This window comes from Marmota marmota, unplaced genomic scaffold, assembly GCF_001458135.2.
Source record: "Marmota marmota marmota unplaced genomic scaffold, marMar, whole genome shotgun sequence".
NCBI lineage: Eukaryota > Metazoa > Chordata > Mammalia > Rodentia > Sciuridae > Marmota > Marmota marmota.
The window spans coordinates 8730785-8872591 of record NW_025999991.1 but is presented as its reverse complement, the minus strand read 5'-3'; the positions used below and the strand labels follow the sequence as shown (position 1 = coordinate 8872591).

Here is a 141807-nt window from a genome sequence, read left to right as displayed (position 1 = left end):
CTCCTCCTCCCCTCCTCCCCTCCTCCTCCTCCTCCTCCTCCTCCTCCTCCTTCATCATCTAGCCTGTGTCACTATGGACTCGTGGAGTCCTTCCTTCCTCACCTGGCTTGTCTGTCACTATCACTGTTCCCTTTGGTGATCATGTTTGAGGAGGGGCGTCTGCTCTGTCTTTGGTCTGTCACTGTCGTTCTCTGAGCAGTCCCTTCCTTCTGGAACCCTGGAGTTCTGGGGGTGAGGGGTGCCTTCCCTGCCTCAGCCCTGGACTCCATGCCTTCTGCTGGGAACCCTGGTTCCTCTAAATGGAGACGGGGATTAGAAGCCAAGATCCAAGCCTGTGGGGGTGCTCGCTGTGTGTGGTGCTTCTAGTCCCTCCAGGGCTGAGAGTTGCTTGTCCTTGCTCACTCCGTCAGTGACAGCTAGGCTCTGAACCCCGGATTAATGCTGGTGTAGCCAACTCCAGCCCAATCACCCAGGTGAGGATTCTGGCTCCCACTAGCGCTCAGACTCCTTACCATGAGTTCAAGACCAGAGTGAACACAAAGTAGTCCCACAATTGTGAAGCTGTACTATCAAAAGCAGAGCATCTAGCACAGAGAGTTTGATAATTTCTATACTTCTTTTTGTGAGGTAGAATTTACACAGAGTATAAAACACAGATTAAGTGTTCGATTGCATAACTATTCCCAAATGCATGCCACCATGACCTGTACCCCAGAGTCCTGCGCTCCTTGCTGGTCACCGAGTCCCCCCTGAATGAGTGTAGCCTCTTTCCTAATTTTTTCACCACAAACTAAGATTGCTCCTTCTACAGCTTCATATCATGGAGCCACACCGGTGCAGCTTTCGAGCCAAACTCTTTTGCTTAAAACAAGGCATGTGAGCCTTGTTATGTGTAGCAGTAGTTCATTTCTTTTAATTGCTGAATAGTATTCCATCCTGCTAGCATGCAGCTTTGTTCACCCATCTCTTGATAGACATTTGGGCTGTTTCCAGTTTTTGGCTAATATGATTGAAACTACCAAGGACAATGTGAGTGTGTGTGCATATATACATATGTATGCACATATATGTGTATCTGTCTATATATAAGAGTGTGTGTGTGTGTGTGTGTGTGTGTGTGTGTGAGTCTTTCACTCCTCTGGGCATGTGCCCACAAACAGAAGTGCTGGATTGTGTGATGAGGGTCTCTTTACTCTTGAGGGGTTTTGCAGAGACACTAGCCCTGTTGTACCCTCCATCAGCAATGGGTGAGACTTCCTGTTGGTCTGTGTTCTCACCAACATTTCCTGTGGTCAGTCTTTCTCCTGTCATTCATCATAGTGGGTGTTTGGGGTCATCTCATTCCAGTTTTAATTTGCATTTCCACAGTGACTAAGGGTGTTGGACAGCTTGTCCTGTCTTTATTACTCATGAGTGTATCTTCTTTTGTGATTCATAGATTCACACCTTCTGCCCACCCTTCACTTTTCAATTATTGATTGCAGGGGTCATTGGTATGTTCTAGGTTGTTGGCATGTTCTAGATCACAGGAGTTATTGGTATGTTCTAGGTCGCTGGTGTGTTCTAGATCACAGGGGTCATTGGTATGTTCTAGGTTGTTGGCATGTTCTAGATCAAAGGGGTTATTGGTATGTTCTAGTTTGTTGGCGTGTTCTAGATCACAGGGGTCATTGGTATGTTCTAGTTTGTTGGCGTGTTCTAGATCACAGGGGTCATTGGTATGTTCTAGGCTGTTGGCGTGTTCTAGATCACAGGGGTCATTGGTATGTTCTAGGCTGTTGGCGTGTTCTAGATCACAGGGGTTATTGGTCTGTTCTGGGTTGTTGGTATGTTCTAGATCACAGGGGTTATTGGTATGTTATTGGTCTGTTCTTCCAGTCTGACTGGTCTGCTCATTTCTCAGTGGTGGTGTGAGCGGATGCGTCTGTCTTGCTGAAGCTCTTTGGTCTCCTTTGTCTTGTGGACTCAGGTTTCTACAGTCCAGCAGAGGGACTCTTCTCCTTTCTCCAGATCTGAGGGTATTTTCCTCTAGACCATCGATTATTAGCTTTTATGATTAGATATGTGTTGCTTCTCAGATTAGTTTTTGTGCATAGAGTCAGGTAGGGCTCGAGGGTCCTTCCTTATCCACAGTTTCACCTGCTGAAGATTTAGTTATCCAACTGTGGGCTGAAAATATCAAGCCCAAGAGTCCAAAAACAATCCATAAGTTTTGAATAGCTATCATGACAGGCACATTATTCTGTACTTGGCCTATTTCATTACTAGTTGTTGATTTCTTGTGCCTGTTTTATCCTAGGCAGTGTGAACTGGCCCTAACGAAGGTAGGACTCCGTACTCCCAGAGGTTTGTGCACCTGCTGAAGGTCTTGGAACAGCCCCTGCATATAAGAAGGATGACTGTATTCACATTTTTCAGAGCCATTTATTTAAAAAGACTTCCTTTCCCCAACATTGAGTTGCTCTGATGTCTTTTTTCCAAGACCACTTGATCATGTAAGTGTGGGTCTATATCTGGAATCTTTAGGTTAAGTAATCTTTTGCTTTATTTATGCCAATACCATACTCTCTTAATTACCATAGCTTCATAATAATATTTGAGGTCAGGTACTCTGAGACTTCAACTTTCCTTTTTTAAGGCTGGGATTGAGACTGAGAATGGATGAACCTATGTAAGAATTTTAGAAACTGATACCTTCACAATTCAAATTCATGAACATTTCATATTTCTATTTTTTACATTATTCTGGATTTAACTTGTTCATATTATGTTAGTAATTTTTATGTCTATGTTCAATGAAAGATATTGGTCTGTAATTTTTTTTCCTATTATAATGTCTGTGTCAAGTTTGTTACACTGATCTTAGCCACAGAAATGCACCAGGAAATGATCCTTCCCATTCCATTTCTGAAAGTCCTTATGTAGAACTGGAATGATTTCTTTCTCAAATGTTTGATAGAGTTCACTAATAAAATAATCTGACTTCAGAATTTCTGTAGAAGTTTTTGATAATGAATTAAATTTCTTTAATACATGCAGGGCTGTTTTATTTCTCCTTCTGTGTGTTGGGTGAGTTGTGTTCCAAGAATTTTGTTCATTTTATCTAACTTATCAAATTTAATGGCATAACGCATTTTTGAGACTCTATTTTTAAAATACCATTTTTAAGAGTAGTTTTAGGTCACAGCAACGTTGCACAAGAATTAGACATCCTGCCCCGTGCCCAGCTCCCTCCTGTTGTGGGAGAGGACTCCAGTGACCATCACTAACACCCAAAGTCTGGAGTTCCATTAGGTCTCACCCTTTGTGGGGAACGTTCCATGGGATTTGGAAATAAAGTTTTGATATTTCCTAATTATGCTTTCCATTTTGCAGGAGTTGGAGTGAGATCATTGCTTTTACTCCTGCTGTTAGTCATTTGTGTTTTGCTTGATTTTCTTGATCAATTTTATTAACCTTTTCAAAGAACCAAAGAACCAACCTTGGCTTTATTAAATTTCTCAATTTTGTGTGTCACGGATTCTCCTTTTACCCTTTATATTTCCCTCCTACCTATTTAATTATGAATTTGCTCTTCCTTTCACAGCTTCTTCAAGTGGAAGGTGCGGCCATTTGCTTCAAACCTTTCTTTTTTTTTAATGTTTATTTGGTTATAGATGAACACACAGTATCTTTATTTTTATGTGGTGCTGAGGATTGAACCCAGTGCCTCACTCATATGAGGCAAGCATTTTACCACTGAGTTACAGCCTCAGCCCCTCTAAAACTTTCTTTTTGAACGAAAACCTTTCAATCTGTAAATTTTCCACTATGCAATGAGTTTTGATATGTTATATTTTTGTTATCGTTTAGTTCAAAGTATTTTCTATTTTCCCTTATGTTCACACTTAGTCCTGCTGTTGTTGAGAAGTGTGCTGGAGTGCACTTCCCACCGTAGCAGTTAGAATTCTCTAGAGGTCCTGAACTGACAGGGTGTGGGGGCACACGTGTGTGCAAAGAGGATTCTGATAAGGAATTGGCTCGCAGCAGTGTGAGGGGTGGCAAGGAACAAGTTGATGTGGGTGGCAGCACCCTGGAGCTGGGGGAGCTGAGTTGACTCCAGAGCAGGCTGCAGGGGCTGTGGGGTCCCCGCACAGAGTCTCAGCCCCTGGGCAGCCCGACTCAGGGGAGCCCGTCCCTCTGGGGAGAAGTCGGCTTTGTCCAGATTACACCAATTCAGATATAAATGTCAAGACTACCTTCACAGAACCATCCAGAACGTACTTGACGGAACACCTGAGTACCAGAACCCAGAAAAGTTGACAAGCTGCCTTTCCAAACCTCAGGCTGTCAAGGCACTGGCTGATCTTTAACTTGGTGACACTGGCCTGAGAACTCATACTGTTCCTGTGGTCCCTTGGGTGCATTCAGACCTGTCCCACGGCCCAGTGCATACTCCAGGTGAGGGGCTTCCAGGTGCAGTGGACAGGGCTCCCCGAGGCTGCTGTCAGGTTGTCGGGTTGCCCCCCGAGTTCCCGCGGGTGGGCTGGTGTCCGCATGGTCCCCGGGAATGTGCCTGCTCCTCAGTGAGTCTCTGCTTTGGGGATTTCAGCATTCCTTTGTCAAGTGTGTCCGGGGTCAGCGTGGCTCTGTGGTCCTGAGGACATGTCCTGTACCTTGATGAACCGTGTTCCTCCTTGTCTCTGCTCATACGTTTTGCCTTGAGGTCTGGTGTTTTTTTGTTTTTTATATTGAGATAGCCATTGTGGTCATTTTGATATATATATATTCCATCTCTTTACTTTCAACCTGTATGCTTATGATTTTGAACTCTATTTGTATTCACAGGCATCTCTAGAAGCCAGCACATAGTTGGTCTTGTCATTTTTTTAACCAGTCTCACAGACTCTGTCTTTTGCTTGGAGTGATAATTACTTGGATTCAACATAATTATCAACATAGTCTAGCTGAGGCTCAGTCTTTTTATCTTTGGTTTTCTTTTTATTTTTTTTTCTCTTTTCCTGTCTTAAACTAATCTACGGAGCAATAGTAACAAAAACAGCATGGTATTGGTACCCAAAACAGACGAGCAGACCAACGGTACAGAATAGAGGACACGGAGACAAACCCACAAAATTACAATTATCTTATATTAGACAAAGGTCCTTTCCTGTTTTGGGTTATTTAAATATTCTTTGAAGACAAAGGCAGATGTGTTGGTGAGGAGGCAGAGAAAAGGGAGCCCTGTCCTCACTGGCAGCGAGTGGCAGGGCCATTGGGGAAAACTGGAAATACACAGAACAGGGTGTGGTGGGCACCAGTAGCCTCACCAGCGGGCAAACGTCCAGATACAGGAAATGTCAAGAGATGGGCACACGCGGCTCAGGGCAGCCTGTGCCCAGGAGTCAGCACGGAGTGAGCCCAAGGTCCATCAGTGGACGCGAGGGTAAGGAGAGCCTGGGCCGTGTGCACAGTGGAGTACTGTTCACCCACAGAAAGGACAAAACCTGTCACTCGGAACCGCGTGGATAAGCCTGGAGGACAGAAGGTTAGTGATGCAAGCAAGGCACAGAAAACAAGCCCACAGACCTCAAGCCTCTGGGAATCTAGTGGGGCCTCACCCACGGATGTCACAGCCACTCATCGCAGGGTGGTGGTGCCAGAGGCCGGGTGGTGGGGAGGAGACGGAGATGCCCGTCCGTCCACAGCGTGAGGTGGGCAGGAGGAAGAGACCTGGTGTGGGGGAGCGCTGTGACGACGTGCTCTGTCGTGAATGGGCAGAGGGGATGTCGCATGTTCCTGCCACGGACATGACAGCTACGTGACACAACACCCTTGTCCACTGGCTCATTTAACCAGCCCACGGTGTACACGGGCTTCAAAATGTCCCACTGTTCATGATGAGCACCGTAACTTTCAACTGAAAAATAAATACTGAGAAAGATCGGGGATCCAGTGAAGAATCGGTAGCACCCCAAAGATGGCCATGTGACTCTACGTCTATGGCACTGCACTTTGTGTCATTTGTCACTGGCCACTCTCGAGATTTACTACATCTTTACAGAACTCTGCTTAGGGCTGGTGCTAGGCTACTGCACATGAGTAAGAAACGCACAGTCCAGCTATTGTCCCCCTGTGGCCCTGGGCTAGTGTCCCCCTGTGGCCCTGGGCTACTGTCACATGTGTGGCCATGGAGTATGTCATTGTGCAGTGCTACAGTGTTTTCTTTGAATAGTCACATGCCTTGGGTGCACTACATAAAATCTCAACTTCTAGTCACCCACACGATGGCCCTTTCCGGGACTCTTCTTTCCTTCTGAGCGATTTATCTGGCGTTATTCACCACGACCCTGAGAAACGTGTTGAGCACGTCTTTTAGGCAGGTGTATCAAGCAAGAAGTAAGTGCTTCTGTGCCTGCTCACTGTGAAGAGGGTTTTTGCCTGATGAAGACTTCTTCCCGGCAGGCGCTTCAGCGGTCGCCCTGTTGTGTCCTCTCGGGAACACACCTCCTTTCTCCAGTTCCTGTTCAGCTCTTCTGTCCCTTCAGTCGGGGACCTGGAGCTTCCTCAAGCATCTGAGTGCCCTACCCTGACCTCTGGAGGCCGGGCCTTCCCCACCTGAGTCCGGGCCTCGTGCCCTGCGGTGCCGTCCGCCGCCGTCTGCCCGCGGGGGCTGCTCAGCAGCAGAAGAGCCCGCCCAGCTCGCGCCAGGCCCCTCCAGGCCACAGCCTGTCACCTCTGTCTCCGTTGGATCTGTTTCTGTATCTTATGTTTCCTGGTTTGCATTTCTTAATCGTAGGAGGTCAGCTCGGTGTAAACTACTCCTTTGTTACCAGGAACAGAATTTATGGTCTCGTTTAACTCACAAGTTTGAGTCTTGGTGTTACTGAGCACATTTTCAGAAACGTTGTGCAATCGGGGCCTTTGGGTGGAAACTTATTTATACACGTTGCCCATCAGCGTGGCTCTTCTCACTGGTTTGAAGGAGCTCTTTGTATGTTATAGACATGGATATTGGTTTATTTTCACTATTATCAGTATTTTTTACTCTATTGCATCTTCATTTATGATGTATTTCCTTAGTAGAATTATAGAAAGGGAGAAGATATTAACATAGCCAGTTTGGGAACACAAACAAACAAATGTAAAATTAAACTTAATAGCAACTTAGCTTCAAGTTGCTTGGTTTTTCTGTCCTTGAACAAGCATTGACTTTGAGCAATTTTAGAAGATAAGAGAAACGCCCACACACGCTTTTTCTCTGTAAAAGCCGAGGTAACTCTGTGGCAGGAGAATTCTCATATCAGTGACAATGTGAAATTCCCGATTCAAAGGCAGCAGTGCGTGCTGTTATCAGCCGCGTTCTACCTGGATGGTGGCTGATCGGGCGTGTCTGCCTATCAGGACAACAGTGGGGCCCCCGGGTCCAGGGCTGGCCAAGGAAACTACAGTGGTGGCCCTTGTCAGCCTCAGTTTCTCCCCCATAAGATGGGAGCAGAGCTGATTAACTGATTGATAGGGTCATAATGACCATCAGCAGTGCTGTTCGCTACCTGTGAACGTAACACACGATTCGAGACGGATCAGCCCCTCAGCATCTGGATCCCAGACAGAGCAGAGGCTTCGTGCCCATGTGCAGCTCTTCACACCCGGCCTCTAGCTGAGGGCTGTGGACACTGACCCTGGTCTGCCCGAAGCCCTCCACTGCACATTGGCACTGCAGCGACCTTCTAAGTCCCCCCGGAGCTGAGGACATGGTTTCAGGGGATCCCCAAGAAGCAGGTGGTCTCTGCCCGTGGAGTGTGAGGACAGCCCGAGGTGACCTGTCAGCTGGCTACTTGTTAGGGCCATCGCGAGGCTTTCCCACCAGGATGGAGATCAGCCAGACACAGAGTCTTAGTTACAGGAGATCGGAAAGGGGGCCCTGGGAATATTGACTGTGGGTGAGGCGGGGACTGTCCAGGGATCATCTGGGAAGATGCCACCGCTTGTGCACCTGGACGGTTAGTGTCCTCGAACCCTAGAATCTTGAAAAGAGGGAAAGGTGCATGAAACAAGCCCAGACCTCCTTCCATGGGACTGGATTTCCACTGAGAGGCCCAAGGGAGCAGCAACCCTCGAGGACATGCTGGCTCCAGGCAGCCCTCTGCGTCCTCACGGCCTCTTCTCTGCTTTTCTCGTGCTGTCCAGGTGGCCAGGCCTTCCTCCTCAGCTGCCCGGCGTCCACTGCTGGATGCACACTGTGGATGCACCGTGGGGACGGTTCTCGCCTGAGCACCTGTTCACAAGGCCCACCCTGGGAAGAGACAGAATCACAGCTTCTGAATAATCCTAAGAACGGTGCTGGTGGCGTTCTGGTCGCGCCCGTGATGAGGAATGAGGAAGGGTGGGAAAGTCAGTGTGCAGAACAGCTTGTCCCCTCGTGTCTGCTGTTCGCCCTGAAGGGGTTTCTTGAATGTCATCAGCCCGAGGATGGGCAGGAGGCAGCCCGATACTCCTTTGTCCACTTACTTGACCAAAGATGAAGATGAGTCTGAAGGTCCTTCCCTCTTTCAGGATTCTAGAGTCCAGGGGTTTTGCAGATGTCATCAACTGCCTTTAAGCGGGGAAGCGTGCCCTGGCGGGCCTGGTTTAATCAGGAGAAGCCCTGTCCAGAGGGCTCTGGTGCCACTCAAGCAGACCCCAAATCACAGTAAGTGCTCTCTGCTATCCTCTCTGAACGCACCCTTCCTGGCAGCCTGCTGCAGACCTTGAATCCGCTCATCCAGCCCCACAATCACTTGGGGGCGATCCTTGTCGCGGGTTTCTCAGTGTCTCCAGCTCTGTCTCCTCGACTGGCTCCCGTCTGGCTGACCTGCTGCTGCAGCTCACAGCCCAGCGGCTCCTCCGCCCAGCAGCCAGGTGGGTTCTGAGTGTGGGAACGGTTCAGGCAGGAGCAGAAGCAGACAGACTGCCAGCCACGCTGGCCCTCCAGGACGGGATCAGACTCCCAGCCGCAGGCCAGAGGTCACGGCCGCGGTCAGGGCCACGCCTATGGAGCTCTTCCCGTGGAGCACTGGCCGGCCTTCCTCCCACCGAGCACAGCCCTGGAGGAAGCCTGAGAAAGGAGACGGTGGCTCAGTGACCTTGACCCCAGGGAGGACCTAGCAGCTGCCTCTGTCTGGCCCGTGAGTTCCAGCGTGGAGCGGAGGCAGCTGTGAGCCAGAAACACCACTGTGTTCAGATTCAAGAGCCCAGTAGACCTGCTCCCTGTTGGCAGAGGGGGGAAGGAGGCAGAGCCCAGGCCAGAAACTCAAGGACGGCAGCCACTGTCCTCAGCCAACCACGACACAAACTGTCCCCCAAACCAGGGAAGGCTGGGGGGCTCCCCTTCTGTGTCCAGTGGGGGTGGTGTCAGGGGAGCTGCCCGGGGGTGTGGCCAGGCCGGTCCTCCTGCCACGTACTGAACCACATTGGCATGCGGCAGCCTCGGCCCCAGGGTGACGGTGATGGGGACAGCGCCCTCGGGGAGGTCACTGGGGGAACGAGGAAGGTGCCACCTGTGCCCGCCCTGCCCTGCCCTCAGGTGCCTGCACTGCTCAGGGGAGCCGCACCTCCTGAGTGAGCCACGTCCTGGGCTTTGTTAGGACACTGCTGCTTTCCAGGCCTCCTCCCCCCTCCACTGGCTTGGTGCAGAGTCGGCCTCCTAAGAGATAAGAAGTTCCCGCTGCCCAGGGGTGACAAGGCCACTCTTCACGTGACAGTGGAGGCTGTCAGGGCCCTCACCGGCACCCTCCCTGTTGGAGGAGTGTCTGCGCAGGCAGAGAGGTGGCAGAGCACCCCTGGGGACAGCCACCCACTAATAATGGAGTGCTTCTGAGGCCCACCTGGCACTAGTGCAGTGGGGAGGGAGAGAGGGGCCCCACTGGAGCATGTCAGAAGGAGCTGCCGTCACAGGCTTAGGGATGATCCAGAGCCGGGAACACAACGCCCCCGTGTCCAGGTGGCAACCAAAAACCACCTGTCCTGTCAAGATCAGGCAGCCCTCAAGCTGCATGGACAGAGGCTGCCAACAGAGGCCAGAGGCTGCAGCAGAGGCCAGAGGCAGACAGTGGAGGCCAGAGGCAGACAATGGAGGCCAGAGGCAGTGAAAGAAGGCCAGAGGCAGCCAGCGGAGTCCAGGACCTGAGGCAGAGCTTCTAGAAGATCTCCGGTGATTGGAATAAGTGTCCACCAAACCTGGATGCCCACATGGATGTGCTCAAAATGAGGGGAAGGTAGAAAATCTGAGGAAACAAACAACCTAGCAAAGAGACAGGAGGGCCAGCGGACAGCAGGAGACCAGGAAGCAGGAGGAGGGTCAGAAGAACACCCAGAGGGCCTAGATGGCAGATGGCACACCCTTAGTGACCAGGCAAACGCAGACCCCCATGGGACATCTGCATATTTATCAAAGTGGCCAAAATTTTAAGAAGTGCCAGAATCAACTTCTGGTGAAGATGCGGAGAGACCATCGCTCGGGCATGGTTGGTCAGAGTGTGAATGCTCAGCTACGGGGCAGGTGTGATAGTTCAGCCACACACACTCTCCACACAGTCCAGCCGTCACACTCAGCTCCACAGGGACATTGTCACAGGGACCCTGTGAGTAGAGGGTCACAGCAGCTTTATCCATAGTGATCCTGAACCAGAAAGAACGCGTTGCCTGTCAGGAGGTGAGTGATTGACACTCGGGGTGGAGCTGGGCGTGGGCCCCACTGAGCACCAAGACTGAGCTCACTGACCCCCAGCGGCCTCCAGAGCAGGGACATGATGGGAGCCACGCGGCCAGGCCTGCTACCCCTGCCTGACTCCCTGGTGTGTTTTCTTGGAGTGGCTCAGAAACACAGAGCAGATCCGTGGCTGCCCTGGTGAGCCGGCACGGGTGAGGCTCTACAGGATAGAGGAGGGACCTTGGGAATGTGTTGCCCTGCTGCTGACCCTCCGCTACTGCCCAGGAAGCCTTGGGTAAGGGGGACGGGACCCCAGCGTCATTGCTCACCACCACATCCAGCCTACGGCTATGGCAGGAGAAGACAGTGGAGAGCAGTGGCCACTCAGGTGCTGAGTGTCCACCCGCTGCGCTGCGGCAGGACTGCCCACACTCCCTGCTTCCTTCTGCTGTCACGCAGCTCCCTGGGCCTGGGAGGGGCTGCGGTGGAAGGAACTTCCCCTCCTGCTCGGGCAACCCCTGGCCGCTGGTGGACCTCGACGCCCGCTTCCCCGCAGGTCCTCTGTCAGCCTGTGCGGCCCACGAAGCCCGCGGCTCCGTGCTGGGAGGAAGCCTCCGTGTCTCCGCAGAACCTGGCTGGGCCGTGAGTGGTGTCATGGGGGCAGACGCTGGCTGCCATGGGCCGTTCCACAGAGTTTCCAGTCACTCCAGCTTCACCTCTGGGCGGCCACAGGGCAGAGCGGGCAGGGGAAATTCCAACGTCCACAGATGGGAGGACCTGGTGTGGCCTCAGTGGTGTGAGAAGCCCCTGGGACAAACTCGGGAGCCGGCCTCGTGGAGGCTGAGCTGCTGGAGGCCCTGGTTGGCCGGCTGGGTGGGGGTCAGGCCCATCACAGACTTTGCTCGTTACTGGTCCAGTGGGCAGGTTCCAGGGCATGAAGGCCACCTGGGGGACCCCAGGACGTCTGAAGCAGGAGAGCTCAGGGCCTTTCCACTGGAGGTGGCCTCTCTGCCTGTCGAGGCCCTTGCTCCCTGGAACTCCGCGGCTGTTCCCTCTGGCCAGTGGGGAGTCCTTTTTCCTGTTGACGGCATTTGTTAGATTCCAGCCGAGGCCCCTGACCTGCGGCTATCAAGGCTCCTGTACCTACATCCAGACTCGTATGGAGGACTTGAGTTTTGGATGACCATCATCCCAACATACCCAACAAGAAGACGAAGACGAAACCTGCGTTCACACCTTCCCCACGGGGACCCTGCCTCGCTGGGCAATGCTCTCATTTCCAAATGAGGTGTTTCTGTCTCCGAGAAGCCTTCTGTCTCCATGAACATTAGCATTCCTTTTGCTTTTTATCCTCCGTGGGGCTGGGTCCATCGTTCTCGAATTTAACATAGACTGAGATGTTTGTACCAAAAAATATCGCAGGGATTATAAAGTACTCGCTCTGAATGGTTTTGTCCATGGCTATATGCAGTTTCTTTTTTGTGTAAAAGTTTTTATTCTGTGAAATCATTTTTTTTTAATTTTTGGATTTTAGTGTCCAATTTAATCCTCTTCCCCCTAGTTTTTGTCCACATATTTTGCTCTTTCTTGGGGAAAACTTATTGAAGTTGAAGTGCCATTTCTCTCACCCTCCTGCAGAATTCGTCATGTGAGCGATGCTAATGAGATTTGACTGAGCAAGGGTGCACAGGTGTATTATCCGGCTCAGATTGGCAAGGCTCTCTAGACACACACGGGCACACACGCACACACGCACACATACACCGAGAGCGGTGCCTGATCAAAGGCTTCCATTTGGTTGAACTTGGCAATGATTTTGAAATGTTGACAACTGTCAAATTAAGATCACCCAAGCCATTTCACAGGCTCAAATTTGGATGCAGGTCTCAGAACAGAAGGAGATAGCTACTGGCTACAGCCCAAGTGACTTCACCATCTATCATTCAGTTAGCTGTGCTTCAGCCCGGAGCTGGGGGAGGTCAGCAGCCAGGGCTGGAGCCGGCTCCCCCTTGTCTTCCCTGGAAGGAAGAGCAGAGATTATCCCTTATTTTAAACGTTCGATTAAGGAGCATGGTCAGGTGTGCTAAGCTTCTCTTCATTCCCTCCCTCCCCACTTCTCTCTTTTCTCTGCTCCCCCAGGGAGAAGCATCCATCTTGCAGAGCCGCGGGTCGGGGGGGGGGGAACTTCCTTCCGCTCCTGCAGAGCCTCGTTCTGCATTTGGACACGCTGATGTTGTTGTTGCTCTGTTTCAAGGTTATCCCCGGTTCTCGCTGCCAGTCCTGGTTCGAAGTTCATGTGTTTATCGTCCTCCCCTTCATTTCAAGCTTTTTAAGAGCAAGGATACCAGTGCCTCACTTTTAGCACCCAGAGCAGCATCCTGAGTACGTCAGGCCTGCGTGAGTGGTGCCAAGGCACTGAGGAGGCACAGCCGATGTTGACGTCTGAGAAATAAACATCATTGTTTGGAGTTGTCATCACTATTGGAACTGACAGCAGAAGAGAGAAGTTAAGTTCTTTTCAGAAAACTTTGTAATGTTTGATTACTTTTCTATCAGCAAATTACTCTGCTAACATTGTCACTGAGTCCTTGTAGTTAAAAGATGTGCTGTCCAGTCTCCAAAACGTACCACAGTGGCATGGTATCCAGGGACTGGCAGCGTGGTGCATGGGGCGCCTCTGGTGCATAATATCTGCATTTAGAGGGCTGCCCTGGAAAGAGTGCAATCGGCACTTCTCAGCCTCATCAGCTTATGGGTAGATTTACATCTAGGAGCAGAAAGAAATTAGACTTCGGCTACCTCTGGGTCTGTTGCAAATGTAACAAAGCAGCTAAGGTCAAAGCAAGAGCTGGTCTGAGGGTACCATCAACGCGCTGCGAGGCCGGCCTCTGGGGTCCTGAAACGCAGCCTGTGGCAGACGGCCTGTGGCAGGACAGGAGGCTGCGGGCAGACTGTGTGCACGAAGCAACAACGTACTGCAGAATGTTAGGATTTCTTCTGTAGATGTGGACTACACCTCACTCAGGGGCTAAGACAGGGAGATGCCCACAGGATCCACTGAAAGCTTCCTGCCTCTAGACAGCCGACCAGCAACGCCCGGCTGGCTATCCGGGGGTGGGTGACACGGCTCTTCTCGCCCGAGCAGACACAGAGAATAGCTCGGCTCACAGTGGGCTTCTGAGTTTGCGATTCTGGATGCAGGGTGTTGCCTGAGTGTTCTCCAACATGAAGAGGACCGACTTCTCCCAAACCCTCCCTCTTTGTTTCTCACTGTGTTCTGACACTTGAATAGGAAAGAATTCTCTTGAGGTACCAGCAGTTGATTTTTTTTTAATCCTCCATTTTGGAATCACACCTGAGACCAATCAGGAAGGTGTTGGGATAGAAATGCGGCTCAGTGTGGCCCAAATCTGGGAGAGGTTTCGGTTCCCAGAGGTGGAGTGGATGCCATATCAGACTCACCCAGAGGCTGCTGCCCAGGGATGTGCAGGTTTGCAAGGGGCCATGTCAGGAGGTTCCATTTGCACAGACCAAGGTGTTTCCGTTCCCACACCCCCAGTTTTACAGTGCACAACTTGATCCTCCACACATGCGGAGCCGGGGTGCATGGACTCCTCCTTAGAGATCTGTAGAGCTTCTCCTGTGATGTACCAGCTCCTGCTCCTCTCCATGCAGAACGGATTCACCAAAGAGTGGGGCAGCATCACCCTCAGGATGCAGACAGAGAGGGAGAGAGGACTTGATTTAGGGAGGGTGCTGGTCTGGAGTTTTTAATGTATCTCTCATTGTGTACTTTGGAGGAAAACACATTCTCTCTTTTCCAGCATACTCAGTTGAAAAAATGATTCTGGTGAGATCTTCATTTATGACCTTGAAAGATTATCTAAAAGGCACATTGAGTATCAGCCAGGAAAACCATAGAGGGGTCAACTTGGCACCACAGGACCGGCTTCACCTACCCCTCTGTGAGTAGGGAGCCCCGCGAGTGACGGCGGGCCAGCAGATTGGGTGAAGATGGCGGCCCGCACCCCCACACAGCAGGTGTGTTGGCATTCAGTACCCAGTGGTGCTATGCTGGACGGACGGGCTCTTAAGGAAGCCCGCCCTTCACTTCGGTTAAGTGATTTTACACTGCACTGTGCATCGAGGGTTTGGAAAGTATCCAGACCCAGAAAAAAAAAGACCCTTCAAACTAATTTGGATAAAATGTAAGTTCAAGGGAAAAACAAAGAGAGGGAGACGCGGAAGACCTAGAGGTCCCTTTCATGTGCCAATTCCCTGTGGCCCCGCATCAGTCTGTGCCTGGGAAAGATCAGGCTTCCACGTGGCTCAGAGGACGCATTCTAAATCACTGGGCTGGCTCCCTGAATGTTTCCGGTAGTTCCTCATTATGGGCTCAAGGTTCACAAATATTGCCGACAGCTACACTGGAAAAGGATCTTTTTGTATGAATTTAACCAAAGGGTACAACTGTGATTTAACAGGAAACCAATCATTCCCCCAATCCAAGGGCTTTTGGTGTGTGAAGGAGCTGTGCCTGTGAGGCTCAGCCAAGGAGAGAGAGAGAAAGTTCTAGTGGGTGCATTAGCAGATCCTGGAAGCAGTTATCAAAGTCCCAGATGTCTCTTTGCTGATGTATGAGTAATGACAGGGCTTGGTGCTTGAGGAAGCTTGTGCAAGCTCTGCGAAGGCGCGAGGTACGGCTGTCACCAGCTCCAGCCACCAGGTGTCACTAGCGCTGCTTGGTGCCTGATGTGCCTCGGCCTCATTGCTGCTCAGCCCAGCAGTCTGGCTGCCTCTCATTTTCCCTTATGAATTTCTGCAGCATCTTTATTGAAGGTGACGATGCAGGGTGAATAGTGGCCCTTTTCTGGTCTAAGCTCCTCAAGGCTACCGAGAAGGCTCCAATACGAGGAGCAGGGAGCACGTGAACTGGGGGCGGCCGGAGAGAAGCCTGCGCCGGACACCAGGGGAGCTGGGTGGTGGGTGATGGACGGGTGAGCCCCGAGGGAGCAAAGTTGGCTTTTGAAAGTGTGGCCTCATCCGGGGACAGTGCAGAAGCCCAGGGGAAGGGAATAGCAACTTCGGCAGGGGGCGGAGTTGGACCCAGGAGTGGGAAGAGTCGTCCGATAGTGTGTGAGTAGGGTGGGATGGAGGTCCACTTACAGAGTGGACATGTGGGAGACTGTGACCAAGACCAGCACACACGACAAAAGAATGGGCGGGTAGGAGAGGCAGGCTTCAGGGATAAGAGAGGAGAGGGCTTCAGGAAGAACCATGTGGCCAACTGTGTCCACGCATGTGTGGGCCAGTGCACCGGCTGGCCTAGGAACAACAGGTATTCAAGTCTCTCCTGCATTTAGAGTTGCCATACCTGGGCCTCATGGTGCTAGGGAGGCAACCGAGTTCCAGCTGTAGGTGAGTGTGCGGGCATCCATTGCAACATGTGGTGCCCTTGGAAAATGGGTTGAGATGAAACATTATTGGAAGTACTAAGGGCAGATACTGAATTTTGATCACTTTTAAAATTATTTAAATACATAATGAAAACATATATATATATATATATTTGATGAAGAACTGGGAAAAGTGGAATTTGACGGCTCTAACCATAAGGAAACGACCGGCGTGTAAGGAGACTGGAAGGCGGTTACCAGCATTTGGTCACCACACACTGTGTGCTTGTATTTAACTATCGTATTGTACCCTTAAGTACATACGGGTATTATGTGTCAATTAAACAAACAATAACAGAAGTATAAAGAGAATGTGGAATTTGGAAACAGACAAGTCCTGGCCTTGACCGCTGGCTGGGAGACCCTGGGCAATTTGTCGTCTCCTCTGTAGCACATCCACGGAAAACACCAGCCACCTTCACTCAGCAAAGTGGCAGGTCAAGTCTAACTAAAATGAAGAACACTTGTTGCCCTGTGTGGGGAACGTCTTTGAGGGACGTGGGGGACACACTGAAGTCCCCATGGTGTCGAGAAGGTAATGGAGACTCAGGCAGATTTATCCACTTTCTCCCTTCTCCTAGGGGTAGGTGCTGCCCCCTGAGTCAGGTGGCTTCTGAGTTTATTTCTTCAGGGCCCTGGGTTTCCTTGATCAGGCCTACCTGATGCTTTTGGACATGGCTGTGTAGACAACGATGCTTACCGAAAGCCCAGAGGCCTGGGTCTCTGTTGGATCTGGAATTTCTGCTCGTCCGACTCCCTCCCAACGTGAAGCCCTCTGCGGTGCATGTCCCCTTCAGGATGCCTCCTTCTCCCAATTCCACATTCAGGGTGGCACTTCCCCTCTGTATCCGTGGACTCTCGGTTGCAATTGTGTGGACCACATTTCTGTGAGAGGGTTTAGCATGCAGAATGCTAGTCGGACACTAATGGTTCATGGCCCCCTCTGTCTGGAAGGCCCTCTTGTTCTGCTCTGTGGAACAGAACTTGTATACTTACTGGACTTCTATGCCCTAGACTTGCAGGGCTCCCAGTGGTTAACCCACTGTGATAGGGGTTTAGTGAGAACGCTTGGTGAGGAACCCATGCCCAATTCTGGCCTTGCCCTGTGTGCTGGGCCATATCCAGGAAGCTGGGAAGTTTCAGGAGACCCTTGGGTGCTAGTGAAGGAGGGTGACGAGCAAGGGCCCTGTGGAAACCCTTCACGAGGGAGCCGTGTTCACAGGGCCCAAGCTTGTCTAACAACATTGGAAGGATTCAGACTTCAGTGAATTCTGGACGCTCCAAAATCACCCTAGGGCCAAGACGACTTTTGCAGTTAAAGTCACTTGCACCATCTCATGAGCATAGACGTACCAGGGAACCTCTGGCCCTCTGTGCTGTGAGTGCAGCACTACCCAAGCTGGCCTAAACCCTTCCTGGGCAACCCTTTCTCTAGTGCCCTAATTCAGGGTCCTTTCTTAAATTTTCTAGTTTGAACATACACAGCACAACAAGAATATCTTCTCTAAGTACATGTTTCATTTGTTTTTTTATAGATAAAATCATCACCACAACATAGAAACCAAACCAAAAGTGAACAAACAGAACAATACGGACTCTGGCCCTGCACATCCCAGGAGGCGCTCCCTCCCTCCTGCCCCCTTTCTCTCCCCCTTTCCTGCCTCTTTCATCAGACCCAGATGAAACCGCATTGACCTGGACATTTCACAGCCTCCTTCCTCTCTGAGCGGCAGGAAGGATCAGTTCCTTGCTGAGGCTGGGCTTGGGGTGTGGTGGGCGGGCTGCACAGGCAGGTGAGGCCACCAGGAGGGGTCCTCATGCTCATAAGGGTGAGCCCCACTGCTCGGTCCCTCCATCCTGCCCGGGACCCGGTGCTGAGGGCCAAGTGGGCACTCTCCACCAGTGGCCCCGCCCAGCTTGTTCTGTGGGATTTCATGGGATGTTGTTCCACATGCAGCCCCAGGTAGCACAGAAAATATTTTTTCCCTTGAAAATGCCTTTTCTCCTCTCTGTTGCCCTGATCCAGGGTCCTCATCCTCTCAGTGCCCAGCGGCAGTGCTTCCGAGGAGGAACAAAGTCTCGTGGACAAGTGTTCTTCAGGCAACGTTCCCAACACTCTGTTTGGTGAATAGTTTTTTCTTTTGGTTAAGAGAACGCATAACATGCCCATGGGACAGATGCACTGCCACCTTCCTCGCTGGCTGCAGTAAGTGTCAGAGTCCAGCCACAGCACTGGCCTGCCTGGATCACCACAGGCCTGCCTTTGCACGTGCGGGAAACTGGAGAGGATCGGGATGCAAGCTGAGAGGGCAGCCTCCATGGGTGCCACCTCTCCTGCCATCTGATGCCACTCTCGTTATTTCTCTTTAAGTAACACTTTAAAAGTAGTCTCTGTAAAGAGCTCTTTTCTGCCCAGTGACCCTCTTAACAAACCATCAAACAAGTCCCCAATCTCCAAATTCTGTCTGCAAAAGAAACCATCCAACAAGCAAAAGCACAAAGTGGAAGGGAATTTAATCCTCAAAGGTTTCTGTAACCCTTTTCCAAACGCGTGGAGTAACCAGCCCACGCACAGCCGGAGAGTCCCGACCACCGAGAGCGCAGACCCTTCAGATGAGGAACTGCGAACAGCTCAGTAACTGGGTAAGACGGTTCCCAGGCACGGTGGCTGCTGGTGTCCTGAATGCAGGGACAGCTGCATGCCCACGAGGACCTCCTCTGCAACCCACACTGCCGCTGCTCCGAGGTCCTACTGACAGCAGGTTTTCAAGAGGGTTTTTTGCCCCCATTCTTGGCACAAGAATGGATTTGGGTGAAATGGCTATTTCTTATACACGTAGTGTGTGAGGGGCTGATGGTGGTTTTCACTTGGATTCTTTTGGAGTATGTTGGCCGAATCTGTGAGGAGAAGTTTCTGGAAGATGAGCCTGGTTTGACCCAATCCAGTGTTTACTGTGAACCCCTGTTGGTTCTGGGCCTGCAGGATGCAGCTTTGGACTTTGCTTTCTAAGCCCTGGGACAGGACACCTGTCTGCTCAGTGCTGGGGCTCAGTGCAGAGGGTGGGGCTCCCTGCCCTCCTGGGAGGAGCCCTGGGCTCCTGCCTGGCTGGCTGGACAGGCAGAGTGGCTGGGGTTGGGGAGGCCCACCTCCTGGGCCTGGGCTGGGGCGAAGGAGGTCCGAGGACCACAGTTGGTGCGCCCCACCAGCTCTGCCCGCACGTCCTCTGCTCGGTGTTCTTGCTCCCCTGCCACCTGACGTTGCCACATGGGGTGCAGCAGCTCGGGTGCCTGGTGTGCGAACCTGGCCTGGCTCTGCCTTCCTTGGCTGCCCCATTATCAGGAGGAGTGGTCATTGGGTGGCTTGACTCTCCTTAGCCTGATCTGGTTGCTCAGAACCAGAAAGGCGTTGTGCTGGGACTGGTGGAGCTGCAGCCAACAGCCGGTGCCAAGAGGCCCTGGCGCAGGGTGGTCCACGCAGGCCCTGGAGGAATGTCATGTGCATCTCCAGAGACCAGGGCGTGCACACCCTTGCTGCATGTCAAGAGGGGCATTCAGACCCAGTAGCTATACCGTGAAATAGGAGACGCAGCTGCTGCCAGGCAGAAACTCAAATGCTTCAAAGTTGTTATCGCTACCGCCATGTTTTGGGTCTTGATTTGTGCAAGATCCGATCTAGTCATGTCTGTGTCAAAGGCCTGGTTCCTCTATTTTGCATGGAATTTTTCATTAAAAAAAAAAAAAACTCCAAGGAGCAAAGTTGCTGAGTGAGCACAGGACGGATGGGCCTCTCTGCACTGGGCTCCCTGCAGACCGGCTCGCGGCCTAAGAAAAATGAGTGGATGGGCTCAGCTCTGTCCCTAATGAGCAGCAGTAGATCACGTCACAAAAACGAGACACGCATAATCTGGCACCATGGACACTGGCCTCTCTCCACAGGCTCAGGGCTTTTATGTCTGAGCTGAAGTGAGGCTTGGAACTGCCTTTGACCTTAAAGTGGGGGGGGTCGGTGCAGGGGCTGGGGGCTGGGCTTGGTCTGTGGTGGGGCCGCCTGCCCGCCTGGGAGGAGCCCTGGGCCCCTGCCTGGCTGGCTGGACAGGCAGAGCCTCGGGGGGCGTTCCTTCCCCAAAGGGCGCTCTCCCATGGGAGCTGGTAGGGGGCATCGGACACTGGGCAAACAACCATAACTCAGGGCTGTCCCTGTCAATCAGGCACGGATGGCAAGGAAGTTGTTAGCGCCGTGAAGCTAATTGGGGTAGAGATACACTCGTTTCTGCCCCGTCTTTCAAACACCAGTTGTGCCGAGGCCCAGCTGTTAGATCCAGGGAAACATGAAAGGAGAGAAGGCAGAGGAGAGAGCCTCAGGTTCAAAATCACAATAGGACTGTCTTCTCTTTCCCTCTCACAAAAGCCCCTATTCTCCCACCCTCTCTAGACAATGACGCCCAGCAGGCGGGTCGGCCAGGATGAGCGCCACTGCATTTAAAGTTCCTCTGCAGAGGGGGAAAGACAGATGGAGAAAAAGGATCCTTCTGGTAACGTGTGTGGGGGGCGGCGTGTTAAAGTAGGTTAGAGGCTCAGGTGAAGGGGTCGCACAGGAAGGAGCCGAGGCGTTGCGTGGCACTGTGTGACGCTGCGTTGCTCTGCGGGCTGGGCCCTGGTGCCCGTGCGAGGGGCAGGCAGACCTGTGCCTCTGGAATCCTCGTGTGAGGAGGGGGACAAGTGGGTGATTAAACAGCTTGGAACCTTCTGGGAGAAGAGTCAGGGTCTCCCCGTGGGCCTGGCCGAGGTGGGCAGCGGTCCAGCCGAGCTCCTGTCCCCTTCACTCGGCTCTTTCATTGTCCGTCTGTGGACTCTCCCCTGGATGCGTGGAGTGCTGTGGCTAGGACTGGAGCAGCAGGGGCAGTGGGGGACCCCGGCACAGCTGGCGGCCAGGGGCGCAGGGAAGCCAGAGACGGGCACTCAGCTTGCTGCCAGCCTCCCGGGCTCTGTCTGTCCTCCAACCCTGGGCCACGTGTGCTTCCCGGCTGCGTTGGGGGAGCTCCCCAGACAGGGCCCCAGCTTCCTGCTGGCCCTCAGGTGCCCACCCATCCTGACACCCTCACCGGCCGGTGGAACATTTCTGTGTCCTCTGGGTCCCTGAGAATTCAGTCAACCTCTGGGTGGACCAAATCCTTTGTCTTGGTCAGGACAAGTTGTTGAAGAGTCTTTCCCCCTTTTACTCCCAGAAGGCAATAAATAAACTTAAAATATGGGTGCTGTGACTCAGTCCTTTATTTTTCATACTGACTGTAATGAACTCCAGGCCATTAAGGCTGTACAGATAATTAGGGGCCATGCATCGAGTCCCTTATTGCTCCCTGTCTGCAAGCAGTAAGACATGCTGCGTCCCCTCTCCCACTCTCCGGATAAGGGGATGCCAGCAGGAAGCTCGTCCCAGCCACTGGGGACCCCAACACTGCTGTGCTGCCTGGGCTCAGCTTTGCTAGATGGCCTCTGTGCCTGGGGGGGGGTGCAGTGAGGGTGCCCCATTTCCTGCTGCTCTGTGATCCCTGAGCAGCGGCTCCTTCCTCTCTCCCTGCCACGTCCCAGCCTGCCCTGACTGGCCGCTCAGTATGCCGGAGGCAGAACTGCTGTGCGGTGCACGGGTGTCTCTGACGTCTCTGAGCTAAGTGGGATCCCATCCTCTCAGAGCCCCTGCCTCCTCTGGATCCAGGGATCAGAGGCCAAATGCTACCATGCCTTTGGAGAGCCAGCTGTTGGATGGCCGATGGGCGGGAGGCCCTTCTTTGTTGTCATTGTCGGGTCCGACTCTGCTCTCTGCAAAGGCTCGCCCCTGGCAGGCCTGGAACAGCTTCCAACCACCTCCGAAGTGCCGGCGAGAGGAAACGGAGATTCCATGCCAAGGGCTCGGTGTTTCCCCTCCTCCTTACCCCACCCTGGCCCTCAGCTGGCCAAAGCAGCCTCCGCACAGGAACCCTAGCACAGGCCCGGTGGGAGGCCAGGCCAGCTGCCCGGTGTGCGCACACACAGCTGTCCAGCAGGCTCCAGACGCCGCTCTGTCCCTGACCAGTTTCCCTCTTCCCTGCCCGCTGCGGCTGGATAGGGCCCGTGTGGGTGCTTCCTGGCAGGAGTGCAGGCCGTATGCCAGGGAGCTCCGGGCGGCTCACCAGCCCCATGAGGAGCCACGTGGGCACGAGGCTCCTCCACGGGAACCTTCCTGACCAGCCGTTTTCCTTTCCTGGGGAAGACTGGGGGTGCTGCACAATTCTGTTCTCTGCCCAAATCCCCAATCTGCCCTTTGTGCTGAAGCACGGCCTCTCATGAAAATGGAACAAAAAGTTGAATCCGACTGGAGCTGTCAGAAGGGAAGCCGCCTATTTGATTTCTGGATTTGTTCTTATGCGTGACATTAAAATGAAGGGCATGTTTGGGATGGATGTCTTTGGTCAGACATGACGATAGAGATCAGCAACGGGGGTGCCGAGCAGGGATGGCATAAACTTTTTATTATATGCACTGTTGCCCCTGTAATTAGCACAGTGTTAGCGACGTGATGGATTGAGGGCGCAGCACATCCATCACGTGCAGAAGGTGGGCGTGTGCTGCACAGCAGCCCGGGCAGGACGCCTCCAGAGATGGGCACTGCTGCCAGGACCCCTTCTTCTCCCCTGGGCTGGGACTCCTACTGGGTGGCCGGGGGTACACCTGAAATCCTCACTGTGCCAAACACACAGTGCTGGGGGTGACGAGTGCCTATGTCCCTGTACGTGGGCTATTCCAGGCTTCAGATGAGAAAAAGGAAATGAAGGGGACCTAAAAAACCACCAAGTGCCATTTAATTTCCAATACTGAGTGTCCAGGGGTCTTTTATTCTGATGTGATGGAAGAGCCGGGTTCTGTTTTCTGGATGGGAAGTAGGTGGGGAGGATCCCCCTCAGGGTGGGGGGTGTGTGTCTGGTGTGCAGTGAGAGCCGCAGTCTCTGCCGCGGCAGGGGCTCCTCGGGCAGCGGCTCCTCAGGCAGCGGCATCGGGACTGCACAGTGCTGGCCCCTTGGTGACCTCAGCCTGCTTGCCTGCCAGACTTTCAAAAGAGGGCATTTCTGCTTCCAGAGCGCGTCTGTCCAGGATTCCCTTGGCAAGAAGCAGGATCGTCAGCATGTGAGGTCTGCATGGCAGGGTGTGTGAGTGTGAGTGTGCATGCGTGCAATTATATATCTTATCAAAATACAGAAAATGCTTCGTTTGGAAATGGAGCTTCCTATTCAAACCAGGGCAGGAGGCACAGGGCCCCGGAGGTGGGCTGAACCCCGCGTGTGTCCCCCTGAACATGGATCGCACTGCAGCAAGGCAGGCAGCCCTCGCTCGCCAGCGGGAGGCTGGAGGGTTCCCAGCAGATCCGCCTTGGCTGTTTCTGCCAGCAGCTGCCACCTAGTACCTCTGCTGGCAGAGCTGCAGGCCGTGGATGGCCCCAGGGGTGCCAGTGAGGGTGGGGCTCCCTGAGATGCAGGGTCACTCACTTTCAGTTGCTCTGCAGTGGCTGCCTTTGTGACAAGGCTCTTCTCGTGGGAGCCATGGGAGACCTCAGGGTAGAACATGAGCTCCCTGGGATGAGTCCCGGTGACCTCCCCAGAGGACGGGAGGACGCTCTGAGGCTCATTTGCCAGGGTTCTGTGCCGAGGCGTCTTCTCTTTGCCCCACAGCACCAGGAGGTGGTGCTTTGCAGGGTGAGCAGGTACCTGCAAATGGAAATAAATGATGTTTTCCCCAAAGACTCGCACTTGGGATTCCTCATGAATTTGCAGTTCTGAACTCTCCAATTTTCTGACTTGCTATAGAAGTAAAAAATCAACTCATGGAGTTTGCTCCCCGTCTGCTTCCGTGTGTCACACTGCTTGAACTTCAGGACAATTATGGATCAAAAGAACAGTATAAAATATGTCTTTGCTACATTAGGGGAAAAAGGGAAGTTTTGTGTGGCACTGAATTTCACCCTTCCTATTTTTTATTCTGTAACTTGAAGGACTCTCAGTCTCTTTAAGTAGATACATTCTGTTCTACGAGCATTTCCTCCCAGCGTCAAAAACTTAGCCACCATTTTCTCTAGCCTGAAAGTCAGGCCATGTGCCCAGGGACATAAAGCGTCAGTCTCCTCCGGTGACACCAGCCTGCATTTTCCACGCATAGCTGGATTGCCAGATCGTGCACTGGCTCTGAAGGTGGGGAATCCAGATTTGCAGAGTTGGGGCAATATTCGGGAAGACGAATCCTGAATAGCCTGACCATCACCTCTCGCACCCTGGTCTGGGCTGCGAGGCTGCTCCCCTGAGCCTCTTCCCACCCAGCAGAGCAGAGGGTCACTTTATAGCTGGAGGCTCCCAGGGTCTTATTTCATTTTGCTGAAGGTACAAATAACTCAGCTTTTCTTTTCTTCTCCTTTTTTTCTGAAAAATATCCTAATGTCCTTTTTTTCTTTTTAATGTGAGGAGAAGGCAGGGAGGGGAAGAACACAAAGTAAGTGTGTAGCTAGTTAAATAAAAATCTCATCTGGTTCCCAAAACCCGACGGAGAGAAACCATGCTGGGCGGGCAGCCTCCTGGCAGCTGGTGGGTCCCTGCTCTCTGAGACGTCTCTTCACGGGCAGCACAGGCCATCCTCAGCTGTCTCTGCACCCTTGTTTTTCACCTTGAAATCAAATGACCATTTCCTTATCCTTGTTTCAAAATTTCATCCTTTTTATAAATGCAGAGAAGTGGAATTCTCAAGGCGGAGCAAGAAGCTGCAGTGGAAATACCCCATTTTACACTGTGGCTGATTGGACAAGAACAGGGTGATTTGCCTACAGCTCCAATTTCCCCGGCATTTGTAGCACATGCATTTGGGGGATGTACATGGCAGCTAGATTGACAAGACAGACCCTGATGGCTCCAAAGCGTCAATAAAACACATCCCAGGAAGGATTTGCACAACAGACAGTAATGGCTTCTTTGGAACTGTTATGGTCTATTGGGTCAATAATAATCCACTTTTTAAAGAGTGCCAAAATATGAATTTATACAGCAGACTGTAATGGCTCCTGATCTATCAGGTAAATTGCATGAATTCTTAGAATTTATATGTGTGCCACAGAACATGGACACCACCAGGAGGTACTGCTGGGCAAAGCAAGCTTTGTGTCCCCACCAACCACAGACTCCTTCCCAGCTGCTGATAAAAATGATATACTGCAGCTGGGGAAATGGAAATGTTTGTTAACATTCAGAAGTTTAATGCCACAATTTACATTTCACCTTTAATTGACTATATTTTGATAAATACCCTGGATTACTTGCATCAACATAAACTCTGTTTTCCCTAAAATGAAGCTGTTTTCATTCGAACTATATTTAAAATACCTTGATTACACAGTTTTGCAGTAGGCTGATGCACAATATTCAATTCACACACGATGTTTATGCGTCAACCTCGATCCCGTGTGCCCGTAATTTCTCCTTCTTCTGTGATTTGGCAGTGACTCCTGGATGTGCACTGTCTGCCTGCAGTTAGCATTTGTCTCAGTCTTCCAGCAGGTGGAGGCAGACTGTAAGAAGCTTCTAAAGAAACAACCAAAAATATTTTCTTCCTCAGCAAATGCTGACATTTAGGGGAAAACAAAATATCCACAAAGATGGAAATTAAATGAATAGTTTGCAGCAGGAGTGTCAGTGTGACACAGTTTCACCTAATAAAGATTCCGGAGCGGGGACATTTCGTAGACCCTCCTTGCTGTAGACATTACTCTCCCTTGGCTTGCTTTCTGCTACAGCTGGAAATCTCTCCAGAAGAAAAGCCTAGTGAATTATTTAATAAATAAAATCCATTACGACAACCACGTTCAATGATACCTTCTCAAATCCCTTCAGATAAGTACGGCAGCGAGTGCTCTATCAGGAGCTGATGATACACGCGCACACGCACAGACACGCACAGACACACATAGACATGCACAGACAAGCACAGACACACACGGAGGGAAAAGACCCCAGGTGCCCCCCTACGTTGCTGGATGCACCTTGCACATGCTGCTTTCTATGCACTTGGCCAGAATCAGTGATGCCTCTGGCTCTTTTGTGTCGGTTTATGTGTTCCTGCCAATGTGTTAAACACACAGACACACACACACACACACAGAAAAAAAAAACTAAGAATTTTATGTTTAAGTACAGACTAACTAGAAAATTCTCTGCCTGAAAATGTGGAAACGTGGTTCGTGGGGAAGTAGAGTGATTTCTCCACTCTCCACCACTCTTCCTTGGAAGAAGGACAGGCATCGCCCTGATGGACACTGTTAGGACCAAAGGATAGGTGTGCTCCTGACTGTGCCGGATCGCAGGCCCTGGGCGCCTGGACCCAGAGAGGGGAGCAGTGCAGCAGAGCAAGGCCCCCGCTGCTTGGCAAGAGGACCGGCAGGATGACAGTGGGTGAGGGTGCTGCCCCTCTTGCTTGCCTGGTGTCGGTTCCCTGCACCTATCTGCCATCTGCACTATTGACAGGCCTGTCGGGTATCTCTATCGGTCTATCTTGAATTGTCATCCAACAGGAGATTAAAGGCTGCCTGCGCCTTCTTGTGATTTTCAGTCTTCACACCACAAAGTTTTCAATCAAATTTCGGCAGAGTGCATTTAGCTTATAGAACCTGAGCACTTATCTCCCAGAGGCAGGGGATTTAGGCCCTGTTTACTGCATAGTTCCAAGATATCTCCTTGCCAACTGTCTGCGTTCAGGCTGTGAGATGGGTCCCAAATCTGCCCCCTTCTGCTCCTCCCCAGAGGCACCTGAACCTGAGGAAGGGACAAGAGCCCGTTTTCAAAGGAGCTGCTCCAGTTGGTGCAGTGACCTTGTGCTGCGGGTCCTCAGGATGAAGGAAGCGTGACAGTGGCGCATTGTTCTAAGTCGCTTTCTCACTAGCCGTCCTCAGAAGGCACGGCTTTCAGTCAGACACCTGCCAGATCAGGAGGGGACATCAGCTCTGGCCACGTCATGTCTCACCGTGGGGAACCTGTGAGCAAACAGGGGTTGGGGAGAGAACCCAGGAGTAAGCCTCTCCTCCGCTGGGGGAATTCAGCACAAGCAGGCGACCCAAGCCGGCATGCCTGTGCCACCGTGCCTGTCCCATGCCACCGCTCCTGTCCCATGCTTGCCATTCCCAGTAAACAGACTAATGAGGTTTTGCACAGATGGAAACCAGAGGGAAGGACACGTGCGCTCTCTCTGGGATGCCTGACAGGAAGTCATGTTAGATAAGCTGTGTGAAATGTATAAATACCGCTCCTGTCCTACAATAAACGGCTCCCACTCCTGCTGTATCAACGTACACAAGTTGTTCGTCACCCCCCGGTTATTTTGCTGCAGCCGGACTGCGGCAAAGTCAGGAGGAAATGCGCCAGATGGGATTGGTGAGCACTTCCTGCTCAGCAGGGGCGCAGGACAGCCGTTAATACTGCTCCCACTTCAGCCCCTTTATCAGATCTTCCCTAAGTACTGGATGATGGAAGCCAGCCCTGTGAGGTGGGCAGGGTGAGAGGCCAGCGGCGTAGCCCTGGGGCAGAGCTGGCTCCAGAGTGTCCCTCAGGTGGGCCGGGCTTGGCCGCATCTTGGCGTCCAGGCTTCAGGCCCCACTGGGCCCACCAGCCACTCGGTGCCTGTGCCATGTCTCAGGAGCACTGGAGTGCTATGCCACCAAGAAGCCCAGTGTCACCCCTGGCCCGCCCACTGGAGTTAGCAAGCCTACTCCAGCTCTCAGACATGCGAAGATGGAAGCCAAGCAGAGACGGAGACCCACCTGGGCCACGCTTGGTGAGCTGGAGGTGGGAGGAGGATTTACCAGCTCTCTGTGTCCCTTGGTGACTATGTTACCGTGATTTTACTTGGGGAGAGGGTGTTTCCTGTGTGTGTGTGTGTGTGTGTGTGTGTGTGTGTGAGAGAGAGAGAGAGAGAGAGAGAGAGAGAGAGATTGGGGATTGAACTCAGGGGCAGTCTACCATAGCCACATCCCGGTCCTTTTTATTTTGACACAGGGTCTCACTAAGTTGACCAGGCTGACCTTGGCCTTGATCCTCCTGCATCAGCCTCCACAGCTGGGATAGAGGCATACAACACTGTGCTCGGCAGTCCTCTCTTTTCTTAGAAATTGGCTCTGCCCCTTTCACTAGTTTGGACCCCTCCGAGTACATGGTAAGGGGCTTTGGAGACATGGTTGCTTTATCAGACCCACTTTGGGGGAAAAACCAGTGACTGGGACCCAAATGCTCCCAGCGTGGGGTCCTTAGGATCCGCTGAGCTGTGCTTTGGAGGTCTGCTTTCCCTCCACACACCTCAGCACAGTGAGCCCCCAGCGGCTGAGGACCAGGGGGCACTTGGCAGCCCGGGGGCTTTTTCTGAGATAGCACCATGCCATGTTGCCAGGGCAGGTTGGTGAGCTGCAAAGCCAGTGTCCTGCCGTGTCGTGTGTCTGAGACCTGTGCAGAGGGTCCCTCCTGCGCCTCAACCACCAGCCCTGGCCCCTGAAAACTGCCTCCCTGGAGCTCAGAAGAAGAGTAAAGATACTCAGTGGCTCAAACACTCCATTTTTAACATCCCCAATTTAAAAAAGGGTCTGACACCTGGAGAAAAGAATTATGGCCAACTTTAGGAAGAATCAGCCATTTACTACCACCAAAGTATCATTCCTTCTGTCCAGTGTGGGCTTCTCAGAGTCACCAGAGGTGAGAGGAGGTGACGGCTCCACAAGGTCAGTGGGCCATGAGGGGGATCTGCAAAAGGAAGTAGAATCTCCTTTCTGGTCCCCTTGGGTGCCAGTGTGCCCGTGAGGGGAAGGACGTGTCACATTGGTAGGAAAGGGGGATGGTGAATGGTCAGGGGTCCCACTGGTTCCTGAAACTGGACACAGAAGTCAGCTTTGTTGAGCTTCTTTCTTCTATCTTAAATATAGACCCATTTAGTCATGTTGTTACCTGGGTAGAAAATACCTAAGGCCATCACTAGGAAGTGAAAGGGGGGATTTCGTTTTGGCAGATGTCCGCCAAATGTGTCCATCTAACAGGTTTTCTGTGTGCCAATCACTGGAGAATCGATAATTATACTATTCCTGCCTTTGAGGATTTTACAGGGTAAATTTTGGGAGTGGATTAGGGGAGAAATTGACACTAACATAGAAATCACTGAATTGTGGTGTGGATTCTGGTAGTTTGATGGGTTCAGAGAACATGAAGGCATAAAAGGTTGTTAATCATTAGTTTTGTTAATGACCTTTAGAAGAGTTAATAGAGAAAGCAGCATTTGGCTCGGGTCTCGTAGGGCGAGAGCTCCTGATGTGGACGAGGGCAGGTGGAAGTGCTCTGCTCTTGGGCATTTTAGACAGAGCAGCGTCACTTTCAGATTGGTAAGTGCACATTCTCACACTGCAAACCAAACATTTCTGCTATTTTACACAGATGAGAACAATTTCTGTTTGTTTCACGTTTTCTTTCTTTATCAGCAAACCCTAGAAGTCTTGGGCACAACACACCTAGAGGGCGCTGTAGTTTGAGACTTGAGGCAGAAAGCCCTTTTTATGCTGTGCTGTCCTGTGGCCACTTATTAGACAAATGACCAAGTGTGGGCCCTTCTAAGCCTTCAGCTACCTGGGCAAGGCCTACACATAGATGATCTAGGCTAGTTACTCTTTGGATCACAAAATGAAACTGATGATTAAAAAATAAGATAAAACCTGCAAGGTTTAGGAAGTTGTCTCAGGGGCAGTGAGAAACAGGGGCACACACATCACTAAGAACACGTCTGCCCCGTGTGCTCTGTGGGGCAGTGGTCTGCTAGTGCAGGGCTGAAGTCCTGGCCTCCTTCCTTCCTTCTCTCCCACTAATGAGACCTGGTGCCACAGACTTCCTGGGTAACATCTTTGAGGTTCAGATTCTGCCTGTAAATTTCAGTCTATAATAAAGTATTCATACTGGGATTTATTGGACCTTAAGTGGCAAGAGGTACATGAAAGCATTTAAGAAACACAGAATATTATCATTTACATTAATCACAACAACCTTAACTACTATTTGAAATGTAACAGTAACCAGACAGAGTATTTTTTATAATTTTAAAATGCTGAAACATGAGAAGATGGGGATATTTCCTATAAAATCCTAAATTTGATTTACTTTAAGAGTTATCCTTTTAGCCAAGATGGCTACTATTTTGCACAAGGCATACCATAAATAGTGGGATTGTAAAATCAAATGTGGCTATTTTGAGTTGCAGGGTGAATTTATCTTTCCAAGCCAGCCCTGGCAGGAGAGACCCGGGCATGAAAAGTAGCCTACACTTTCCGGCGTGTTTGCATAACCAGGCTGATTCCCCCCTCAGTTGATTGGGGTGCAATGATTTCATGAACACGTCAGAGCAGGTGTATGGAAAAGACATTACGGTGTCAAAACGAGACGAAACCATGTTAATTTGTGTGTGGAAAGCCCGAGCGTCTGCCAAGATGAAATAGAACCCGTATTCAGCCGCAGTGTGCTTGGCACGGTGGAGCGCGGAGACCTAGACTGAAGGCCCCGGAACGCGGGGACTGACAACCCGCAGGGAACAAGATTTATTTTCCTCTTCCTGTCTTGGGGCTAAACATAAAGGGAGGTAACACGTCGGAGGGATTGGAGCATTATGCCAAAGACGCCCGTCCTCCAGCCGAAGTGTCCCGCGCAGAGAGTGCAACGCGGGGACAGCCCGAGCAGGAGAGGGGAGGCCACCGGCCGCATCTGGAGCCAGCGTGGGCCAGGGCTACAGGCTTGAGGCTCAGGCCTCGGGGTAAATTGATGCCTTTTTCTGGTGTGAAATGTCCTTGAGTGTTAAAATGTGTTCAACACCTAACTGCGGACTGGGAGCAGGCTTGCAGAACAAAGGTGAGCATTAATTCCCGTCGGGGTGTTAATTTGGCCTCGATAAAACACTCCAGTAAAACTAACATTTGAACAGGACCCAGAGTCCAAGAAGGAGGCAGGGATATGAAAAGAAAATAATAACTCTGAGTGCTTTGAAATCTGTTTTAGAACTCCTGCCCGCCCCCCCACCGCAGGCTCTCCCGGGTCCTTGCTCCCAGCCCACTCCCTAGCACGTCTGGTCTGGGGTGGGCCCGCGGGCTTGAAGGCTTCACTCTCCTTCAAGAAATAAGACCCTCCTAGGACCTTCCAGATATTTCTGTTTCCATCTAAGGAGAGTTACCATACGCTGTCATGGAAGGAGATCACTGCCTTAGGGGCCTTTCTTCCTGTGACTTCACTAGGACGGACTTGCAGTGACCTTGGGAGGTGACTTCTTTGGATCTTGTTTTTCCTATGTAGATTTGGGTCAGCCTGGAGTGTTGATCTAGTGGCCTGCAAGGACACTGCCCACAGCGTTCCTCCATGTGTGGACTTCTCTGAGGTGGGGTGTCAGATGTGCCATTAGTGAACATGTGGTAGTGACTTGGCCTAGATTGCTGGTGCAAAACAGAGAAGTGTTGGTGGAGCCCGCTCCGTCTCCCCTCCAGGGCTCGCTCTGATTTTGGTGCTGTGTGTAAGAGTGCTTCTCAGCACTGGGCTCTGGCTCCAGAGACGTGGCGCCTAGGTGAGCTCACGGGCCGGACGGAGGGGCAGGTGTGGGGTTCCGCACAGTGGCCACAGGGTTTACCTCTCAGTCCTGCACTGGGGGTATCTGATTCCTTGCTTACTTTTTGGGTGTATGTTTTCCAGGGTATTTCTCATCCACGTTTGGACATGTATTCTTTCTAGCCTCTGGTAATATCTCATCTTCTTCCTCACTTTGTTTTAAATGTGCTCCTAGGAGTTTTGGGCCCAACAAGTTCCTCCTTGTTGGTCTCTTTTCTCTTCCCGTGCTCTGCAGGTGGAGGAAGGTGGTGTGGCCTTTCAATAGTTCTAGTGCAGCATTAGCTCCTGTTGGACTTAATAAGCAACAACGCAATGAAAGGAACTCAGGAACCCCAAAGCCATCAAGAGAACCTGCATGGGGCTTTCCCGTGGAGGAGGGGCTCCGCTGCACACCCAAAATGTTCAAGGAAATGACTAAAATGTCCAAACCCCTAACAATGGGGCTCATTTTGAGAGGTAGACTTTTGGAGACAGAAACATTTTCCTAACTCCCTTTATTGGTAGCAAGGTCTAAAACGCACCTGTAGACGTGAGTAGACATGGGTGCACTTGGGAAGACAGCCCTGTGATGTAGCTCCCACCCAGTGCAAGGCAAGGCTGCCCTGTTCTGCTCTTTCTTCCTCGTTTCTTTCTTTTTTAAATGTGAAAGCTAACGCTTTAGGTTTTGTTCAAACATATAAAAGCACATATCAAATATTTCCTTTCTTTTCATAATGCCATAAGAGGGGGTGTTTTATCTTTTTTTCCTGCAATTTAACATAAGTAGAAATTGTCAGTCTAAAATTGACAGGTATTTGTTACAGTCAACAATGAATTGTTCAAATTTTGGATCATCCACCAGCATAGGCAGAGCCTGTCAGGTGTCACAACAGTGGGAAAACTTATTAAGCTGCAATGAGAAATACAATAATTAGGAGCCTGGTGGTAAAGAGTGAGAGGTACCTGGTGTCTATTGAGGAAGGCAGCCCCACACCACCCAGTCCTGCCCTGCCTGCAGGAATGCCCTAGGCTTGGCCACGGGGACCCCAATGCTGTCCCATGCCAAGTGCTCTCTGTCCACTTCCCTCTGGTGCAGTGTGCGGGTTGCTAAGGGGCCTTAAGGTCAGGTGTGCAGATGTGGCTCTTGGGCTGAGGACGATGGCACCTGCACTAATGTCCTTTACCTGGGGACAGAGGAATAAAGAGTCGGTGAGACCTGCACCACAGGCAGGTTCCATGGGAGCCCCAGGTTGAATTCTTAAGAGCATGTGTGTCAGGCCGTGGCTTCAACAGGGCCACCCCAACACGGACAGCCTGACCCTCTACACCCTGCCTCTGGCCATCCGTGTGAGCAACTGGACCAGCACGTGGAGCTTCCTGAAGGACAGTTGCCCTTCTAATTACAGATCAAATCAACCCAAAGAAATTTTAACTCAACGAATAAGAAAGTTCCTTTCAACAAAATTCTGTGTGCATTTATTTTCTGCTATGTCGTCTAGCAATTGTCAATGACTATTTGATTCATGGAAATTCATTACTTTTCTGCAAAAAGCAGCATGGGACATCTAGAAAGACTAACCAGAGGTTGGGTTTTCTTTTCTTCTGAAAGATACTGGGATAAGAAGGATTATGAAGATCTTGGTTTACTGTTCAATTAAATTGCATGTAATATAAATACATTTTATACAGAGTTTGTACCCCAAAACCATAGAAGAATATATCGATAAAGCTGATGACTTGTAAATTTAAAATTTCCATACGGCAAAGGCCCAAAAATAAAAACAAAGGCAAGCTCCATCATTCAAAAAAGAACATTGCACCATGACATATATATATAACATATATGATAGTCAAAAGTTGAACATCTTGGTGCATGAAAATATTTGCCATAATGAAGAGCTCAGAGAAGTGTGGACAGTCCATGGATAAACGTCCATGGACACATGGAGGTGGCTGAGTCATGAAGAGCCCCTCAACTTCCTTAAAATTAAACAAATGCGACTGGAGATGAGGTTTGATTGCCACTCATTTCAAACGTTTGTTGAACAAGAACTGGGTACCTTGTCCCGTGTCTGATTCGGTACACGGACCTCAGTAAGAACTTGGTCCAAAGCTGAGATCCTGGAGAGCTATGGTCAGTACGAAAGAGCCTCTAGTGTGGGCTAAAAAAAATTAAATGATACAAGTTGAATAACAGCAATAATTCTTCTCCTTGGTTGCTCTGGCCACACGTGGAGGGGCTCAGCAGCCACACGTGGCTGTGGGCTGCCACGCTGGGCACAGGAGTCACGAGCTTTCTGAAGCCCCAGGCTGTTCTCCAGGTCAGCGCTTCTCCAGACCTAGGAAAGCAAAGTCCCGCGACAGGCCTGCAGGAGTGGAGCAGGAGGGGCCCAGGGCTCCCTTCTCAGGGTGGCCAAGGCGGTGGGTGGTCCAAACAGCCCCAGCAGAGGAGGAGCCAGCCCAGGGGAGCGGGAGGTGTGGCCCTGGACGTGATCTTGAGCCTCCTGCAGTGGGGGCACTGTGACTTAGATCTTCAGTGTCCCCAGAGGCCTGTGCTGAAGGCTGGTCCCCAGCCTGCAGTGCTATTGGGAGGTGATGGAACCTCTAGGAGGTTTCTAGTGGGAGGAGTGTCCTTCAAGGGGACATTGGGAGCCCAGTCCATTCCTCTCTCTGCTTCCGGCCTTCATGAGGTCAGCAGCTTTGCTCACCTGCAGTCCCCACCATGAGGTTCTGCCTCACTACAGGCTCCAAATCAACAGACATTGACCGTGGAATGGAACCTCTGAAGCTGTGCACGAAATCAACCTTTCCTGTTTCTAAATTGATTATCTCGGCCATTTTGTCACAGCAATGGAAAGCTGGCTCACAAAATGCTTATCACTGTGAGGAGCTCAGTGTACCTACAAGACTCTTGTTCACTGCAGCACTGCTTATGGTGGTAAACTAGAACCAGCCGAAATTCAGAACAAATCTAGGGGCGGCCCTGGCATCCATGTGGAGGAGGCCAGTGAAAGAAGGTCTGATTTGCCCACATGATTGAACAAGAAGCAGCCTTTAAATTAAAAGATTCCCAGGAAGGACTATCAAGAATCCAAAGGCAGGTGTAAAACAATCTGTATAGTGTGCTTGCATTTGTGTGAAGAAAACTTACGCAAACAAAAGTGCATTTTTATAGGCGGAAAACAGTTTCTGGAAGGAAGCGAAGGCTGTGTTTGTTGGGTCCGTGTCGGGGAGCGGGTCGGGCAGGGCCTGCAGGAACGGAAGCTTCAGCTTCACTCTGTACTTTCACGTGCTCTTTGGTTTTTGACCACATGGGTGCCATTAAGAGCTAGAGTGACTTTAAAGACACTTTTGAAATAATTGTTGGCTCACAGGTCACAGGGAGGCCCTCCGCGCAGTCCCCTGAGTGGTCACCTCGTGTCGTCAAAGGCAGGAAACTGGAGTGGGCATGCCGTGGGGTGTGGCCGTGGGGTGTGGATTATCCTGCACATTCCTGTCGGCACCACCACGGCTGAAACGCCCAGCCTCCCCCTCACCTCCTGGACTTCTCAGAACCACCTTTGTAGGATCCTTTCTATCCCTCCCCGCCCATCCCGAATCTGGCCACCAGGAGTCAGCTTCCGTCTCTGGAATCTCTTCATTTTGGCGAGTTACAAAGTGGCGTGTTTCGGCACGTGGGCTTCGGCGATAGGCTTCTTTTCTCAGCACGTTGCCCTTGAGAGCCACCAGGTTGTGTGTATCAGTGGTTGGTGCTTCTTCCTAGAGGAGGACTATTCCCTGGGAGGGCTGCCCCAAATTCGTTTGTCCTCTGAGGGATGTTTCCGTGGTCTCCAGTTCTTGGTTAGTGAAAATAAAGTCGCTGTGAATAACCATGTATGGGTTTCTGTGTGGACATAAGTTTTTGTGTCTCTGGAATAATCGCTCAGGAGTGTAAAGCTGCAGCAGATGGTAAGTGTAGGTGTAGTTTTTCAAGAAACTGCCAACGTGTGTTCCACTTTACAGTAGGTGAGCAAGCCGATTCTCCCCGTTGTCTTCAGTGTTCGGTATTTTCACTGATTATTGCTTTGCCTGTTGTACAAGTAATGTCTCATCATAGTCCTGGTGGCCTGTGTCAGTGGCTGGTGATGGGAACCTCTTTTAGGTACTTAATTGACACCCAGATACCTTATTTGGTGACATGTGTCAATGTCTTTTGTCTATCGTCCACTGGAATTGTTCCTTAGTCCTGGGTGGAGTTTGGAGAGTTCTTTATACAGATGGTCCTGATGTACCATGGTTGACGTAAAGTTGATCACTGACTTTACTGTGATGAGAAGGTGCTGTTCATCCAGTGGAAACTGGACTTGAAGTCTTGGATCTTGGTCTTGTCCTGAGCCAGCTGTGTGCCTTGAGCTGCCGCTCCCAGCCTCCCGGGCCATCCTAGGACATCGGCCAGTACTGAGCCCGGCACTGTGCTGTGCTCCACCCAGCACCTGAGAGGTTTAAGGCTTTATTGTAAAGCGGGTTGGGTTACATGGTGCCCAGCTGCAGGGCCCTGGAAGTGTTCTGGTCATGTTAGAGGTGGGCTGGGGCAGGCTCCAAGGTCCTGCAGGGCAGGTGCATCAAATTCATGTCTTTGGCTCAAGATGGACAGGAGACGGGTCCCAGCCCTGCCTTGAAAGCCGAGGAATTCAAGATGCCTCCCCTGTGGGCTGGACCTATTGTCCAGTGTGTTCTCCTTGTCTACAGTTTGTCTTTTCATCTTTTGCAGATAAATTGTATTCAAGTCCAGTTGATGGAAATTTGTCTTTTGTGGTGTGGACATCATGTCTGGGACCTCTTATAAAACTCTAGAAGATTTTCTCCTAAGAAAAGTTCTGTCGTTTCTCAGGTACATTTTAACACATGGCACTTGAGTTAGTTCCCGGTAGGGAGTGAGATTGAGGCTGCAGCTCATTTTTGGCCAATGGATAGAAGAGACTGTTCCTCATCCCTTGAATTTCTTTCCCCTCTCTGTTGGCTGGGCTTGTGAGGGGCAGTGCTGGTCTTGCTGTGTTTTCCTGTGTCTGACCCTGTCTGCCCCATGCAGCTTCCATTAGTGTAGTTAGAGCCTAGGTCTAGGTACCTTTTAAAATAATTCCTTCTCCTTATCTTCACGGCTTTTCCAGACCTTCCAGGTGTGCACCGCTCCATGGAAGTGGTAGAATCATCTTTGTATATTTGCAGGAGTTTTGCTGGGATCCTGATGGTGCATTAGCTGTGTGGATCAGTCTGGAGGCATTGGCCCCTTGGTCCAGTCCTGGTTCCACAAGCACCGTGTCTCTCCCTTGCTGAGAAGCCCATCAGATTCTCACCAGCATTCTTAGTGCTCAGTGTATAAGTTCTGCATCTTTTGTTCTATTTACATGCAAGTATTTCATTTTGAAATGAACTCCTGGGCTTTATTCTGAACCATTATTGGTGCATTGTGTCCTTGTTTCCACATGTTCTTTGCTCCCACCTCGGACAGCAGCTCATCACTGGACGCTGCTCATCTCCCATGGACCTTCCTGAGCGCCTCAATTTTAGTTCTTTTCTATTGACATCATGGATTCCTATGGCAATCTGCAAGTCGGGTGGTTTTATTTTTCCTTTTCTGACCTGCCTGTACTTTGTTTTCTTGTCTTGCTGTGCTGCTACAGCTTTGGGCACCGGGTGGAAGAAAGCAGGGGTGAGACCCAGCTTTGTCCCTCTGTCCCTAGTGTAAAGCACCCGGATTCTGACATGAGGTATGATGGCTTGTGGGTTTTGTAAGTGTTCTTTACCATGTTGAGAAAATCCCTTCCCACATTTCTAGTTTTCTGTGAATTTTGATCACAAGTGTGTTTGTTGAAATTTGTGAAATGTCTTTCTGTATCAATTAATAAGCTCACAGAATCTTGGCTCACTAGCCTGCTAATAGGTGGGTCATCATCTGCATGCTTCTGTAACAAATAGCACCAACTAGGTAACCAGAGAAATCTGTGACAGTTCTGACGGGGAAGTCCAAGATCAGGTGCCAGCAGATGGCATCTGGTGGGGGCCATAATTGCTCTGCTGTGCACCTGACGTTAGTGCTGTACGATGAACGATTTCTCTTTTTTATTTCAATTGTGCTAGAAGTTTGTCATTTTCCTTGATCTTTTCAAAGAACTGCTTCATTGTTCCGTTGACTCTCTCCATTGTTCTCTGTGCTAATGCTCATCACTTTCTGCTCCTCTTTGTTTTCTATCCTCTGCTTGATGCCGGTTACCTTGCTGTCGGGGTTTAGCTTCTTGACACGGCCCTGAGATGGATTTGAGAATTCCCCGTTTCTTAAATGAGCATCTGGTGTTAGACATTTTTTCTCTTCTCACTGCTTTAGCTGCAACATACCTGTTTTGATATGTTACATTTTCTTTTGGTTTAGTGTATTTTTAAAGTTCTTTTGAAAGATCTCTTTGACCCATGGATCATTCAGAATTATTTTTTTATTTGTTTCTAAGTGTTTGGAGACTCTGTTGTTACTTTTGTGTTGACTGATTTCCAATCTGACGTTACCTTCCCGTCTGAGTGCCTCAGAGTGCACGCCGGGGAATTCGGGGATTCCATTCTCCGGCGTGACCCCGAGGCAGCCTTGCCTGTGTCCTTTGCTGTGTTTGAGAGGCGAGTCTTCCCATCCCTCCACCTCAGCCAGCCCCGTTGATTCCTGGGGTCTGAGCTTGTTGTTGACAGGGTGTCCTTGGGCACACAGTCTGTCCACTCTGGAAGTGTGTCTGTGTCTTACACAACTGTACTGGGATGGCTGAGATGTAAAAAGCCACATGTCACATATGACCTGGAGGTAAGTGCCTGCGAAACCAGCACCACCCGAGGCCATCGCCCACCCTCCACCTCCTGAACTCCCTGCACCACTGAGACCATCTCCCACCCTCCACCTCCTGAACTCCCTGCCCCACTGAGACCATCGCCCACCCTCCACCTCCTGAACTCCCTGCACCACTGAGACCATCGCCCACCCTCCACCTCCTGAACTCCCTGCACCGCTCTGTAGCAGCACCATTTTTAGTGTAGGGTCCCTCTAGGATCGACGCTGTCTGTGAAGTCCAAGTGCAGGACGCAGCACCAGTGGCCACAGGCTCTGCACTGCACATGGAGCCCCTGCTCCTGCTTAGTGGACCCGTTGCCTTTGGCCGTCATCCTGTGTCCCCTCCCAGCCGTGGGAACGGGTCCTACTCCCTCCCCCTGTAAGTTAGACTGTCTGAGGGCCCATGGGTTAGTGAGGTCACAGGATTGCCTTTAGATGTCTGGCTTCTGTCACTGTGTGGAAGGTGCTCTGTGTTGTCACAGGAGGCCGGAAGTCTCCGTAGTGACTGGGGAATGCGATTGTCGTGGCGTCCGGGCAGTCAGTGCTTCACCTCTGTGTGGTCTCTCTCCTCCAGGTTGGTTTCTCTGTCGTCTCTCTCCTCCTTCTCCAAGGCAACTCCGGCATTTCTCAGAACTCAGTTTTGCTGTGTCTGTGGAGGTTTTGAGCCCATCTCTCTGTCCAGCTCTCTTAGGGGTCAGCGTAGGAATCACAGGACATTCCTTCAGAGCCCACTGGTGTCCTCCCACTGGTCTGAGTGAAGTGGAAGCACAGTGTACCTTCTGTCAGCCCCTCCGTCCTCTCCTGTTTACAGCAGAGTCGCCGGAGCGCGCCCTCTTGGCGCTGGAGAACACACCTCGACAGTGAACGCGACTCAGGCCTCAGGAGAGGGGGGCGTGAGTCCTGCTGCGCCTGGTGTGCTCCTCCCACGCTCTTCTTGCTTCCTGAGTTCCGGGACCATGCATTCAGGGTCTCTGTTTTGAGCACTGCCTCCGGCCATGTGTTTCGGGTGGGTCTGCTGGCCACAATGTCTTCTCGCTGGCCACAATGTCTTCTCGCACTGCTTCACGTGAAGATCTTTGGTTTTTCCTGTGTGGCTGGGAGGGGATTCGCAGCTCAGGTTCTGCTCTTTCAGAACATGACAAAGGTGGCCGTTCCTTCTGGATTTTGCCATTTCTCTCATTGCTTTCCTCTTCAGGTAACTGCCTCTCACTCTCGCTGCTTCAAGATTTTTGCTTTGAGTTTTCGGAGCTTGCCTGTGGCCTGGCTCGTCCTGCATTGCTCTGCTTATTGAATCTGGAGGTCTGCGCCTCTCCCTGGACGGGGTGTCTGGCCCTTGTGTTTGACCACTCCTGTGCTCAGCCCTCAGTGCTCCCTTCCGGGCCCTCAGGTCAGCAGTGCTGTGCTCAGTCACCAGCAGGCCGTTTGCCGTTCCCCAGGGAGCCTGCTCTGTTCTCGGGACAGTCTCCTTGTTCATCCTGTAGTTCAAGGATTCCCCTCTCTTTCCCCGTCTGCAATGGAGCCCAGGTTATTCTCTTCAGTTCTAACATTGCCATTCAGTCTCTTAGCAGCGTCTATTGTTTTGCTGAGATGCTCTTGGTTTTTCCAGGGTGCTCGTAACTGGCACCTCCAGCATGCGTTCCCCACTTGAACCCTGAGAGGAGGAGGAGGCCTCTGTGGTGCTGCTGAGGGAGTGGGAGCAGGACCCTGGCCTCTGCTGAGTCCTCCTGGCCTGGCCAGTGGCCTGGGCACTCCCCCACGTGGTCCTCCCTGGCTGTGGGAGGACCAGTGGGGGAGTGGGGACCTTGTTCTACTTTTGACACTGGAAGCCTGCACTGGGCCAGCCTCCTGATGGGAGGGAGTGTGTGCTCTTGTCCTCGGTGGGGCATCCAGGACCACGTGCACTCTGTGGGACCTGGACTCATCCTTGTCTGTGGGCAGTTGGTCTGCAGGCTTCAGCAGGCTTCTTTGGTGTCCAGTGTTGTCACCCACGTAGCTCTTCAGCAGGGCGCAAACCTCCTGGTTTCTGGATTCTCCTGGGAGCTGCGAGACACTTTCAGACCTGGGATGCATCCTCGAATCCTTGAGGAAACAGCAGCCGGGTGGACCAGAGGGTCCCTACATTGACGGCGTCTCGGGTGGGCTTTTTATGGCCCCCCATCCCTAGCTCTGTGTCACATCTTTGTTCAGACGCCTCCTGACCACGTAACTGCTCTCTTGCACTTTCATTCAGGCTGAAGTCTGCGTACTCTCTCCACCAAAGGTGTGCGCACTGGTGAAGGTGCGTGAGCAGTGGGCGAGGAACTGCCTGTGTGCTTTGCAGACAGAAGCCCCCTCCCGTGCCCGACACCTGCCAGGCGTGAGTTGGGCCAGAGAGTCTCTTCCTCACCATCCTGAATGCGAGTTCAAGCCACACACACCAGGGCAAACTCACCTAGGAGCTACTGTCCTTCATGAGGCTAATCCAGAGCAGGATGAGAGCTGTTATCATCCACATCCCAATCTCAGAAAAAAGACGCAGCCACAGACCTACACAGCACCATAACAGGGCAGAAAGAACTTCACGCAAACCCTGGTCCTCAGGGAAGTTCTTCCCCAATGACACAAGACACAGGCACGCGTGAGCTGTCATTCTGTGTTCTAGAATCAGTGTCCTCTTCCAGAATGGCATTGCAAGCTCTTCACTGGTTTGTCTCTATCCAGCCCAAAGCATGAAGGAGCTCAGAAATGAGAGGACTTAGTGAGCTCTCCTTCAAACGAGGGAGAGTCCTCAGGGTAAGCCACTGGGGACATCATTTTCATAGACAGAAGGGGACCGAAGGCAGAGCTTGTCTGTCAGGAGAACGTGTGTCTGGGCTTCAGCCGGTGAGCCTTCAGGGCATGGGACGATCCCCACCATGGCCCACCTGTCTGTGAAGGAGCTGAATGGAGACACAGAGGGGAAGGGGTCATTGGGAAGACGGGAAGGAAATGACCACCTGCAGAAATGGGCTGCTCACACAAAGGCCAGCACAGCAGGATGGAGCAGTGAAGGAGCCAGCCAGCAAATGGGGAAAGAGCAACTCCCAAAAGCTGCCTCTCTGCAGCAAGGCACAGGAAGAGCCGTCCAGGAGCCCTGTGCCTGCTCCTGGGCTTCGCTACGTGGACTGCTTGTGTGAAAGTGACCAGTGGTCACAGGGCACGGAGTGCGGCGGGAAGCTGCCGGTTATGGGAGCCGGGGAGTCCAGGCAAGTCGTCGGGAGAAAGGGGCCTTTTCTTCTCCCTCTCCGCTCTTTTTTCTTTTTAAAACTCAAGAACATTTTATTTAAAATGAAATTCCCCATAAAGCTGTGCTTTGCCTTTATTTAAAGATGTGGCATCTCTGAGAATAAAGGAAGGAGGAGAGGAAATTAAAAAAGCGACAGCTTGGCTCTCACCAGGTGACCCTTGATGGACCACATGGGACCCAGAACTCCACGAGCCTGCGAGGAGGTCAGCGACTTATGGGCCCTTGTTTGGGCTTTTGATCTGCATCTCCGTGAAGTGAGGCCAGGGAAACCACCCTGCCCTGCGATGATAGCAGGGTTCCTCTAAGTTACTTTAGGAGGAGAGAGGCTACTGAGACCAGGAGAAATAACCCCAGCCTTGGGTATGTGTGTATATTTTATGTTAAAGATCAGTGCCACAACGTCCCAGTGATCATTAAGCAACCTGTCTGGTGTCCTCCGAAAGCTGGAGGCTTTGCTCCCAAGGAGGATGAAACGGTTATTCATAAGCAGGGTCTGAGCACGTGGGCCTTCCCGCCCAGGAAACCCGAGGAGCCTGGAACCAGGACCACCTAGGTCCATTCCCGAGAGCTGCTGCTGGAGAATCCATGAAGGCTTGCGATGGATGTCTTCCCTCCCCTCTACCCGAGGCTGAAGGGCGGCAGAGCTCAGCCTCACTGGCTCATCTTGCAAAGCGACAGGCACTGGCTGGAGTCTGGGGTCAAAGCCAAGAGGGCTTCCTGGAACTATGAGGCAGGCAGAGGTTCTCAGCAGGGCACGTGTTTGGGGATTTCCATAGACAGTTTGGGTTATCATGGAGGGGAGAGGGGATGCCAATGACTTATATCTAATAGGTAGCAGGCCGGATGCTTCTAAATGCCCACGATGCTCAGGGACAACCAGGAAGCGGCCAGCTCCTTGTGGACAGTGCTATGGCCCAGGAACCCTGATTTGCAAATCTTTGATCTTGTGGAGGGGACTTACTCTTCCAGGCCTGTGGAGAACACTGTGTTTTCCAGATGACCTCTGCTGTACCTTTTGAGAGATCCGGGCTAGCTGGGAGTCTGGAGACGGCTCCCAGGAGTTGTTTAGCATCGACTTACTTCTTTGTGTTCCATAGCCAAAGTCTCTTCCCCGAGAAAGCTCCATCTCAGGGTGATCACATTTGCCCAGACAGGCTGGGGAATGTCTGTTGCCACGGAGAAAAAGAGAGCTGACTTTCTCTCCCAAGTTAAATGCATTCTTACCACAACTGACCACCTGTTGTGACATGACATCATTGTTTGGGGCAAGAGAAGTTCCAGGAACTGCCATCTCCCTAACACTCTGGCCTCTTCTCTCGTCTCTTATTTTTTAGGTGCATTCCAAGTAGAGATGGGTTGTGATTTTCAAATGATAAGTGTCTACTTGGTCAGAGGAGAAAACCTCTGCTCATAGCATGAAGGATCTAAAGGTGACTCTCAAACATGAAGTTCTGCTAAATCTCTGGGCTTATTTGCCACTGTGGGTAGACTAAGAAGCCATGGGATTTCTCTAGTATACTCACTTGCTGTGAGTGTTACCTTGTGTGTGTTTTTAAATTTATTTTACTTATTTATTCTTATGCAGTGCTAAGGATTGCCTCACCCATGTTAGGCAAGCGCTCTGCCACTGAGCCCAGCCCCAGCATGACCTGTGTTTTTACTGAAGTGTTTGCTTTCTGGAGTCCTGAGGCCTAGCTCTGTGTCTGTCCAACTCTGGGTCTGCCCTCATTGGCCCGTATTCCATAGAGGTATTCCTGCAGCTTGGGTCTGGATCAGGAACTAGGTTCAGGTCTGGACGTAGTCAGCCTCTTACTTACATTCCGCATCAGACTTCTGGTCCACATGCTATGGGACATGGCACCCACGCGCTGTCTTCCCGCGACCTGGAGGAGGGGAAGGCGCAGTGACAACACTGGATGCCAGGTGCAGGAGGTCACTCTGGGCACTAGGACCTGGCCACCGCCATGGGGAGAAAGGCCAAGAGCGAAGTTTTACAACCTCTTCTTAAGAAACTGTCCTTTTCACAGGAAGGAGAACAAATCCTACATTTGCATCACTTGAGTGATTCTAAAGGCACTCCAAGCTGTTTTATAAAAAAATATTATTAATGAACCAATCAAAACTGAGCCGGATCTGGCAACATCTTAATACAAATTTGCGTTCCTTTGCAGATTCTCTGTGAACTTTCTACAATTGCTGTATCACTCAGGTTGTTTTTTTTTCTTTCTTTTTTTGTGGTAAAATACATGCAACATGAAATGTTCATTTAGCCCCTTTAAAGCGGGCAGCTCGGTGGCAGCTCCTCGGTGGCTCTGGACACCTGTCACATGCTGGAGAGCTGTGTGTCCGTGGTGCCACGTGGGCAGTGCACACAGGGAACCTCCCTGGGCAGTAAGGTCTGGGCTGTCTGGAAATGCCTCCCACCTGGGCCTCCCTGGAACCTGGGGTGGAGGCTGCTGCAGAGGGAGGCTATGGCAGGGGTCAGGCCTCGATGAGTTTCTGAGCTCCTGGAGGAGCAAAGACTCCCTAAGAATATCTTCAATAAGCTAAAACTTAGAATTCTGTAATAGAAAAGAAAATCACTACTTTTGTATGCATTTTTGCAGTGTAAGAATCTTTCAATATCTGCCAATTTTGGGCTTTGTAAAACAAATAAAAGTGGCTTTACTTTGTCTTAAAGGATGTGGCCAAAAAATCAGCATTTTTTGATATTCTAAGAAAATGTTGTTTAGTGCTATTAATGATGTCTTTTGTATTACGTAGCTACCGGATAAGTTAAACATGGAACTCCACATTAACAAAACGGGGTTTTCTTTCTTGAGAATCGTACTTTGTTTGGGAAGTAGCAGGTTTCTCTCTTCGGCTTGATTGCCTGGAAGCTCAGAGCCAAGTGTGAACATGATCGTGGATCGTATCTCATCCCTGACTGTTCACAGAATTATCAGTGTTCCCCGACTTTTGTAACCACTGTTTTCATAGATTTCCACGTGTCCGGACGTTTTTCAACAGAAGGTCCCTGGAGATGTTCTTGGAAGTGGCCACATATGCATGACGGTGACACATCAGTAATGTTTCAGACATCTTGTTGTGTGCGCTCTTCCTGTGCTTTTTGTCACTCAGAAAACAAAATCGGCCCAGTTTGGTGTGAGTATCACTTGGAAGCTCAGAAGTTCCAGGCACTGAGCTGCGGGCTCCTCAGGTGGAACCAGGCCCAGTTCCGGGGCAGCCCCTCTGCCTGCCTTGCTGGAGGAGCCTGGGGCTCCCGAAGGCGCTTCCCGCCCTGCTGAAGGCTGCGGCTGAGCTGGCGTGTGCCGGTCTGAGGTCCAGCTCCTCACCACTTCCTTGGGGGGCTTTGCCTTATGTGTTCCTGGTGTTTCTCTATCTTGACCTCTCTCTTTTTCCTTGTCGTATGAATAACCCGCGGGTGGATGGACTGATGCCTGGACTAGACAGAGCAGGGTGTGGCGTCAACAGCGGCACAGGGTTCCATAAGCAGTGGGGGCGTGAGCTACTTCAGTTTTAGGGTCAAAGAAATTAACACTTCCTGGGGAGTCCATTATATGCCGAGAATTAAAAGACAGAAATAGCAATCACTACAACTGTCCTGAAAACTTTCCTCACGGAGGAAATGCACATGTCCCTGGGCAGTCCCCCGGCCAGGTGGTTTCACCTGTAGCCTGCCCAAGGTCATCACAGCTGACTCAGGCCTTTACCAGCTGCTGGTTCCCAGAGGCCCTTGGAAGAGTCACCAGAGCTCTGTGGCTTCAATTTTAGTATAAAGATGAGGGTGGCCTCATGAGTCAGGACTGCAGGGGGCAGGAGCACAGGGTCCACAGAGGTGAGGCCTCTGGGCGGGCAGGGACGCTCCTAGGCCGTGTGAGAGGCCCAGGACGTGCCTGTCTGCCCAGGGTTCAGAGCACCTGAGCTGGGCAGGTCCACACGCCCCAGCCTCCCAGTGGAGCAGGTGGAGGGAGGGAGGGGCCGGCCTGGTGCTGGCTCCGGAGCGGCAGGCCCAGCCGCTGTAAGGGTCCCAAGGGAGACGGGAAGCCCAGATGCTGTCTTTATGGGTTTCTGCTGTTGTTGTTTGTGTTTCAATAAATATTTTAATCATTTGATTTTTTTACGCAGTGTATCCTGAGGCTTTTAAAATCATTTCACAAAGAAAGTGTGAGGCCCAGAATATGAAGCAGACGCGGTAGGAAGTGCGTCTGCCCCAGTGGGAAGCCATGGGCGCCACCGCTCGCCCCCTTCAGGCTGCTGCCGTGAGTGGCCTGCCATGGCCTCACCCTGGGGCCTCTCCCAGGCTGGGGAAGGAGCACCCAAGGCATGGAAGGCCCGGCTCCTCACTGCTGCCTCTGCATCTCTCTGCTGGTTGGGAGACTTCCTCTTTGCAGATGGAGAAGAGCAGAACAAAAGCTGTGGCGTTTCCTGCCCCACCTGGGCACTTCCTGCTGGAAATTGCCGGCACAGACAGTCAGAACCAGTAGCCCCAGTGGCCACCGCAGGCCCGGCTAAGCAACTAGGTTGGAACCCTCTTGCTGTGACCCCTTCCGACACTGGCTGGTTCCTCCTTGTGATTCTGTCCCTTCCTGGAGGCCAGGCATTTGGCAAATGGCGGCTGGAGTTCTTGAGCGTGGCAGTGTGGAGCTCCCTGGTGGCTGGGTGTGCAAGGGACTCTATGGGCCTCTCGCTCCTGACATTCCTCATCGGTGGTCTCCTATGGCCTGTGCTGATGGGCACGTGTTAGCCATGTGCTGAAGGGCCGGCGGTCCTGCCGGATGGATGCCTCTGTGGTGTCTGAGGACTGGGGTCCTGTGTGCTGAATCCATGTGTGCCAGCACTCTGGGGTGGCCTGAATGTGACAGAGATCATGCCGAATCACTCACAAGGCCCGGTGGAGACCAGGTCACCACAGTGGCCTGCAGTCAGTTTTGCTGATTGTCTCTTGAACCCTCACTGACCGTACAGAGTCCTGTGCCCCACTCACTGAATCTCCAGGGCAGGTACCTCTAGGTCTGTGTGTTTCACAAATACCCCAGAATCCTCATCGTCAGGAACCTGGGACAAGCCCCACAGACCTGCTTCCTCCATCTGTGGGCAGAGCAGAGGGAGCGTGGGGCACCAAAGACCTGCTGACTTGGGCAGGCACAGAAGTGTTTGGCTTGCTTGCTAAGAGGAGTCGGGCAGCAGGAAGACCACCTGACCTTTTGGGCATGTTCTGAGACTCTGGGCCGATAGGCTCAGAGCAAGGCAAGGCTTCTGGAAGGAGGAGGTGGGCACTGAGGTTGGAGTGTTCTCTTGCAGTGGGTCAGCATAGTGGAATCAGAGCTGGAGACAGGTACCTTCCTCTGTAGCTGTTCTTGTACTGAAGTTTCCGGCCTGCGTGGGGCTGTCGGGGGCTCTGTACACATGGAAGACTTTTTGGGAATTGCAAGAAGAGGTGAGGAACCTGCCTACTAGTGAAGTGACCAAGTCCACCTACGATCTGGCCAGCGCCTCCCTCCAGCTTGGCTACTCTATTTGTTAGATGTCCACCTCCCTCCCCAGGAAAGTGAGAATCATTCAGAAGTGAACTCAAAGCACTTTCCAAGGCAGAGCTGCTGGAGCTGCCTGCAAGCCATGCAGGTCTTCATGTGAGTGGCACAGGAAAGCATAGACGACTTTCCAGAAGAGCAAAGCACTCTGATTTACTACGGAGCACACATGGTCAGTTTGTAGTGGTCACTTGCATGGTCACTTGCCTGTGGCTGAGCCAAGATTGACATCATTAAATAGCCACGGCTCTGCTGACCGCTCAAATTGGACAAGTTGAGAAAATTCCCTCCAGATGCCTTGAGACCCTCACCCACGTTCTGACCAGAGGCATGATTTGGAGTGGGTGCAGCTGGGAGCATCTGAGACAGGAAGTGCTTTGGTTTGTGTGGTGGGTGAGTGGTCATCCCACCTCACTGGAAAGGTGAACTTCAATGCCACAGAAAGCCAGCATTTCCTATGTTGGAAGTAGTTTGCTCGTGGGGCTTTGGGCAGAAGGGAGGCCAGGCTTCCTTGGCCTGTGTGTGTGGCCTGGCAGGGCTCCGTCCATTGCCCAGGTGGGGCTGCCTAGGAACTGTGTGAACTGAGCAGGTATCATCACCTACTCTACAGGTGATAAATGGAGGCCGGACCCTCACATACTAGATGGACCACACAGGACCGTCAACACAGGCGCCACGTTGAGCAAGAGCTCCCACCAGACACGCTGCCTTCAGGCCAGTTCTTCTAGCTATCTGGTCAGACACTTTTCTGGCCAACAAATTAAATTTAACTTTGTCCCCAAGAGGGACTGTGTGAGGAACAGTTCATGGTGGCCCAGCCCGGCTCCGTTGTTTTAAATCTCACATTGGAAAGGATATGCTTCTTATGTGTTCGTGTCATAGGGATATGTGAAGACCTTTGGTGATGAGCATCAGTGAGTGACTAGCATTTACATCTTATAATTTTTAAAATTTTGAACACCCTAGGGGCTGGGGTTGTGGCTCAGCAGTACAGTGCTCGCCTAGCATGTGTGAGGCCCTGGGTTCCATCCTGGCACCACATAAAAATAAATAAAAACTACAACTAAAAAATGAATTTTTAAAACAATTTCTTTTGAACACCCTAGTGGCCACGGTCACACTGATGTCGATGTGTCCTGGTCAAAGCCATGCATCCGCAGTGCACGCAGCCATGTATTGAGCAGGTGGCACCAGTTGCAGGTATTGTTGCATCTGATTCATGTGACTGGTCAGGAGGTGCTCGGCTAGCCGGGATGAAGCTCCGGCCTAGCATCCTGGTGTAGCCATCCCATCGGTCCTCACCTGCAGAGCTGCTGGGCCTCCAGAGTGAATCAATTCTTCGTCTTTTTTCCTAGATACCTCTGCTTTTCATAAAAGGGCAGCTATGCCTCTGATATATTGCAAAGACAAAAGCCACCCAAAGCCTGACGTGTCTTACAGGACATTTGCCAATGCGAGGTGCCGACTGTGCTTGCCACGAGTCGCCACGAGGCTCTGGTCTGCTGTAGCTGAGTGTTTCTTGGTCCTTCATGTGGCCCTGGACGGTGGGCTGCGAGGGGCTTCCACAGCATGGCGTCTTCTGCTGGGGGTGATTCTCCCACAGTCCAGGCTGAGTGCTGCGTCCTGTTTCAGGGCGCTGGCGTCCTTGCTCGCAGGGCGCCGAGGGAAGCAGGCTGAGCAGGGTGGACAAGTGTCACTCGCAGCCAGAGTTAATTTAGACGAAGTCTCCCCCCGAAGTGGAGCTGGGGCCCATATACAAGTCAAATCTGCTATTTTTCTTTGGGCAATGATTTATTTCCCTCTTAAATTGGCTGGACCAGTTAGTTTTTTATTTTTATTAAGTCACACTATTCTTAAATGAAACTATTGATTTAAAGTCAGCTTAGTGAGGATTTAATTTGTTTTCCGGGGATTAGAGCAGGTAGCATGGGGTAACTTTACAATGAAGTGGAGCAGGAGAACTCCTTCACGGGCCTCACCATTTTTACATTACGGATTTTCAAGTAAACGGTGGAAATACATTCATAAATCAGTCCCGATTCCTCTGTCCACTCACGGGGGAGTCAAAGCAGCATTTCCCCTGACCTTGTCCGCTTGTCCTTTGAGTGAGCATCCCTGCGTCTGGTGGTGGATACACAGGTGTGTGAGCTCTCCAACGCCACGGCTTTCCTCCCCAGGGTCGTGCACCACTCTGCACACTGGGCTCCTTGGTGTCACCACGGTGCTTTTGTCCTTGTCACATTGCCCCCTTGCATGTAAGGCGGCGAGGAGAGTGGCGGGAAGGCCGCTGATCTCGTGTCCAGGGTCCTCCTGGTTGCTCCGCCCTGATGCTTCTCTCCCTGCCGCTCACCCGCGGCCTCCGCCAGCTCGTCCTCGTCCCTGGGTCCTGCCTCCCACAGCAGCTCTGCAGCATGTCGGCTGCTCCCAAGGAGGGTGAGGGGGAGCGGGAGGGGACGGGTTCTCCTGACCGTCTTAAGGACCAGGCGCACCAGAGGGGGCTTCCCTGGCTGCACTGAGGACTCGTCCTGTCAGAGCCAGTCTCTTATCTCTGAACTCGGCCGTCACTATCCATTTCCAAAGGAGTCTTTTCTTTCTACTGAAATCAAATAGACTCCGAGACATTTTCAGATTAATGGTCCTTGGTCTAGAGATTTCGAAACCGTTTTGGTCAATCATTCTGGACATCTGCAGCGTCCTCATCGGCGCTCACTGGACAGCAGGGCTGCATCCTGGCAGCCATCGGATGGCGGATCCAGGGCTCTTCCTGAGTCCTGGACTCCTCCACCCAGAAGCAGTGCGGGCTGTGGCCCCTTCCACAAAGTGTCCTGGTCCCCGGGCCCCTGGCTTCAGCCTCTCCGTGGAACAGGACGTGGGGTGGGCTTTCTGAGTGGGGCCTTGAGCGTGGGCGTCGCTTGTGTCCTCTGCCGAGTGTGAGCTGGGTTCGGACTTTGTAGAGCACTGTGTCTGGGCAGACGGAGGGGAGGAACAGAGAGGGTGTCAGCCCCAGCAGCCGACGCGGGGCCATGCTGTCCTGCAGGCCGCAGGTGGCACATACGCCCACACAGAGCTGGGAGGGGGAGAAGCTGTGCCGTGAGGTGTGAGGACAGTGTTCCAGGGAGGGCAGAGGGCCGGCACACGGGGCATCCTGCAGGAGCAGCGTGATCTGGGCGAGGGCGCGTACACAGGCTGAAGTGTGGAGCAGCTGATGGTCTGCCCGGGAGAGTGGTCAGAGGACAGCATCTCCCCTGGGTGTCCTGAAGACTCGGGAGCTGGAAGGAAGGGCTACAGCACGGCCAGGTCGGAATGCAGCAGAGCAGAGCAGGAGCCCTGCCTGCCAGAGGGCGGCCCAGGGACGAGCGCGCAGAGCAGGCCGTGAGCCACGGGTGGACCAGGGGCCCACGAGAGGGTCTGATGTGAGATAGGATCTTCCCTTCCAGGTTCAAACAGCACTTCACGCTTCAAGGAGGGTCCTGTTCAAAAAAAAAAAAATCAAAAAGAGAAGGAAAAGGAGCCCTTAGGTCGTAGGTCATGAGCGGCGTAAGCCCCCAAGCTGACTTCTGTGGTCCTCGCTGGAGTTTGGGTCTGGACTGTCCCCAGGGCCAGGGTTGAAGTCTTGGTCCCCAGCCTGGGTTGTTACTAGGAGGTGGTGGAGCCCTGGGGGTGAGGGGGAGGAAGTCGTGTCACGGGTGCCCTTGGTGGGGTGTGGAGCCTGGCCCCTTCCTGCCTTTTGACTTCCTCGCTGCAGCGAGGTGAGCAACCCCTCTGCCTGAGCTCCCACCATGCTGCACTGGGCTGCCACGAGTCCAGGCAACAGTCAAGGACCTTGGACTTGAACCTCTGAAGCTGTGAGCCACCTTTCCCCTTAGTGTGCTGATCATCAGGTATTTTGTTACAGCAATGGAGAGTTGACTAACAGTCATTCATAGGGTTTTTGAAGATTCTTTATAATCAATTCATTTTTAAAAAAATATTGAAGGACCTTAGGAACTGAGAAAGCAGAAAATCTAGATGGTATTCAGTCCTTTTACTTATATTTGGCAAAACCTCAAACACTGGACATAATATATGGTGAGGATTAGCTACCTCACCTGATTCGTCTTAGGTCCTAAGCCACTGGCTGTCCAACTGGAGTCCAAATGGGATCACCTCCCAATGTGGCCAGCACCTGGGTTTCACATGTGCACTAGAAGAAAGGGAGGTTGTGTTAGGACTTCCTATTTTTTGGTTTAAGGAGGGTGTTGTAATTGGTAAATGATTCTAATTACCAATTAGCACTAAAAACTGTCCATAAGTTAACATGAAAATGGATAAAGTAGACGCCATAAAAATTAAACACTTCTGCCCTTAGGAAAATGAAAAGACAATCACACACTGGAAAGAAACGCCTTCGAAACACTTATCTGATGAAAGCCTGGTACTTAGACCTGAGAGAGAATCTCACAGCTCGATAACGAGAGGCCCATTGTAATAAAACACACAGGCAAAAGGTCCGTTAAGCTCCTTGGCCAAACAAGGTGTGGAGATGGCAAATTCACACGTGAAAGAATGTCAGCATCACCAGTCAGTAGGGAAGTGCAAATTAAAATCACAAGGAGACACTAGCACAACCCTACAAAAATGGCCAAGGAAAGAACACTACCCAGTGTTGGTGAGGATGTGCAGAGAGGGCCCTCTCCCCTGTGGCTGGGATTGCAAATGCACTGCCCCATGGGGAACATCGGAACAGTGCCTCCAACATGAAACTCACTCTTACCCACTAGCCCCGAGGCCAGCATCTAAGGGAAATGAACAGATGTGTCCACACACAAACACGCACAGGCTGAGTTTGAGGGGACGAAGGCTCCCCAGGAGCTGCCCTGTGAGCAACAAGCATGAAGCAGGGCGTACGTGAACACGCAGGTCGCTTTACTCAGAATTGCTGAAACCCAGAACAACCCACTCACCTGTCACCTCCTGAGCTAACCGTGGCCTGCCCACCCCGTGGACCACTGCTTGGAGCAACCAGAATGATCCATGCTGCGCAAGAACAGGCGCTGACGCTCAGATGGGTCACTCTAAGTGACAAAGACAGACTCCAGAGCTGCCGTGCGACCCTACTGATGTGAAGCTGTGGGCCTAGAGCTGAGCAGTGGTCACAGAGAGGTGTGGATTCCGGCTGCGGTTCCACGCGTGAGCACTCGTCAAGCAGACAGTTGTGAATGAGACCATCACTCATCTGACTTCAAACCTGGAGCTCAGGGGAACAGCAGAACCTCGTAATGTGCTTCAGGAACTCTGTTAGGGGCACTGTTTCCATGTGGGCAAGAAGCAGGAGGATTTTGTGGGATTTCCCAGTTTGGCCCACACGCGTCTCTCGCGTCGGTAGTGCTTCCCGTCTCCATGAACAAGTCACCACGCTGAGTGACTTCCATTAGATGGCTCTCCCTCCTGCAAACCTCCAGGGACCTTCTCATCATCTCTTTGCAAGTTAAAAGGGTGAAGTAGATGCAATGGCTATGGCTAGACAGGAGTCTTAAGTAACAGGGACTTTCACAGACCTCAAGCCTGGGTAGCCAGAAGCATGATGGTTTGTAAGTTTATTGCCCTTTTCCTTCTCATCACCAAGTTTTTGAACTTCAACACACCTTTATTCTGTTATGAGTTCTGGAATGTCCTTTTATCTACATAAACTACCTCTGAAACTGTAAGAGGAGAAATGAGCCAGTGTGCACCATTTGCAGTTTACCGAGTGTCCTATGTTCATTGTCATTCGATTTCCTCCAACTCCCCCGGGACAGCCCTAGCACCTTCTGATTTTATGCACAGGAAGCAGAATCACACACAAGACCTTTCCCAGTCCTTTAATGGTGAACCCAGGGGCTTGTCCTCTGCTCCCTGCGTCCAGGTCTCCATTGAGCACCGACCGCCGCCCGCAGCCCGAGGGGGGCCGACTCGGAGTCGTCTTTTCTGCAGGAACAGAAAATCTGTTCTACTTGAATTGGGAGGTTAACTGAGGGGTAAGTGGAGGTAGATGGAGAGGCTGGTGGCTACGGGAGGAAAGCAAAGCCAGAGCTGTGTATCTCTGGCCTTTGGGGTCAGAGAGCCTGGCAGTGGGCATCACTGCCAACATGGGCGTCCTCCAAACATACCGCCAGGGGAAGAGGCAGGGCGCTTCCAGGCTCTTGACCTCTGGAGCGGCCTCTGGCATGGCTTCTGGGCACACAAATTACTCCCCGGCAGCACGTGCACAGGGTGCTGCGGAGCCTCGCGGGCCAGAGCCCTTCTGCCTGGGTGCTGCCAGCGCAGGCTTATCCTGACACGTGACACCTGTGGGCCATGTCCCGAGGGCCCTGTGACTGCCTCCAGAGCACAAAGGATCCAGCCCAGAAAAGAAAGCACTGGGCTTCTGACGCGATGGGTGATCAGGGATGATTCCCCAGCTCAGTCTGGGCCCCTGGATCCTGAACAGCATCCAGTCTTGCTTTCTGGCTGGGCTGCACACCCCACCTCCCGTCTCTGTGACTTTCTCTTGTCTGTCTGTCTCTCTTCTCTGTCTCTGTTCTGTTCTTTTCTGAAGATTAACAACTGGAGATGTTTTCTGTATACCGAAGCATGAAGTTCCGCCGGCCTTCCCCTGCAGACGTATCATGTGTAACTGTAGGGTTTGATTTTGCTTTACATTAATCAAACAACAATAAAAGCCATAAAAACCCACTAAGAGGCGTTTCAACTTAAGACCCAGTGCTAAACACCCAGGGATTCTGCCTATTGTCTCCTCCAGTGCCCTGTAAAAGGAATTAGATAGCAAGAGAAAGAGAGAAAAATCGAGCCACCTTTTTTTTCATAGAAAGGGAGAAAGCATATCATAAATTAAGGGTAGTGGGAGTGAAATAAAGGCCAGAGGTAAGCGGCGTTTAATTGTGCGAGCGGCTCTTCCCCTTGCGGTCCTGCCAGCTGCTGCTGGTCCTGCTCCCTTCCTGTTTCCAGATGAAAGCAATGATGGTCGACACGTGCAGACACACAAAAGAACCTATTTGGACTGGCGTGTCAGCTCATCTTTATCAAATGTTGCACAGGTATATTCTGTTGCCATGCTTCATTACCCCAGAATGGCATGCCTGAAATGTTTGTCTCCTCCACAAACCCCATAGCTTTCCCAGCCCGGCATTGTTTGACAGGGCAATAGACGGGTGTTTCTTTTGCAGGCACGGGTTTGTAAAGGCTGTGCAATTAAGGAGAGAGAGAACGCGGGAGTGAGAGAGGGAGGGAGGAAGGAAAGACAGTGAGAGGAAGCAGGAAGGGAGGGGAGGGAGAGCAACTTACTCAAAAATGAAATGTGTTGTGTGCGCATTTCCAATGCCTTCAATAAATAAAGGAAACATAGAGGGCCGCATAATGAATCTGGATTGGGTCGTGCAAAACACCGTCGCCCCCCTTTGATTGGGAAGTCTTGCCAGACATCTGGGGGTTGATTTAAAATAGTAAGCTTTACAGTGGCTTCTGTGATGTGGAAGGGGCGTCAGCCAGGGGCAGGAAAGTGCTGTACTTGTGCGTGGGACAGCAGCTCCAGAGTGACACAGGTTCCTTGCACACAGACGACTAACACTAACCCGTCAAATCCACCTCTCACCTTCCAGTAGCCCACCGCAAAATCCATGTTTCACTACTGACAATGCAGATCCAGTTCTTGGGAATTAGACTTGGGTAAGGTACACACACACACACACACACACACATATTTTTGCTTAGGGCAACTGTGATAATGACTTTGTAGACCAGAGGAGGAGGTTGAAGAGCTGGTGGGGCCAATACCTGTTCAATTCTTGCCCTTTCTCTGGACACTCCTCCTCCTGGGTCTCCCAGGCTCAGCCCTAGTCGCCCCAGTGACTATGGTGGCAGCCCAGCAGGCAACCCGGTGGCAGAGGGAGCTCCCGACCCCCCCCCCCCCGAGTCTGTGTGGCCACAGTGCTCCTGGCAGAACGGGGCTAACCAAGACCTTCCTATGCCATTTGGCAAAGGGACAACAGTGGTGGATGGACAGTCCACCGTGGGGTAAGCAGGCACAACACATGGCCGTGATCCTGCCAGCAGGCCTTTGTGCTGACTTCTGCGGGAATGACAGGTGGCCTCCTGATGGCAGGTAGGAGCCCTCGGATCCGAGGTGGAGAAGACAGCTGGAACCAGGACGCCTGACCCAAGACCACGGAGGCCAGCGGGGTGTTGGCATCAGACACTTGGGGTGTAGAGCGGTGACAGGGTCACAGCTTCAGCAGAGCTTGGAGTGGAGTCTGGGCTGCCCTCCAGAGTCAGAGGTGAGTGCAGTTGACGTGAAAAGTCCTACGCAGAAAGTCTCCCGTTGGTTAGGCTGAGGGTAGATTTTATCACAAAATGCGCTACAGATATACTTTCAGGTTCCGATCTTTTTGGGTTTTGTAATTATCTGTGAGGGATGACTTCTTAATAGAAAAAGGCGCTGTGCTGTCGTGTGGGCCGTGGCCTCTCACAGAACACTGCCCTCCGTGTGGGAGAAGATGCCGCCCGGCCCCTCCATTCTCGGCAACACCATCCTTGGTGACCCCGTTGCCCAGGTGCATGGGCAGCCCTGGTGGCCTCAGGGGAGGATGAGCTGTGAGCGGGGTCTGCTCCATGGCTTGCAGGAGGGACCCTGGTGGGATTTGTGCTGTGGTTTCTGAGTGTGGAGATCGCGTCTCTGTGCTGCTGTGATTTGTTCTAAGCCTGACCACCTCACAGAGGGGGGTGTGCTTGTCTTCCCATGCACGCTTGCCACGGACTTCTTAGGACCTCTGCAGTCCAAGATCTATTTCCCACACCTGTGGCTGCAGTTCTTTTATGGCAGGCTTCTTGGGAGCTGGGCATCTGCTGGAACCTCTGCTCGCAGTTCCCTGGTCTGCACCCTCAGACCTGTCACCTTGCTGCTCTTGGCCTGTTTTGTACTCAGCAAGGTCCCCTTCAGCTTCTGTGGACTTTGGTTACATTTCCAACCTGAAAAAAGTCTGTTATTATTTTTCCTTTTCAAGAATTGGAAAAGGCTGACTGTGTGTGTGTGTGTGTGTGTGTGTGTGTGTTTAGTTCCCCTACACTCGGGAGTAGCAACGCTTTGTAATTCATGATCCCTCCTGGATGGTAGCCCAGCTTTAAGCTCAGAACCTACCACTGACACTCTGTGAAGGGACCTGTTCAAGCCCATCAGGAGATGAGCGTGTCCCGGCTGCTGGGCTTGCCCAGGCTGTGAAGGTCACGTCACCGACACCTCCTGCCAGTGCCCCTCCAGGGAACAGGACCAAATGTGGCTTCATGTGAACAGCACAACCTTCTCCAGAGGAGCTCCCCTGTGGGCAGGGGCCCCGGGCCGGATGGACGAACGTGGCAGCTCAAGGCAGTGGTTGTGAAAAAGAAGTGCTCTGGGTGTGCCGAGGGGAGCAGAGGTCATTTCCAAGGCTCATAAAACCACATTTTTTGGTTATTTTCTTTTCACGACCTGTTGATCTTGGAAGCCTCTCTCCAGGTGAAACCTCCGTGGGCTCCTGGGGAGGGCCTCAGGTCCCAGCGGGACGCCAGCCCACTGCCCGCACCCCTCCTGGCCGTGTGAGGGCCCAGCCTGGAGGGACTGGACAGGGAGGCCGTGTCTTCCTTATGCTTCACGCCCCCTCCTCCCGCCCCAACCCCACCCACCTGCCCTTTCATCCCTCTGCAGGCGACTCAGCCATGTGAGCTCCGCCAGGGGAGGAGGAAACAGAGTGCCTGTTATTTCACCGAGCAGAAAAAAGCTCCACCTTGGAGGTGAATGATCGATATTATTATAAGCGAGGTGTAGCTCAGGGCAGGTGAGCGGTGTGCTAATGAGACGCCACCTCTGCTTCCTGACAGATGACTGTCATTGTTCAAACGCTGCCGTCAGTGTGATTGATGGCTGGGTCATCCTGCCCCGCAGCCGGAGCGCACTGTCTTCTCTCTTCTGCTGATGTCTCCAATCTGCTGACCTGAGGATGACCCAGCCAAGGTGGAGCTGAAATTAACATGTCATCTTCTCTAGTCAAATTAAAAGGGGGGGGGGGGGTTGGCAGAGAGAAGGAAGGAAAATTCGAGACAGAGAGAATGTACACAGTGCAGCAGTGGAGATAGGAATCCTGCAGGAAGTCCCCATGGTGTCTCGGGCTAATACATTTCTAATAAAGATTGAAAACACATGTTAATGCTCACTTATGTCATGTCGGCTTAGCCCATCTCTAAAGCACTCAGGATCTTTCCAAAGGAGGCCGGTGTGGCAGCTCCTAGACAGAGGTGCGTGCTGGTCAGCTGGCCCATCTGGTGGGCACTAGCTGTCCACTCAGCAGATTCGTGGAGACAGAACATCTTCTGCCAGTCTGCCTTCACCAAAATATTTTTTACAAATGTTTTCAAATTGAGCATCAAGTGCCAAATGCAGGACTCATGGGACACTGGAGCTAAAAGCTCCGGATAGTTCCGTTTTGCTTCTGGGTTCCTGTCCTCCACCATGGGACACTCTGGGCCCCAGGGGATTATCTCATGAAGGTAGTGAACAACAATTGGTGGGACCAAGTGCTTCTCAAGCCTTCCTCCTTCTTCTTTCCATTTTCTTTGGAAAATAAGGTTGGGGTGCTCGTCCCCTCCGCCCCGTCAGGCAAGCCCTCCCCTAACTTCATGCAACAGCAATGGCTTCGACTTCACGCAATGCTCCTCCTGGGTGTGTGCTTCCTGGAGCATCAACTAGCTCATCTGCCTACGTGGGGAAAGAGGGGTGTTCTCCGTGCATTATCTTCAGATATCTTGGAACTTTTACATCATCTCCGAGTAGTCTTGCTGCAGGTCCAGCGTCGTGTGGCCACTGTGCAGTGAGGATGACCCTTGGTGTAGTAGGAAGGAGGAGGCAGAGATAGACATTCATCAGACGCTCCTCATGGTCCCCACGTAGTCAGACAATATAAATACTAAAAATGGGTCCAAAGACTAAGAAGCATTTAACAAGGAGAGACCGAGCCATACTTCTGTATTATAAGTGGACCTTACTTCCCTCCACGCAAGAGAGAGACGATGTGAACAGCAATGGCAGCAGCTTCCATAATGACATTATATTATGGATTTCTCTCTTTAAACTGGTCTCTGCACAGAGAGGTATAATTGGAGACTGTGCAGTTGTCCAAGTCAACTCCTTTTGGACATGGATATTACTCAAGATGAGCACCATAAAGTTCAAGTTGTGTAACTTTGATTTGTGATTGGCTCTTAGATCTTGCTTAGAGTTATTTTGGACCTTTGAAGACAGTTCTGACTTCAAGTAATTTAGAAATTTTCCAGTAAAGCAATTCACTAACAGTATAATGAAATGATGAATATTTACATAAATTAGTTCATAAATCAGTAAAAGTCCCCTGTTAGGCTTGATATTCCAAAATTTGGTCCAAAAATAGTGATAATTCTGTAGCAAATTGACAAACTGTATCATCATCTTTACAAAATTGTCAAGGTTCCATTTACGTCTGAGAATTAGTCTTGATGGGACTCCCAGTGAGGTCATCAGAGGGAGTCCTCATTTGCTTCGAATCCAGGAGGCGTTTAGCAAGTGTTTATTGAGCACTACAGACAGCATCCTAGGCCCAGCCTGCTCATGTCTGAGTTTAGGTACTTGCAAAGTCTCTGATGAAAGCAATCAAAGTCAGATAGGAGCTGGCTCGAGAGAGGCTGGAACCTGCGTGTCACAGCTGGTGGGCGGGGCCATGTGGCCACAGCTGCACAGCTGGGGAAAACCTGGCTGGGGGCCTCAGGGACAGATTTTCCTGATCTGCAGGCGGCCCATCCAGGACCAGTGGAGCTGGCCTGACACTCTGTAGCTCCTTTGCCACATCCACGTTCTGTGGCTGTACAGTGCATGTCATTCTGTCAAAACAACTGCAAGAAAGGACTTGTAGCTAGTGAGCTGCCGTGGGCATTTTCCCTTCTGCATTAGAAATACAATCAAAGGTAGGAAAACTCTGATGCTCGCAGTGCATGCTGGGAACGGTAGGGATCCTCACCAAGTAGGCAATCCATTTGCGTTTGGGCTGGAAACTGACTTTTTTCATTTCTGGGACAAGCCACTTAATCACACTTGAGTTCAAAGCTCCGGTTGGCAAGGAGTGCCCAGTGTTCAGGAACAATGGAGGCGCCGAGTCCTTCCTGAAGGTGCGGCCGTGCTTGTGCAGCCTGATCCTTGATGCACAGGCTCAGAGGAGCCTCAAGATACCAGAGAATGAGTCTGTCAGATCCATTTTTCTTCTTTGTCTTGAGGGTGAATTTATTTTTTCACGTTTTGAAAGGAGCGTGGGACCATGTTGCGACAGAGTCCTTTTTCCCCTGGACTCATATTTCCATTTTCATCCTAACAAAGCACACATTTGGGTCTCGCTATCTCATTGGTTCATCTCTCTCTGTCCTAACAATCCTTTTGCATTTCAGACTTTATGCCAAAGAAGGAGCTGCTGTGAATGCGGCTTATAGTGATGATGGATTACCACCAGAGGCGGCCTGGCCGACGAGGTGGCCAACCGCCCAAGCCTGCCACGGTCGGTGCTCGCTTTGGTCTGGATTGTGGAGAACAGGAATTTTGGAATCTTTCTGGGCCGGTGCGATGAGCTTTGTTAGAGGCTGGAAACCTTGTAGGAAACGGCGATCCTGTGGAATCAGACAAGTAGCCAACGGGGCCAGCTGGGTTTGGCCGACACCTGGGGCCCCAGAAAGGCTTACAAACAGGAGGGGACCTGTGAGGCCCTGTGCCGTCCCCTCCTGCACACTGCACCTCTGCTGCCGGGGTGTGGGACTGCCGAGTGGCACTGTTTCTCCGTTCAACCAAGGGACACATGGCAACTCTCCCCTCCCCTGCCCACCATAACCACGCCATTCACTACTCACCTTGCAACTTGAACTTTTTGCCCACCTATTGAAGGTCGCCACTGTTATGATTTGGACATGAGGTCCCTCAAAAGTCCCCATTTAATGTAAGAGGTAAAATGGTTTGACCATGAGAGCTGTAGCCTAGTCAGTGGATTAATCCATTTGATGGCTCCATAAATTGGAAGGGCCTACTGGGTGGTAACTGTAAGTAGGTGGGCTGAGGCTGGAGGAGGCGAGTCACTGGGGCCGAGTCCTTGGGGACTGTATCTTGTCCTGGCTCCTCCCCCACCCGCTCCCTGACTGTCCTGAGCTGAACGGCTTTCCCCTGCCTTGCCCTTTGGCCATGATGCCCTGCCTTAACTCTGCTGACCATGACTGACCTCTGAAACCATGAGCCAAAATCAACATTTCCGGCTCTGAGTTGTTCTTGACAGGTATTTCGTCACAGTGATGAAGAGCTGGCCACACAGCTGCCCTCTCTAGACCTGCTGACTACACGAGGAGGCCTTGACACCTGGCGGGTGGTGCTGCCCAGCCGCCTGCTGCACACCTCTGCTGCTCCAGTCCTGGTCCAGCCCCACCTCTCACTCCCCTGTAGGGACTCCCTCCCCCTAGTTTGTGCTCACCGTGGTTTGCTCCCCGGGTCTTCGGGGTTCCCACTGGTGATGCTCTCCCGTTTAGTCTCCTTTGTCTTTGATTTCCTGCCTCCGTTGCTCCCTCCTGCCCTCATCCATCACGGGCATTTGCTCGGTTCCGCTCACCCTGCTTAGCCCTTCCTGACTTAGGTCCTTGGCCCCATTTGTCTTCTTTCCTTGCAGTTGGCTACTGGCTGCAGGTGGCTGCTGGGTGCAGTAGAGGCGCCATGTCCACCGCATTTCCACTCTGGCTCCATGGAGCCGACCTTGTAGGACACAGAGCCCAGTTGGCAAGGTGCTGCCCTTTTGCTCTCTGGAGGTGGGGATCTGGCCTTGAGGGGACTCTCCAGGTTGCACAGCAGAGGAGCAGTGCCTGGATTAATGTCACACCCCAGCTGCCCTCACTGCAGAGAGGAATCCCCAGAGGACCTTAGCGTGCCGCGAGAAGGGACCTGGATTCAGGCTCCAGCACGAAAAATGGCTACAACAAGTGCTTTTCTTGTAGGCTCACCCAAGAGCTTTCACATTTTTTCCTAAGTCAAAGAGGGCAACAGAATCAAAGCCACACTTTGGAAAGACCTCTGTAGTGCCCACAGGTAGCGGGTTGGAGTGGGCTGACTGTGAGCCCTTTTCAGAAATCTGTGTGAGAGAAGGTGGTGTGGACTCAGGCAGCGGCGTGCCATCTACAGACACGGATGACGAGCAAGTGAAGCTGCTGTGAGTGACCCTGCAGAGGTTTCTGTGGGCGCCACCTTTTATTTTCCTCGGTAAATGCCGCAGTTGCTGGGTCATGCAGTGATTGTCCATTTAGTTTTATTGGAAATGGCCACACTGTTTCCAGAGCCACTCTGCGGTCACTCATCCCTACCAGCATGTTCCCGTGATTCAGGTTCTGTGAGATTTGCAAAGAAACTTGGGGCACTTGGGGCTTGGAGTCTCTATTTGAGCCATTCTGATGAGGGGTCGCGTGAGCTCAGGGTGGTCTGAAGCTGACTCTCAGGCTCAGGCTATGGGGCTTCATCATGTCTAAGTGGCCATAGGCATTTCCTTCTGGGTGGAATGTCTGATTGCGACGGGGTTCATTTTCTAGCTGGATTGTGGGCTTCTTTACTGTTGATTTTTGAGAACTCTTTATATACTCTACATGCTAGACACTTCACAGATGTGTGGTTTGTAAACATTTATTCTCATAGGTCGTCTTCTCATTCTCTTAAGAAGCTCTTTCACCAAGCAAAATCTAGAACATTTTCCTGAAGTTCATTTGTCTAATTTCCCTATAATGGATTGTGCTTTTGGTGTGAAGTCTAAGATCCCTTTGCCTAGCCCTAAATCCTGAACATTTCCACCTCACTTTCTAACCTAGTTAGAGTTTCATGTTTTAAGTTCGTGATTCATCTTGAGAGAGTGTAGTTTTTGCATACGGTGTAGACTGAGGTTTAGTTATTTGCCTATGGATATCCAATTGTCTTAACACAATTTGTTGACAATGCTATAAATACCATCCTTCTTTCCGTGAAATTTGGCACCTCTGTTAAACCCCTGGGCCTATTTATGTGCATTTACTTGTGTGTTCTGTATTTTATTCCACCAATTTGTGTTTCTGTCCCTTATAAACACCACACTGCCTTGATTCTGTAGCTACACATTAACACTTAATATGGGCCAAGTAATTCCTCCCACCTTATTATTTTTTCAAGATTATTTCAGCTATTCTAGAGCTTGTACTTTTTCCATATAAATTTTAGAATGAACTTGTCTTTGTTTCTAGAAGGCCTGGCTGGGATCTTGATAGAAATTGCATGAAAATTATGGATCAGCTTGGGGAGAACTGACATCTTGCTGGACTGAATCTTTACCACATGTGCTTAGTTCTTTCATTTCTTCTATGTGTGTTTTAAACTTTCCAGCCTATAAATCCTATGCAAGTTTTGTTAAGTTTATACCTATAAAATAAGTTAAGTTTGCATCTTTCATTGTCCTTGGATTAAAAGATATTGCAAATGATAGTTTTAAATTTTTATTTCTATTTGTTCATTATTAATATTTCAAAATGTGGTTGACTTTTCTGTGTTGATACTATACCCTGCAAACTGACTAAACTGGCCTTTCATTCTAGGAGTTTTCTTGTAGATTCTTTGAGATTGTCTATGAAGAAAATCTTTTAATCTGCAAATAGGAGGAGCTTGGGTAATTAATTCTAACTCCTGTGATTTTTATTTACTTTGTTTTCTTGTCTTATTGCAGTTGCTAGGATTTCTAGCAGCATGCTGAGTATGAGTAGTGAGTGAGTGAACATCCTGGCCATGTTCTTAATCTCAGGGTCCATCATTGAATTTTTGCCATTAAGTATGGTGTTGAATGTAGATTTTGTGAAGATGTTATTTATCAGGTTGAGTAATTTCCCTTGTATTCCTGGTTTTAAAGAGTTTTTAAAATTATGAATGGATTCCAAATATTCAGAGAATATATTATTTACTATTTCAATTTGTTAAGGTTTGTTTTATGGCCACTACATTAGTGTATGCTATTTTCTCTTGATAACTATTCCATGAGTGCTTCAAAACAACACCACACAAAACAAAACAAAAGGTTTATTTTCGGTTTATTCTGCTGTTGGGTAGTGTTTGGTATGTGCTCATCTGTTGATTGTCACTTAGACATATGTCCACACTGATTTTCATTATAATTTGCATGTAATGTGGTGTGGAAGTCCCAAGCTAAACTGAGACTTTGTCTGTTTCTTCTTTTAGCCCTACCAGGTTTTATTAAATGAATTTTGAGATTCTACTGCTTGGTATATACATATGTAGGATAATTATGTCTTCCTGGTGGATAGATAACTTTATCATTTTTGTATTGTCCCTTTTTAAAAAAAATTATTTGTTTGAATTAGTTATACCTGACAGTAGAATGCATTTATGCACTTTGATATATCATACATAGATGGGATATAATTTCATTTTTCTGAGTGTGCATGTTGCAGAATCATATTGGTCATGCAGTCACATATATACATCTGTAATAATGTCTGTTTCATTCTACTATTTTCTTATCCTCACATCCCTACCCCTCCCCTCCCATCACTTCCTTCTACCTAATCTAAGGCAACACTATTCTTCCCTAGTGCTCCCGCCTTATTGTGAATTAACATCCACATATTAGAGAAAACATGTATTGTCCCTCTTTATCTCTAGTAATTTCTTTGCTCTGAAGTTTATCTGATATTAATGTAGTTATTTTTACTCTTTGTGGATAAATGTCTGCACTTTATCTCTTTTTATATTCTGTTACTGTGAATTTATGTTTGAGTTTGAAATGGATTTCAAGTAGCATATGTTTGGGGCCTGTTTTGTATCCACTGAGTCAAGTGTCAATCTCTGCCTTTTGCTTAGTGTGTTTAGACTATTTATACTTAAAATAATTGTTAAGATGATAGGCCTTAGGTATGCTTTTTTTTTTCTTTGTTTCCTCCCCACCCTCTTCCTATTGTCTTGCCTCCCAGTGGATTACTCCAACAGTTTTCGGGATCCCAGCTTGGTTTATATGTAGTGCTTTGAGTGTTTCTGTCTATATAGTTTTTTGATGGTTGCTTTGGATGTTGGATTACACACACATGACTCCTGGTAGTCTATAGTATTAACATTTTATCACTTTGACTGAGGGTAGACACCTTACTGTGACTTGGGTCACTTTTCCTTCATCACATTTTAGTATCATTTTCTTCTGTGTCAGATTGTATCACAGTTTTTGTTTTAACCATCACATATTACTTTAAAAACTTTGAGGGAAAATATAGTCTGTCATATGTTCTAATGCATCTGCTCTCTCTCTTTTCCTTCCTTCCTTCCTTCCTTCCTTCCTTCCTTCCTTCCTTCCTTCCTTCCTTCCTTCCTCCTCCAATTTCCTTCTTTCGTCCACTTTCTCTCTGACTGCAGGATTAAGTGTACCTATGCTTTGAAGGTTGATCTACTAGTCAGACATCCTTTCTTCCCCTTTGTCTGAGAATATTTTTATTTCTTATTCCTCCCTGAAGGACAGTTTTATGGGCTTTTGGTTCTGTCCTTGTGGTGCTTGAAGAATATCATGTTATCTCTCTCTTTACCAGAGTTGCCCATTGTTCTTGGTTTTCAGCAATTTAGTCATGCTGAACCTTCTCGTGGGCTTCTCTGGGGTCCTCACACTTGGGTTTCATTCAGTTTCTTGAAGATCTGTGTTTAAGGGATGCATCAAATTTGGGGAGTTTTTTTTTCCATTATTTGCTTGAATATTCTTTCAGTCCACAATTCCCCCCTCACTTTCTAGGAAGGAGTGATACAAATGTCGAGTCCTTTATTGTGGGTGCAGCCTCTGGTTTCTGTTCATTCGTTTTGGAGGGGCTGCTCTGCTTCTCTTTGGAGGTCAGCTGGGGTGTTTGTAAATCTGTTACTCTTTTCCCTGATTCCATCCTTCTCTGTTCTACCTCTGACCACTCCACTAGTTTGGAAATTTCCATTATTGGATTTTCAGTCCTCTTAGTTTTTTTCTCTTGAAGCGTTCTATTATTTTTTTCCTGAGATGTTCCTCTTTTCATTTGTTTTAAGAGCTGTTATAATTGTGTATTGAAGTTTTTCTTTCCCTTCTTCCTTTCCTGAGGTGCTGGGCATGTAACCCCGGGCCTCATGCATGCCAGGCAAGTGCTCCACCCCTGGACTCATCTCCACCCTGTTGAAGTTTTTGTTATGGTTGCTTTAAAATCCTTGATGGATGATTTGAGTACCTAATTTACCCAGGTGTTAGCATCAATCTATTTGACTTTTCTCAGTCAACTTGTGACTTTCTGTTTCTTAGTATGTTGGGTGTGTCATCTTTTCTTGTACTCTGGGCATTTTGACTATTATGTTCAGAGTCACTGAATCGTTTTAAAATATTTTACTTTTAAAGGTGGTCACCTGCATGCAGTTCCTTATCTACTGTTATAGGCTGTGGTTCCAATGACAATTTGAATTTCAGATGGTTTGTGGTGCACTTCTGACCTGTGTGTTTGTCTTATGTTCCTGGGGTTGATATTGATTCCTAGTGGTGCTTTCTGGGGTACAGAGGAAGAGTCCCCTGACTGGGCCACTGGGTGCCTCAGTTAGGGAGCAGAGTCCCTGGCCCTGAGAGGGAGTCAGGGTTTCCACACCTGGCCCTGTGCCTGTGAGAGCCCTTGCTCACGATGTGCGGTAATGCTGGGTGGGGAGGGGGTCTCAGACCTGGCACAAAACGGCATACAAATGGGAACCAGTGGTTACAAATCAACTAGATATTTTAACAGCTCTAAATGCAGTTCTACACGTGTTTCTATCCACCTAGGAATTAAATTAAGGTGCATTTAAACATGGGTAAGCCACTGTCCACGCTGAATGTTTCAGGAAATCGGAGTTTACCAGGGCTAGTGAGTCACACACCCAAGGAAGCATGCTGACTTTTATAATTTTGCCTGGGTTGGAACAGTCTCATTGCCTCGCCAAGTGATCCTCTGTAAGACACAGTGATGGTCCAGAAGCCTTCCACAGAGCACACTCAGAGCTTGACACTGGCACCAGCTGAAAAAGGGAGCATGTGTTTACCTGCTTCAGGTGGGTGGGAGGGTAATGATTTGGGCTACATCCAGAATTTGAAGGATTGATCTCTCTCTCTCTCTCTCTCTCTCTCTGTCTCTCTCTCTCTCTCTCTTTTCTCTCTCATTTTTCCCTGAAAGCAGGCTTCAGAATTCTTTTAGTTGTGTCAAATTACTTTTTAAGTAAAAAGCTGAAACATCCTGAATCCAACTCAAACGAACCTGGAAATTCTGGGTGAAGGCAGGAAATCCTGCTTGAGCCCGGACTAGGCGCCTGGCCGAGTGCCAGGGAAACAGCAGGCCAGCCCAGGTAGCCAGAACGCTTCTGGTTTCCATGACCTTGGCTCTCTCTGATCTTGGTTGTTTTAGGAATTTCAAAGAAAGAAGGTGGAAAGCCGTGCTGACGGTGCTGCAGGTGCAGGTGAACCTCCGCGTGCACCTCTAGAACCCCCCATGGCTCCCTGTGTCTATGCAGAAGCTGTTCTGACGTCAGTCCTGGAGTTCAAGAACAGTGTGCCATTGCTGTGCAGAGAAGTTCTGGAGTTCAAGAACATTTCACTGTGTGGTTCCCCAGTCTGTCCTGAGGTTCCTGAAATGCTACCTATTCCACAGTGCTTTCCTAAAGTGACACCATTGTTTTTCCTAATGATAGCAGTAATAATAATATTGACACTGTAGAAACTTTGAAACCTACAGAAATAGATAGAGAAACAAAAGCAACTCATAATTCCAATGTGCAAAATGAAAAGTGATATTGCATTTTTTTCTCTTCTGATCATTTAGTGAGGCTCAATTTTTCACGTTTACTATATGATTATTTGCATATATGTATGAGGATTTTCTATTAACATGCAGAGGTGTTTTGCATTTTATGATCATATATTATTTTCTTTATTCTATAGTGACTCTTTCAATATTAAGAATATTCCCTGAGGGAAGCAACATCAGCAAGATAGAATAGGTGATACTCCACAGCAACTGTGATTTGGCAGTCATTCATGAAAAAACTGCAGGAGTTTCACAACTAAGGTAGGAAGTTGTGAAGATCTGGTGGAATCTAAGACCAAGGAGGGGTCAACAGAGAAGGCAGGTCGCTACCCTAACTGTGACTCTGCATCGATACCTGGGAACTGTCCCGTACCTCTGTGAACTCAGAGCCTCCTTTGGCTTTGGTCCCACAAGTAGCAGCATCTCACAAAGGACCAAGAATGTCACACACACTGTGCCTCAAGTACTAGGTTCACTGACTGTTCCTTGTTGTGGCCCCTGAAGTGACTGGTGACATGGTTCCAAGCCATCTCACTGGTGGTGTTAGAGCAATCCTGTCCAAGGACCCTGTCAGACACACGCCTGTCCATGCCTCTGCAGTCAGACTTGCTGACTTTGGTATGACTGTGAGTCTTGCAATTACATCCAACGGGGCTTCAGTTCCCCTTAGCCACAGACTTGGGTCAGTCCTGCTCACTCAGCAACCAGACTTCTCCATCTGTGTCCTCAGAGGCAGGCCCATTGATCTTGGTCCAACTATAGATCCCAAAGTGACCCTATGACTTAGTCCCAACCTCTCTTAGTAGTCTCCAGCCAGTCCAACCCATCCAGGGACTCACCCAGTGACCCAGAGGGAGCCAACCCTGTGACTACTAGGAGCCCTATCTATCCCTACTCCTGATAACTGGCTTTCTATCTGTAGATCCAACTAAAGACTTTGAAGAAGATTGTTTTCCAGTGCTACCTTGTTCACGATGGCCTTGGAGGCAATTCCGTACCCTTGGGGAACCAAGAGGTTCAGGCCAGCACAAACTCCTAGTAACAGGCCTGTGATCTGCAGACTCCAAATCAGACCCAGCTGCAGCCACAAGACCTGGAACCTACCCTACATAATATCAACCTTGAAGGAAGTCCTGTCAGCTGTTCTGTTTGATCCCCATACAACAGAATAAAGCCTTTATCTGTTGAAACCACTCTGTAAAAAATGAAAGAGATGTTTGCTCTTTCAAATGCATAGACACCAGTGAAAGACTTCATGGATTAAAACAAGCAATCACATCAACATGACAGCACCAACATAAATCAATACAGCTCCAATAGCTGTCTCTGAATAAATGAGTATCTTAGAATTGCCAAAGTGTTCCAAACAGTTATCTGAAAGAAGTGCAATGAAATGCAATAGAATAAAGGTAGACAATTAAATGAAATCAGGCAAACAATGCATGAATGAAACAAAGTTTAGTAAAGACATAGAAACCATAAAGAGACTAAACAGAAATTCCAAACCTGGAAAATACAATGGCAGAATTGAAAAATGCAATAGAAAGCTGAAATAGTGGTTTTCATCTTGTAGAAGAAAGAATCAATGAACTTGAAGACAGGTCACTTGAAATTAGTCAGCTAGAGGAATGACAACAACAAACAGAGAATAAAGAAAGCATATGAGGCCTGTGGGACACCATTTAAAAAATACATTCATTATGGAAGCCACAGAAGGAGAAGATACAATGAAAGAAGCAGAAAGCTAATTTAAGTAAATAATGACTGGAAACTTTCCAAATATTAGGAAATATGTGGACATCCAGATTTATGAAGCTCAAAAAATCCCAATCAAGATCAATCTAAGGATTGCCCTGAGACCCAGTGTAATAAAAATTTCTAAGGTCAACAACAGAGAATTTTGAAAGCAGAAAAAGAAGAAGAATTATCACAAACAAAGCAATGTTTTAAGGACTATCAGTAAATTTCTCAGCAGAAATCTTGAAGGGAAGGAGGAAGCGGGATACATTTTTTTCAAGTGCATATGAAATATTCTCTAGAGTAGACTATATCTTTGGCTACTGTATTAGACAGGGTTTTGTAGAAGAACAGAATCAACAGGAAGCATAATTATATAAAGGGGATTGATTAGGTTGGTTTATGCGACAAGAAACTGGATAGTCCACAATGTCCATCTGCGGGCTGGAGAGCTGGAGCAACCAGTAGCTGCACAGTCCAAGAGGATGAGCAACCAGTAGCTGCACAGCCCCAGAACCGGAGAGTTCAACAGTGCTACCCTAGTCTGAGACCAAAGCTTCCGGGGAATCGCTGCGGAGTCTGCTTTGGAATAGTGAAGAAGCTGGAGTCTGATATCCTCAGATGATCACAGCAGCCATCAAACTTTCATCTTCCAGAGTCCATCTCATCTCTCTGTCAAACCAGCTGCTTCAGGGTGGTGGGGAACGTGGTAAGGCCAGTGAGTCCCATGAGCAGGAGCCCACTGCCCCACTTCCTTGGCTATGAGGTGAGCTCCTTGGTCTGAAGCGATGCTGTGCAGAATACCACGATGATGCGTAAGGCTTCCTCTAAGTCCACGGATGGTGGTTTTGGCCGAAGTACTACGTGCAGGGAAGGGAAGTCCATACCCAGAACAAGGGTCTATTCCCATAAGGACAAACTGCCGCCCCCTCCATGATGGAAGTGGCCCAATACAATCCACCTGCCACCAGGCTGCTGGCCGATCTCTCTGGGGAATGATGCCATATCAGGGGCCGAGTGTCGGTCTCTGCTGTTGGCAAATTGGGAGCTCAGCAGAGGCTGTAGCCAACTCATCCTTGTGAGTGGAAGTCCATGCTTCTGAGCCCATGTGTAGCCACCATCCCTGCCACCATGACCATGAGTCCATGGGGCAATGAGAGGGGTAGCTGGGGAAAGGGGCTGACCACCCTAAAACAAATTTTAATATGTTAAAGGATTTTAAGTCATATAAAGTATCCTTTCTGATTTCATTGATATGAAACTAAAAATCAGTAATGGTAAAAAAAATAACTTGAAAATTCATAATATGTGGAAATCAAGCAACATGCTGCTGAACAACCAATGAACCTGAAGATCGTTATGTTAAGTGAAGTGAGCCGGACACGGGAAGGTAACATACTGTATGATCTCACCTATGTGTGCCATCTAAAAACGCCACATTCATGAAACTGAGGTGAGTGGTGGTTACCAGGTGCTGGGAAGTAGGGGGAGTGAGGGACCTTGGTCGATGTGTACAGACTGTCATTTATCCTATGAATGAATTCTGTAGATATATATATATATATATATATATATATATATATATATATATGTNCTGAGAAAAATTGTCCACACTTTTAATATATATATATATATATATATATATATATATATATATATATATATATGTATTTACATTATACATAAACAAATTAATCAATAAATGGGCTAAGAACTGAACAGACACTTCATGGAAGAAATATAACTGATCAACAAATATATCAAAAAATGTTCAACACCTCTAGCAATTAGAAAAATGCAAATCAAAACTACACTGAGATTCTATCTCACTCTAATCAGAATGGCAATCATCAAGATTACAAGCAAAGATAAATGTTGGCGAGGATGTGGGGAAAAAGGCACACTCATACATTACTGGTGTGACTGCAAATTGGTGCAACCACTCTGGAAAAAGCAGTATGGAGATTCTTCATAAAACCTGGAATGGACCACCATTTGACCTAGTTATCCCACTCCTCGGTCTCAAAGAATTTAAAATCAGCACACTACAGTGACACAGCCACATCAATGTTTATAGCAGCTCAATTCACAATAGCTAAACTATGGAACCTACCTAGGTGCCCTTTAACAGATAAATGGATAAATAAATTGTGATATATATATATATATATATATATATATATACACACACACACACACACACACACACACACACACACATATACACACACACATATATACAATGGAATATTACTCCGTTTTAAAGAAGAATAAAATTATGGCATTTGCCAGTAAATGGATGGAACTAGAGAATATTATGCAAAGTGAAATAAGCCAATCCCAAAGAACCAAAGAGTGTAGATCTGGCCTACACTCTCCATTTAACCCTGCATTGCATAGATGCACATTACTCCTAGCTGCTTCTTGGAATTAGAACATGGGCTTTGGAATCAATTGTCATGGGTTCAGATTATCTCTGTCAATTACCAATGTCAAGTTTCCTTTCAAACTTTGGGAAGAAAGGTAGCTGTTGGAAGTGCTGGATGCCTTAGTTAACTTGATTTTGGTGATGATTTCTCAAGGCACAACTTTTCTAGGTCACAACAATATGCATGAAGCCCGCCAAATGTTTTCTCTGATATGCAGATGCTAATTCACAATAAGCGGTGGGGGGGCAGATATAACCGTATTTGGATTAAACAGAGGGGAGTAACTGAGGGGAGGGGGTTTGGGGTAGGAATGATAGCAGAATTAATCAGATATTATTACCCTATGTGCATATATGACTACACGACCTTTTTAACTCTACATCATGTACAAACAGAAGAATGAGAAGTTATTTTCCATTTATGTACGATGTGTCAAAATGCATTCTACTGTCATGTATAAGTAATTAGAACAAATAAAAAAATTTTAAAAAGAGAAAAAATGAACCCTGCTATTATGCATAACTATAATGCAGTAAAATCTTTTTTAAAAATAAATACATTTGAAAGAAAAAATGGCATTCAAATGTAGCTTAATTATCAGTATTACTCATCTTCCATTAAAGTCAAATTTATCTGTTGTAGATTTTTACTTAATTCTGAATTCGATCTATTTTTAAAAATCATTTAAAATTAGTTCTTGATTACTTCAGTAATGCTTGAACAAGTTTCCTTTCAAAGTTTGGGGAGAATGGTAGCTGTTGGAGGTGCTGGGTGCCTTAGTTAACTTGATTTTGGTGATGATTTCTCAAGGCACAGTCGTGGACCATGCGACCTTTTATTTGATGATGGACCATGTCCATAAGAGTGGCCTCATGGGCGGGAGAGAGCTCTGTCCTGGTTTGTGTAAGTGTGTCAGATGTTTGCCCAGCAACGCACTTCCCCGATCAGCCACCACCAGAGGAACACTGCAGTGTCTGCTACAGACTATCCATCTTACACCTTCAGATGTGCAGTCGCGCAGCTTTTGTCTGTCAATCATACTCACTGAAAGTGAAACAGAGAATGTTCTCTTGGTTTGCCGGATGGGGTGCATGCATGAGCGTTCCCACATGCGGTTACTTCTTCCTTCCTCCAGGGATTCATGTACTTGTTAAAAGAATGAGAGCATTAACTTGGAAGGCCCGTGTCTGAGATGGAATACATTATGTGTGATTCATGGACCACGTGAGTGTAGACATATGGAGGCCTCTAAGTGCCACAGCAGTGTGACCCCATTCCAGATCGGGGCTTGCTGCCTTTTGGGGCTTCCTCATCCAAGGGCAGCCATTACCCTGGTCTGACGGTTCCCGGTTTTATTCTGGGTGTGGGTCTGGCCTACACTCTCCATTTAACCCTGCATTGCATTACTCCTAGCTGCTTCTTGGAATTAGAACATGGGCTTCGGAATCAATTGTCATGGGTTCAGATTGTCTCTGTCGATTACCAATGTCAAGATACTCGTGTATCTCTTCTAGGTCACAACAGCATGCATGAAGCCCGCCAACCTCCCAAGACTGATCAGGGTATGCACCTGCATATATATACATAAGCATGTGCCCACACAGTCCTGCAGACACACGGAGCACACACACATGCACACACACAAACGTTGACACACACTCATGCATACATATACACACATACATACATAACAAGAACGACCCCTGGACTTTCTGGTTGTCCTTTCACACTTTTCATACAATTTCGGATACCAAGTGTGAAACCCTATCAGAACCAAGAGTAAGGTGATTAATAACAGCTCTTATTAATGCTTTGGGATATGTGGATAAGCAACATTGCCACACCATTTGTAAACCTAGAAAAGGAGGAGCAAGTCCTTAAGATGAGTGTCAAGTGCTGTTGAGAGGCTGTGTCTGGCATGCTCTGGACGCTCTGGGTCCTCACATCCCACTTGTGCAGGTGTACCCTAATGTCTGCCCACCTGGGACCTGGCTGTAGCCCTCTCTGGGCTCCCTGCCCGTCGCTGGCTGGCATCCCTCCTCTTGCCTTATAGAAGAACCTCAGGGCCCTGCGTGAGGGACCCTGGGTCGGGCCCAGCCCTGGGCTGGAATCTTCACTGCAGTACTTGGGTGGCATGTCCTCAAATCGTGCCACTGGTCAGGCTGGCACAATTTGAAGACATGTGCCTTTGTGGCTGAAGTTTCTCATTCAGAACCCCCTTGGACGTGCCCTGTACCTTAGTTCTAGGTGACCTTGCTCTGCTCAGCTCCGTTTTGGGGTCTGTAGGCATTGTTTTGGATCCAGGCACCCGTGAATGGTCATTTCCAGCCAGCAGGTGGTCTGCCTTACTCGTCCTTTCCTTCAGGGACTCACGCAGTCTGCCTGCTGGGACTCCTCTCCCAGGGCCATGCCTTCAGGACCCTCCCATCAGAGATGGACCTTCCCAGGGCCTGCTCTCTCCTGGCTGGTCCACCACATGGAAGGCCCCTCAGGCTGTGACCTCCCTAGCCAGTGACTTCATGAAGCACACTCTGCACAGAGCTGAGGGCCTGCCTAGGAAGACGCTTCTCCCAAGGTGCAGCGTCACCTGCCACCTGAACACCTCCTGCGCGCTGTACTTGTTCAGAGGTAATTGAGGAGCTGAAAAAGGACCTTATCAGCTTACAAATGAGCTCAGGTGGGGGCAGGAGACTTCAGTACCAGGACCAGCTGAGGGAATGATCAGCCAGAGGAGAGGTGCCTCCGAGGACACGCCAGTTTCTACACCTTTGCTGGAGGCTGGGCATTGGGGAGCCCCTGGTGTGCAGATGGTCTTTCCTCAGTTGGGAAGGAAATGCTCAGCTCTTGACTGCAGCGTCTCACAGCCGTCACCAGCCTGAGCCCACGTGGATGCTGAGATCAGTCACTTCCTGTGGCCTCCGTTTACTCACATGCAGAATTGGGCCAAGAGGAGCTGTCTCGTGAGAGTTTGCCGGGGGTAGACCGATTCATCCGAGAATCTGTTAGATGGTGCTGGGCATCCAGGACAGTTCAATGTCACAGTGGTGAGGACATTGTTGTGCTGTAAAGGGTCCTACAGACTGTGGACAGGGGGTGCAGGAGGCGCCGAGCCGGCTGCTTGCACGGCCTCTGCACCTGTCACCTGGTGCCGTCTGCCCTCTGTGTGTGATGCTGCACGAAGAGTGGCCTGAAGGACATGCAGCCCTGGCCCCAGAAACTTGCAGTGTCCCGTCAGCAGTTTCAGAAACTCAGCCCCCTGACGTAGCTTAGGATGGGCCATCTCCCACGTGTGTAAGGACAAGAGGGAAAGGAGCAGATTGTCCCACCCTCCTTTCCCCCTTGGCTCGTAATCTGAGGAGTGGCCACGAGGAGGACGCTGCAGGCCTGCCTGGGTTCTGGGTTGGACCCTGCTGGTCTGCACAGTGTGGCTGGAGAACTAATGCCCCAGCCACCATGCACCCCTGCCATGCACTCCCAGGGAACCACGGAAGGCCACACTTCACAAACGTGCCTGGCACCAGACCCGGGGCACGGAGGAAGCGTCATGGACGTGTGCTCGGTGTGTGGGCTGCTTGGTGTGTGGGCTGCTTGGTGTGTGGGCTGCTCTGGGCCCGTGGGCCCACTCTGCACCTGCTGTGGCCTCTCACAATTCTGGGAGATTGTTCTGTTTTCTCAGTTTCGGAATCAACAAAAGTGATGTTCATGAAAACTAAATGACGTTCCCCAAACTGGAGCACGTGAGTGGCAGATCTGGGTATTGTTGAATGACTCTACATTAGTTTTGAAGGAAGAGTGAGCAAAACAAGCCCAGGACTGGGTGATTTTTAACCCTCAGCTCTTGGTCATTCCCGTTAGTTTGTCAAATACAAGAGAAACCTTAGAGGAACTCTGGGAAACACACCGTCACCCCCAATAGCTGCTGCATTCACACAGTTCACGTCACCTCCTGCCACCAGACCAGGGAACCACATGCAGAACCTGGAGAGAGACGCTCCTGAAGTCGTGCAGTCTCTGGACCACGCTTAGTTGTCCTAGTCACCAAAAGGTCTTCATGTCATTTCCACCCGTCCCCCCAGCAGATTGGTACAACCGTTATGGAAAGCAGTGAGGAGATTCCTCAGAAAACTGGGAATGGAGCCACCATTTGACCCAGCTGTCCCCCTTCTCAGTTTATACCCAAAGGACTTAAAGTCAGCACACTACAGTGACACAGCCATGTCAATGTTTATAGCAGCTCAAGTCACAATAACTAAACTATGGAACCAACCTAGGTGAACTTCCACAGATGAAAATGTGGTATATGTACTCAGTGGGATATTACTCAGCTTTAAAGAAGACCACAATTATGGCATTTGCCAGTAAATGGATGGAACTGGAGAATACCATGTTAAGCAAAATAAGCCAATACCAAAAACTAAAGGCCGAATGTTTTCTTTAATATGCAGATGCTAATTCACAATAAGGTGGGGGGCACTAGAGAAGAATAGCATTACCTTACATTAGGTAGAGGAAAATTAAGTGTGTGAGGAGAAGTGGGGATAGGAATGATAGAAAGAAACAGACATCATTACTGTATGTACATATGTGACTGCAGGACCAAAATGTTTCTGCAACATGCACACTCAGAAAAAGCAGAAATTATATCCCATCTATGTGTGATACAGCAAAGTGCATAAATGCATTCCACTGTCATATATAACTAATTAAAATAAATAAAAAATAATTTTAAAAAAAGATCATCAAGTGTGATGTTCTGCATGATTTACACCCTGAGTCTTTAGTGGTCTCTGGCCAACCAAAGATACCTGTTTTCTTCATGGATAAAATCTCTTTAGAATTCATATGTGACCTACAAATTCAAACAAGAGGACAAGGTTTCGAATTGTATGTACTATAAATGCTCCTGCGGGTGTTACTGTATTGAAGGGGTGTCCTGGAAGTCCACGGAAGGGGTTGCAGGAGCCCCCAGAGTCTGTAGAGAGCCAGGGGCTGCAGAACTCCAGGTCAGGAGAGCCATTGGTGGCAAGAAGGAAAGGCAAGCGCGTTTCCAAAGAAGAAGTCGGAGAGTGGATCACCTTCCTCTGGTGGTGAACTCCGTGGGAGGAGTGGCCACACCCCTTTGGGAATTGTGTTCCTCCTTGGCGGGGGGCCCTTTCCATCCTTGCTCATCTGCTTCCAACTTGCAGATCTGATACCTTGATCTTCCTCTAGGGCTAACCGGGATGTTGGGGACACCATGCCAAGGCCGCTCCCTGGTCTCACCAGATGCAAGCGCTTGTCTGGATGTGGGATGCACGCGGAGCCCACCCGTGGTCGACTGTCAGACAACAGGACTACTTTTGGAGCGCAGGAATCTGCAAATTGTCAAGTCTGCCTAACACACGACCAGGACGGAGGTAGAGGATGTGCCCAAGGCCGGGAGCCCTGGCCTCTGCAGGAGATGTCTGCTCCACTGAGCCCGACTCAGAAAGACCGAGTGGAATCTATTATTTACAAATGTCTACTTTTGTAGCTGATGGGTTGCTTTCCTTTGGAGCCCCTATGAAATCCTGACATAACTAAATAAATTTGAAAAATGAATTTTGCCCCAGTGGAATTTAAAACAAAAAAAACTTTTTTAATTGAAATTCCTGCAGACTTTTGAATTGCTTGTACTATGAAATGCTCCTGCGGGTGTTCCTATATTGAAGGGGTGTCAATACACCCATCCTGTAGGAATTTCAATAAAAAGACTTCGTGCCTTCCTTCCCCCCATCCCCACTATGTATTAAAGTGTAGAGCCTAAATATCTACGCTACTATTTAGGGTAGATTCTAGGGCAAATCGTGGCATAAAGCAGATATGGTTATTTTCCAGCTCTTGGTAGCAAATGCATTTTGCAATTCTTTGGCCGATTCTAAGTCCTCACTCAGGGCTTTGAAAGCTTTTCCTAACTCTCCTTGATCCATCACTCCCGTGTCTTCTCATCACTTCTCAAACAAAGCACCGGCTATTCCAACGAAGGGTTCGACTTTGACCCCCTTTACCTCTGCTGGGCAGTAGACGAGGGTCCTTCATAATCAATAAAGGTCAACAACAATTCAAATTGCATCCTCTAATGACTAGGTCAATTATAATCACCTGGCCTGATGAGCGCTGGAAAAGGCAGACAACTTAGCGCTTTTAACATTCTGAACATTTAAAACCTCACCCCAGAATTCTTAAAATAAATTTTAATTGTTTTCTCTTGATGGATCGGCAAATCTAGGAAAATCGTATGACTTTACACAGAAAATGATGTGCCCATTTACAACAGCAATGTGGAGTTTAAATCACTTTGGTCCACGCCTACTGGAATTGAAAATAGCCTGCTCTGAGCATGCTCGCCAGCAATGGGTGATGCTTCTGGAGGACTTTATTACGCACAGCCCACCCCAGGAGAAGGATTTGCTGACAAGCGTTCATTAACCTTGCAGGCATTGTTTGCTTCCATAAGCAGCAAAGCCCCTCTCTCTGTTTTCTTTATACTTCCTGATTTAGTTTTTCTCAGCACCTTAATTTCAGGTTCTCATTGATTTTCTTCCATGGCGGGATGTGGAGGGAGCAGCAGCTGCATATCCAAGACTGGACAGGAGCCACCACGACACTAAGTTATCGGTCCTACTCTTGAGACCCAAGCATTCTCCCTGAACGTTAAGCCACTGGGATGATGCGGACTAACCCTTTTTATCATTATCAATTGTTTATGTGAGAACTTAAAAAAATTATTATTAAGCTATTTGAAAGGAGAGCGAGTCTTTTGGAAAACATGATATATTATTTTAAACAACCATCTCTAGAGTTAGTTAAAAATTCAGTGCCAATTCCTTTAGTGAAGATGCATCGAGCACCTCCTTGATAGGTGCATGGAAACTGCAGAAAGAAAAGAAAAAGAATGAGAGGAGAAGATGGCAGAGTGGATCTAGGCAGCAACCCTGGTCTCCCAACCCTCCACAGCCCAGGGAGGAAGCAGTGGGAGAACATCCGGCCGAGAGTGGGTGACAGAGGGCACGCTGCAACAGGACAGTCTGAGACCTGGAGGGTTAGGGTCTAGGTGTGAGGTGTCCCCTAGAACCCATGTGTGAGACAGTGCAGGAGGGCTAAGAGGTGAAGTGACCAGGCCATGAAAGCCTTAATCTGATCAATGAATTAATCACCTGATGGGATTACCTGGGGTAACTGAAGCCAAGTGGGGTGAGGCTGGAGGAGGTGGGCATTGGGGGTGTGGCTTTGCAGAATATATATTTTGTATCTGATATATATTTTGTATCTGGTGAGTGGAGACCTCTCTCTGCTTCCTGATCATCATGTGAGCCACTTCCCTCTGCCACACTCTTCTGCCGTGATGTTCAGCCTCACCTTGAGCCCCAAGGAATGGAGCCGGCTATCTATGGACTGAGACCTCTGAAGCTGTGAGCCCCGAAATAAACCTTTTCTCCTCTAAAATTGTTCTTGTCAGGTCTTTCGGTCACAGCAGCAAAAGAGCTGACTAAGCCAAAGGGACTTGGAGTTTGGTTACTGAAGCAGAAAATAAAGACAGAGCTCCTTAGCTTTGAACCTGACAAGGTGAGGAAGAGGAGAGGAGGAGCCCTCAGCTCACTTCCTTAATGGCAGCTGGAGGAAAAGCAGAGCAGGTCAGAGCCCAGTGGGAGCCACAGAGTGGGAGCCACGGAGTCAGCTTAACCTGCATTGAGGACTGAAAGCCCTATGGGGCGGGCGGCCACTTTGTGGAGTCCACACTGGTCAGCCACCTGGAAGAAATGAATCAGTAAGCTCCTCCTCACCTTCAGATAGTGACAAATAAACCAAGAGGGAACGCCTCTGAATGGGGGTCTCAATAGCAGTCTAGAAGGAACTCGCAATTCCTGCTGGAGCTGAGAGCTGTTGAAGGCACCTCCCCTCATTGTGGACAGGGGAGTGGGTTGGAGTAGGCCAAGTGCTGGTCACTCCCCGGGAGGCTGGTCCTGACCCAGAGCTCAACACGGCCTCCCTGGGAGATCAGGCAAAGTCAGGAGTGGTGCCCATAATTCATGGCCAAGGCAGTGTGCGCTCAGATGTAGACCGCCACCAGGTGCTGTGACACTGTAGAGCAGACCCCGTGGAGGGGAGCATGTGCCCAGCGTCCCTCAGTAGTCAGAATAACTGGCCTGACAAGGATGTGGGGAAAAGGCACACTCATACATTGCTGGTGGGACTGCAAAGTGGTGCAACCAATCTGGAAAGCAGTATGGAGATTCCTTAGAAAACTTGGAATGGAACCACCATTTGACCCAGCTATCCCACTCCTGGGTTTATACCCAAAGGACTTAAAATCATCCTACTACAGGGACACAGCCACATCAATGTTCATAGTAGCTCAGTTCACAGTAGCTAAACTGTGGAACCAACCTAGATGCCCTTCAGTAGTTGAACGGATAAAGAAACTGTGATACATATACACAATGGAATATTACTCAGCATTAAGAGAGAATAAAATTATGGCATTTGCAGGTAAATGGATGGAGCTGGAGAATATCATGCTAAGTGAAGTAAGCCAATCCCTCCCCCCCAAATTAAAGGCTGAATGTTCTTGTTGATAAGGGGATGCAGATCCATAATGGGGTGTGTGGGGGGAGAATGAAGCAACTTTGATTGGGCCAAGAGGAGGGTGGTGAGGGAGGGGGCATGGGGGTAGGAAAGATGGTGAAGTGAGATGGACATCATCACCCTAAGTACATGCATGACTGCACATCTGGTGGGACTTTACATTGTGTACAACCAGAGAAATGAAAAGTTGTGCTCCATTTGTGTACAATGAATTGAAAAGCTTTCTGCTGTCATGTATAACTGATTAGAATTAATAACAAATTAAAAAAAGAACAACCTCCCCGAGCCCTGTACCCATGCTCCAGCACCAGAAGAGGCGAGCAACAGGTGCAGCACAGCACCCTCTGAGCTGGCAGCCTCAGGGCCCCGGCTGATGAACAGGAATGGCTGGGAAGTAGCCCTGTGCCCCAGCACGCTGGCAGGATACAAGAAGAGAGTTGCATGCCCTCTAAAGACCCCAATCCTGATGAGGTTCAAACCAGGAAGACTCAGGAATCTTCCACCTGGGCAAGGATCACTGTGAATAGCTCCTCACACGTCAATTCTGACCATGTGTACATGTGTCTTCACTTTCACTCCATAGTTGTTCCCCTAGCATTCAATATTATGCCTTCATCCCATCAAACTGTGTTTCTTGTAATGTTTTAAAGCATTAATTGGAATTATTCTACCTCTGTTTTCCTAGCTTAGGTTGACACTGGCTCCTCAGCCCCTCTTTTCCTCTTAGCATTACCTGTTACTGCCTCAAATTTCCCCCACATCCACCTTTTTCTTCTTTTTAGTTTGGTCTATATTTTTATTTTCGATCTTTTCTTCTTTTACCCAATTTCATCTCCTCCACTTTTCTATACAATGTAATAGTAATTCTACTATCATTATTAACTTATTTTTCAACTTATTTCAGGATATTGTTACAACTTTACACCTGGGATAAAGGACCTGTGGAGATCATTATCAACATGTTTTCCCCCTAGAGCTGATTAGTACAAGGCTCTGCTCTGAAGTGTCTACGGTAAGTGGGGTTCAATATCTTCTTTCAGAGTGCTGCTGATTCGGGAACAGCAGAGGAGACATATTGAGTGAAAGTCTCAAGACGTGGATATTCACCAGACCAAGTCTCTTAAGATAAAGGAGTCCCCTATATAGTCCCTTGCATAAAAGTAGAAGCACTAATCACCCCAATAGATGGGTACACATATAAGCAGTATGAAAAAGCAGGAAAATAGATCCTTCAAACCACCCAAAACACTTCAACAACTGATCCCGTGGACATGACATTGGAGGAAATGTGGGAGAGAAAATTTAGAAAGGTCATAATTGAAAACGTTCAATGAGCTGAAAAAAAATGTAAGGAATGAACTTAGAAAATACAGAAAATGAAAGATCATTTCAATATAGAGAGAAATTATGAAAAAGAACTGAACAGAACTCCTGGAAATGAAAAACTCAACAAAATAAAGCAGTCAATGGAAATCATCACCTGACGATAAGACCATTTTGAAGACAGATTTTCAGGCACTGAACACAAAGTACATGATCTTGAAAATAAAGTCAACAATATGAAAGTGATGCTAAGAGATCATGAATATTCAAGAAATCTGGGATAACATTAAGAAACCAAATCTAAGAATTATTGGTGTAGAAGGCTCTAATATACAAACTAAAGGAACACACAGTCTTTTCAATGAAATAATATCAGAAAAATTTCCAATACTTAGGAATGAGATGAAAATTCAAATACAAGATGCCCCAAATATTTATGATCAAAAAAAGCCCTCTCCAAGACACATTATAATAAAAATGCCTTATGTACAAATAAGGATAGAATTCTAAAAGCTTCAAGAGAAAAATAGGTCACATTTAGAGGTAAGCCAATTCAGATTTCAACTGATTTCTCAATCAAGATCCTAAAAGCCAGGAGGGCTTGTAGTAATATATACCAAGCCCTGAAAGGAAATGGGTGCAACCAAGATTACTACATCCAGCAAAACTGTCTTTCAAAATTGAAGATGAAATAAAAATCTTCCATGATAAGCAGAAACTAAAAGAATTCATAACCACTAAGTCTATACTACAAACCATAATCAATAAAATATTTAATGCAGAAGAAATGAAAAACAAAATGCAAGCCGGCATAAAGATGAATCTCACTCGAAGAATAATCTATTAAAGGAGAATCAAGTCTGAAATAAGCATTAGAAATAAATCAAAATGGCAGGAAATGAAAATCATCTCTCTAAATAATATTAAATGCAAATGTTTAAATTCTCCAATCAAAAGACATAGATTGGTAGATTGAATTAAAAACAAGGCCCAGCCATATGTCATTTATAAGAGACTCACCTTACAGATGAAGACTGCCGTAGACTTAACCAAGGACAAAGGATGAAAAAAGATATACCACAAAAATGGGAACCAAAAGCATGCTGGGGTATCTTTTTCCATATCAGACAAAGTAGACTTCAAGCCAGAATTAATCGGAAGAGACAAAGAAGGTCACTTCCTACTGGTTAAGGGAGAATATATTGATTTTAATTATTTATGCCCCAAACAGTGGTTAATCTACATACACAAAACAAACCCTTCTCAATATAAACAATCAAATAGACCTCAGTACAATAATCTTGGGTGACTTCAACCCACCCCTCTCAACACTAGGTAGGATTCCAGACATTAAGTAAGTAAAGACTCTTGGGAACTAAGAAGTACTGTCAATCAAATGGAACTATTGGAGGTCTATAAAGTATTTCATCCATCTACAACTGAATTCACTTGCTTCTCAGCAGCACATGGAACCTTCTCTAAAATAGACCATATTTTGGGTCACAAAGTGATCTTAGCAAATATAGAAAAATAGTCATAATTCCTTGAATTCTATCAGGTCATAATTGGATGAAATGAGAAATCATTGACAGGATAAAAAACAGAAAACATTTTAACACCTAGAGATTAAATTACACATTTCAGAATGAGAAATGGGCCACAAAAGAAATCAAAGGAGAAAATTTAAAGTTCTTAGAAACAAATGAGAACAGAAATACAACATATCAAAGTCCTTGGGGGCAGTATGAAGGCAGTTTATAGCACTGAGTTCTTATATTAAAAAAATCAGATACCAAATAAATAATCTAATATTACACCTCAAGACCAAGAAAAAAAAAGCAAACTAATTTCAAATCAGTAGAAGACAGATGCTAGTTTAGATCAGAGACAAAATTAATGAAATTGGAAATAAAAAAAACAATACAAAGGATCAATGCAACAGAGTTGTTCTTTGGAAAGATACATGAGACTCGATGAACCCCTAGCCAGACTAACCAGAAGAGAGGGGATACCCAAATCAACAAAATTAGAGATGAAATAAGAGATGCCACAACAGACAATTCTGAAATTCAGTAAGTTATTAGGAACTATTTTAAAAATTGATACTCCAATAAACTAGAGAATCTAGAAGACATTGACAAGTCTCTAGACACTTATAATGTGCACAAATTGAACAATAAGAATGTATAAAACCTAAACCGACCAATATCAAGCAGCAAGATTAAAGCAACAATTAAAAGTCTTCCAACAAAGAAAAGATCAGGATTGGATGGATTCTAGGCTGAATTCTACCAGGTGTTTAAAGAAGAACTAATCCTCAATTTACTCCATAAAATAGAAAAGGAGAGAACACTGACTGCCAAATTCATTCTCTGAAGCCAGTGTCCATGATGCCAAAGTCCAATAAACACATATCCAGAAAGAAAATGTAAGATGTATATTCCTGATGAACATAGATGCAAAAATCCTTAAGAAAATATTAGCAAATTATATTCAAAAACACATCAAGAAGATAATACACCATGATCAATTGAGTTTCATCCCAGGGATGCAAGTTTGGTTCAACATACACAAATCAATAAGTGTAATTCACCATCTAAATACAGTTAAGGAAAAGAATCACATGATCATCTCAATAGTGACAGAAAAAACTTTGACCAAACCCAGCACTTATTCATGTTAAAAATAGGAGAGATACCTGGGATTGAAGGGAATTTATGTCAGCATTGCAAAGACTGTATATGACAAACCCAAGGCCAACATCATACTGAACAGAGAAAAACTGAAAACATTTCCTCTAAAATCAGGAATGAGACAAGGATGTTCACTCTCACCACTCCTATTCAGTATGGTTCTTGAAACTCTACACAGAACAATCAGCAAGAGAAGAAAATTAAAGGGATACAAATAGGAAAAGAAAAAGCCAAATTATCTCTGTTATTGAAAATGCAATCCTATATTAAGAAGACCCAAAAAGTTCCTCAGCAGACTTCTAGAGCTGATAAATTCAGCTGAGTATCAAGATACAAGATGAAATACAAAAATCAATAGCTTTCCTATACTTCAACAATAAATCTACTGAGAAAGAAATCAGGAAAACTATCTCATTAACAATAAAAAACAAAACAAAACAAAACAAAACTTGGGAATAAATGTGGCCAAGAAGGTGAAAGACCTCTAGAATGAAAATCATAGAGCATCAAAGAAAGAAATTGAGGAAGACCTGAGAAGATGGAAAGGCCTCTCCTGGTCTTAGATAGGCATAATTATTATCATTACACTAGCCATATTGCCAAAAGCAATGTATAGATTCTGGGCAATCCCCATCACAACACCAATTGCAGTCTTCACAGAATTAGAAAAAACAGTCTTAAGATCCATTTGGAAGAACAAGAGACCCAGAATAGCCAAAGCGACTCTGAGCAAGAGGTGGAGTACAGGAGGCATCACAACATCTGATCTGAAATTCTATTACAGAGCTGTTGTAGCAAAGACAGCCTGGTATTGACATCAAAATAGACATGAAGGCCAATGGAAGGCACTAGAAGACACAGAGACAAACCCACACAGTTAAGCTCATCTGATACTTGAAAACATTGCCAAAATACATGTTGGAGAGAAGACAGGCTTTTAAACAAATGATTCTGGGAAAACTGGATCTTCACATATGGAAGAAACAAACTCCATCCTATCTCTCACCCTGCACAAAAATCAACTCAAAGTGGACCAAAGACCTAGGAGTTAGACCAGAAATACTGAAACTGCTAGGAAACAATGTAGGCTTGAGGCTCAAACATATTGGCACAGTCGCCAACTTCCTTAACAAGATGCATGAAGTGCAAGAAATAAATCCAACACTCACCAAGTGGGATGGCATCAACTTTAAAGGCTTCTTCTGCACAGCAAAGGATGCAGCTAAGAGCATGAAGAGAGAGCCTTGATCCCTGGTGCATAGAAGATGTTAACTAATCAGTGTCTCTCAGAATGGGAGGTAGGAGCCACCCACCCCTCAGAGGAGTGATATCCAGAACGTGTAGTGAACAATAACCCTTAACACCAACCCCCCAATAATCCAGGCAATAAATGGAAACATGAATTAACAGACACTTCTCAAAAGAAGTACAAATGACCAACAAATATATGAATAAATATTCAAAATCTCTAGCAATCGGAGAAATGCAAATGAAAACGATAGTGAGATTTCATCTCCAGTTAGAATGGCAGTCAGCAAGGAGACACACAATAATAAATGTTGTAAGGATTTGGGGGGGAAAGGTTCACTCATAGTATGTTGGTGGGACTAAAAATTAGTACCACTCTCAAAAATACATGGAGATTTTTCAGATATCTATGCATTGGAGCCACCATATGATTCACCATACGATTCCCACTCCTTGATATTTATACAAAAGTTCCCAAATCAGCAGCATATTGTGGTGACGGAGGCACATCCATGTTCATAGTAGGGTACTTCCAACAGCTAAGTTATGGGACGAGCCCAGATGCCCGCCACCAGGTGAATGGGTAAAGGAAATACACTCTGTATACACAGTGGAATTGTACTCAGCCATGGAAAAAGGAAATCAGCATCTGCCGTAGGTGGACGGAACTGAAGAACGTCAGGTGAGTGAGATAAGCCAGACTCAGAAAGTCAAGGGTCACATGTTTCCCTCTTATGTGGAAGCTAGAGAAATGAGGGGAAAAAAGTGTGTGTGTGTGTGTGTGTGTGTGTGTGTGTGTGTGTGTGTGGTGGATTCCAGAAAATAGAGATCAGTGGAGGAAGGGGGAGGGGAGGGGAGGGGAGGAAAGGAGGCAGGGTGGAGTGGGATTCACCTATCTTAGGTGCATATGAGGAGACACTGCAGTGGAGTGCACCTCATGTCTGTCTGTGAGGCAGTGATCTAAAATCCCCTAAGTTAAAAGAAGAAGTGCAAGTAGAAGAAGGGGAACAGTCTTGGAGGAGCGGACAGAAAGGCTGAGTACTGCAGACTGACTTGGAGCTGATTATATTCCATGCTTGAATGACTATGCCCACGTGAGCCCAGCTTTCCATATGACCAATGCACTAAGAAAACAAGTTGGGTTTAAAAAGAAAGTATGAAACAGCGTCTGCCTTGGAGTGTTGGGGCCATGCAAAGTGCACGTACGTCGTTGCAGAAAAGAGACTTCAAGACCATTTTACTGCTGCCGTCAGGACTTGAGTCTTGACAACCCTGCAGCGACTCAGCGAGCATTCCTCCCATTTTACAGATCACGCTGATGCCTGGGGGGCCCCTTGGGATCACTGAGCTGGTGATCAGTGGAGCTGTCCCTGTGCATCAGGAGGTGGCTGTGCAGGGAGAGGCCGGGATGGATCAGGACTGAGCTTTGGAAGTGTGTGACGGCCAGGTACTGTTCCCTGCAGCGGTAAATGTCGGGGGAGGCAAAGCAGTCATTTTATTGGGCCATAATTTCTCCACATCCATATACTTACCAAAGCTATTAAGTAGTATTTATTCATTTCCTTATTAGGAATCGATTTCAAGTGATGCTTATTGGCCGAGTTAACTTATTGGAGAGCTGAGGTTGGATTCATAGCTTTTCTCTGGAGTCGTAATGAAGTCTGTGCACCCTGCAGTGTGTTTTGTGGGCTTTAGAAGTGAGCATGTGCATGAGGGTGCAGGGAAGGGATTCTGTGATCCTAAATCGAGACCTGCTGCAATCCCCAGCCCTCAGGACTGTCTCTTCAGGAAGCCTGCTTTAAGCCACAGGCAAGGTCAGGTGGCACAGAGGAAGGGTGACCACAACCCACTCTCCACATTCCTGGGCCATCCCTCGGCTTCCGGTCCCTCCATCCCTGGGGCTTCTGCACCAGATGCATGCCTGGTTTGGGGGAAAGGAGGCCAGTGTCTCCTCAAGATCACCCTCCCACTGAAGTCAGGAGCCAGGAGGTGTGACAGACTCATGAGGCCCCAGGCCACTGTGGAGTCCAGCTCACCCCGAAGGGCACCCACTTGGCCTTGCTGTCCCCCTCCACGGCCATATTTCCTGGCCTTTCCATGGCATTATATGTCCCGCAGTGGCTCTGACTCTAATGGATGCGCTCTGCTCACTGCCCTGCACCCGGGTGGATGTGTAGCTCCCTGTGCAGGAGTCCAGCCCCTTATCTACCCACCTACCAGGTCCTGACAGCTGGGACTGCGGCCAGGAACGGTTTGATGCTATTGCTTCGGTGGCTTCTGTTTGTTGTCACTGCTGCTTTGTTGTTGTTGTTGTTTTGTTTTTTCCCAGGGAAGGAGAGCTTTGACGCCTGGTGCATAGAAGGAGTCAACTAATCCATGTCTCTCAGTGAGTGAGGGTATCTGTAGGCCTCGGACTCGCTGACGGATCTGGCCTGGCGCGGCTCAGCTTTTCAACAGCACTTGGCTCTGGGTGCTGTATCCTCAGTCTGATGGAGCTGTGGGGAGGGCGTGGGGGGCTCGGCTTTAGTTTCCTGCTGGGATCTCTCCACCTGCCTGTGGTGGACCTCCTGAAGGACAGACAGAACCTCTTCCATCTTTAAGGCCCTCGCTCTGTTCCCAGGCCATATTCACCAGAAGTCACAGGACAGAGAAGGGCATGAGTCCCTACGACAGAGGACACCAATTCTTCCTTGCGCTTTTCCCTTCCATTCATGGCATTTTGGGGCAAGCAGACATTGAAAATATTCTCAAATGCTTATTAGATCCCTTGGTCACAGTTGCCATTCTCCCCTGCTCTCCACCCCCCAAACAAACAGGATGAGGAAACACGCAGGCATTCCGAGTCTGCTCTCTGCCTGTGCCGTCAGCCCCTTCCGAGGCAGGCACCTGGGCCCAGGTGCCTTCACAGACAGATTCTGACCATTTCCTTCCTCTCAGCTCCATCCTGTCCGTTATGTTTTGGAAGATGGTTAGACCTGGGCACTTGAATGGGTCTCTTTGACGTGGAAGCACCTTACAATCTAAGGAAGGAATGCAGAACGCAGCTCCTCCCTGCAGTCATGTTTGCTCTTTGATTGCTTTCTGACATGGTCCCCTTTTGCCTAACTCCAAACTGCACTTAGGTCATTTGGTGTAAATGGACTCTGGGGTCACAGTCCCACCTGTCCTAGGGAGGACTCTGCATTCTGAGGACGTGTGTCCATAGAAGTCCTGCTGCAGCAGGTGGGTGCTGTGACGAGCAGCCACTCACAGGCATCCGCCAGGGGCAGAGTTGGGGCTTAGGACTTGGAAGCTCTCAGGTTCCCAGGCACAGAGGCCCGAGGTGCCCTGAAGTGCATGCAGGAGGGTGCTCCTGGGGAGAAGGGATGACCTGAGCTCAGGGAAGGCAGAACGGAACCACCCTCCCTGCACACTGCTGAGCCCAGAGAGCAGCCAGCAAGGAGGCACCAGGACTCTCCCACCCACTGATGCCCTGGAGATGTCTATACTGCTCATCGGATCTTGGGGAAGGTACACAGAACTGCTCCTTATTGTAACTCCCCAAAAGGCACCCTTGAATATTTATTTCAGGACTCATGTCCTTTGAATTTGGACAGGGAGGCAAATACATCTAAACATTTTATAAGCGCCAAGCATATTGTCTCATTTCATTGCCTCAGTGATCATGTAGTTTGGGTCCTAGGCATAATTTCACATGAAGGGAAAGAAACCTCAGGTGCGCACATCAGGCAACTGATCCGAAGCAGAGCTGGGGACTCACCCAGAGCTGCCTGGGACCCAGGCACGAGACCAGGTGCTCTCTGAAGGAAACTTGTCTTCCTGAGGGACTCCCTCACAGCTCTCCTCCACCAGCTCACCGAGGCTGCAGTTTCTTCCATTGAGGACGGAAGGTTCAAGTCCACAGAAATAACATGACGAAAATATAAACTAGAGAAGAAAAAAAAATTAGTACAGTTTAATTCAGCAAAATATCAACACCCTAGAACTTGACCTAAGGTGCTTCTCTGTGGTGAGGGATGGGAGGGTGCCCACGGCCAGGGGCAGGGCATGGGACACCGTGGCAGAGACCCGGAGTCCTTCTACTGCAGACGGGCATTATTACTATTTTAAACACAGGAGGTGCTTCTTGGGGTTTGCGCAGGGAGCTGGAGAGCCTCTTAGCTCTCGCAGTTCTTGTCTGGTCGCGTGGTGTCACCAAGGACTGTGGCGAGGCAGGTGCCCAGGCCAGATGGTGCAACGTGTTCCGTATTGCTTTCTGGGTGATGCATTTGCCCCCCTCGGTGCCCGTGCAGGTGCCCAGGCTGCTCCAGCCCTGCATTCAGCGTGTCTGCATGGGAGGGGGAGCTGGCTGCAGGGCCCACCCACCCTGCCCTCAGCAAGGCCAGCCCAGCATTCCTCCCGTGTCATCAGATGCAGGGGGCACTGTGCTGGCCATCTTCACGCACTTGTTTCTGAGCTTGAAAAGTGGATGGGAGTCCTCCAATAACGTCCAGAGAGGAGGGAGAGACATGAAAGCACTCCCAAGTGCGAGGATCATCGGCAGGCGGTTTCCCTGAGGGCGTGTTTCAAGTGCAGGAGAAGCATGGTTCTCCCAGTTCTGATGGAAACTGAGCCAACCTGGCAGAACTTGTAGACTTGACTTCAAAGGGTCTTCTATGGTTTGGCCCTTCTCTGCCCACTTAAAGAGCACCCGAATGGGTTAACTGGACGGTGCCTCTGGAGAGATTCTGCACACTCTGACTTATTATTTGAGACGATCATAGTGTACGTTCAGTATAAAAGCTCAGTACCAACAGAGCAGTTCTGTGGATTGCATGGTCAAACGCCCTACTCCCCCAGGCTCTGTAGGTGCAATGCTGCTACCACTTGCCACCTGTACAAAGAAGTGTCATTCTTGTTCCTGGTCAGTATCAAAATTAATTAAATCCCTGCTACTCAGAGGAGGTAGCCTCTAACAGTGCCACACCCCTAGTTCTCATAGCAAGATTCTCATAAACCTAATACATATTTACTAAAAACTAAAAGCATGGTGTAGAATCCTGATCTCTGCATAGGCTTCTTATGTGAACTGCTTTAATTTTGAACCTGGCTTTATGATCGAATTCAGTAATTTCATGAAATAAAGCTGATATTGGAAAAATCTTTCTCCCTTCCACTTCCAGGTGGAAGAACCATCCTACTGAAATGCTCTGCCGTCAGAAGTGAGGGAAATCAGGATTTCTGGCTTCTAGGTTCTTCCTCAGGCTTGCTGGAAATGCATGTTGCTCAGATCATTCTGATTGAACGTGGTATGGAGTTATTGTATTTTGGAACAGTGTGTGCCAGGGTGTAAGGGCTGAACAAACACTAGTTGTTAGTGATTGTGATTCTTTGTTAATGAAAATCACAATAACAAATCACTTTTGCTATGCTCATAACCTCCAATAAAAAAGCACCTGGATAATCTTGATGTAGCTCTGCATTTTGTTTTGGGCAGTGTTTTTTCAGCATCCATAAAAACACCACCATAATATTGAACTATAAGGCAAGACAGTCAAATGCCAAACAGATTTCAACAGCTAGTAGACTACAAAGTTTACTGTTATTCATCTCTTCTTCAAATAAACACATATTTGTAATATTGCTCTATAATTAAACTTGAGTAATATAGTAGCCAAGAGAGTTCTGTTGTGCTTTTACGAGGCAATAACCTCCCCCCGGCTGGATACACTTGCAGGGCTTTCTCCTTCCTGAAGTGAACACTGCCCACCAGCATGGCACGGGAGGGCATGACGCTCCTGCGCCCTCAGAACCACGTTGGAGGAAAATGTCTAACATCTCCACGAGAATGCCAGAGCCCAGGGGGTTGAATAAGAAGGGCCGGGGTTTGAATGGATGATTAGGTACGTTGCCAGTGAACAGCAATTTCAGAGAAGAAATTATATAAGAATTTATGTAAGCCACAGATTGGCAGATTTTAAGGTATCGTTACGTATGAGATTAATGAAAAGAAAATTTACAATTCTTCTTGGAGTCTGAGTGCATCGGTGCTTATGCTACATTGTGAAGAGCAGGGCAGAGAGAATCCATGAAAAGGAGAAGGAATAGGGCTGTGTTACTTAGTTTTTGAAGTAAGCACAAGCATCTAGTTAGTTGGACCTTTAGATTTGCTCTGCAGGAACCGTGAGCTCATCACGCACTGTGAATCAGCACCTGGCAGAGCGTACACTAGGGTTCAGCTGTGTGTTTCATGGGTAGGAGCCTTGCTTACCAGTGCCTGATGTCCAGAGGCTCCCCACGATTTGTGCATCTATGGGCCGATCACTCTCGAGCAGCAGGAAGCCAGTTTCTTTGCCCAACTTTAACTCGACGATGAAGCTTTGTCTGTTTGTTAGCAGAGCCTCACTCTCAAAACTCACTGGTCTGAAGTAGCACTATTTCTCTACTTTGACAGAATAGAAAGCTCTGCTCTGTCTTGGAGGCCACCTCTGTTCACAAGTGAACCTTACTTAGCCACATCTCATGGCCAGAAAGCATGACCGTATCTCAGCACAGAGTGTGGAAATGGACCCTCTACCCCAGACCCCTACTCCTTGTGTAAAGGTGGGGCACACTTGGCACCCCTGCATAACTCGGCTAGCTGCTTGAGGATGTATGTAAAGTCCAGTCCCAGGAGGAGGGCAACCCTGCTAACACCAACACCCTCATGGAGGAGCACGGAATGCGGTAAGCCAAGAGTCTTGCAAGAGCAGCATTGCCGTGCCCTGCACCACACTGCACAGAGTGGGGAACTCTAGACACCTGTCTGGGTGCAGAGAGACGCCAATCACTGGGGGTGTTGCTGATGCGTGAACCGCTGTTGTGTGGTGACTAAACATGTCCACGAGGACACAGGAGTAAGATACTAATGGCTCACGCAGAAGTATTTTGGAATACAAAAGAGGAAACAAAGCAATTACAACTTGCACTGAAATGCTTGATATCAACTCCATTTTGTTCAATAAATAAAAACATTTCAGAATCAAATTGCTTAAAAAACGTAAACCTAAGTGTTATTTTTAAAATAATAGAAGTTTTTTAGAGAAGTGTAACAAATTCGTACAGAGTTACGGAAGTCGACCTTCCCCTGTTTGAGTCCTGAAGGCACAGAGCAGAACACAGCTCTCTGGACATCAGCTGGCATTTGCTGGCCGGGGCAGATTAGAGGCATCACTCAGATCAGTCTTTGATGTGTAGCTTTTAAGTGGGGCAAGTCTAGAGCGCTGGGCTCTCCGGATCACTCCGGTTTTCTCAGAGCTTCCAAGCCGAGCCCAGTATGATGCTACCTGCGCAGCTAAAACGAACCAGGAGATGATTTATTAGGTTCTTAAAACTTCTGTAGCTTGCCTGGACACTTAGTTCGTGTGCCTCCCGTTCCTCTGTGTGATAGTGAGGGAAGAGGCCGGCACTGAGCTGGAAGGAACTGTGGCAGAGGGCTACCCACCCCCCCACACACACCCAAAGGTGTGATTCTTTATCCAGATTTTCCTTTAAGGAAAACTCAATTTCTCCTGTACTTGAAGACCTCAGGAGTGAATCTTCACGTTGTGCTTTGGTGTGAAGTGGTCTTTGCAATGAATGCACACCTGAGTTGTGAAAATGGTCCCGGAACATGCAATGCCCCATGCCACGTATTTTTGGTGTGTCCCCTGGAAATTTATCCTCACAGAAGAGCCTAGTAACCACGGAAGGATGGAGAGTTTTCTCCATGCAAATAACAACACATCAAATGAATTCAGCAATGACCAGGAATCATCTTGGCCACATGAACTTAAGATATGTTCACAAGCAGGAACTGATTTTCAATTCACATGGGCCATTTCTGCTATTTCTTTGGTAGATTAGACAAAGAATTTTCAGATTTCTTTAAGTTGATTCATAATGATTTTTATGTGGCTTTTTTTCTTTTAGAAAAATTTAAAATTTATTTTAATTAGTTATGCATGCCAGAAGAATGCATTTACGCCCTTTCATATATCACACGTAGATGGGATATAATTTCTCATTTTTCTGAGTGTACATGTTGCAGAGTCATATTGGTCATATAGTCACATATATACATACAGTAATGATGTCTGTTTCATTCTACTATCTTTCCTATTTCACATCTCCTCCCTGCCCTTCCCAACACTTCTACCTAATCTGAAGTAATGCTATTCTTCCCTAGTGTCCCCTGCCTTATTGTGAATTAGCATCCACATATTAGAGAAAACATTCGGCCTTTGGTTTTGTGGGATTGGCTTATTTCACTTAGCATGATATTCTCCAACTCCAACCCTTTACTGGCAAATGCCATAATTTCACTCTTCTTTAAAGCTAAGAAACATTCCATTGAGTGTATATACCACATTTTCTTTATCCATTCTTCTATTTAGGGACACCTAGGTTGGTTCCATAGTCTAGCTATTGTGAACTGTGCTGCTATAAACATCGATGTAGCTGCATTACTGTATTATGCTGATTTTATGTCCTTTGGGTATAAATCAAAGAGTGGGATAGCTGGGTCAAATGGTGGTTCCATTCCCAGTTTTCTGAGGAATCTCCTACTGCTTTCCAGATTGGTTGCACCACTTTGCAGTCCCACCAGCAATGTATGAGTGTGCCTCTTTCCCACGTCGTCATCACCAACATTGTTGCCTGTATTCTTGATGATTGCCATTCTGACAGCACTAATCTTAGAGTAGTTTTGACTCGCGTTTCTCTAATTCCTGGAGATGTTGAACACTTTGATACATGCCACACATAAAGACGCAGTGGAGTGTGTTAGAAGGTGTTAAGCAGGAAGGGGAGAAGTCCCTGTGAGACCCTCACTCTTGCAGACTTGAAGGGCGAGAGGGAGGTGGTTGTGGGATTCCCTGGCTGGGTCAGGGAAGAGTGGCATCCCTGGCAGCAGGACAGTCCACACTGGGCCCCTAGAGGGAGAATTCCTTATGTGGTGAGGCCCCCAGGAGCCAGGCCTGCCTGGTGCCCAGGGCAGGAGGGCAGAGCAATTGGGGTGGCCCAGAAAGGACAGAGTCCTGGCCTGCAGGGCCTTTTGGGCCCCTGTGCAGACTGTGTGTTCCTTAGTGAAACGAGGAAGGTTGGGGCAGAACAGAGAGATGGAGCGAGGTAAGGTGGACAGGGAGCCTCCACCTACTCCCTGGGCTGGGGTGGCTCCATGTGGGGAGTCCAGAGGGCAGTGGCTGCATTAGTCCAGGAGAGACATTGTGCTGGACGAGTCCCGGCACCCACGGAATGGTAGTAAGAAGTGGCAGGACACTTGGGATGTCCTGAGCAGCAGGGATGGCCTGATTTGCTTAAAGGCTGAGAGAGGAGTGACTGAGAAATTGGAATAGTCTGATTTCTTCAATTGACAGAGGAGGGTCTGAGTGAGGAGTAGGCCCAGTTTGCACTGGCTCGGTCTACGAGTGGAGTCGGCGTTCAGACATCCGGGGAGAGCGGAAACGGGCTGGCCTGTCAGGCTGGGGGTGGGATTTGAAGGCCACTGCACTGAGATTGCTTGCAGGCCCGGGTCAGGATCAGATGGCCCAGGGTAGCACAGCTGACGGAGCCTGGCGGGGTTGAAGCTTAGGAATTCCAGTGCGCAGGAAGGCATCTGCAAAGAAGGTAGAAGAGGTCAGAGAGCCGGAGCGAGTTCCAGACAGCCATGAGCAGAAGCCGAAGGGGGCCCGCTGGGGAGGGCAGCTAGCCAGGGCCTTCATGCACAAGTCCAGGGGGTCTGTGGAGTGCCACCTAGCGTGGAGCCTGGCTTGGCCAGCGGTCAGGCAGCGGGAGCCTCAGGAGCTTGCTTGGAGTGTCACAGCATGAGTTGGGGAAGAGGGGCTGGGAGGGCCAAGGCAAGTGCAGAGATGAGATTTAAGAAAGGGCCCGTGGCCTCCCCAGCAGGGCGGGAGGAGCCTCGGGAGCCAGGGAGCAGCTGGGCTGCTTTGGGCCTTCTGGCTCCCACTGACTCCCAGCCTCCCACTGGAGGCCCTTCCCGAGGCTCAGCTGCATCGCTGGCCGTCACATTTAGTAAGGCGAGGAACTGGGGGTGCAGCTGCTCGCCATCATCTTGCAGCCAGGTCACAGGAGGCAAAACTTGGTGACGGTCTACAGCCTGCAGAACCACCAGCATCCCCAGCTGTGCGAAGGGGCCCTCATGGGCCACTGTGGCCGGGAGTGGGCTTGGAGACAGCCGGCGAAGTGGTATAGCATCAGAGAGAAAGCGTCCCACTGATGGCCCTGTCTTGCAAGATGAGTCACCCGGGGCCAGCACAGATGTCAAGGAGGGCTCCCTGCAGGGAGACCAGGCACTGGGAAGCCTTCCTGGATACATTGTCAACACCCCCGACAGGCGCAGCGGCTGAGCACAATGGATAGGAAGAGTGTTCTTGGGGACAAAGTCCTTTGATTGTGAGGCCTAAAGAGCGGAGGGAAGATGGGACAGAGGATCCAAAGGCCCTTCTCCAGTGTTCTGGCCCTGCTTTGTGCTGGTCTCCCACCGGGAAGGCGCACCAGTGCTCAGATGCTCAAATTCCCCATGAAAGAAGTTATTTTTGTCAGATAGGAATTGTGAGCAGCCCTTGAAGCCACCCCGCACTGCAGCTCCCTTTGACCTGCCCCTGCCAGGGGTGCCGCAGAGCGGGCCGCAGCAGGCAGGAGATCCAAGCGCCGAGGCCTGCTTGTCTTGGTGATGATTTTCAATTTAAAAAGTTTTATTGGATACACTTCAACCGTCTTAGCCAAGTTAAAAACTTCACGCGGTGTGGGTAAAACTAAAAGTAAGCAAGACTATGAACCCCCTGCTGAAAACAAAATAATCTGCAATTTTTACCACCTCTGGGACTTGGAGTCTCCCGTTGGGGGAGTAGGGTCCATTATTTTGTTGACTGTCACTTAACCCTAGCACTTGAAGGGCAGCTTGTGGTCTCTTCAGGCCTTGTTGCTGGACTGAGGACGGATGCAGAGACTGGAAAGGTCTGTGCGTCAGAGGTAAGGGGTGCTCCGTGCCCGGGTTGGCTGGTGGCTGATTAGGAAATCGCTGAGGTGCCTGAATTGGCCTGCGTGCTGTCTGCCGTGTGTGTGGGCAAGCTTTTATAAATCTTGGAGGGTCTGGTCCTGATTCTGCAGTGCACGGCCTGTGTCGGGGTGGTGGCCTCCTCTGGCCTTCGCTCCCAGCCAGCTTATCCTGGGAGAAGGGATCATAAAACCAGGCTTGGCAGACCGACCCTGCTCTGCCATCAGTGGTCAGCACACAGGCCCGACCTTCCCTCTGTGATTTACTTGTCCGTGTCCTCAGGGCTGAGTTGTGGGTCCTGTTAGCTCCTGGTGCCCCGGCTGGCTGTGGGCTGCCTCTCCCCCCAGGCTTTGCTGCCTGTCTCCCCCTCCGCAAGGCTCCGCCCTCTTGCTTGCCTGCCAGTCCACCAGTCCACGTCACAGCCTGTCCCTCACGCAAGCCCTCCTGTTTCCTTAGCTCCCCGGATGGCTGACCAATGCCTGGTGGCACATTTCTAGCCAGCATGACCCTGCATAGTGCCTTCAAAGACACTCTTAATGTCCACAGGGGTCAGAAGAGAAAGGCCCTGAGTGGCCCCGGGGAGGGGAAGGAGCATGCTCCATCTAAAGGGGGCAGAACCCACAACTCCAAAAAAACTGTCCTCGAGTAGCAAAATGGGTCCACCTTACCAGAAAAAAACCAGTGATAACTGACACAGCTGCTGGGCTTGCGATATGCTCCCCAGCTCTGCGTACCTTTCATGTCCCCACTCACTGAAGGCTCAGGGCATCAGGTGGGGGTGAATATTTGATGATATTCATGATGACTGAGAGGCAAGCACAGAGCACCTAAGGAACTCACCTGCAATCACACAGCTGGAATTTTGTAGTGTGGGCTTTCTGGTCAGGTGGCCTGGATCCAGGGGGTATGCTCCAGCCCTGCCTTTGCCAAGCTTCTTGAGAAAAGCCAGACATGCGTATTTTGAGAAATCTACTAATTTTGGAGAAATCTACCCACATTTTCTACAAATTCAAAGAGAAAAATAAATAAAACAAAGCACAGAGGATCACATGAAGTCCATGGCCTGGCCTGCCATGGTGGCCCTCAGCCACAGGGTCAGTCTGGGAGGACTGTGTGGTGGCTGGTTTTCAGCATGGTGCATGCAGGGCAGAGGCTGGCCCTCCCTCACTGTGGCCTCCCTGGGATTCTGGGCAGCCCTGTTCCTGGGGCTGCCTGTGTGGTCATGGAGCCCTGGCCGAGGCCCTGGCCACTCCCTGCTCTGCAGAACTGCTGACCCAACACATCCAGGGCTCCTGTGACAGCCGCCACCAGACCTGTGGATGTCAACGTTCTTTACATGAGCGCTGTTTGAGTGTGAAATGTCAAGGTCACGGTGTGCCCTGGTGAAGAGCTTCTTCTGTTTAAAGCATTTCAGCAGGTGTGTCCCTCCAAGCTGAGACAGCAGTGAGTCAAGAAGTAGCTAAATCTTCATCCACTTTCCAAGGCTCAGCAATATCAGGATCCGTCTAGCTCTGTCACTTCAAAAGGTGTTTTACAGGGTTAGTGGGCACTTCTTAGGACATCAAGAAACACAACCCAAGAGCAATAGAAGGGGGCCTGTTTCATCAGCCTCTCAAGCAGCTGGCTGAGGGCCCACCATGGGGCACTCACTGGGGTGTGGGGGTGGACATGAGATGCAGGACACCCCCCCCACATCAGCTGAGTTTATGAGGGAAAATCCCAACACCCATGAAATCGCTGAAGAAAACTTGAATGCTTTGATGATCCTGAGTAAAACAGGACGTAGAGACGGCCAGGTGGGTTTGGAGTGGTGTTCGGGAAATGTCCTCTTGGAGGGAAGGGGTATTTCTGCCAGGATGATGAAGGTCAGCACAGGGAGCCAGGCCCTTTCTGCTACCCACTGGGCAAGATTGCACACATCTCGCACGGGCAATCTGGCCCCAGGGTTTTCAATGACCAACAGGGCTGCCCATTTCACAGAGCAGTTCTTGGATTCTTAGTTTCATGACTGAGTGTGCCAGGCCACGTGGCAGAGTGACCAGCCCGTCCAGCCCACGATGGCAGGAGAGCGGTCAGCATGGTGACCTGAGTCTGAGCTCTACAGAAACTTGCCTGTCTGATGGACCAGGTGAGAGAGCCAGCTCAGGGGGGTTTGAGAGCTGCCTGGAGGGGTTTGGATGCGAACCTGGGGCAAGAGGGGCTGCCGTGTCTTTCCAGGAGACAGACGTGGAACCCGTGTTGAAGAAAGAGCAGTGTCCAAGGTGTGTGGCTGGTGAGGGAGCCTGTAAGGTTTGGAGCTGAATAAGAAGGAGTCGTCGTAACAGACAGGAGAGGTTTTGGGGTGTGGAATGGTGATGGAAAGGGAGAAGGCGTGTCGGGGAGACAGATCCTGTGACGGATTGGACATCCCAGGGGCCTAATGGGAAGACAATTCCCTGGAGGGCCAAGCAGGGAACAGGGGCTTGTCTGCAGACGGGCAGAGCAGACACTGTCAGAGCCCCTCCTGCCTCTTCCTCGACCCACCCTGGCAGCCCTACCCCAAGCACCCTTTGGGGTCTCCCCCTGAGGTGTTTTCTGAAACGTGAGGGCCTAAGTCCCCTGAGCAGCCCTCAGCCAAGAGGGTGGAAGTCCTCAGAATCCCAGGCAGCCGACCCCTCCGTGCTCAGTTTAGGGGATACACACCTGTCCTCAGAAGGGTCCCAGGACTAAGCCCTCACTAGTGGGTGCCATCGCCATGCCCTAAGGCTGCCCTTTAATAGACATCGTACACACATAGGTTTTTTCAAAATAAAGCCCTACCCAAATTTCAAGTGAACCAAAGTTTCTTTTCTTTATTTGAATGTGACTTTGATCTTACCAGATGTCCAGGTTCTAACTGGGAGCTTAAAAGTCACTAATAAACTAGATCCACGGCTCTCACAGAACGCTGAAGAGCAGGGCAGGTTGCAGGGCAGGTTGCAGCACACAGAGTCAGGTGCCCTCCTGACCCTGTGTGCTGCTCTGTGCTCTGCCCTGCTTCCTGGGACCCTAGTTAAGCTGCTGCACTGAACCCTTTCTGGGGTCTCTCTTTGGGGCCACCCCAAGAGAGAGGAGTTCCTACAGAGAAGACGCGGAAACCCACTGGGGAGGGAGGAGGAAATGGTTTAAACTCACTGCAGGAGTTAGTTTCCTTCTCAGTGGAACGTGGCATGAGCTCCCTGCCCCTCACGCCGGGCTGAGCCAGGATAGGTAGGAGAGAGAAGGCAAGCAAGACTGTGGTGTTACCCAAAGGGGTTTGCATACACTGTAGTAAGTGTGAGAGAATATCGTTCTAAGTACTTCCAGTGTCAAAAAAAAAAAAAAAAGGAGACGTACTCACCCACACGCAGCTCATTGTGGACAAGACCCCGTGGTGCCGTTTGGAAGTGGGGCAGCAGGAACTGCCCATCTGCCTCTGCGCATGCGCGTGCTTAGGAAGAGTTGCACATGGATCCAGGCAGCCGCTGCCCTTCCTGTTGGGTTACTGTTCTGTGCCGTGTACACAACGCACACGACCAGCACATGTAGCCGTCCATCATTTGCAACGTGATCTGACTCTTCTGAAAGGCAGTGTCTTCCCCAGGGGATCATGCAGTGAGGAGCATGTCCCCTGCAGAGCTCGTGTTGGCTCTAATTCCCATTGTAGCTGCATAGAGGGACCCTCAGGAGGTGACGAGGCCAAGGTGGGGCGGGATCAGCCCATTCTGTGGGAGTGGCGTCCCCGTGGACAGTGGGTTCCGGAATAGGGTGCCTTTCCTCACACCCACATTGCCCTCTTCCCCGTGTTTTGACACATCATGAGGCCCTCGACAAAGGCTGGCTCCATGCTCCTGGACTCCCCAGACTCTTGTTCGTAAATTACCCATCTGTGGTGTTCTCTTGTAAGGAGCAGAAAATAGACTAAGACACAAAAGAATCCTCCAAAGTGGCCAACACGGCGGGGTTGGTTCCTGTCCTGCCATCTCTTACTGCAACCTGCCTATCTTCAGTGTTCTGTGAGAGCCGTGGATCTAGTTTATTAGTGACTTTAAGCTCCCAGTTAGAACCTGGACATTTGGTAAGATCAAAGTCACATTCAAATAGAGAAAAGAAACTTCAGTTCACTTGAAATTTGGGTAGGGCTTTATTTTGAAAAAAACCTATGTGTGTACGATGTCTACTAAACACACTCAGCTGCATGTGCTTTCTCTCCCTCTGCAGACAGATGCGCTATTTTCTCTAAACCAAAATGTGCAGTGCGTGTACTAGTTGAGGAGTGACGGCGGGGCCTCCCCGTGACAGTGTCTGGGTGGCACAGGCTTGGAGTCCTGCTCTGCTCTGCTCTGGTCACATTCTGTGTCTGCTGTCCATCACACCACATCATTACCATGAATCGGAGGAAACGCCCTTCCTCTCTGGCTGGTAAATCAAAACACAGTCTGTGATGAATGTGGGAATTTAAAGATGGCGGTCGAAATGGCTATGTGTGTGGAGGGTGGGGATTCTCACTGGGCACTCGCTCTGGAAAGTCTGATTGCAGTTCCTTGTGAAGCTCAGAGCTTCAGCCAGCTGGACTCACACAACCAGGCCCCCGCAGAGCAGCACTGGTTCCCACACAGTGAGCCTGCTCTCGGGCTGCCCTGGGCGGTAGCTAGCCACTGTTGGAGCAGGCACAGGTGGATGCCCATTAGGTGGGTTGAGTTTAAACAGTTGCACGTGGATTCAAGTGAAGGCGTGTTGAGCCTGGGAGGTCAGTCAGCTGGGTAGACTGTGTTTGATGAGAAATGACCCCAGGGTCCAGTGCTGATGTTGGGACCGTGGACAGTGCTGTGCTCCTTGGTAAGTGAGCCCGATGTTGCCCATTGGTCTTCCTGAGCTATAAACTCCCTGCTCTTGCAGGGCCAGGCCTGCCATAGGGTGCCTGATTGCCAGGTACTGACCACCGTGCTCCTGCAGGGGTACCTCGGAACGCCATGGCCTCCAGTCCACGGGGCACTTTCTAGCCAGCTGTGTACTTTCACAGTTTGCTCCCCCAGACTCAGACCTGGGCTGGACCTGGGGGGATGTGATGTGGGCACAGGTATTTGTCCCGGGTGTGACTTGGTTCCTTCCTGGAGTGACCTGGCACAGAGCTTTGAAAAGGAAGGCAACGATTAAGAACATGGGCCTCTGGGAGCCCAGTGGGGACAGCGGCAGGAAGCCTGACCTGGCCACCATCGAGGGCTTGGAAGCTGGGTGGTGTAGAGGTGGTGCTGCCCGGATGGGCAGTGAGTCGACAGCTCTCCCTCCTCCCTGTTGCCCCTCTCTGGACATGTGTGACATGCTTTAACCTGGGAAAGGCCAACGCCAACTCGCACAGCATGGCCAAGAGGTAAGGGACAATTCCCCCACCGTCCTCTGTGCAGGTTTGTGACGGGGCCTCTGAGGAGACGTGCTGGCAGGCGCCGGGGGCTGGGCTGGCTCTCCAGCAGCCTGTGTTAAGATGAGCGCATCTCCTGGGCTGGCCACGGAGCCCTTGAAATGCAGGGAAGCAGGAGGCTGACGCACACCTCCCCCTTGTCCTCATCCTCCACCCCAGAGCCTCCGTTCCAAACCCAGGGAGCGTGTGAGAACCGCGAACACGCGTGTGCGTTTATTTCAGAAAGCAGGCCCCGCCTCACACGCACATGCACGAGTCGGACTGGAGGGACGTGGCTGTGTGGAGTCGCCTGATTGTGCTCATCAGAAGAAGCGGGTGGGCAACAAGGTCTCAGAGTGAAACCTCATGCTTGAAGGTGAGTTTTGCTTTAAAAACAAAACAAAACCCCCCGAATCCCTACCTAAGCGTTTCCAAAGCCCCTTTCTCCCTGGACAGCTTGCAGCCCCCCTCTAAACGTTGGGTCTTTGAAGGAAATTACAATATGATCCTCTGCTGCGGCCAAGTATTGTCCCTTAATGACAGGCATTACATTTGCACAGGACCATAAATCAAAGCTCAGGCTGTTTTCAGTGGGCTGCCGTTCCGAGGACACTGGCTTGTAAGTGGCACTTTGCAAGGAAGAGAACAGAGGGAAAAAGCCCCAGCACCATGCCCCAGCCGCGGTGGAGGGGCCGCTCAGCCCACAGCACACCTTCATTTTCCGGGGGAGCTGTCACGGCATCTTCTGGAGACGGCCATGCTTTCTCTCAGCCTTAAAGGGCTTAATTAGGATTTACCCAAGTGGGCTCTGGAGCAGGGTTTACAAGGTGTGTCATATCCTCTCAAGCCCCGGCCCAAACCCCCCACGGCCCCTCCAGCCCCCACCTTGCCTGCTTTTATGTCCTGGCCAAAGCAGCCAGAGGATTCTTGGAGGCAAACATATCCTGTGAAGCCTGCAATTACTGTCTCTGGTTTCACTGTGAAAACTTTACCACAGCACACTGAAAAATCTTCCTTCTCCCTCCCACTCCTTCTAAGAGAACGAAAAAATCCATCAAATTAACACATCAATGAGTTGATTGTAATCTCCAGGGCTCCGGGTAGCGGTCTCCAGCCTCCCAGACAGGAGGCCAGCATGATTTATCAATGCAAACCTAATAGCATCAATATGAATCTAACTAAAAATCAATATTTCATTACCAAATTGTTAGTGAGAATGAAGAAAAATTGCCAGAGTCAGAGCATTCTCTAGGGCAGGAGCATCCGGAGTTCAATGTGACAAGATGAGTGATGTGTGACTCGGGGCCTGGGAAGGACACGAGGACGCCGAGGACGGGCCACCGCGGATGTTCCTTCTCCTCCCCTGCTCTCTCTCCCCGTGGAAGGAAACGCTGGTGTGAGCGGGGAAAGCGGGAGGCGCCACATCTAGCTCCTTCCCCGCAGGGAGGGGATGCCTGGTCCTGGATGTCCCACGTCCTCCAAGGGGCCGAGAAGCGAAGCCACCTCATCCTCCCACCCCAAGAATCCACTCTGGGGCACCCCCTCCTAGTACTGCCCTTGGTGCTGGGTTACATTGAGCCATTTTACACAACCGCAGCACGCTGCAGTGTAGACCTGCAAATGAGCCTCCCGGGCTCCTGCCTGGCAGTGGCCACTGTGCAGGGACGGAAATCCCTGGAAAGGAGGAAGGAACGGACTTGGCCAGAGTGTGTTTCTGTCTGGGCTCACGATCAATTTATTGCCACGGCAGCTCTGTCACTGCTACCACTCAGAGCCAAGAGCACCTATGAAGGGGGCAGTGATCATGTGGAAAAGGAAAGAGCACAGAGACCTGTTTAAATGAGATCCACGGGGTGCAGCCCGAGGCTGTGCTCCACGGCCAGCGCAGTGTCTCCGCAGGACCCTCCCTGTCCTCCCAGCACTCTCCTCCACACGGGGCTGCACCCCCCCTCTGGTGACAGTTCTGACCCCCATCCACTTGGAGCACACCTCGGGGTCCTTCCCCACCACTGCAGGGCGGACCCAGAGCAGAACCGTTGCAGACCTCCCGTCTGCTCCTGCTGACCCCCGGGCAATGCCATGCTCCCCTTCTGCTCCTGCTTCTGTGGGTTCTGACCACAGCCAAGCCAGGGCCATGTGAGAGGACGGGTCAGGTATGTTGCTCTGGGCAGACCTGCTTTCATGGGGAAGGTTGAGAGACTTAACGGAAAAATCCTCTGGGTATGAGCAGCATGGGGACACCTGAGGTTGGGCCCTGGAGGCCGACAGACCAGGATGGCCACCTTGGCTCTGCCCATCTAGCAGGGGAAGGGGCACGGTCACACACTCCTGGCAGCCTCTCCACTTGTAGAGATGAAGCAAACTGGACGTGTGTGCACAGGACCTAGCCCACGAATGAAGAGCAGCAGGGCACAGTAGCATGGCACGGCGCTGTCGTCCTCCTCCATGGGGCATGGTGGCAGTGCACAGCCCCGCTGTTCTGCCGGGCCGGTTCTTCAGTCTCTAGGTCTTTGTTGCAGGCTGTGCAGATCCATTTTTCATGGTGCTGCAGTATTTGTGGTGCCAGCCCCGTGGGCTTCCCGGGGCACCTGATGCAGGTGTGCGCACCTGTACGGTCTGTGATGGGTGCCGTGGCTTCCGTGCTGCTGTCCGACCCTGTGGTGTGAAGTCACGGCACATTCTAGGGTAAATTAACAGTCCTGCTAAAGGGGTCGCTCACCTCCAGTAGCCCCCGCAAAGGCATTTCCAGGAACATCTACCGGAACTGGAGATTCCTTGGGGATGATGGACTGCACTCTCCTGGGAGGTGGGGACCCATGGTGTCAACGTCCTGTTGGCTAAATGGACCTTATACTTTGCCCTTGACAGCACGTGCCTTGTTCCCGGGTGCCAAATGCCTTTCAGGTAACAGGCCCCGGAGCTGCTGAACCAAGAGTGGACTGGAGCAGCCGCTGGTTTCTCTTCTTGCCACCCATTCGATAGATATCCTTTTCCTTTCCCAGTCCACAAACGGGAGGGTCAGGACAGGGAGGCCGGAGCCCGGAGGCTCAAGGACACCAGGGGAGGCCTGCTCAGTCCCAGTGTCACCTGTTACCAGTGCTGCTGCAAACCCCCAGGCTCCTGGGTGGGCTCCACCCTTCAGAGACGACAGAAGCCAGACCCCTGAGTGCACACAGTGGCCGGAAACCAGGATCTTCACCGGGTTACTTGGGAGAGGAAGTGACCTCTCTGGCTCCCACTTCAGGTCCTGCCGTCCCCACACCTTGGTTCCCCCAAGGCGCCCTCTGCGGCTCCTCCAGCCAGCATGCAGCTCCGACCAGCTCCCTGTCCCCCTCTCTCCTCAGCAGTGTCACCTGGCCACTCTGTTCTCCCTGCCAGCTGCACACCCACCACCTTTCTCCTGTGACCCTTCTCTTGAGGCCTGTGAAGGTTGCCCTTCTCTCTGGACCTCCCTTTCTGCCCTTTCTACCTCTGAACTCTCCCCAGCCGGCCCCCTGTTCCTGCAGGGACTCTCCTGCTGGGTGACTCTCAGACGCGCTCACCCCTTGAGCCAGGTGAGTTGCCCAGTGATCTGGAGTCCTCCTTCTCACCCTTGGTCTCACTGCCCGCTGGAGGCCCCCGCTCTGAGTTCTCTTTGAAAGCCGTCCTCCGAGTCCCTGATGGCGATGCTGTCCCCTTGATTATTGTGCGGCCGCAGTTTTCTTTCCACGCCGAGCCGATGTGGCTGGGCCCTGGAAGAAGCCGGGCACGCAGTCGTTCCCAAGGGCTGCTCTGGTGACCCTGTCCTGGCTCTTGGGTTCCTGTGTGGCAGGTTTCAGACCCGAGGCCACCTCCTCAGCCTGACTTAGGTGACATTGCTTGTGCTCCTTCTCTGTCCCTTCTCCGTGTGCGACATCCAGGCCACCCACAGACGGCTGGACACACAACCTGTTGACGTGCTTCTTTTCTCTTGTCTCTCCCTTTTCCCTCCTCCTTGGACATAGACAGTCACCTTATGTCATTGTATAATAGTTGATCTTGATATTTCCATCACTGCTCTGCCCTCCAGTTACAGGTGCTGGTCAGGCCTCACTCATGAGAAGAAAACGAGCAGGTCTGATCTGTGGCCATCACACAGCTCCACACGGTCCCTTTATTTCTCCAGTTCCTCTGAGCAGAGCCCACACACTGGCCCAGTGGCTCAGCTGGAGAGTGATCCCACTGTCACCCCAGGTGGCCTCGCAGGGCGTGGAAACCCCCCCATCTGACAGCTACAAAGACCCTCAATGCACAATGCGCTGCTTCCTCCAAAGGGATCTGACGCCTGGAGCCCTTTCGGGCCTCCTCTGCTACCTCCCTTCATCGCTGACACTTTAGATGTACAATGCTGTATTATTTTTTTCCAACAATAAAGAAAACAGTTGTTCAGGGAACCTGCCCTCCTGTCTCAATTGATACCATAAAAAAAGTCTCCCAGTGTGCATTGCTTGGTTTTATCAGTAGATTTTGATTTTTACTATTGATTTAAATGAAAATCTTGTGTATCATGCACACTACCATAAACATAATGTTGAAAAGGCAGTGAAAGAGGGCATTGTGTGCCAATTATAAAACATCTAGCATACAAAGATACGTGGCTGGAGGGTCTGGACCTCTAACCCAAAGGGCTCTGCCTTCCCCATCTGAAGAGTTTGTGTCTGGGCTCTGCCTCTGACTGATGGATTCATGATCTTCTCAATTATTGAATTTGTCTTTCAAAAATAATGAAATAGTGACACTAAAAGCCTTTTAATAGGCAGAAAGTGGAAATGTGCCTACTTGAAGTTAGAGTTAGACTGGGGGTTAGACCTGCAGATGGCCAAAGCTCCCCTCTCTCTGCCCACGTGCATCGTAAGCCCCCGATGTGGGGGGGCACTAGGGAAACTCAGCTCAGAGGCGGGACCTGCAGAACCCGGTGCTGGATCAGCCAGGACTGTCCCCAAGGACTTTGTGATTGTTACTATAAAATCAACTTGTGATGCCGGCATTTTATTTTCTTTTTTATCAACCTTTCTGTGCAACTTGTAGGTAAAACAGACTCCTTCTAACTGCACAGCTCTGGTGATGAGGAGGAGTGGGTTTTCTCCTTCAGGTCACTCTTGACAGCTGAACAGTCTCCTAAGAGTGTCCCATTTCCACTCCCTGCACAAGCTGCCCGACGGAGGCCCATTTAGCGGTTTTACTTGTGGACGACCACAGCATTCTTGTTATCATTGCTTCATGTTTGTGGGATCATTGTTTAATGGAATTCAGGATTTTTCCTCTTATTTTTTGTATTTAACAGTTTTCTTCAAGTTCAATAAAGAAAGCAGAGGCCTGAGGAGGATTGGCACACAACATTGTGATGAAGGAGTCTCTAGGAAATGCCACCGGCTTTGGCCTTGGTCTGCCTGGAGTGAGCACATGCCATGACCCTGGGTGTTGGTGAGGTCATCAGGCTATGTCGGGTTCCACTCACTCACAAGAACATCTTCGTAAGTACGGGAGGATGATGGTTAAGGAGGGGACCTGAGGGTCTTCCCAGGACCCTGCTGTGGAGAGGTACAATAAGCAGGCTTTGCAACCAGCCACTGGGGGGGGAAGTGGAGTGGTGAGGTCCCAAGTGGGGTCCATTATGAGGTGATGGTGGGTGGAGGATCAGTCCCTTTGGGTCAAGAGCTTCCTAAGTGACGCTTTGCTGGGATGCCAAGTACGTGTGCCCGACACTCGCTGACCTGCCCCGGGCACTGAGCAAACCAGAGGTCCTGGTGCCACCAGGGAGGCAGAAGAGTCTGGAATCTGAAGGTAGAGACGGACGGCCACAGGGACTGCCTCTGCACACAGGTTTTGAAATGTGGAATCTAAGGTACGGAGAGAGTTCACTGCCCGATGTCACGTGGTTAATTAGGAAGAGAACCGAGGCGCGATCTTCACACCCCACTGCAGTGAAGGAGCATCCCTTGGAGAAGATTTTGGATCTGGGGTCTGCTGTCCTCATCCAAACCTTCATGTCCGGGAGTTTCCTCGAGGGCAGCTCCACAATCCTCCTGTGTGTGTCAGTGGAAGCGGGCAAGCAAAGGAGGCTCCGCGGCCGGGTGTGGGAGTCTCTGCCCCCACGCCAGGTGTTTCAAAGACCCGCACAGAGTCCAGAGACTCACGAGTCGTCGGGTCACCGTGGAACGGCTTCCAGATGTGAGAACAAAGCCTTCAAATGGCATTAATGTACACTAAGGATTTTTTAAAAAATATTTTTCAGTTGTTTATAGACACAATACCTCTATTTTATTTATTTTTATGTGGTGCTGAAGATCGAACCCAGTGCCTCATGCAGCAAGGCTAGTGCTCCACCACTGAGCCACCCCACAGTCCTACACTAAGGATTTTTGACCAAAAGGCAGCCATGCACCTTTCAAGACTCAACGTGTATAAATGGGCACATCTGTGCTAGGGTTTGGATTCTGTTCTGGACTTTGACGATGACCTCTGCCAAGGCTGTCACAGTTCACCCTGTGGCCTTCACCAGGAGCTCTTCAAAGTCCTGAGACTCTAGTACGTTACTCTCTGTGGAGTTTTACTTTTAAGAGTGAAACTGGCTTTTTCAAAGGCGATTTTAAATGTATTTTTTTCTTCATGGTCAGTCACAGATTTGTGCTGCTAATAATCAATGTTCCACCTTAATTAAAAAAAAAAATAGGGCAGAACCCCCAAGGGAAAGGTGCCCAGAGTTCTATTTATCTTTGAAAATGTTTTAGGCACAAATGGAACCAAAATTATTTTAATTACACAAATTCTGAAATGCAAGAGTACACTTTATTTGTTTATTTGTTTTGTTACTGCCGTCTTCTCTGAACAATCTGGAGAAGAGGTCTAATTTGGGAAGATGGATTTTCAAAGGAAATCACCGACTTTCTGTTTATATTTCTCAAATTGCAAAAGAAGAAAACAAACACCTCCTGGATGGTCTTAATAAGATCACCGAGTGTCACCGGCGTCTGCCTTTATTGTCCCGTGTGCTCACTCCAGCAGCCTAAATTAGCAGCTGAGGTTGGCACGAGAGCATTCTCTGGGCTCGGTCTTGTTCTAGCTTGCTTTGAATATTAGCTATAAGATCTATATGGCTTCATCTAAGGGAAGAAAAAAAATTAGCTGAAGCCATAAAGACAATTAATCTTTGTTTGAAATGATATTTTCCTTTCTGCCGCCATTTGTCACGCAGAAGCATTAAAAAGCCCTTTCATGGAGGGAGAAGCCAAAGGGTGCTACTGAAACTGCTGGCAACTGTCCCTGCCCCCTTCTCCCCAGCCTCTAGGAGTGTGCCCCAGTTCCACAGCCACCTCCTGCTCCTTCCCTGCGACTGGAAACCCCCATTGTCCTGGGCAATCCCAGGGAGGGAGGTCACCAGACAGCCCACAGCTGTGCTCCAGCAGAGGATGACTTCCGAGTCCTTCACCTGGGGCTGTTCCTTTAAGTGGTTATCATGACCTTTTCCTTACAGCCAGCCCAGCCCAGTGCCCAGTCGGGAGGTCCACAGACGGTGTCCGCCCTCCCCACCGGGCTTCCTTCTAGTGTTTTCTCTCTTGTATTCCGATGGGTTCTTCCTGCCGAGGAGGGCCCGGCTTAATTAGATATTTAAATGATCTCGTGCAATGCTGTTTCTTTAACTCCTAACTGCGACAAACACATATGAAACATACTGTTGGCGGCATTTAATCAACAGCACTCAATTTATCATTTTCACAGTTTTAGTGAGCGGTTATGAATCACTAAAATCACAGGTATTGTAGACGCAGCGTTGTGGCACTATCATTAACAAATACACCGTGCACAGAGGGATGACTTGGTAATTGAGTGGGACTAATAAGAATACATCATTTAGCTGTGTGTGACAAACTGTGCTCCACACACAAGCATGGAAAATTCACGTTTTGCTTAATAAATAAATTACACAGCCGATGTATTATACATAATTTGTGTCCTCGTGGATTTGAGTGATATATAATGCGTGGTCCAAGTCATTTATTTATTAAGACTAACTATATATATTGTAGGAGGGGGATTCTGAACTCCAGCGTCAGGCCTGCCGAGCTCCCTGTGCAACCGCTGGGTTCCACTGGGCAGGAAATGAGGAGCGTTTGGGGAGGGAGGAGCCCAGGGGTGCGCATCAGTTGTTCCTCCCTCCTGGGGGGCGGGGGAGGAAGAAACTTCTGCAGTGTAGCAGGAGACGCTCGAGTTTTGGAGACGAGAGAAACAAAATCATCCTTAATATCTGACATAAAAAGTATTTTAAGGTTCATTATCTCAAACAGGGTTAGGGGACACTAAATTACAAATGGCTCAGCAGCCTGCTTTCTGGAAGATTGATGCAAGGGGGAGTTTATGAGATACCCAGCATGTGCACACCCAGACGGAGGCACAGGAACAAGGACCGTGTCCCAGGGGTGGCCTTTTCCTGTTTAGCCACTCTGGGAGCCAAGAGTCAACTGCCAACCGTGGGGCCCATTTGGGGGGATGTTGTGACTTCAGGCTGTTCTGGTTGACCTCAGTGTTGGCAAGAGGACTGTCCACAGTGGACAGTCTTCATGTTATTTATTATGAACAAACTTCATTACAAATGCAGGCACCTCTGAAGTGGGATCCATGAGACCTGCTGTCAGCCCCAGATCCCTCTCACTAACCAGAACCTGAGACAGGAACACACAGGAGGATCGACCCAGGCATGAAGACACACGCGCAGGACCTGCTGAAGACCCAGCGTCCACCTGGGAGGCGGGGCGAGCGGTGCCCCTCTGCTCCTCGCCAGGCTGGCCTGGGAGCCTGCGGCAATGTGGCAGGGCTCTCTGTTGGAGCCCTCGTGGCTTCACCCTCCGTGGCTCCTGTCCTGTCTGCAGCCCACTCGGTGCTCCTACCTCCTGTCCCTCTCCAACTGAAGCGCCCAGCTCTGTGCGGGGTCTCCCTGTCCACAGGCAGGGTCGGCAGGTCTACTCCTTCTGCACAGAGCAGGACTTTCTGGCTGCGGTATGAGTGAAAGTCGAGCCCACAGAGTGCCAGGGCCTCTTGCGCAGGACCATCAGGCTCCGTGCTGGCAGCAGGTGCCTGGGATCTGCTCGACCATGTCATGCATGGAACCCTGGTGTGACCCACGTCTCTGTTCCCTTCATAGAACAGCTCTTGGAAGAGCCTTCTCCCCTCTGTCTCCACGTCCTCTCCTCCCCTTCTCCTTGAATCCACTTGAGATGTGTCCCCTCTGCTCTGCCGAGCCAGTTCGTTTCAAGGCAGCTGTGACCTCCGCATGGCTGAGATGTCAGTCCTTGTCTTCCTCTGACTCACGTCACTTCCTTCTCCCTGCACCCAGGCCTTCTCTTGCCTTCCCAGGATCACTCCTTCTAATGCTTCTCTTTCTGCCTCCCTCCTGTTGGCTTCCCTCTGCCGAACACTCCCATTCTCCTGATTTCTGGGTGTAGGAGTGCCCGGATCTGAGTTGTAGGCCTTCTGTGTAGACACATTCATCTTATTTAGGTCAGGACTCCATTGCTCAATATCATTTATAGGTGGTATCTTCCACTGTCCATTCTAGACTTGAATATCCAACGGCTAATGTGCGCTGTCCACCAGAATGCCCAAATGCACATCAAATTTAATATATTCAAACTGCTGCCTACATCCCTGCAGAAGTCTGCTTTCTCCCCATCTTTATCCACCTCGGTAAATGGAAGTTCTTTTTTTGAAGTTTCTTAGAACTCAAGTCTTGGGATCACCCTTAACTCTTCCTTCTTTTATTCTTACATCCAAATCTTGGGGAAATCCTATTGATTCTGCTTCAAACATACTTAAAACCCAATCACTTCTTAGAAGAGGGACTTTCTGAATGATGAGGTGAGGACTTCCATGACCCATCCTCCATGACAACAATGACAGTGCTGCAAAACCGTCAGCATGACCCAGAGCCCTGGAACTGACCACAGGCCTGCAGCAGCAGTTGAAAAGCATCATCTCAAGCAAGCGACTGAGCTGTGGCCAGAGCAGCAAGGTCGTGGGTTCTCATGTGGCCTCGGCCACCCTCTCTCCTCAGCTCTGCAGGGTCCTCGAAAACCACAAGATCACAGTGTCCCTGGAGACCAAGAGCCTCATTCTGCTGGAGGGAGGAGCAGAGTGGACGTGGAGCTCCTGGAGGCCAGTCCTGCGCACTTTCACTGTGGTCTCAGCTCCCTGGGCAAGCCCAGCTCACAGGACGTCACCCTTGCTGAACCTGACTTGGAGCTCCAGGGGAAATCCTCTCGAGAGCATCTGTCACAAGTAAGCAGCTGTGATGTTTTCCTTTTAGTCCTCACCCTGCCTGAAGTTGCATGATCAGGTAGGGCAAACAGGACCCTGTGAATTTTTTTTGAAAAGAAACTCTGGGAAATAAGTGGTCCATAAGGGGTTTGAAAATCTATGGCAAGTTACTGGGGTTTAAATCCATGCACATGCTCATTAAAGACCTAAAAGTGTCCTCAATGACCTAAAAGTGTGTTCTGGTTGCCCTTGAGACCCTGCATGAGTGAGAAGTCAAGGTCAAGGAAGACTTGTAAATGCCTGGGTGTTGGGGGTGTGCCCGACACACATAAAAGGTGTTAATGGGTTCCTGGAAGACTCATTGGCTCAGGCAGTCTGGGAAATCTCTGACCAGTCACCGGCTGACTGCTGAGCTTCCCCAGCAGAGCCCTCAGTAGTCAGCCACGACGAAATCCATACTTTGTAGAAGTGAAAACAAGACTCAAAACAGCCACAGCAACAACCCTGGGAGGGGATAGAATCTGCTTCCCAGAGTTGCCTTCTCTGTCCTCTGAAATATCCAGGTTTCAACAAAATATCATGGGTACATGAAGAAATAGGTCATTGTGTCTTATACTTAGAATAAAACGAAACACAACAAAGTCGGCCAAAAGAACGCATCTGAGGGGGCCCGGATGTTGGACTTGTTAGGCAAGGACTCTGAGCCAGCTCTTAGATTCACGGACTGGGTGGAAACCAGATGGCTTCTCCAGACCTCGCTGCTCCTCCCAGGGAACCTGTGACCTGGACTGCAGCGGTGGTGCTGCCCCAGCCCCCTGCAACACGATGTTCTTCCTGGTCTACTCCGTGTGCAACAGTACGTGCGATCCCTTAATGCGGCAGTCAGGGCATGAGATGCCTTCCATGCTACTCAGGTTAAGAATCAAAGTCCTTATCTCAGCTTGGGACCCTGATGACGCCAGCCCCACGTGGACTCGTGGATAGTTGCCTCTCTTCCTTCAGGGCCCAGGTTGGTCATCCCCTTCCCAGACACGGCTTTCCTGACTGTCCTTTCTGCAGCAGCCCCTCACCACGGGAAGCATTCATCATGTCTTGCACCTCTCCCTTCTCTAGCACATGAGCTTGGTAAGAGGGGGAAGTGCCATTTTAGCCACCTACGCCATTCACCTGGTTCACAGTCCGTGCTCAATAAGCACTCACCAAGTGACGGTACCCGGTGTGGTTTCATCAGACGTGTTCCTAATGGAGGCCTGCAGTCACTCCGTGGTGTTCCTTGGAGCTCAGTGGTGGGAAGTTCTAAAGTGTTTCTCCTTGGCTGCTTTGAGACATCCAGATCAAAGATCTCATGTAAGATTCCTAAAGTGGGACAGGTGGATGTGCCTGAGGTGGACAGAGTCTTCATGGCTTCCTTAGAACACCCACTCTCCACCGTAACTTTTTTAAAATCCTTTTTTTAAATCCTCATTTGTTATACATGACAGCAGAATGCACCACAGTTCATAGCACACATATAGGGCACGATTTTTCATGTCTCTGGTTGTACACAGAGTAGAGTCACTCCATTCGTGTCTTCATACATGTACTTGGGGTAATGATGTCCATCTCATTCCACAGTCTTTCCTACCCCCATGCCCCTTCCTTCCCCTCCCACCCCTTTACTGTATCTAGAGTTCATTTAATCCTCCCATGATACCTCCTAACCCCATTATGAATCAGCCTCCTTACATCAGAGAACTCATTTGACATTTGGTGTTTTGGGATTGGCTAACTTCACTTAGCATTATATTCTCCAACTCCATTCATTTACCTGCAAATGACATGATTTTATTCTCTTTTACTGCTGAGTAATATTCCATTGTGTATATATACACCACATTTTCTTTATCCATTCCTCTGCTGAAGGGCATCTAGGTTGGTTCCACACTTTAGCTATTGTGAATTGTGCTGCTATAAACACTGATGTGGCTGTGTCCCTGTAGTATGTTGTTTTTAAGTCCTTTGGGTGTAGACCCAGGAGTGGGATAGCTGGGTCAAATGGTGGTTTCTTTCCAAGGTTTACAAGGAATCTCCACACTGCTTTCGCATTGGCTGCTCCAATTTGCAGTCCTTCCAGCAGTGTATGAGCATGCCTGTTTCCCCCCATCCTCGCCAACACTTGTTGTTTGTATTCTTAATAGCTGCCATTCTGACTGGAGTGAGGTGAAATCTTAGAGTAGTTTTGATTTACATTTCTCTAATTGCTAGAGATGTTGAACATTTTTTTATATATTTGTTGATTGATTGCATATTATCTTCTGAGAGGTGTCTGTTCAGTTCCTTGGCCCATTTATTGATTGGGCTATTTGTTTTTTTGTTGTTTAGCTTTATGAGGTCTTTATATACTATATGAGGAAAACTACCTCTATCCGATGTGCAAGTGGTAAAAATTTGCTCCCAAGATGTAGGCTCTCTATTCACCTCGCTGATTGTTTCTTTTGCTGAGAAGAAGCTTTTTAGTTTGACTCCATCCATTTATTGATCCTTTATTTTATTTTATTTTATTTATTTATTTATTTATTTATTTATTTTTAGAATTTTTTTAATATTTATCTTTCAGTTTTCGGCGGACACAACATCTTTTGTTTGTATGTGGTGCTGAGGATTGAACCCAGGCCGCACGCATGTCAGGCGAGCACGCTACCGCTTGAGCCACATCCCCAGCCCCTGATCCTTGATTTTAATTCTTGCACCACAGGAGTCTTATTAAGGAAGTTGGGGCCTAATCCCATATGCTGGAGATTTGGGCCTACTTTTTCTTCTAATAGGTGCAGAGTCTCTGGTTTAACTTCTAGATCCTTGATCCAGTTTGAGTTGAGTTTTGTGCATGGTGAGAGAGAGGGGTTTAATTTCAACTTGTTGCCAATGGATTTCCAGTTTTCCCAGCACCATTTGTTAAAGAGGCTATCGTTTCTCCAATATTTTTGGCAGCTTTGTCTAGTATAAGATAACTGAAAATTTGTGGGTTAGTCTCTGTGTCCTCTATTCTGTACTATTGGTCTACCAGTCTATTTTGGTGCCAATACCATTGGCTGTTTCTGTTACTATTGCTCTGTAGTATAGTTTGAGGTCTGGTATAGTGATGCCACCTGCTTCACTCTTCCTGCTAAGGATTGCTTTAGCTATTCTGGATCTCTTATTTTTCCAGATGAATTCATGATTGCTTTTTCTATTTCTATGAGGAATGTCATTGGGATTTTGATTGGAATTACATTAAATCTGTATAGTGCTTTTGGTAGTATGGTCATTTTGACAATATTAATTCTGCCTGTACAAGAACAAGAGAGATCTTTCCGTCACCTAAGGTCTTCTTTAATTTCTTTCTTTAACGTTCTGTAGTTTTCATTGTAGACATCTTTCACCTCTTTCATTGATTCCTAAGTATTTTATTTTATTTTATTTGAGACTATTGTAAATGGGGTAGTTTTCCTCATTTCCCTTTCAGAGGGTTTGTCACTGATATACAGAAATGCCTTTGATTTATGGGTGTGGACTTTGTAACCTACTAATTTTCTCTCTGGGGCTCTTGTGTGTGGCACTTTGGGTGTGCTCTGCACCTGCCTGCTGAGAGCTATTTTGTGTCGGGCAGTCACTGTGCTGGGGTATCCGCTCCTGGGGAGGGGGGGAGTTGGCAGCCCGGTATCTGGCCAACTGGAGTTCCAAACTGGGAGTTACCCGCACTAAAGATTTTGATGAAGGCGACCCAGGATGGAGGCGTTTCTCTCAGCATTGGGATGCGGGTCAGGTGGGGGAGCCGGGCAACGGCGTTGGATGACGAGTGCAGAGCCTGGGTCTGTGGTGTGCAGCGTGTGGCTGTGGCTGTCTTCAGAGCCTGTGTGAGGTTCTGGGTGCAGACGGGCTAAGGCGCATCGAGGACTCTAGCTCCATTGCTACAAAGCCCCAAGATGGAGGCGACCAGGGGAGCCCCACGTTGGTTGATGGGGGTCCACACAGGAGTGGCGACTGGAGATCCTGCGTGTGGGTAGTTTCTGTGTGTGTCCTGTGTGGGAGCTGCATCTGGGGTTTCTGCTCAGGTGGGTGGCTGGAAGTTTTGTGCGGGTGCTGATTCAGCCCGTGGTCCCGCTCTGGCACCCAGCAGTCCTGCCGACTTGTCTTTTTTAATGCTTGAGAAACACTCTCCCGCCTGAGTGACCTGAGATTTTCAAACCTACAGTGTCCTTCATCAATTAGGCGGAAGAGAGAGCAGCAGGGGTCTGGAGGGGTTGGGCAGGTCCAGCTTATGCATCATCACGGGTGCCACACACATCCTGGGGTGTGAGGCCAGGCCTGGTGGGTGCTGTGGACTTGAGAAACTAGAAAGAAACAAGGGCTGGGGAAGGCCAGAGCGGACATTCCCCCTCCTGCAGCAGACGGAGGTTATGAAGGTGGAGACCGTGAACCAGGAGAGGACACGTCCCTCCTTCAGACACTGAGGCAGCTTCGCCTCCTGCTTTCTGGGCTGGTGTTGGATACTGGACATAGGAAGGGAGGTCCCCTCCACGGTGGAGCAGACACCTGGTGGGGATGGATGCAGCCAAGTCCCAGTGCAGGTGAGTCTGTGATCATAGTTCTGAAAAACCACAGAGAGAATGACTCCAGAGGAGTAAGAAATGTCAGAGGGAATGAGCCTCCTAAGACATGGAGAGGGCAGAGACCCATCAGGTAGGAGGTGGAGCCAGCGTCTCGCACAGAGGAATGGGGGAGCACAGGCCCCCCGCTGGCGTCGGCCTGGCGGGGAAGTGGGTGGCCGAGGCTGGCAGGGCAGGCAGGGACGGCACACAGACCCTGGAGACTAGGCTAAGGGGTTCGACTTCTGGGGGAGAAATTATATGAATATTCAAAATTTGCAAGTCAACTAGTCAAGGGATACGAGGCAGCAGAAGAGTGAGGTCCATCTGACTTAATAAGGCCACGCGACGCTTCACAGAGCAGCCTGGGAAGGTGCCCAGAGATGGGGGTGAGAGAGGCATCGCCCAAGCCATCATCCCGGTCCCTTCTCACCTGGGCATGGCTTGCCGTGAGCACCAATGAACCCCCAAACTAAGGAGAAGAGTGCTGGGAAATGCCCTTGAAGCTGTCCGTCTGGACTCTGGTGCCCCAGCCACTGACCACCCAAAGCCCTGGAGGAATCCGGATCTTCCTTGATTTGCTTTTTTCCCTGTCGTCTCCGATCCCCTGTTGCTAAGCCCATGCTAACAGGACGGAAAGATAAAGAGCAAACACAAAGATGCCTTGGCCCTGCGGTCACCGAGATAAATTAAATAATTTAAATTGACCTGGGGCCTATGTGTGGGATAATCCTCCTCGCAGATGACCCAGTGATTCTTAACTAACTTCCCAGCCTGCATCCAGCCTGAGAGGAAGTGCTGATGTTCCTCTATCTCACCGAATTGGGCCGACTGATTTTTTTTTTTTGTACCCAATAACCAGAGACAATGATTATATTATTCATAAGATATTTTTACCTGGAGTGATAAGGCATACGGCTTTAGTTATTATTTCCTAATCTTTTTTTCCCTTAAACTGGCTCTATCCTTTATAGCCCTAGGAATAGCCTTAATTTTTATATTAAAAATTGTCTCTTCCACACAAAATTGTCTTTTTTAGTTGTTTCTGATTTTAAAAAATTAATATAATAGAATAAACAGCAGGAATTTAAAAATGGGTGGGTGCCTTCAGTTTTGTAAATGAAGAGAAGCAAGAAAGGTGGGTTGATCAGACTTTGGAGCAGTGGCTGCCAATCTTCTTTACATTCCACATCCTTCTGAAAATGATGAAGGCTACACAGCGGGTCCTCGAGCCGGGGCTTCTTCCCCGACACCCAGCACTGGGAGCTGGGAGCCCAGGGTCCCTGGAAAAGGCCCCCCTCTGCGCCGTGAGCCTTTCCTTTGCTGAGACAGTTTGCTACCGGTGCTTCTCTTCTAAGTCAAGATGGTGTTGCTGAACCAGAGTCCTCTGGGTTGTGCTGAAGCCCTGAGCGTGGGAGTCGGGTGCCTGCTTTCCCTGAAGTTTGTGCACCTTTGGACCATGAGATCTTCCATCCCGGAGCCTGGGATCGTCGCCTTTGGGAAGGGTCAGACCCTGTCCACAGGTCATGTGATGTTTTAATTACTCATGGTTTAGAAAGAGGCAACTTTCCTGACGGGATGGAGACATCACAGAGCCCGAGTTTTTGTCTTGATTTGCTTCCCTTGACCTGGGCCTCGTCACCCCCCGGGGCGTTCGTCACAGGGGTGCGGGATGCATTGGTTTCTCCGCTCCTTTAATGCTGCACCGAGTCACAGTACTCACTCTCTTACAGAAGCCACCTCTGGTTCTCATTCATGTCCCCAGTTTCCTTAGGTCCTTCAGCAGGAAGGAGCCGTGATACCAATGTTTATGGGGTGACTGTGGGTGGAGACCCCATATAAGAAATTAACATGAGATCTACGGGTAGATGTAAAAGTCAGGTCCTGTGTCACGCAGGGCCCAGCTCGCCCTTGTCCACCACAGCTGATGAGCATCTTTGAGTTTGGGTCTTCAGATTAGGACAGATATCTCGTTGAGGAAAATGCAGAGGCCAGGTATTAAGGAAAGCGGAGAGAGCTTACTCTCAAGGGGTTTCTTTGCTTTTTGCTGTAAGAACTGGAGGGATGATTTCATTGTGGCCAATGATTCTTCAGGTCGAGGACTGGCCTGTGCGATACCTAACTCTGCCCTTCACAGAGAACTCTTGATCTTTCACTGTTGACAGGAGGCACAAAAAGAAGGAGGAGGAAAAGGAAGAATATATGGGAACTGAAAGGAAATGTCTTCAGTTTTTTTTTTTTTCTGTTTCTTGATCATACACCACAGGGACTGCTATTTTATAACTAAAAAAAAAAGGAAATCAATGCTATTTTCTCTGGTGCTTATGAAGGAGAAAAGCCCTCCATTTTTTTCCAGAGCCCACATTGCCCTGTGTGAGATGTCCCGTCATTTCTTCCCCCAGGAGCTGCAAATCCACATCTTATCAATGACCATATCATGCCCTACATCTCTACTTATTATTAGTGCATATTTTAGAGTGATGGTGAGTATTGGCACATTTTATTAGGCTGATAAACAATGTGGGACTGCTAGGTAAAATGTGTTGTCAACAGTGATTTCTCTCTTCAGTACCTTCTTGATTTTATTCTGAGTTCTAGAGATGAAGCTTCAGGACATGAAATCATACCCACAGCTGATTCTTCTTCCTATGCCTTCCAAATTGATGAGCTAAGAATGGGATGGGAGAGATTACTCATTACACAGCAGCACGTGAAGATATCACAAAACACAGTCGTCTTCAGGTATTTAGAGGACACCGCAAACAGTCCTTAGCCTCTGAGTTAAGAACACATCCTTCTTACAGACATGAAATTTGGATCCTTGAACTTGCAGGGCAGTGATCTGGCAGTGAGTTCGGCTCCTTAAGGGATGTGGCCCTTAAAGGCTGCACCCCCGCCCCCCACGCGGGAGACACCTGCCAGGGGGAAGCTCTGGTTCTTGGGCCCCAAGCACTGACAAGGCTCTGGGGCTCCCTGTGCTGTGGTGGACTTCCTGGCGCCAGGCAGTAGGTGCAGGGAGTGGAGACAGTGCTTGGCACTTTGCACTGGACTGACTGTGCTGCCCGGGGTGGGGCATCTGCCGGCGGTGAGCCGCCTCGGCCTCTGGGCCCGGGCTGGGCCGCTGGGTGGGCCTGGGCTTGTGTGTGCTCTTGCCCGGCATCTCTTGTGCATGGAAGTGGCTGTGGAAACGCATGGCCATCTGGCTTTTGGGGAGTTTGTAATGCTAGCCAGCTTGGTGGCAGTCTGGCTTTGTTTATTGGTTTTTAATGGCTGTCTCTCAGACTGTTACTTTGAATCTACTTTTGGCTGGCCGTACCATCTCCGTCCAGTGCCCACTTTAGCCTTCTAGGGTGTAGACCACCTTCCTTCCGTTGCCACACCCTCAGCCCTGCCCATGACGACTTCCAGTGCACCCTCCTCTGCCCTTCGCGTGCTGGTTTCCTCTCTGGATTTGCAGCAGGAGGTGCTCTGGTCCCCTCTCATTGCTACCTGTCCACTGTTCTGTCAGTTGACCATGTCCCCCCCACTAGTTAGGTGGCCGTCCCAGCCCTGGTGCCTATGACTGTAACCCGGCTTGGAAACAGGTGTGCGATGCAATCCGGTGGAGACAAGGTCATCAGCGAGGACTCTGACGCAACACACCTGGTGTCCTTACAAGAAGAGGGGATGAGACAAGAAGCGCAGGAAGAGGGGCCAGCCCTGGAAGCTGGAGCAGAGAGCATGACTCCGTAGCTGGGAGCCGGGGAGCACCATGGACGGCTGGTGACTCGGAAGTTGAGAGAAAGGCCGGAGTCTCTCCCGGAGCCTTTGCAGACACATGCTGCCGACTTCTGGCTTCAGAACCGTGCGGAATGCATTTCAGTTGATGACACCACAAGTGTGTGACTTTGTCATGGCTATCCTAGGAAGTCCATAGTCCAGTGCGGTGAGCCAAGGTCCCCTCGAGGACACTCCCACGGCGGGGGTGCTGCTGCCTGCAGTCAATCAGCACTCTGTGAGTGCCTGGTCTGGGGGTCACACAGATGAGGGGAGGACAGCCACTAGGGGACCCTGAGGGTCTGCTTCTCCGCCAAGGGGACATCCCGTGTCTGGAGATAACTGCGTTCTTTCTTGTTCCTCATCCTGGAACTTGGAGTCGCCATCTGCAGCCTCAGCTCTGGGATCCTCCCGAGTCCTAGAAATAAGCAGCATGATTGGAGGACTGCACCCCTCGTGGGGAGTACTCCAAACTCTGCCTCCTGTGCCCAGTGTGCTTGCTCGTGGCCAGCGCTGTGGCTAAGCAGGACCTGCCCAGGGAGGCCGTCTCAGTCTCCCCCCACAGATGCCTTGTGCTTTACCACAGATTCCTCCAAGCCCCTGTTTTCAGTGGCCCAAATTGGTGAGCCAACTGATGTCCCTTGCACTCCCTTCAGGACAGCAGAAAGATAAAGTCTCCCTGTTGAACCTCATCTTCCCCCAAAGCAGAAGCTTTATCCCTGGACTTCCCAGTGCCCAGGTTGATCAGGCACAGGTCTGCCTACAAAGGGTTTTAGTCAATTTTACGTACCAACTGGGAGGGTGCTTTTGGAAGAGATTAACATTCAAACTGGGGAACTTTGGATAAAGCTGATTGTCCTTCATAATGTGGGTGGGCCTCATCCAGTCTGCTGCAGGCCTGACCAGATGAAAAGAGCCACCTCTCAGGCCAGAGGGGACAGTCCAGTCTACTGCCTTCTAGCTCTCTCTGCACAGCTGGCTCTCCAGGTCTCCGTAATCCCACAAGGAATTCCGTTTGGTGGACCTCTATCTCTATGCAGCTGTCTCCAAGCTGGAGGGTCACCTATGTCTCTATAATCAACATACTTTTATCTATCAGTCAATCAGTCAGTCATCTATTTCTCTGGGTCACCTACATTAATACCCAGGACTTTCCTTGCACTCAGTCTGGTAGAATCTGTAACTTTGTTCTCAACATCATTCAATTTCCTCCTCATCCCCCACATACCTGAGCCCCCTCTTTGGGTAACTAACGGGCACAGAACGCTGTCAGTGCTTCTGTCAGGAAAGCAGACCTTACGTCTGTCTGCAGCTGGGCCTCACTGAGGGAGGAGGGCGTGGGTGACGTTGAAGCTGCTGAGGGAGACGTGCTCTGCGATCCGGCTGTTGGCTGTATTCCACGCGGCTCTCTCCCTGCAGAAGATGTCACTCCCTGGGCTCTCTCTGGGGCATGGCCCTGTGCTCTGAGGTGGCCAGTGGAGGGGGAGTGCACACATGCCCCTGGGGCCGTGCTCAGTGTCAGCGTGGGCTTTGCTATGTGCTCCTGCCTTCTGCTGGGGCGGCTGCCAGTGCCCCTGAAAGCTGCCCATCAGCCTGCGCTGATGGGTAGACAGTGGAGCAAAGCTGCAGCCCAGCTGCACAGGGCAAGTTGCATCAGACACAAGCCTTTGCTGGTGTCGTTGGTTACTGCAGAAAATTCTTCCCTATGTTGATAGACCTGCCACAACTCGAATCAGATAGAGGCAAACTCATGGCACCACCAGGAACATAAGAATACAGAGACTCGCAGTTGTGGTGACAGACTTCCATAGTGTTATGAATCAGCATGTTACGAGCTTGATACCTACTGGAAGTCACTGTGCTGTGTGGCTACTGGGGGCTAGTAATCAGTACAAACTGAAGCGCTCCAGAGCCTTCTCTGTGGGTTCTGAATTCAACTGTTGGTCTTATCAATGGCAAGAAAATTGGACAGGAAGAGAAGACAGTTAATCACCAAGAAGTCCTGACCTTGGGCCAGAGCCATAAAGTTCCCCTCTTCAGTTGGGGGTAGTGGGCACAGATGACCCCTTTGGTCCTTCCTGGAACTGATGTTCTAAAATGTGTCTATCTGTAGGAGACATGGGCTTTGGAATCCTGGAGTTGGGAGGGACCTCGGGTCTTTTTGCCCAGTGACGTCCAGACAAGACTCATCTCCACAGCATCCATGGGAAAGGGCCAAGGAGGGAACAGCCCCTCCTGAGACAGCTTGCTATTCCCTTGCAAGAGTGCCAATGCCAGTTTGGGCAGCAGTGGTAGATTTTGAATTGATGTGCACAACAAATTTTGTTTCCACGGAGTTGGTAAAGAGAGCAAAGATCAACTTTAAAATTCCCGAGTAACACAGAAGTCTTCTCATCTTTCCAATAGCAAGTCTTCCCGGTACGTGAAGCCGCACCAATAACCTGCACCTCTCCCTCCCCCGGAACAGACACTCAGGCCTCAAGTGTGCCTAGCAGGGGTCTGTCTCAGCAGTTTCTTGCTGTTTGGAAGTGTACTCATCTGGACCTTGAGACTTGATCTCACTTAAAGGTACTTGGAGGTATTGAAAATAAACACTGATTTACTTGAACCATGGGTAGTGTCTAAAGTGTTTCCTCTTTCTGTTCCAAGGTGCAGCGTCTCTGACCACCTTTTCCTCAAACATGTCACTCTGACATCTGACACACAGACACAGTAGGTGCCCACAGGCATTTCTAGGCTGGCATGCTAAAGACCTGGTGCCGTCGCCCGCCCTCACCGGGACACAGCCCAAGAGAAGCTGCAGGTTCCCACAAGTTCATCAACCAGTCCACTGATGGGCAAGGCCAGAGCCCTGGCCCCAGGAGCAGCTGCAGGGCTGCCTTTCCCTGGGAAGGGGCCTGCTCACCCAGGAGGACCTGGCCCCAGGCCTCAGCAAGGTGGGGTTCCAGGAAGGAGGTTTTCCAGGCAAAACAGGCCCAACCCAAAATCAGCCGCATTCAGATCCTAGAAATAGTTAAAGTGTTTGGGAAATAAGCAAGACATGTTCAAATAACCCAAGAAGAAATCCAAGCGAGTCAGATGAGAAACACTTTAACTGAATGCCAATGAAGACCCAGTACATCCAGATTTGAGGGATGCAGTCAGAGCAGTGCTTACAGGAGAATGTGTAGTTCTAAGTATTTAAGATCAAAGAAAAATGTTTAAAACCAGTGGTCTAAGCCCTAACTCACACTAAAATAATACATAAATAGATAAAATCCAAATTAAGTACAACACAGAAAATAATAAGAGAAATCAATAAAATAGTAAAAATCACTATAAACAGTGAGCTAAATCTATAGCTATTTATTTGAAAAGATTAATAGAATTTGAAAATTTTCATTCAGGCCAAGAAAAAATACAAAATGGACAGTATCAAGGATAAAAGGAATACCCTCACCCTACAGATATTAAGACTATAATAAAAATGTTACAAATAAATATATAAAAATATGTTGGACAACTTAGGTGATTTAGAAAAAAAATTCCTAACTCAATTTGTAAGAATGTGTGTGTACACATGCCTACACACACACACACACACACTTAAAATGCCCAGATTTTTTTTTCTATGAAGAAATATGTGAAACAGTCAAGAAAGTAGTAATACCAATCTTCTTCAACCTGCTTCAGAAAACAGCAGAAAAATTTTCCAAATTGTTTTATTAGGGCAAGGATGATTAAAAGACGACGGGATCTTAGGAGAGGAACGGAAGAGAGAACAGTGATATTCCTTATGGATCTAGAAGCAGAGACTTTAACAAGGTCTTACTAAAAGGATTTAGCAACACTAAGATAACAACAAACGGATTCTGGCATATCCCGGACCAAACAGAATTCATCCAAGGAAGTCAAGGTCACCTGAACTTTCAAAAACGTGGCCAACTCGAGGAAATCTTTCAGCAAGCTATAGAGAACACTTCCTCATTCTGGTAAAAGGTGTTTAATTACACCTGCAACTAACATCCCAATTTGGGGGTGATTCCGAAACCGTGCTCCAGGATTGAGGATGTGCACCTTGATCACTCTGCTCTGGAGTCCCAGCCAGTGTGGCAACCAGGAGGAGACCTGGGGGGGCGGGCGTCGATATTGAAAAGGAAGAGAGTCTGTGGTTGCAGGTGATCCGACGGAGCACGTGCACAATGACCTGCCTGCGTACGCAGACAATCCTAAGACTCATCAGAAATTGTTACTGCTGATGAGTGATCAAAGCCAAGTCACAGGATGTAAACTCAACATGCAGAGATCAACAAGTAGAAAATATAAATTGAAAAAAAAATACATAGTATCCAAAATAACAACCACTGTAGAATAAATCTAATTAAAGAATTTCAAGCATTCTACATGAAAACTATCAAATATTGATTTGAGAAATCAAGGAAGACTTAAATATATTGAAAATTGTAACTTACTCAAGAATTGGAAGACTCATTATTGTTAAGATGTCAATTTTTCCAAACCAGTCTTTACATTCAGCACAACATCAATTAAAAATTCAATTCCATCAAGCTGATTTTAAACTTTTATTAAAATGCCCAGACTTGTGACAGAAAGAATGATTTTGAAAATTCAGATAATGTGATATTGGTGTGAGTACAGACCCAGGTTGTCTAAGTCAGCACTATTGACATGTGGATTCAGCTGTTTCTTGGTGGGCTGACGTGTGCCTGAGGAGGTTGGTGGCATTCCTGGTCTCCACCCACTTAAACTCTCTGGGTTTTAACAAGAAGAAATGTCCACACCCTGGTAAAGGTCCTCACGTGAGAGCCACCGGCATGGAATAGACCAGTGGCACCCATGGAGATCCCAGACAGCGGCCCACATTCCTTATGGCCCATTGGTTGTACACAAACACACACAGACATGTTTGGTGGGAAAATGAAAGTCCACTAATGGTGCTATAAAAATTGCTAAGTGGTTGATAAAAACATTGAGTCCCATTTCAAGCAATATGTAAGATCTACAGGTGGATACTAGAACCCTTCACTACAACCGTCTAAAGCTCTGGGTGGAATAATGTCTTCAGGACCTGGAGGAAAGTACATATAACCTTGGATGACACAACAAGGTTACAATGGGAAACAAAACCCTGTAATTTGGACTTCATCAAACTTAAGAACTTTTGCTAATCAAAATGCAGAATTAAAAATGCAGAGATAAGGCACAGCCTGGGGGAGAATATTTGGTATGTGTTCCTAAACAGAACTTAAACGCAGAATATGGAAAGTACACCCATGCCGCGACCCCTCGCCGGCAAGGGAAAACACGACACAGGATTCTTCTTTCAGCAGTTTATTCAGGCCTTGATTCATGTATCATCTTCTAGTGACCCGTCGCCGAGCGCCCAAGCACAGCCTAATAAAGCCTCCAGCATACCAATCTTAAGCTGCCACGTGGACCTTTCTCATAGGGTGGTAAGGGATTGCGTGCCAATTCTCCATATTAGGAGTTGTTTATCACAGGCCACAGTGGAAGCCGGCGCCATCTTCTAATGGCGGCCACGGTCCAATTAGAACGGCTCACCACACACCCAGAAATAAATACATAGGTCAAATGCAACCGCAGAGATGACAGTTCCTCCAACACTCATCACCCAGGAAAGGCAAGTTAATCTGCAGTGGGATAGGTCGGTCATCCAGCACCAGGCCGTGCCAATAAACAGACCACCTTGGACCTGGATGGCCGAGATGCCGGGGAACAGCTGCACCCTGGAGGAGGCGCAGTCGGGATCTGGGCAGCACGGCTGTGGTCTCTCAGCAGATGTGGTCGGAGAGTTCACAGAAGCTCCCTTCACGTAGTCGCCACGGGAGAAAGCAGGTATGCATCTGCAGGAGGACGGACACTGCTGTGTCCCCAGACTGGACTGAGCTCCTCAGTGAGGGAGCGCCCCGCTGACCTGGGCAGCACGCACATGCAAACACAATGGGGAGGAAGCCAGCAGATGAAGAGTCAATCAAGAGCAGGCGAAGGTGAGGCTCATGGAGATAGAGAGAGGCCGGGGCAGGAAGGACCACCAGGACCATTCTGGGTAAAGACATGTGGGTTAGGAAGTGGCAGGCTTTTCAGCACAATTCACAATAGCAAACTGTGGAACCAACCTAGATGCCCTTCAATAGACGAATGGATTAAAAAAATGTGGCATTTATATACAATGGAGTATTACTCTGCACTAAAAAATGACAAAATCATGGAATTTGTAGGGAAATGGATGGCATTAGAGCAGATTATGCTAAGTGAAGCTAGCCAATCCCTAAAAAACAAATGCCAAATGTCTTCTTTGATATAAGGAGAGTAACTAAGAACAGAGCAGGGAGGAAGAGCATGAGAAGAAGATTAACATTAAACACAGACGAGAGGTGGGAGGGAAAGAGAGAGAGAAGGGAAATTGCATGAAAATGGAAGGAGACCCTCATTGTTATACAAAATTACATATAAGAGGAAGTGAGGGGAAAGGGAAAAAAAACAAGGGGGAGAAATGAATTACAGTAGATGGGGTAGAGAGAGAAGATGGGAGGGGAGGGGAGGGGGGATAGTGGAGGATAGGAAGGGCAGCAGAACACAACAGACACTAGTATGGCAATATGTAAAATGTGGATGTGTAACCGATGTGATTCTGCAATCTGTATACGGGGTAAAAATGGGAGTTCATAACCCACTTGAATCAAATATATGAAATATGATGTGTCAAGAACTATGTAATGTTTTGAACAACCCATAATAAAAATTAAAAAAAAAAAGAAAAAAGAAAAAAAAAGAAGTGGCAGGCTTTTGAGACTCAGTGAACTGTATATTTAAGATCTGTGTATGTTGCTGCGTGCAAGTTTCACATTAAAAAATAACTCAATAACAAACCAACCAATCACTGTTGGGCTCCAGCTGCTGGGCTTGCATTCTGCAGGGGTGTAAGTCAGGATTCGGCAGCTGCTCCTGCCAGGTGGTGTAGACTTGTACCAGTTGTAAGTGAGGTGGGGCTGCCTGGTTTCCTCAGGCTGGAGAAGCACAGTGCATCCAGATACCTGGGGTGTGTCCTGTTGCTACCCTGAAGCTGGGAGTGTCAGAATAAACCCATAGTTTTAGCAGATGTCTGTCTGTACAGGAGTGCATTTCCTAGGTCTGTCAGCTGATGGGCCTGGATACAGTGACATCCCTGTGCTCATGTCTTGGTTTCAAGGGATCACTCTGGACTTAACCAAATCAGGAGCTTTGAGTGGCATAAAGAAAGGGTTGGGGCAGAGAAAGACAAGCCGAGTCTGGACCTTCCTGTTGAAACCTAAGGATGACTTGAATATGAACATAAGGTCCTGAGAACAACACAGAAATGCGAGTCAGCTCAAGGGGTTCCTATCGGACAGTCTGAGAGAGTAAATATATAGTTCTAACCATGGATCGCAGCTCAGGGAATCTTGCTGCACTGGTCTGTGGTACATCCACACACATGCACAGATGCTGTCACCCTCTGCCCCTCACACTTCCAGATGTATCTGCATAAAAAGCAGAGGGGCAGTTTCTCCCTTGCCATGCCATGTCACTCACAATCATGGAAGGGGCAGGGAGTTAGGGGCTCATGGGTGGAGGATTCAGTGTGTGAAAGTTCGATGAGGAGTAGGGCATGCACTGGACCTACCACCTCCCTGAAAATTTCCTGCAAATCACGAAAGGAAAAACCATGCACCACAGGGCGGGAAGCCCGCAGATGCTGGGTGAGCAGTGACCCACGGTATGTTAGGCAAAGTGAGAGGGGACCTCAGCCATGTCCTTCCTGAATCTCAGCATAAGGAAGCCCAGATTGAGAGATTCCCCCAAATAACCAGCCCATGTTCTTCAAAACTTTCAAGGGCAAGAAAAAACAAACAACAAAGTTGAGAAACACCTGCAGATGAAAGGGGACCACAGAAACAGGGTGGCGGAAAGCAGTCCATGATCCTCGGTGGGACCTGCCCTGGGGGAACGTGCTATCTCAGGCATAATTGAGGTGATAATGGAAATTTGAATATAGACAGCAGATTACGAGATCATAGTCTTGTATCAACATTAAAATTCCTATTTTTATTTTTTGTAGACAGGTCTCTGTTGTTAGGAAATGTGCTCTGCTGGATTCCAAGGCAGGAGGCAAGTGCCTCCACCCCACGCTCCATCGGTTACCAAGCCCCGGGTGCTCTCCTGGAGCAGCAGCGCGGGGTACTGTGCCAGGGGTTCCTGTGTGATTCCCGAGGCTGTTCTGCCAAATGAAATGCACACTGAAGGAAGGTCGAACCTGAGGCAGGGGCTTTAGCCTCTTATTTTGAAATATAAAGCGCTGTTTTCTCAGGGGGTTCCGGCTGTCAGTGCCCAGCCACTTGGTCCCCCGTCCACCCTGCACACCTGTTCCCCTCCCGTCTTGACGGCACCAATGAGGCCGAAGTGGAGTTTTTAGTTTCCCAAAATCAAAGTGGGGTCTTTCCAAGCCACGAGGACGGGATCGAATGACTCCTTTAATCACGGCCTTCTGTCCAGAAAGCCTTCCGCGGCAGGGGTTTCATTTTGCGTCTTCGTGTGGTGTCGTGAACTGGGCCATCGTCCTAGCCGCCTGCTGCATGCCATCTGACATGTCTTCTGAAGAGTATTTAAAAGATATTTCATTCAGTCAAGTTCTGCAAAGTCTATCCTCCCTTTAATTTCCCTGCAGGATATTGGGAAGCTTGAGGGTGTTGGAGGACTAACCTTTCAGCAAGAGCAATTTGAAATATTAATGCTACATTTATCACGATTGCAGAAGAGTCTGGCCAATATGTTTAACACAGCTGTTCTCCAACGAGGGCCTCTCTGGTTTCCTCAAATGTAAGATTATCTTATCTTGGAAGGCTCTAAGATAATAAAGATATTATTATTCGGTTTGTGGAAACACATGAAACTTTCAATGTGGCTTTAATTTGAGCAGCTGGGAAGAGTCGAACTTTGAGAGGCCCGTTCTTATGGACAAACGATGAAGGAGAAGTAGCAGCTTCTGCTGTGGAAATGCTGCCTGGCAAGCGGCCCTCCTCTTGGTGACAAAACAGCAAGGTTTGTTTGTTGTCCTTGTCACACATCAGTCTGGTCCACGACTGGTGGCTCTGAGCCTCTGTAGCCACAGGTCCTTCAACAGGTGGTCAGGGTTCTGCCTGGGCCCTGGGAGGGCCGGCTGGGCTTCCTGATCTGCGCTCCATATTTTCTGTGAACAGGATGCAGGAGGAGGAGGGCGTCAGTCTTGAAATACGTGGGCTTGGGGCCCTGCCAGGCCTGAGCAATCCTGTATGCTGGCACTCCACGGTTCAAAGCCTGTCCCCTCTCCACGCCCGAGTGATGGGGGCAGGGAAGCCCACCAGAACAGGGAAAGGATGAGTGACTGGGCAAATGTCACCTGCCACAGGGGCTTGAATCTGTCCTCCCCAGTTTGCCAGGGCCTCTCCCGTGCTCCTTGTGCCCCCTCCTCAGGATGCAGATTGCCACCTCCTGCCAGGCCAGGTGGACCCTGTGGGCTTCTCCACCTGGGTCTGGCCTCCAAACCCCACTTACTCCTGCCACCAGCCTCCTTTCCTACTTAATATGCTTGTTTGTGAATCTTCTCCCAAAGGGGTCATCTTCTAATAACCTGATATCCAGGCCCTGTTTGGAGGAGTCCAGATTTCCTGAGGACAGCACTTAACATTCTGGATGATCTAGAAGCACTTTACCAGTGTAGGAGGAGGGGTGTGTGTGTTTGTGTGTGTGTGTGTGTGTGTGTAGAGTGAGTGAGGGGGGGGGCAGGACCTTGGAGAGAGAGAGAGAGAGAGAGAGACCAGGACCTTGGAGTGCAGGCCGGCAGTGGTACCCAGCGGAGCTGTAGCTCTGTCCACATGGAATCTCCGAGGCCCCAGCTAATGGGTGGGGCCACCTGGAGTACAGAGGGCCGTCTTCTGCTGTCACACCTGCACAGCCCTGCCAGTGGCAGGTCAGCTGAGTGCCTGGGGTGCTAGGCCTCACCAAGTTGACAGGCAGCACTGACGGACAGGGGCCTGGCCTTGGAGGAGAAGGAAGAGCCTACCGCCGACAGGCTCAGAGACAGGTAGGAATCACACCTGTGGGCAGAACTGTTAAGATCCCGAGACGGGGTTCAGTATTCTGGAAGAGAGGAGCAGTGTGGAAAGAGTTTTACTAGTAATAAGAAAATGAAGGAGGTCCACGAGACTTCAGACGTGCCACGCTGCGCCACACGCATCCTGCTGTTTGCATGCCGGGTGACGTCCTTCTTCACTGCACTTAAATGCTGTTTGGGGCTAAGGTGGCCAGCATACCACGAAGGTCACTCGAGAAGTGGCACCTGTCCAGGCCACGGGTCTGCCCTGGTCTGCCCTGCAGCCTGCGGGCACTGATCCTCTGCCAGCGCTAGGCACCCCGCAGTCCGCCTGCCCTACACCTGCCCTGAGGAACCCAGGAGATCCCACAAGAGGAGAGTGGCTGGGCCAGGAGCAGTGGATGGGCCGGTCAGCCAAGCGGACATGCCCACCTGAGTCCTCGGATGAGCATCCCAGAGAGAGCCCGGTGAGAACTTCCCAGTTGTCTCTCATGAATGGCTTCATTTAACAAGCTGCCTGAAGACCTCCCTTCCTGCTCTCCACCTGCTGCTCTTAGCTCTTGGCCCAGGGAGAATGTTAGTTAAAACCACCACCACTCAGTGCTGATCCTTCTCGCCCTTAACCATCTCACCAGAGAACGAGAAACAGCCATAGATATCCTCCAACTTTGTTAATGTTAGTAAAGACATTATACTACTTCCTCTTTTATGATGAAAAAATCACCATAGTGTGGTTCTAAGATTAGGTCTTTGGATTTTAAATCTGAATTTTAAGTTGAAATTTAACAGAAGAAGCTCTTCTGATATTTGTATGAAAGCAATACTACACTTCCAGGGGAGTTTTAAAATTGTATTCAGCTGCCTCCTCTGTTAAATTTTGTCCCTGAAGAATCGTTCACAATCAACAGGATCCAGTTACCCTCGTTTTAAAAAGTTCAAAGGTACATTTACCTTTTAGAAAGGTTCCCTGCAACATGGGTTGGGATGGGAAAGCTCTTCACAGTCAATAGATACATCCCCTTAAGGAGACTTGCTGAGCTTCTTAACTGTCCAGTTAATGGAAATGGAGACGCATGGCTGCGTCTTCACCTCTGCTGGACATCAGACTCCCTCAGTGTCCCTTCCACCACAGACCTACTCAGTGAAAGATTTTGGAGCTTATCCAAAGCTCTTGCTATCGGTTGAATGCTTCTGTCCTCATCCACATTCACATGTTGAAATTCTCAGCTACAAGGTGAGGGTGAAAGGTGATTAGGTCGAAAGGGTGGAGCTTTAATGAACGGAATTTGTGTCCTGATGCAGAGACACCAGAGAGCTCGCTCCCCACCCCTTCTACCCGTGCAGGCACACCAGGGGGACAGTCTTCTAAGAACCAGGAAGCAGATCTCTCCAGGCACCGAATCTCCGGCACCTTGGACCTACCATCTCCAGAACTGTGGAAAATAAGTCTCTCTTGGGTGTAAGTCACCTGACCTATGCCGGCCCCAACACCCTGAGACAGTTCCTTAGGTATAAAAGATGGAGCAGGTCCAAGTTTTTCCTGTTCCTTCCACTAAATAGAAACCAAACCTAGACAGTATCTATGCAACAAGAGCAAATTCTAAGGACCTAGAAGCCATGACGATGTGAGTTCTGGATGGTTGTTTTGGGGGAGGTTTTGGGGTAGGTGAGTTCTATGTCTCAGGCTGGGTGCTAGAGAAACTAGAAATGTCCATGGGTGCAGACAAAGAAGTCTCAAAAAGCCCAAGTGTCTTGTCAGGACCAGGAAAGGGGAAGTCTCATTAGACAGAAAAACTATCAACACTCGCTCTGCCCAACCACACATACTAGGAAAAACTGTGCCTCTACCCCATGCAATGCTTAGCAAAGGCCCTGGGGAAGCCTAGATTCCCACCCTGTACTCATTAGTAATAGTAGTAGTAGTAGCAGTAGTAGTAGTAATAATAATAATAATAATGATAACAATAATAACAATAATATAAAATGGAGATCCATAGAGTAGAGCAAGCAGATTAGAGGGAGGGAAGAGGAGAGAGATGAGAGATGGGAGGTACTAGGGAATGAGAACGATCTATTATAATTATGCTCATGTGTGAGTATAGCATAAGAATCCAATTGTTACGTATACTTATAATACTCCAATTAAAAAATAGATGGGCTTAATAGTAAAGAGAAGAATCAAGGAATTTGAAAGTAAAATAAACATACCTTAATCCAAAAAAAGAGGGGAAAAAAGATTGTAGAGAAATATGAACAGAGCCTCCTGGGTATGTGAGACCATGATAAAAATCCTACCATTTGTGTCACCAGAGTCCTGGGAGGAGAGAGGAAAAAGTGAGCCTAAAAAATAATTTGAAGAAGTAATGGCTATGTGTTTTCCAAATCTAGCAAAGAGTAAACCTAGATTCAAGAAGCTGAGTGCACCCTAAACAGAACAAACTGCAAAAAGTCTGTAGCAAGATAGCATGCGCACCTTCTGAAAACTAAACTTGAGGCAGCAAGGGTGTCCTACCTGTGGGAAAAATGGCTCCCATGACAGCAGATTCCTCATCAGAAACCAGGGAGACCAGGAGACAATGGCCCACCACCGTTTAACTTCTGAAGTGGAAGAACTGTCAATTCAGAATTCTATACCCAGCAAAAATGTCCTTCAGGAATGAAGACACAGAAACCTTTAAGAAGAAAGAAATCAAAGAATTAATTGCAGCATACCTTCCTGAAAAGAATGGCTAAAGAAAGCTCTCAGATCAGAAAGGAACTAATAAAAGGAATCCTAAAACAGCAGAAAGAAAAAAATGAACAAAAGAACAAGCAAAAATACAGGTATATACAAGAGAATTTCTTCATCATGTACATTTCCAATTTGTTAAGTGAAGCAAAATTTATAACTTTGATGTTGTTCTCAGTGTGTAGAGGAACTATTTAAAGATAATTACATGAGGGAGGGTAAAGAGACTTAAAGGGAAGAATATTTTCTGCATTTCACTTAAGTTAATAAGATTATGACCCTACCAGAGTGTGATGTCATGTATGTAAAATGCAATCAATACCTGGTCCAGCCACATCTTAAAAGAGATGCATTTAAAAATACAAGACATAAATTAAATTTGAATTCTAAAAAGTGTTCAGCTAAGCCATAAAAAGACAGGACAAACAAACAAACACACACACACACAAAGAGTGAACAAAAACAAATAGTAGGCTTAAGCCCTAGCATATCAATAATTACATTAATGTAAATATTCCTGTACACCAGTGAAAAGATGGATATTGGTACAGTTGATTACAAAAAAAATCAAGGACCCAAGTACATGCAAGAGCAATACACCGAATGGGAACAGCCAGTCTCAAAAGTGACAGTGAATGCTTCCTTTCATAGAAAGAAATGACATCAGGAAAAGAGACAGTAAATCAGTCGCTGTTGCCATGTGGATGCTGTGGTTGCAGTGGACGAGTGTAGAGTTTCACACTGCTGTGTCCCGACTGTGGTGGTGGCTGGGAATTGCACATTATAAACCCAGGATGGCTTGTCTGTGCTGTGAGCTGCTGCAGCTCCTGCCAAAGCCCCTTCTGCTTTTGATGGAAGGTTTCCCTCTGGGGACCTGGGGGAAGCGTCCATGGAACATTTTTGTCTGTCTTTCAGGTTTCTGTGATGCTCTCAAATATTGCTAGAGATCACGCAGGTGAGCTGCAGAGAGCCACTGCTCCAATGCTGGAACATCAGCTCGCTGATACCAAGGGATGAGACGCAGACAGAGAACCGCGGTGCCGTGACCCCTCCACTCCACACTCTCCATTTAGTTAGGGCCCATCCTCCTTGCCCTACCTCAGAACGCCTCTGTCTCAGCGTTGCCCAGACTTCATTTCCACACTGTAATCAGGTGCGCAGAATTAAAACAAACCAGTGCACAGGCATTTGCCCCGGAGGCTCTGCAGAGGCGGTCAGGTGGGTGCTTCTCAAAGCTTCATCGTGGATTCCAGGAGCAGCTAGAGCCACCGCTGTCCCACCCAGTGCCCCTGAGCAGCATGGAGAGGCTGAGGGTCTCGGGAAGGCCTGTTCTTCACTTAGAGGGCTGGCTCTCAGCTGCCGGCCAGCACTCGCTCCTGTGAAGGTAACGTCGTTCTCCTTTCTCTTTGGAGAACTTTGCATTGTTTCTCAACGTGGACTTTAAGAATTTACCCAGCTTGGGAGCATGGAGTGTGGAGTCTGTGGGGTGATGCACCGTATAAAGGCTTGGAGTCTTTGGTCCTTACCACTCAGGCCTCTCCTCTCGCACACCTTTTGCCTCTTTCCTCTGGGCCAACTGAGTCTTCAAAAGAGACATAAGGTGATTTTTTTTTTCTTGCGAAAACTACTTTTTCTGCCTTTTGTATTTTTTCTATGTCACTTTGATCGTGGATACATTGCTTTTTAACTTGTTCATTTCTGTCTAATGTACTCTTAAATTCACCCATTTCCTTTTTCATTTCATCCTTTTCATGTCTAAACTATATAGTTAGTCCTTTTAAAATATATTATATCTTAGAGTTTCCAGTTTGTATTCCAGATTTGTAATTTAGATTTCACATTTTTGAATAAACTAAATGTAATTGTTACATATTCTTTAGTGAGCCTAGAGTCTGCGGTCCCTGTGGGTCTTTTTTATTGCCCATTATTTCTGTTGACCCTCGTGATGACTAATCTGTTCTTGTGCCTAGTTATCCTTGATCGTAGGCTGGACATTTTTGTTTTGAAATCATTCATAGAAATGGTCAGATGTCATCTTCCTCCACAGACAGTTCTGGTTACTCTTACAGGTGCTGGGCCATCGACTCCCTGGCATCGTCACATTTTCAGTATCGGGGCCGTCCAGGTGACTAGACTCTGACCTGCAGGCTGTGCATGGGAGCTCTGTCTTTGGTGTAGGCTAGCTCTCAGGAAGCAGTTCTGTGGAGCTGTTGACCCAGATGGGGGGTGGTATTCAGGGACCCTACCATGGCACGTTCCTCCCTGAGTTCTGTTCCATTTCAGAACTTCAGATGTGTCTTCCAGCACCAACTCCAGAGGAAAAGCAGACCTGAATTCCTGTCGAATCGAGGGTGTCTGTCTTCTTGTTGCTTATATACATGACCTGTCTCTGTGTTCTGCTGAATGAGATTGACCTGAATTATCTAGTTCTCCACTTCCCCAAGGGAAGTCCAAGCCTTGTTCTTCACTAAAGCATACTCAGGCTAGGCAGGCACCGTGGGAAACAGTGGCCCCTGGGACTGTGGTCTGGCATTGGAGACTATTTAGTGATTCTGGGATGGTGGGTGCCGTGATAGGTTGGCTTTGTGCAAACCTTGGGCAGAACCTTGTGAACTGTCAGCTTTCCATCTGTGGAGTGAAAGGAGACAGCACGAGACCCACGATGCCACGATGCTGACTTCACGGTTTTCTGCTAGTCCAGTTGTGCTATAAACCTGTGGAAGCCTCCAGAAAACGCTGGACACATCTGCCAACTGGAGGCAGGCACAATTTCTCGATTCTGTAACTGGACCCAGTACATGCCCACGGTTTCTCAGGCACAGAGTAGGGTGCTACCTAGTTTGGGGCAGCCCCTGCCGTGGGCTGTGCGTCTCTGCTGGCTTTTGGACCTCCACTCCCAACTGCCCTCAGAACTGAACACCATTCGGACTTTTTCCAATATTCTATTTGGATCTGGATGGACATATACCACAAGCTGGATGCCAAGGAATATTTTTATTGTCCAGTAATCGCTAGCAAAATAAGGGGTTGCCTGGGTATTAACCCATATGGCCAGTTACTGGGAGCCATTAGGCGGGAAGCATGTTCAGAGCAGCTGGAGACGAGCCCATGTTAGCCGGGGTCCGGGCAGCTGTCCAATGTATTAGGTAGGCTGAAAATCAGGGATGCTAATTTCTGCTGAATCAATTGCTGCATCTGAGTTACATTCCTTTTATGGCTCAAATGGAGGCAGAAGTTAATTCATTTCAACTATTTAGAACACTCAATTTGAGGTAAGTTGGTTTCCTCAAATGAATCCCACCAAGTCTTTGTTCATCTGGAATGACTTTTCTTAATAGGAATGGCATCTTCTTTTTTTCTTTATTCAAAGAAAATGACACAACATACTCAGTGGTTTCAAGGCAATGCCGTTTGAGAAGCTAATGGAGAGAGGCTGACTCAGACGCACAGCTGACTAACCCCAAGATATTTCGGAAATGGTGCATGTCCATAATAACAAACGTGGCTGTTCCATGACAAATTTATTCCTCCATCTGCAAAGAACTTGACACCTGGTGCCAGGGCTCACTGACCTCCACTTTTATTGCCAACTTCTCGTCTTGTTTCAGTAATGCCGTGTTAAACTGTACAGCCAACTTCTGACCTTTTAAGACGGAGGATCCAGCAAGCACGCTTCAAGCTTAGCTATGGCTTGAGTGTGTATTTCTTTCTTTCTTTCTGTTTTTTTTTTTAAAGCCAGCCTATTATAGACTTTGCTTTGTATGGGAGCAATTTTATCCAGTCAGCAGTCTTGCCTCAGATTCTTTCCTTAAGAAAGTAACTAACTAGTGCTTCTCTTCTGAGAATAAAGAGGGGATTAAAAAGTACAGTCACTGCAAATCAGGCAGGTAGCAGGGAGAGAAGAGATGTGGGAAATACATTAAGAAGGAAAACTTTCTGTTAGCTATCATGCCCCACGCTGTTGTGTATAATTATTAGCTGCAAAATAGCACAGCTTGAACATTATTATTGCACATTAAAGAACATTTCACTTATAATTATGGAACGAAAAGGAGCATTTACAACTCACCTACCGAAGCATCGACTTTGTGTATGTAAGAAAATGTTTTAAAAACCTCTTCATTAAAAATCTGCAAATATGTGACTTTCTTTCCCCCTCTCATAGATCCTTTCTCCTTCTTTTCCCTGACACATTGAATTACATCTTAAACTTTTCTTTTAATTAAAAGGCGGCACAAAACTGTAAGGGGGAAGGAAAGCAAGAATAGAGGAAGGTCTTTTTGCTTGCCAGACAAAATAAATATTTGATAAATGAGGCAGTTTGGAGAGTGGGGAGGTAAAAGGCACCAGACACCATCTTCAACAGAAGGAGGAGAATCGCCCAAGCTCCGGAGCAAGCATAGAAATTTTTTCTGATTGGTGTTCTGAGTTTTTGAGATAGAAAATGCTCTGGAAATCCAGCTATATCAACAGTGGGGACGAAGTGCATTGGTCAGTAACGTTTCCGACCATGGGTGGGGATCTAACTGTTCCACACCGTCCCACGCACTCGGCCCGTTTCATGCATCCATGTCTGTTTACCCAACATGTAGAATGATGGAACGTACCTCTCTGCTCACAGGTGTTTCTGAATCATTTGGATATAATAACATTTAGCAAGGGACTCTTCCATCCTGATCACAGTAGATCCGGGGGAGGAGGCAGGAACTGGGTCCAGAACACGAACATCAGATGATTCCGGTGTTTCAGTCCCTGTGTGGTTAAAGGAACAGAGCAGGTACCAGCAGGTGTGACGTGACCCTGCCCACACACATGCCCAAACACACACACACACACACACACACACACACACCTACTCTTGATTGCTCCCCAGGGTTCAAATCCCCTGGTTCCAGAACACTCCGCAGCAGGCCAGCATTCCAGGGCCCCTCAAGGTGGCTGTGTGGAAAAGGGTTCTCCCAAGGCCTGTGTGGGCCACCCAGGAAGCCCCGCCTTTCATGCAAACACCCCCACCCAGCGAAGGCTCCTGAGAGCGGCTCACAGAGGCGGGACAGCTGGCCACCTGGAGCCTGCCCGCTCATGGACTTCAGAAAGGCCGCTCTGAGGCTTGAGACCTGCCCTGACCCCAGCTGAGTGTTCCCTCTCTTCTTTTCCTGGGCCTTGGACTTTTGGGGTATGAGGCTCTCTCTCTCCTCAGGACGGAGGCGATGGTCAGCTGTCTGGTCTTTGTGTAGCAGGCCCTAGGTGTCCCTCCACCCCTGGGCTCTTGGTGCTGAAAATCCTGTTGTTAAACGAACAAGCCAAGGTGTTTGCTAGCCTTCCGAGGCCCGTGCTCTCCACAGAGGCCCTCCAAGGGCCTGGCGTGCTAGCAAAATGAGCGTGTGTGTAACCATGAGTGACTTCCTATAGACGGTGGGAGGAACACTGGCAGAAGAGCCGGGAGGCCTGAGCCTGCATGGCATGCTAATCTGTTCAGCCAGTAATGAAGTGCCACAGACCAGGTGGCTTTAAACAGCCGCAGTTTATTTCTTACAGTTCTGGAGGCTGGAAGGGCAGGATTCAGGCTCCGACAGGTGGGGTTTCTGCTGCAGGCCCTCCTCCTAGACGGAGCCTTCCTGTGGTGTCTCCCCTGGTGGAAGAGGCAGAACAGCTCCCCGGGGCTCAATGCTCAGGGCTTCCTCTCATGATGCAACCAAGCTCCACCGTCACGCTGGGGATCAGGATTCCACAGAGGACACGAGGTTCAGACCACAGCCAAACCCTGAGTGTTAGTGTTCAGGGCACTCTTCTGGGTGCTAGAAACTGAGTCACACGCTTCTAGGAGCAGTGAGATTTGGTGTGTGAGACAGCACTATGCAGGGTGGCAGACGTGGGGCCACAGGGGCTGCAGACCTGCACCACTGTGGGGACACTGGGCACTGGAGCCAGAGTGGCCCTCCACAGCTTCATGCATGGTGCTCACTCAAATGCTCTCCAGGTTTGGGGTCTCTATCCTGAATGAAGTTTCCAGATCATTTCACTCAGCAGAACTTTTATCAAAGTTTTGAACAGATCTATTCACAAATCCCACTTAGGAGCTCCAGAAAGTGTGTGGGGTTTTGCTCCAGGGGCCAACCAGGGCTTTAGATAGAAACTCATCCTGTCCTGACTGGAGGTACAGCTGTGACTCAGGGCAAGCCCTCGTGGATTCCATGCCGTGGGCCGACCACCTAGCCCTTTTCACCTTGCCTACAGGAGCGATGAGGAGGGGGGCTTCGCCTGAGGAGCTGGACCCGGTCGAACACTCGTGATCACCAGGAGACACCCTGTAGCCAGGACCAGTGAATCTTCATCAATTATACCTTTATGAGTGGATTCGCACACTCAGGGAGTGCAGGGGTGTGCAGTAGCTGCATCTATTGGGTCACGCAAACAGCCACTGGGCAGCATTAGGGGCTTCTAAATTATGTAGCGGGCAGCACTCTGTTCCAGAAGGGAAAGAGGCCAAAGGCAAAGCTGTCTCAGGTTGGCTCTGACCTGAGGGCGACGTGACAAGCCGAAGCTACTGCCCAGGCTGTAGAGGAACGCCTTGATCCTGGGGACACAGCGGGACTCAGTTTTTGGTCTAGTTGATGTTAATCTGATTCTGAAGGAACTCAGGTTGCTTATGCATGGCTTGGAGTACGTGTTCCACAGAGGACAAGCCTGGAAGTGTGATCTCGCACAAGAGAGATTAGCCACAGAACAACACGCACACATCATCTGTCTGTCACATGGTGCCTAACGATGGGGATACAGTCTGAGCAACTTGTTGGTAGGTGGTTTGTCATTCTGAGGACACCACTGCACTGAGGCCGATGAGGTGGGATAGCCTCAGACTCCACATATCCAGGTTATGTATCTATGGTAGCATGCACACACACACACACACACTCACACACAGGCCTATTCCTAGGGCCACACTGAACAAAAAACAGGCGGTGAACCGAGCCTGGGGGAAGGGCATGCAGTCAGGGATTGGTAACCAGCTCCGCGAGGCTGGCGCCCGGAGCGTTCTTTCACAGCCAACATCTCACAAGTCAAAGCGGCACACCCTCAGCTGGCAGTGACCACACGCTAGCCAAGTTCGCCAAGTCTTGGGCATCGTGCTGGGCTTTCTGACAGGAGGCAGGGGGGCAGGTTTGCTTGCACCAGCTTCACCTCCGACCCGTAAGTCCCGCCTTTCCTTACCGCCTCACGATGGTATGACGTCACCAGGCTACAGGAACTCCTCTGCTTGGTTATGACCTTATGGGCAGCGGGCTGTGTGTGTGACTGCAGGTCACATGGTGCATGACTTTCTACGTGTTTCCCAACATGAGAGACACCTCTGGGTGCCCTAATACCCTGGAAGTCGATCACCCCAGCACCTCCCACCCCACCACGCCTCTGCTGCATCGTGCACTGCGGAGGTCCAGCCACCACTGGGCTTCTGTTCCGTTTCCTTTCCTTGAGTGCCTAGGACTTCCCAGCAGCGCACGGGCAGTGGTGCCTACGTGGCTTCATACTGAGACCCAGGCTTCTTCCTCCCTCGCTGTTCTGATATCCCTCTGAAGGGCACCCGGAGCTTGGTTCTGGCCTCTCTGTGTGGGTCGGCACATCGGATGGAGACAACAACGTGTGTTTCTTCAGCCCCCCGTGGGGACGGGGGGTTGGCCTTGGTTTGTGCATGTTGACCGTGTTCTCTGTCCCTTCCATGGTTGTTTCTTGGTGTGCCTTGGACGACGAGCTGTGACATCTGAGACTACAGGTACAATGGGGGGGTCCGAGCAGGCAGAGGTCAAACTGTCTCAAGTGCAGCCAAGTGGTCTCCTTGTGCATGTTCATACTATCAGCAGCACAGGACAGTTCTCCTCATTTTGTTTCTTGTTAATGATTACTATAATTTACTGGTTTTGCCATTCTGGAGAACGTAGTTTTAGAATGCATTTTCTTTCTTTCTTTTTTTTTTAATTAATTTTTAGTTGTAGCTGGACATAAAGGTATTGTACCTTTTTTTAAAAAAATTATTATTTTTATGTGGTGCTGAGAATCGAACCCAGGGCCTCACACGTGGTAGGCTAGTGCTCTACCGCTGAGCCTCAACCCCAGCCCAGAATGTACTTTCTGAAAAACTGATAAGTCTGAACACAGCATGGCTTTACTATCCAGTCAGTTTTCTTTTCTGTGAACTGACTTCTGCTGTATTTGGTTTGGTTTTCTCCAGTTTCTTCTGTTCAAAACGTTCTTCACCCACTCTGGACACGGGAACTTAAAGCTCCCTGTGGGAGCATCTCCTCCCGTTTCATGGACTCTCACTCTCCTGGATGACGGGAAGGTCTTACCAGAGTCCTGTTATGGATCTCTTCCTCTGGAATGTCAGAGGACTTGGTTAGGAAGAGACATTCCCCTTCCCAGGCCTCACGATTACTGCTCAACTTTCTCCAGATGTTCAAGATGGCCTTTCAAGCCCAGTTGCTTTTCCTGTGTGGAACAATGAACGCCTGTCCTTCCTGTCCTGTGGATATGTGGCCTGTTCAAATGGTCCCGTTGTCCTTGGGCCCACACCAGGACACACCAGGACACCTCCTCTCCTGTGACTCAGGTGGCATGCCCGC

The 141807-nt window shown here is 49.3% G+C and overlaps 1 long non-coding RNA gene across 1 annotated transcript; it reads left to right on the top strand.

Moving 5' to 3' along the window:
• The first annotated feature begins 23040 nt into the window (after positions 1-23040).
• LOC125617858 lies at positions 23041-90856 on the top strand. Its single transcript, XR_007348963.1, has 3 exons — positions 23041-23288; positions 80959-81066; positions 86628-90856. It is a non-coding gene; the product is annotated as an uncharacterized LOC125617858 (long non-coding RNA).
• The last annotated feature ends 50951 nt before the right edge of the window (positions 90857-141807 follow it).